The 144179-nt window shown below is 37.6% G+C and overlaps 1 protein-coding gene across 5 annotated transcripts; it reads left to right on the forward strand.

Moving 5' to 3' along the window:
• The first annotated feature begins 21570 nt into the window (after window positions 1–21570).
• LOC121641896 (protein unc-13 homolog C) lies at window positions 21571–116567 on the forward strand. 5 transcript variants are annotated; one of them, XM_041988263.1, is made up of 33 exons: window positions 21571–25684; window positions 33806–33828; window positions 34431–34477; window positions 35478–35556; window positions 37889–37894; window positions 38172–38243; window positions 42261–42480; window positions 43419–43646; window positions 48451–48592; window positions 50567–50736; window positions 53187–53302; window positions 53481–53644; window positions 58438–58594; window positions 58963–59031; window positions 71218–71307; window positions 72577–72705; window positions 77956–78089; window positions 79722–79807; window positions 93546–93672; window positions 96069–96165; window positions 97267–97410; window positions 97624–97701; window positions 99575–99652; window positions 100360–100386; window positions 103196–103284; window positions 103616–103753; window positions 104466–104589; window positions 104947–105009; window positions 107047–107127; window positions 109901–110048; window positions 112566–112658; window positions 113796–113955; window positions 114912–116567. In XM_041988263.1, exons 1-33 carry the CDS (start codon window positions 21571–21573, stop codon window positions 115195–115197), a joined length of 7779 nt encoding a protein of 2592 aa, XP_041844197.1. In that variant the 3' UTR covers window positions 115198–116567. The 5 variants fall into 5 exon arrangements, with proteins under 5 accessions (XP_041844197.1, XP_041844206.1, XP_041844223.1 ...); XM_041988272.1 differs by having other exon boundaries at window positions 104950–105009; XM_041988289.1 differs by lacking the exon at window positions 100360–100386.
• The last annotated feature ends 27612 nt before the right edge of the window (window positions 116568–144179 follow it).

Below are 144179 nucleotides of genomic sequence, written 5' to 3' on the forward strand. Positions count from 1 at the left end.
AATAAAATAAATAAATAACAGTTTGTTCTAAGGAAAAGACAAACTGCTTCTCTCAAGTTGATTCAAAATCTAACTGCTCAGCTCGTCACCTCCTAGATGATAGATGGTTTTCCAGATAATGAATACAAACTATATAATAAAGACATTTAATACTGAATACCATGGATATATAGACATATACACGTAGATGCCTCATCGATTGCCTTAGCCTACTTTTTTTTTTTTTTTTTTTTGTATATTTTGCACTGGTTGTTATTCATTGAAAACTAATAAATAATTTAAAAAAAAATGCTGTTAGATTATGTCTGAAGTGGGACAAAAGTCTCCCACATGATAAAATATTAGCCTAGGACAGGAAGTGCCTGAAATAAAAAAAACAACTGAATTTTAATAAATATAACAATGGACTACAACTGTGACTGGGTGCAGCTATCTTTAAATCTGGAATCTCTGGGTCTTCTGAAACTTATGAGTTCGCTGCTCAGAAGAACAAGATCACGTTGTTATTTCTGGTAAAAATTCTGAGGACAATTGGAATGCACCATTATGCTGAATACAGCTGACTGGCTAAAACGTTGGGGATTAGCCATCTTTAGCTCTTCCCTTGCTCGGGCACTGAACTTATCCAAGCTTCTCTTAGCCCTGTGAGTCATCAGGTTTCCTCCAATCACACATACTCTGCGTCCCGGTGTCCTGATCTGACTCCATCTTGTGCTCTCTCTTAATATATACACTACAGTTCAAAAGTTTGGGGTCACTTTGCCATGGGATTCAATAGGGAAGTGACCCCAAACTTTTGAACGGTAGTGTATGTGTGAGTGTGTGAGTAAAGAATGTCTGTACATGTGTTAGTCTGTGCAGGCTACCCTGTTTTCTTTCAGATTATCTCAGCTTTTATAAAGACAAAACAAATGTGTATATATAAATATTAAGGACCACAGTGGGCAAGGCCCACCCATTCACAAGTCATGCCCTCCCGTTCAGCCTCTTCATTTTAACTTCTATACTTTTCACTATAATTTTCATTCATAATTATTTAACATTTATTTTTATAGACAAAATTATCAAAAGAAGAATCAGTTCTCATACGGGCTTTTTTGCATTGAGAAAACTTATCTCTCGAAATATTTGCAAATTGTGTGTGTTTGTTTATTTAATCTATGAGTGTGTGTAATCACCAAATCCCATGACAACTTAAAGAACATAATGCCCTCTTTAAGTTATTGCAATATTTGGCACAAAGTCATTTACTAGCTCTAATGAAGTAGTAGCAGACTGATACCTTTGAAGAATGGACATATAAAAGCGATCCAATGATAACGTGAAGAAAGGAGCATGTGTCAGGTGTCAAACAGCAAGAATCAACCTCTTCCAGCAGTTTGGATGATTCCAGCAATGTGACGAAACCTAGCGAGATAGCAACAGGTGCATGTATCCAGTCCTTTCCTCTTCTTCTGGAGCATCATCTGCAGCTGGATTAAACTCAGTCTGACTCATTCTTACCAAATGTAGAAAGTCACAGTTATGTTTAATATGTCCAGCTTTTATCTGCTGCAGATGTTTCCTGATGTTTTACAGTGTTGAAGTTGCACAAATGAAACTGGATCAGTTGGTTGATCTCTAGTTGTTTTACCTCTAAACTAAAACTAACTAACTAAAACTGACTTATGTAAACTTGTTCAAGTTAGTTGTCTTCTTCTGAATGTTCCACTATGGTTCCTCTTTGGCTGGGATGTGGAACTTCGCTGAGTGGCTGGAGCATGATGGAAACATCTGCGTTGTTCTGAGTGTTCATGGTTTTTTGTGTAAAATTTGATCCACAGATCCGAATGCATCTCACATGATGTTCCTGTTTAGGTTTTTTGTTTAACTGATCCCCTAACACTCTGTCATTAAATTCTAAAGTCTGATTATTGATTGAAATTATTAGACTGACTTCATTATTCATAAATCAAATGTTCTATTTCCTGTTAAATCGGCCCAGTTACATCTAATATCTGAGTTTAAGTGTCAGCAACTGTTTCTTTTATTTATTTATTTTTTGTATTCTATACCTAATCTGCTTCGACATGGGTCAAATATTGAATTACAAAACTGGAGTTTGTCCTCTTATAAAGTCAAAATTCATTTGATAAATGGGGCTCGTCCACAGCAATCAATTGCCCGTCCTGGTAGTCTGTCCTGGTGCCGGGACTGATGTTAAGCATACACTTATCAGTTACTATAGTTAACCCAAAAACAAATAAAGTATCCCAACAATACCTGTTATTTTTCCAGGTGCATTTTATGGGATGTTTTTTCACAAACTACCACATCATAAAAAAACAGGGTTCTCTTATAGATCACTGCATTTACCAAGTGTCTGATAGATGAACGGGAAGTTGAGCAAAGGTGAGATGGTACACATAAGAATTCATGTATAAATGCTTATTGGCTGCATATTCAACAAGTATAGGATTTTAAAGGAAATGGTAGGGATTATGTACAGATGAGAAAATTACTTTCCTTGACAAGATTATGACCATTTGTTGTGCTCTGATTACCATGTCTCCCACTGTGGTTCTGCCAGATATCCAGTCAAAATAATAAGGGCTGTTTACTGTTTTCAGAGGCTTCAAATGGAAACTGCCATCAGAATTATGATATTTCTTCATATTAATATTTTATTATTTCTTTATTATGCCATATTAATCTTTTTATGCTGGTATGACTTAGGATAGCTTATGAAATGAAGTGCTGTACAAAATAAGTTTTGTCTGGGAACTTTGCTGAGACTTTGCACCTGCAAGATAAGACTCTGTGTGAGAGGGAGGACTGTGTTAGAAGGCTCTGTGTGGAAGTGGACGGCTTATCTGTCTGAGTACATTTCCATTCCAGGCTCCAGCTCCTTGGTCATAACAGTTTGTTACACCCCCCCCCCCCACCCCCCCCCATCCCCTTACTCAGTTCATCAGAACCTCACCTCCTTGTCAGAAGCCAGTTGATGTTCTCACTTGTACAAGCTTCATATTCTGTTCAATAAAGCTTTGTGAGATTTCCACTTATCCAGACCCTTGATAATCTTTTTGCAACAAAATGTAGTTGCAGTCGACAGTTTGTAGACTCGCAGGTCTTTATCCATCTGTTTCTAAAATGCCTGGATGAGCCTTTAATGACTCATCATGCACTGTAAAATCTAACAAGTGTTGTGCAAGTTCATGGTTCTCATGAACTAGTTCAAAGTTCAGGTCATACATTTAACCCCTGAAGACTGTAGACACAGGCAGTGTGATTTAGGTGGTTTGGGGCTGTTGGCAGGGGGTCTTGCCCTTTCCTAATGGCTTTTTTTTTTTTTTTTTTTATGGCGAGGCAGATATCCTCTCAAACTGGACGGATGCTTCAACTCCTTTTAATTATAAGTCGATGAGGTTAAGATTATAACGTGCTCTTTTACAAAACTCTAATAGAAACGTTAGATTTTTAATGTTGGAATCTTCTGCAGACAGTATGTAATATCCCCGTAAGCAGGGCTGGACTGGTATACAAAGTCAAGCTGGAAGTCAAACACTCACGAAGGTCCCCCCAACTCACATATGGGCCAAGTAATCACAAGAGCTCATTATTCTAGACCAACATAAACTTGTATAAATAAATTACAAGTTATATGGGCTGAGGGTGCCTATCACTGTAATAACGTACAACAAAGTTTGATAAGTATAACAAAAAAAAAGTGCAGGTATTTTCACAAAACTTTGCTCCAGCTGGACTCTGACTCACTGTCAGAATCCTGCAACATGCTGGTGGTCTGTAGGAAAATTGCTTCATGTGTAATTAATAAATCAAAAAAATAAAATTGCAAATATGCATAATCGAAAATTGGAGAAGACTGACCCCATGTCAGAATTTTTCTGACTAAAACCATAGGCAGGATGATTGAATGTGCAGGCTGCACAGGCACACTGAGCTCTTGTGTTGCTGGAAATATGCAAATGCACAAAATGTTGTGCATAACTTATCATACAATATTCTACGAACAGGTAATGGGAATATGTTCAGTGTCCTACTTTCTACTTATCAATACTAGGAGGTGAACTGATAATAAGAGTATAAGATGATCTGAACACAAGAGTCAGTGGCCAGGTTTCATTCAAAGTGATCAGATTATGTAAAAAACAAAACAAAAACATACCTACACACTCTAAAACATGATATAAATGGAGAGTATATGTTCTCATTTATAACTTTTTAATTTAGTGAAGTTAGGATGTAGATATTAAAAACTGTTTTGGAACCAGAAGAGTCATGCAGACACCACGACAAAGCTCCACCACTGACCTAACATTGCCCTGATTTATATGGTCCCGACATGCAATTTTGATCAATTACGTTCTCTGAACAATTAAATGAGTGTTAAGAGCTTGTGGTTATTTCATGTATTTTTGTAAGATCAGGTTGAATGATTAGTATCTTTTAAATTCATGAAAGGTGTAGGAACTTACACCAAACACAAGCGACACTGATGAGACTGAAAAGGGTGGCAATGCATCTAAACCTGAACTTTATTCAGCAGCTTTTAACGATCTAAGTAGTGTCTGCATCATAACAACTCTTTGCTTTTCCTCTAAACTTATCCGTAAGGATGTTTCTTTAGTTTACTGGTGAGAACTCTAAAAGTGTGGATGTAAACAGTAAGTTCCCCAAAAATAATTAACGAAATCCAGTGATGTCACATGTACTCTATTGAGTGGTTTCCTGCATCCCATCAGAAGCAACAAGACAAACCTGAATCCAACATTACAAAGCACCAACTCCACAAGTGTGAGATTTAAACATCTCAACATGACCCTCATGAAACACCAATAAAGGTTGTGCAGATAATGGTTTTTGGAGTCAAACTATAACAACTCACCACTATTTCCATAAGCCTTTGTTACTGTAGAGTTCTAAAGTCAAGCATGACAGCATGCTGACGTGTCACTGGGCTGTATGCATGATTTTTTTATTTTTATTTTTTCTGCTGTTTACTAATTACAACAAATTGGGAAAAAAGATGGTGGGAGTCAACAGTATTTTAATAACAATTTAATAGAATTGTAGGAACATGTTCCTTAAATTTCATTAGATGTGAAAATTTTGCCAAATAAAAAAAATCCATCAAGGAAAATGGATGTAAAAAATATTCCACAACCAGTGAATGTATGTGTGTGTGTGTGTGTGTGTGTGTGTGTGTGTGTGTGTGTGTGTGTGTATGTGTGAGTTTGTTTTTATTCAGTGGACCCCAAACAACAATAATCATGTCTCTCTGGTTCACTAGTTGCTAATATGATGAAAATGTTAATCCAGTTCTATAGAGCTAAAGGCAGCATAAACTAATGCCAGCTGTGTGTAGACAGCTGTGTCATCTAAATATACAACTTTAATGTTCTCTCCCTCTTCTCAACATAAATGAAAAGATATTTTCCTCCAAGCTGATGGTCATGTGCTAGATTTAATGCTACATCAGCCCATGGCTATCTCTTTATGCTTCAATAGAAGGATTTTAACCACTAAAGGGCTACATAAAGTCCATCTGCCTTTCTCATTAGCGTTGACTTTCATGTGTTTCTCCCCCCGTTATGATGAGTCTTGCGTAGAGCATAGATTTTGGATTTTGCTGGGTAAAAACAAAAGCTTTAACTTTTGTGCTATAACCTATATATTTTCTGATTTATAGATAAATAATATTAAATTAATTAAAGAAAAATAGCATTTCATCCCTTTAGAAAGAAATTTAATACCCCTAATGTTGCAAATGACCAGCTTTCTTTTGAAAGAAACAATAAAACAGATAGTCTCAAACACAGTCTCAGATAAGATCCAACCAAGGGGAAAATGCTAGTAAGTGTAGTTTTGCATTGAAACAGAGGTCTATATCTAAAATGCATTGTCAGTGTTGATGCAGAGCATAAATGTTGGAAATGTTTATGCATTCATTACTAAACCATGTCAGTGTGGACTGTAGTCATAGGTAAACAAATAAAAAATGTGCAAAAATCACCAGCACAAATTGGATTAAACAGCATCAAAAATGCAGATCAGACCAGAACACAACACTCATACAAAAGTAGAGGCACTGACAATGATTTTATACTTTACATGTCAGTGTAGCTGAGGTAGACTACCTGTAGGGTAATGTAAATGTTACCTGTGTCATCAGTGTTGTTGTGGAAATTCCTCATAAAACCATCAGTGAGAAATAAATCCATAAAGCTCCGCTTGCCTTTTACGTCATTTATTATGCTGCAGGCAGGAAAACAGCCAGCAGCAGAGAGCAAGAGTTTGCAGAAGTTGTTTACAATTCGTTCTTCCTCCAAGAGTGTTTTCAGCCAATACCTGCTAGTACTGAGCATGTGGACAGTATGTGCATGATAACAGTTTGAAGTAGTCAAAACTAACTCTCACACGAATCTGACTGCAGCCTAAACTAACCTTCAACAATAGTGATGTTGGGAAAGACTTATCAAAGCATGTTATGTTACTGTTTGGAACATATGCATCTTACACTACTCTTAGATAAAGTTTAACCCTAACATTAATAAATCATTGCATTAATATGAATATAGATGTATATGAAAATGATCAGAATATAGATTTCCTTAGATTTTTGCAGAAATTGATAATATATAAAGTGCAATAATCACAATGGAACACACCTAGGAAGCTAGTTGGCCATTTAAAATGATGATGACAAAGTCGGAGCAGTAATAGAAAACATACACTCTTCATTTTCAGCCTGAACCTCGGAGCATTCCTCACTCTGAGGATCCCACATGTCTGCAAATGTGGAGAGGGAATGACAATTCTCTGACTTAGATAGTGTTTTGTTAACATATCCATCTAAACCTGAAATGTATTAACACACATCAAAGCTTCATTCATTTTTTTCCTGGAAAAACACTCGCTGTCATGTTTATTCATGATTCTGTCAACCGAACGATCAGGTTTTTTATCTCTTCCAAAGGCACAACTGAAAAAAAAATTAAATGGCAGGACAAACAATAAATAAGCACAAATGTGAATGTGCTTTAGTTCATTTTAATCTGTCTGCATTGAACTTTGATTCAGGTCTGACTAAACTTTACAGAGATGCAATCAATTATTAAGCCCTCCACTATCTACAATTTTCTGCACCATAATTACTATAACCATATAAAATTAACTGAATATTTGACTGATGAACCACAAAAACTTAAGAAATATTACACTAGTTGGAGGTCATTTCAAGGTTTGAGGTCTCCTGTACTGCACTTGGTTATGTATTTTAAGTTCGGTGGACTTCCTCTCATTTTTTAAGGTCAGATAAAGCAGGAAAAAAATAATTTGAGCAAATTAAAATGTCTCTTTGTAAGTGTTTATAGAAGTGTTTGAAGATTAATCGTGGGAAAAATCAGCATATTACCTGCTCTGAGTCTGCAAAACACCACCTATATTTGAAGCATGGAGAGATCAGACTGTCTATCTGTTCCAAACAGAGCACAGAAGGAGCAAACTGCTTAAAGGTGGGGGACATACAGGAGACATGATGGGAGAAGCTAACACAAGCTGTAAGGAAACAGCTCTTAGTTTGTGTAATTGCTAGCCCTAGTGAGGAGGCCACGCAGTCAATTGACCAAGCAAAGAAAAGCTAGCAGTTGGGCCAACCATGTGGTACTAGCAACTAGTTAGCTTCTGGCACTTAGAGATATGAATGTGATCAGATTAGCACATTTATAGATCCCCATCCTCCCCAAAAGCAACAACATGAATGGCAATAAAAGAAATCTTAAATCATAAAAGGGGCCTTTACAACCAAACTGAACTGCACCATTTCTGTTCCCCCTTCGGTTGTAAGTCCAAAGAATAATGCTACAATACAGTTAGGGTGGAGCTGTGGTCGTCACACAATACAGTCCATTGATTGAGGGACAGAAAATGTCCCTTCTCACAACAAAAGCAAGCCTGAGAGAAACATCATGGAGTTAAGTTGTTTGATTCTACTGTTCTCTGGATGTTGAAATAATATTAAGAAAAAGATGCCAGCAAACAACATTTGACTCTGGGGACATTCCTCGCTATCGTATCATTGATGATACTTATGTCACGTTCATTGTCACTGCATTAGTATGATATCACGCTGCACATTTGGGCTAAACCCTGCTTTTGTAGTGAGGGTCCAACTTGAGGTGGAGATGCTCGCCTGATCAGACCAAATCATTCCTATCCGTTCTGTACAAACATGAACCCTGCCACTCAGAGGAAACACTGCTTAAGATGAATTAGTAGGATTTTAACATGTGTCATGTTCCCTGGGCTGAAGCCTGGGTACGTGTGTGTGTAATCTGGTGCCTGGTCTGCAACCCTTCACCTGGCCCGCTGAACTTCTGAGGATTCCCTCCTTTACGGTAATGGATCACCTATGATTCCGCATTCCTTTTGGAGGGAGATCAACGTAGGGATCTCACTGGACAAAGATTCCACAGCACTTCCTCTTCCACAGCCAACCAGAGTCCAGGGTGGCCTTTAAAAGAGGGACAGCTCCAGGAATCAGGGCAGCTGTGTTCTTTTGGCCCACAGCTCACCAACTCTGGGATTTGCGATTGTAGTGGCTGGTCTGAGTACTGTTGGTGTTTTTTGTCAGAGCGTTAAGTTCCCTTAGTTAGTAGATACACGACTGTGTTTGTTGGATATTGAGATTCTGAGCTCTCCTTCCTTTTGTATGTTTTGGTTATTCCTTTTGTAAGCATAATTAAGCTAATCTTTATTTTATTAGAAGGATAATTATAAGCAGCTCTATTTTGTGTTAACGTTAATTGTAAGATTGATATTTTGGTTTGTGTAGTATTTGATTTGTATTGGATTTCTATAGTTTAGTATTGTAAATATATTAAGGATAAGATTAAGAGGATTTTTGTTATTGATAATTGTTTGGTTAATTTATTACCTCAAGTGAGGACACCTTGTGCTAATTGGATTTTCTTTCTTGAATTTGATTACCGTGGTTGTCCTGTAGTATTTTGAACCTGGTTGTTTTATTTATTTATTTATTATTATTATTAAATAACTGTAAATACTTTAAACTGATCCATTGTGTTTTTGTTACGGACCCCGAATACCCCTGGTTACAAAAGGGGTCGTAACAACATATAAAAAGAAAATAAAGTTTGCTTATGTCACAACGCTTACCTTTATGTCATAATAAACGTTTCAAACGTTGACTTCAAATGACTGAACTGGAACAAATTTTGACTCAAGACATGAGGATTAAGACTCAAAATGCATGCTCATTACAAACATTTGCCAAAACATTTGGGTGCACAGAGAGCTTACATAGTGTTCCCCATCTGATAATATCTCATTTTTTTATTTAGTCAGAGAAGAAAAAAAGCTAATCTGTTTATTTCTACACACTTTGTACTCCTTGTAAGATGTAATTTTGTAAGATATGGAGAAACATAGCGAAATAAAGAGGTGATTTGTTGAACAAGCTGGAGAAGGTGATGACAAGTAAGAGAAGAAAAAAGGGGGATGGAGATGAAGACACCCTCAAGAGATTTGGCTAGCTTTCACTTGACCGCTGGAGGCATAAACAGATCTCTCAGAGAGTGTAAGAGTGAAACACACAAGACATAAAGGGGGCAAATTGTGAAATGGACAATAGAAATTCAAGAATGTGTGTTGATCAGTATTAATTCTAAAAACAGCTGTATGATAAATGCATAAAGACACAACTTATTTGCTGATTCATTCTGCCTTAGATCACATTAGGTTTGAAGTCAACCATGTCAAATGCTAAAATAAATCAGCATTTGCTCTGCTATCTTTGTCTCAGCACAAGTGCGCTGCAGTAATTGGTGGGCATCATTTGGGTCAGATTGGCTCAGACAGCTGAGGCTCTGGGTTGCAGTTGCTGTCATCACCAGCAGAAGGCGAAGAGGACCCACACACAGCTTTGAGGGAATCTGCACCCCTCTCCCCTAACCAACACCCCTACCCGCACGCGCTTGCGCACACAGCCACTCATCTCCATACAGCCTTCCTGTCTCCCATGTGACGAGAGGAGGCAGGGAGGGAGGGGAATATGATTTCGCTTGAAGGCCAGACAATTAGTGACTGTTGGAGGAAGGCATGACACACATAACAGCTGAGAGGAGAGGAAGACTGACAGAGGAAGGCTGGCTCACAGAGGACAGCAGAGAGATGGGTTTTATTTGAATGCTTAATTACTACCAAGGCAGTTGTAGCTGGTGAAAGGATGGGATCTATCATGTGACACACTACCTGCTAGGTTTTTATTTCTCTATGTCCCTCTTCATTTGTTCCAGCCAAAGTGAAATTGAAGCCGCAATTAGCAAACTGTCATACAAAGACAAATTTAAGCAATTAGCTGCATTTGCATCGTCTCTGTCACGAGCTTTGGCGCGTGTTTGTATTAATTTACGCGGCAGTAAAATTCAGCCACGTGCGTTTCACGACACTGATGGCGTTTTAATTGAATAAAAATCTGCACTGTCTGCGAGCAGTGGTGAATGGCAATATTTTCATTCAGGGACACAATTAAATATATATCTGATGTTGTTTTTTTGCAACTGTTACGTGATGTAATGGGCCTCTGCAAAGACTGGAGATTTACTCAGATCATAAACGTGTGTGTCTTTGGTGCGCTCTGAGCTGAAATGTCCCCAAAGCCATGCGTCTGCGCACCAAAGCGGGAGCGCGACACACTTGCGCAGCTTTTGTGTGTATATATATATATATATATATATATATATATATATATAACGTGGATACATCTTAAGTATAAAAATACTTCTCAACGTAATTTCCACGTTTTAGTAACATGTTCTAACTTGAAGTTTTCCCTATTCAGCTGGAACATAAGTTTAAAGGTATTGCACGAGACCCGCGCTTTTTATTCAATCCAAAATTCCTATTCCCACAATTCTTTTGGCTTCCATGAGACTCAAAGGATCTCTAGTGAGTGTGAAATTGTCTGTGTGTATACTGTGCTTTTGTATATTTGTGTTTATGTGTGCTAAATTTGTTCATCCAGGCTCTGTGGGCGCACACACAGGCTAAACGAGAAAGACAGAGAGAGAGAGAGAGAGAGAGAGAGAGAGAGAGAGAGAGAGAGCGGAGAACCCAGTACATGGGAGGGACGGACCCTCTTCAGCCGAGTCTGGGCAGAGTAGCAGCGGCGCTCCACCACCCGCCTGTATCCCTTTTAAGACAAGACACCCCGTGCGGTGACACTGTCTAGGAGAAGGCGTGTCTGTGTGTGTGTGTGCGCGCGCGCGCGCGTGTGTGTGACAGAGAGAGAGAGAAAGAGAGAGAGAATTGTGAAGCCAATAAACCAAACAGCTTTTAGCTTTAAAAGGCAGCATCTGCGCTCTCCGTAACGCGAAACAGGGACGTACAGCAGAGGGCCGAGAGACGGAGGTTTACCATCGGTGTCATGGGGGAGAGGTGTGTGCCCGTTTTCTCTCGGAGGCAGGACTTTGGGATGTGATGTTTGACGGACACGGAGAGATGCTGTGAGCTCTGGTATTAGCAGCCAGCTGCGCACCCAGCCACACTCTCCCCTCCCTCCCCTCCCCAGAATCGCTACTCTCCTCGCAACCACCTTTCGCTGAAACCAGGGAATCGGCTCCACACGGCTGGCTTCGCTCACTACGGTTGGCATTCTGCACGGGGATTTGACACAACCAGGTATGTGCAGCGGCGCAACCTATTTGGGCGCTGCATGCGTGTTTGCACGATGTGGAGGTCTTGACTTTTCCGACTTCATTCTATCTCTTCTTGTTGCTTCCCTCCCCTCCCCCTGTGGCCCTGTCACTAGATTAATGAAACATTATTTGAAAATCATACAGATAGATGGCATCAGCTGTCGATGTAGAAAGGTGACGCGAGAACCATTCAAGATGTTAATTATATGTAAAGTAATTGATGTCAATTCCTATGTTCAGTTTGATTAAAAAAAGAACACTGTCGATTCTACAAATGTCCCTTTGCTCTTATTCTTACCTTTCCCCATTTTTGCTGTGCATAACGCACAACATGAACGCATGTGAGCAATGCTGTTGTTTCACACAGCAAATGCGATGTAACTAGACCTCGACATGACGAAGAAATGGTAACATTTTGATTTATGAAGGCAGACAATTTGTTCTGATGATGGCTGGTTTCCTACAGCTGCAGGAATATATCTTACTGTTGGGAAATAAACCACTTAAGCTTCGAAAAAGCAGAATGTAGCTGATGATGGGTGTGAGGGCAATATGATCTGAGGATGCACACACCCTCTCATGCTCAGCTCCCACTGGTGTGGACTACTTTGCTCCTCTCAGAGCAGCAAATGCATGCTTAAAAGCAATCATGCACGGAGACATACATTGCACGTGTGTTCATGCAGGATTGTGCACACAGAAACACATACATGCATATCCTCATGTGTACTAATCCACACTGTTGTAATCCATAATCATGGGCTCTGGAGACATGACGTAACACATGATCATGCCTCATCTATATGGATTCGTTTCTGAAGGTTTGCACAAAATATCTTTCAGTCTCACCCAGCAAGATAAGGGAATGAACAGCAGTCACAGCTTGTAGTAAAACTGCTGCCAGCACGATAATCTGAAATTGGCTTATAGTTGGTTTTTTCACCATCAGGTGTACTATTGTGACAGATAGGTCAGCATGCCTCCAACTAACACTCTTTTTTATTAGAAGCAAACCGAGATTGTACAGGCTGTGAGACATGGACTATAGATTGCCCAGCTAATCAGATGCATTAGGAGAAATGGGGGGTAATAGGTCCCTGGATAGTAATGCAGGGCATAAGGAAGCAGTGCCTCAAAGCATCAGGAGTGGGTGTGGTGGGGTGCTTCCCCTTTCTAAGTAGGTTTCTCCAGTCTGACTCACAAATGGGAGGGGCTGTATCGCAGGACCACAGGAATTCCCAGATTTTGTTCTGATAGTAGCTCCTCATCTTTGACCAAGCAGTGTGGTTAAGGAGTAGCCCAAGTTATTTTATAATACAATGATGAGGGACATGTCTACAACATCTTTTGGTGCAGCTAAAGGTTTACAGCTTGATGGATGGCACAAGAAGCTTATAATAGCAGAAAAACCAGAAAGAAACCAGAAAGACACATTTTTTTCCACATCATTCCTCAAACATGTTTAATGCTCAGTCCTATTTGTAGAAAGACATTAGATCATGTGTCACATGGCATGTAGGACACAAGAATAGCCATATAATGTATACTCCAGAATAGGCATATTTTTTATGGGCAGATGTGTGTGCATATGCAACACCACTGCAACCTGAGTAAAAAAAAAAAACAAACAAAAAAAAAACATTTGCATTGTCTACTTATATCTGCTGAGGTGCTTCAAAGTTACTTCTGTTTTACTGAATCAGTTTATACAACATACCAAACTATAACAAGGATGAACAATAACATACATTGTAATACATCTGATGGGTTTGTGATGATAGTTCTTTGTAAATTCATTTTACTTGTTCCTAGTTAATTGGAGTTTTCTAACATAGGCATATCTGCAGAATCTGTGGTCATATTGGTAAAACACACATAGCGAAATAGAGTGATATAGTGATTTGTCATCCTTTTCTTCTAATTCTTGCATCATTAGACTCTAATGGGACGATACAGGCAATACCCTGTGGGCATTAGCAAGTCATTTGTGCATCAACTCTAACTGTAGAAGAGGGTGAATGCTTCATTTGTCAATCCTTAACATGCAGATGCCAGGATGTTGGCTGTGTAAAGAGAAAGGCAGCTCTCTGAGCTGTGATCAACACTCATTAAACACTAGTACTTTATGAGTGTGATTTGTACAGAGTGTAGCCATAGAGCAACACATCTTAAAGAATCTTAGGGTTGTTCTAGTGTCTGCTACTGTAAACAGCATCGAATTCCAGATGCTATGATTGACTATCACTGTGGATAGCTCAGTTTAATACACTACACACAAATACATGAAGCTTTTCTTTTTTTGTGGACCATACTGTGATATACCAGATATGTAGATATTGCTAAACTATTTAACTTCAAGGAATTATATAAAAACATTGGAATTACTACTTCCGGTATTTGCAGTTACATACACTACTACAACTAATAATTATTATTATTATTATAATAACAATGAAAAACTGTTAACAGCATGATTCTGAGACTTTTTTAGACAATTCACTGTAAATAAATTCATAAACCCAGTTTCAGATTGACATTAAAAGTTAATATCTCCTAAGTTAGGCATGTCCCACCAAAATTAACATTTTTATTAGGGCTGTCAAAAATAACGCATTATATAACGGTGTAATAAGGGTATAATTACGGTAACTAATTTATGTAATTAATTGTGATAATATTTTTAATGCACTGCGTTTGTGCAGCAGTTGCTTCTTCCCTCTCCCGTCATGTTGTTTGTGAATCATGACGGCTGTCGGTGATCAGCTGATCGGCTTTTCTCTTTTGTTTCGGTTGTTCATCGTTGAGCTAAGAAAGAGAAAGGCACAAATTATATCTTTTTTTAGATCTAGATTTTATGAAATATTGAACTGATTATTACAACTAAAGTGATCAACTAATGTAAAAATGTGAAGAAACATTTGTAAAACAAACAGCCAATGATCTGTTTTATCAACAGGTGTTTACTTTGGGTGATGCTGCTGTAGGACTTTTATCACTGCTGCCCAAACATTTATGATAAAAGAAAAAATGTGTTTTTATCCAGATCATCAGTTTTATCAGAGTTTCTTCATCAGTGTTGGCTGTTTAACTTCAGTCCTCACATCTGGTGGTTCTATGACAGACATCACCATGGAGACGGAGGGTGAGATGATGATATATGAATTCTGAATTATGACCTTATGGTAGAGATGCTTTAGAACAATACATAGAAGTACATTATATGCTGCATTTACCAATCATTGGACATCTGATGTTACACCAAAGGAAGGTCAGTTAACCGTAAGCATGATTAGTTCATTTGAAAGCTGTGATTAATCTGATTAAAAATTTTAGTAACCTGACAGCCCTAATTTTTATAAAAATCTGTCCATCATTTTTTGAATGATCCTGTTATCAACCAGATAAAGAAAACAAACAAACCTTAAAGCCTCCTTTATGGTTTGTTTGTCTTTAAGTCAGTTATTTGCTAATTATGTAAATAAATAAATAAATAAAAAGAAACAAAATATAAACATATATAAAATGTTTTAAATTCAGCATTTGCACATAATTATGCCTGAAGAATAGAATTTGATCTGATTCTTTACATGTGCAGTGATTCCATAAATTATGAGTGTATTTTCTATGTTTGCTTTTTACTTTATGCTAACACTAGAAAACAGATGGTGGATCAGTTGTTGAAAGGTCTGAACTTTAGGGAATTTAGTTCAATTTCTCTTCAGGAATTGATACCTTTCATTTAACTTAATTTATTTTTTTTCCATCAGTAGGACTCTTCTACTAGGATGTTATGCTCTTGTAAAAGATGGAGCATGATGTTTAGCATAGCATTGGTGAAATATGTAAGACCTACCCTGCATATACCTTTCAATGGTGCATTTTCAGATGTGCAAGTTGCCAGTTTCATTGGCACTAATGTCCCAGATCATCTTTCCACACTGTCCAAGTCCTTTTTTAATAAGATTTGGTCCAGACAAGATTGTGGCACATCAGGAATAAATTCAAACATGGTTTCTTTGCCTGATAAAACCTTGTATTTGTGGATAGAATGATAAACTGTGTTCACAAAAGTGTTCCTAATCACATCACATTCTGGTAATCTGGATGGTATTAGTACTCTATCTATCTATCTATCTATCTATCTATCTATCTATCTATCTATCTATCTATCTATCTATCTATCTATCTATCTATCTATCTATCTATCTATCTATCTATCTATCTATCTATCCATCCATCCATCCATCCATCCATCATCCATCCATCCATCCATCCATCCATCCATCCATCCATCCACCCACTCATACATCTATATATATATATATCTATATATATATATAGATATATATATATATATATAATTTGGCTACTGTCATCGTAAACTCTGGTTCATATTTAACATTTTTTCTCATTTACAGTATTACAGTATGCCTTAAAAACTCTGGCACCTAAAGCGTTAAATCGCTGTGGAGTATTATTCTAACAATTCTAATTTAACAATGTATACATGAAATTTTTCTTACGATGCAGACATACCGGTCCCGGTACATGACTACTAATCAACAACATTGCAGCCATGTGTGCAAGCCCCTCCGTCATGAATGCCCACAATATACACATCAAATGAAAGCTCAGAGTCTCGTCTTTCCGATGATATAAACCATTTTGACACGCAAAAACCACAGCGCTAACACTAAAGCCTTTTTTACAGAAAAGCAGAAAGTTTAAATGTTGACATTCCTTACCTTTGAGGGCTCTCTATGTCAAACATCAATATTTCTCATCAAGATTGGTCTTATTCTGTCCGTACAGGTTAGGTGATAACAAAAAAAATATTTTTTTCTGTGTGTTCTAAAGTATATAACTTTTTATCAGTAATACTTACAGTGATTCTGATCACTGTGGGTGAAACTAGAGAGTGTTACCTTTACAAAGAGCCCAAGCCTGTACTTACAATCCAGAGGGTTCAATAACAGCAGTAATTCTAATTTGGAGAGGTCATATTACAGGCGTTTTTGCCAAAATGACCCCGCTTGATAAGGGGTTAACAATGTATACATGATTTTTTTTAGACTGCAGAACCCCTGCCCATCTTTATTTGAGAGAATCTGCCTCTTCAAAGTGCTATTTAATACAAAATAATGTTACTTTTCTGTTGCCAATTAACCCCATGAGTTCCACAATATTATTTCACCAGATCTTTTTATTATATTTTATGGTACCACATACTTATACATTCTTTTGTTTCTATTATCCCAACTTTTTTTTGGTGGGTTTCTGCCATCAAATTCAAGCTGGATTAGTAGAAATATATAGAAATACTAATATCTATATCTATATCTATATCTATATATATATATATATATATATATATATTATACATACATATAATAATTTGGCTCTTGAAAACTATGTGTCTGTCCTGCTCATAAAATTGAGTGAAAGAGTGCTCAGAAAATTCTTTCACTCTGCCTTGGGCCTGAAACTTAAAGCTATGCAAGGAATATTAAAAGCAAATTTTACATATGTAGCTACATATGTAAAATTATCTGTCTATACATGTTTAAAAACTAATAACAGTTTTATGTTTGCTTCTTCTTTGCTCAAGCTTTACTAAGTAGTTTTAGCCAAACCAAATACCAGATAACAGTTTTCATAAGATAAGACAATAAATAAATGCATTATAAAAACTTATTGAGTTTGAAAACGATAGATTTGAAATATAAAATGGCATTTTTTCAGAGCTCAGTTGAGCTGTTACCTTACTGGTACTTAAATTAAATCTATAACATTTAATCAATTAGAAAATTTAAACCAGTCCCATAAAGAACTCTTTTGTTTGTTCCTACTGTTCAAGCATCCTATTCAACTCACTGTCAACAGAATTGATTGATGCAGTCTAATAAATACATGTGTTTTCACCCGATGTGCTACATTTCAGCAGCATCATAGAAGTCACTCAACTCAGTACTTCAGTAAAAGTACACAGCTGGTCTAATTTTCACTAATGGCATGCTAACAAGCACAGAATAGGCAAGCCAAACAGGAAGTCAAACAGGGAAACACCACATAGAAGTTTTGAAATAAAAATACTTTGTGCAGAATCCTGATTGTGTAACACATCACTGAACAGAAATAACCAGTGGCATACCGCCAGAAATAAACAGGTCAAAGCATGTATGATTTCACAGATACTGTTTTTAGAAAACAATGACATTAAATAAGGATGGGGAGTTCAGGGAAAAGTTGTTGAGAGTGATTAGATACAGCAAATATAGATTTTGCTTAACATAACTGACAGTACTTATACAGTCAGACAGACATGACATCAAACTTCTTATTAGTTCTCGATGTGAAAAAAAAGCAATGTGAAGGATGGATCAAAAAATCACGATGCAGCTGGAATGCATTGCAGCCACATCTGGTGGAACCAAGAGTTCAGTCTTCTGGATGAAAGTCCAGCAATTGATTTATGCACCCACCAGGCTGCCTAAATGTGGACTGTATCATTATTATAATAAGGCCAGAATATTGTACCCGCTGTGTTGGTGAAGGACGGTCTATTAGCCATATGGGAGTCAAAACTGATGATGACAACATTTGAAGCAACTAGCTTGCAATAGAGCAGGGCTACTCAATTCGGTCCTACGAGGGCCACAATCCAGCAGGTTTTCCATTTGACTCAGGTGTGTTGGTGCAGGGATACATGGAAAACCTGCTGGATTGCGGCCCTCGTAGGACCGAATTGAGTAGCCCTGCAATAGAGTATATCTAAACTCTACATTAGCATGTTTTTGTAGCCCTGCCTGTGGTCAGTCTCCTCAGCATGGCATGCAGTAGCTGCATGTCTTTCGTCTCTGCAAAGGTACAACAAAAGTGCATCCAAAATTAGTTAAAATCCAGCAAAAATGTCAACACCAATTTTAGCACCTCATAATATTGAAAGAGACTGATGGTTTAATGTCAATTAGTTTTATTTAAAAATTTTCTCCCTTTAGTGAAACAATAACTAAATCATTATGATCTACCACATTCTTAAAGTTGGTGGCAGCAGCTAAGTCATCTCTTAACTGGAGGGTTGATGGTTTGAACCTTGCGTCATCCCATCATACTGCCATTGTGTCCTTGGGCAAAATATTTGACTGAACCACTGCAGCTACAATTGAACAGCAGAGAAAGTGCTTTCACTATTTTGTATTTTTTTTCTCAAGAAAAACACACAATACACCGGTGTTTCAGTGTAGTTCAAGCACAACATCAGATTATTTATCATTTCACTTTCAGACACTAGTTGAACATAGCAGTACTTGAAAATTTTGCAACATATATTGACACCTTCTGGCTACATGAACAAATGCTAGCAAGGCAGGATACATTCACTCCAAATTATGAAGTATTGAACAACATAATGTAGTTATAAGTGACTTCTCTTCATTCAGCAGTAACATAAAACTTTATGATCCCAATAAACTGTGCACATATTGCATGTGTCATACTGACCTAATAAACAACTGACAGCATTATTATTATTACCATTATTAGTAGTATGAGGATTGGTATGAGTATCAGTAGTATTATTACCTTTATTTAACTTTATTTGTTTAACCATTAATTCTCATTGAGATCAAAGATATCTTTTGCAAATGCACTCAGTTCAACACAGCAATACCAGCAGTTACATATTCCTCATACTGACATTTGACATAAGTACAAGAACTTTAAAGTGAACAAGTGGACAATTTAAACATACACATTATACTGCTATGGCTTCTTAAAAAAAAAAAAAAAGGTTTAATGGCATCCAAGTGGGAAATTAGCACCACCTGCCTCTAATACTCACATAAAAAGAGACAGATTTGTCCTTTTTAAGTTCTCTTTTAAATTTTTAAGAATTTTCAACATGTTGTCACAATATGATTAGCGTTGTGGTAACCAGGTTTTGCAAGTAGGCATGCAGTAAGCTTAATATACAGATAGACATTGACAAAGGAAGAAGTTAAGACAATCTCAAGGCATATCTAAACAGTATAGGCTGTGATTTATTTAAGTGGGCAGTTTTGGGTCATGACCCATCAAAAGGCTTCTGGCTTCAAGCTAGTTTGTGTGATATCTGAATCATCAACATCATCTTACTATATAATATCTTATGATCCACCCTCTATTCATCATGTCATTCCATCTCATATAATCACAGATTTTTTTTAAAGTTTTGATTTTATATTATTCTTGATTTCTTACTACCTACTCCTGTAAACTGAATGGGTGGGTGTGTCTTGACCTTTGACTGGTATTGTGTTAGCCAGTTTACATTTGGACAACAGCTTAAGTTAAAATATTTTAAACTCCTGTTAGTAAACTGTAGATTAGAATTAGACTGGTATCATCTCACAATATGTTTTAGTAATAGGCCTTGCTAAATAAATTTAACAACTCATCAGGACGCAGGATTAATTCCACCATACAGTGGTAAAAGAAAAATGTCCTGGCATCCAAAACTTAGGTTCTATTTGCTAATGCCTGGTCTTCCTGCTGAAGTCAGCAATAAAAGCTAACTGTGGCACTGTGCATCACAGCTCATTTGAAGTGAGCATGTCTCTGTGGTCATGAGACTATAGATCCATCAAGCTTTAAACCCCAGAACTAACGTAGAGCAGCTGTCAGATCCTGAGCACAAAAAATTACTCATTTGGCCAATTCCTCTCTAAAGAAAACACACACCTTTCAGAGCCACTACATGGAATCAAAGCTTAAACAAAGCATGCGTGATACAACAGTCTCTGGTTCCTTTTCCAGTAATGTAAGATTGTCATTTTGTCTTCTTTGCAACTATACAGTTAACTCAAGTACTGAACCATACTAATTAAACTAATTGGGGCATCAAGTGTTTAACAATATGAGTGATTGACTTCATCATTTTAATTAGGGGAGACATCTACACAGTTTAAGCCACATGTGTATATCGACAATAAAACATTTTCTCCTGTGTTTGAATTAGATTTAATTTTAAAAAAATCATGTGCTTAAAATGAAAAAGGAGTAAATTTTAGTCTTATCAAGATGAAATACCACCTTAAGCATTTTTAATCAAGCCAGATATTTCAATAACCTTAGTAGTCTTAAATTATGAACAGAGTTTAGTTAAAGGCTTTGTGTGTTCCTTACACACTCCAAGAAGAATATTGTAGCATTGAAGGAATTAAAATAATTGGCTTGCTTCTACTGTAAAAGCTGGATACATCAATGTCACTACTAGTTCAACTGACCCTGAATAAGACATGGACATATACTTGACTGTACACACTCATGTCTGTCGTGTCCTCCTTCCCTCTTGAAAAGCTAGCATGCAACTAACATGTTAACTGTGGAATCTTTTGTTGTATTTTAGGTAAAATACACTGTAAGACAAATACTGAAAAAACAACAATGAGATCATTTTGCATACAACTGCCCATGTTTCAATGTTAAAAAAAATGTTCTGCATGAATCTAGGAGACAAGTTAAATGAAAGAATTTTGATATTGTGTATGTTTAGGATTTAACTAATTGTTTAACTGATGTAAGTGGAATAATAATTTTGTATTTGTTTTAATTGCATGTAAAATGAGAATCTTTAGTCAAACTGCAAAACAAATATACTTTTTTGTTTGTTTTACAGAGAGATGTTCCTGTTCTGGAAGAAGGCCACTGAATTCAGAAGTTTCTGCAAGTCACTGCACAGACTTTGCTTTTAGTGATTGCGGGCTGAGCTCCTACTTTCAACCACAGGCTGATTGTGCTTGACTAGCCAACGCTGCATTCCCAGCCAACATCTTTCACTGGATTATATAACCAGTCCACCGGATTGCCATCCATGGTTTCTGCCCTAATCCAGACTGTATCATCCTATTTTGAAAAGATTTGCAAAGGAATGTTTACAAAGAAATTGGCAAACCCAATAAAGAAGAAAGAAAGAAGCGAAAATAAAGAGTCCAAATTGACCACTGATTTGCAAGCACACAATCTAACTCTCTCTACCACTCTGAAAACTACAGTTAAAAAGATTTCCAAATGCTCTTCGGCACGTAACATATCGCTTGAAGAAGACGACGGAAAGAACGACTGCTCATCTCTGTCACCCACATTCAGTTATCGTGTAGCTATAGCTAATGGACTCCCCAAAAACTCTCTTTTTTTGAATAATAATGAGAGTATCTTTCCTGAGGTTTTTTCAGTTGATAGCAGCAATTCTGACCTCTTGAGTGAGACAAAACCTGTCCGGAGACTGGATGAACATAAATCACACACTATGCCAGTAAGACGAAACAGGAAGAGCCTTATCAGTTTGGCTCCCTCTGATGGCAGTTCTGAGGGTGAACGAGTGGAACGCTCCAGTTTACACACACTTAGGCTGGGTGCTCTACGCAAGTTAAGAAAATGGAAGAAGAGCCAGGAATGTGTTTCTTCAGACTCTGAGGTGAGCAACTGGAGGAAAACCTTGGGCATCCGCAGCAAATCCTTAGATCGTGCTGGGCGGCAACAAAAAAGCTCAACTCTGGAGCCTGGCTCCTCATCAACAGGCTGCATCAGTCAGACGCAGGATGTTATGGAAATGATCTTTAAGGAGCTTCAGGGGATCAGCCAGATAGAGACAGAACTATCTGAGCTTCGTGGCCATGTAAACGCATTAAAGAGCTCCATTGATGAGATCTCCAGTAGTGTGGAAGTAGTTCAGAGTGAGATTGAACAACTTCGCTCAGGATTCGTCCAGTCTAGAAGGGAAACACGTGATATTCATGACTACATAAAGCAAATTAGCCACCAGGCCAATAATTCAACCTTGCGATTCCTAAATGTTCCCGAAGAAAGGTCAGAGAAAACAGAAAGTCTAATATATAAAATACTAAAAGAGAAAATGGGTTTCACCGATGCCCATAAGACAATTAAAATTGAGTTAGCTCATAGATTAGGGCAGCAAAGAGAATGTTCTAATGCAAAACCCCGCCCTATTATTGTCATTTTTGCAACACCCCAAGATAGGGATGTAGTCTTGAAAAAGTGTTACAAACTCAAAGGAACAGGCATTACCGTCTCTACCGATAGCTTACCTCATGATGGAAAAGAGAGAAAAGACAAAACAATGTCATCCTCACAAACATATGAAAGCATGGATATAAAGGTTTCAGGAAAGGATAAAGTAGTGGAAAGTGATGACTGGGACTCAATGGACAGTGATAAAGAACTGGAGGAATTAAGCAGAAATAAATATGCAATGGTCATTTCAAAGCCTGTTCACAAGACCAAATCAGACAAGAGGCGGTCCCATGACCATAACCGACCAGGAGATGAAGCAGGCTACTCAGGCACAGTTCACTATGCTGATGACTCTTACTATGACCCAGATAAGCATGCCAAGGCTTACTATTCTGATTTGACTCCCGGTTGGCTTTCTCAGAGTGACTATTCAACCCCAAAACTTAGCCGTTCTGAGTCTGACTGTTCAAAACTTTGTCAGTCATACTCAGAAGACTTCTCTGAGAGTCAGTACTTCACAAGGGCAAATGGCTGCTCCCTACTGTCCTCCTCTGATCAGGAACTGTGGCAGAGAAAACAAGAGGATATGGCCTCCTCTTGGTATGCTAGCCCCAGTCATCCTCTTAGCCATGATAATCAAACTTATGAACATAATGAAGTTGAGACAACAGAAACTATTGACAGTGGGGTTAGCAATGGACTTGTCTGTATGTCTGGGGATAGAAGCCATTACAGTGGCTCCCAGCTTTCTTTGCAAGGTGATCTATCACCATGGAAAGATTGGCATCACCTGGAGCAGGGTGCGGACTCTGGCTTGGAGGCCTCCATTGAGGTTAGCAGCCCGTTTGACCCATCAACCATCCCTGGTTTTCCAGAAAACATCACTAAATGTCAGGAAGTTGATTTGCAGTTTGAGGGTGATGAGGAATTCATGATGCTAGACAGAGAATCATCCTTACCACCTATAACCACCCACATTATTCCTCCAATAACAGAACGGGAATCTGTCAAGACCTCTGGCCGACAATCTAAAGAGAGAAGTAAAGTACTCACAAAAGACAGTATGAAGGTATCATCAAAAGATGCTTCTAAAGCTGCTGCTAAAGTGACACACAAACAAAGTATATTGACTCCTAAAGAAGAAACCACCAAAACAATGCCAAAGGAAAGTGCCAAGGTATCTGCTAAGGTTTCATCTAAAGTATTATCAGGTAAAGCACCCCCTAAAGAATCAGCTAAAGAGTTAACACAATCGGCCACTAAAGAAAGCTCTCAATCTATCCCCAAAGAAAGTCCAAAAATCACATCTAAAGAAACCTCAAAGCCAGTGGTTAAGGAAGTCTCTAAAGTAACATCAAAGCTAAGTTCTGCTGAGGCTGTCAAGGTCACTTCTAAAGCGACACCAAAAGACAGCCCTATAATGACTCCTAGAGAAAGTCCTAAAGAGTCACCTAAAGAGAGCCCTAAAATAACACCAATTGATACACCTGTCTTGACCCCTGACTCAACCCCTAAAGAGTCCCCTAAAGAGTCTCCTAAAGTTATTGCTAAGGAATCCCATCAAACTGCATCAAAAGAACCCTCACAAGTTGCATCAAAAGAAAGTGTAAAGGTTGCTGCTAAAGAAATTACCAAAGAAGCTTCAAAAATACCCCCAAAAGACACCCTAAAAGAGATACCTAAAGTAGCTTCTAATGAGATGGTAAAAGTACCCCCTAAAGAAGTTTCTAAGATTTCACCTAAAGAAGCTCCTAAGGTTGCTGCTAAGGAGAGTCTGAAGGTGATCCCCAAAGAGACTTCCCAAGTACCTCCAGCAGAAATCCCTACAGGAGCACCCAAAATGGCTTCAAAAGATGCTGCAAAAGAAACACCCAAAGCCCCAAAAGAAACCACCAAACCAGGTCCCAAAGGAAAATTCCCTGAACTTGATGTTAATCACAGCTTTCACCAGACCCAGACCAAGTCCTCAAGTATGTATCGCAGCCAGAGTGAGATTCGAACAGAGAAAGTTGAGGAAGTTCCCAAATCTTGGAGCAGTAGACTTAGCATTGATCTCAGTGAAAAGTCCTTTGGATTTGGCTTTGGATCTACACTTCAGAGAGCTAAGTCAGCTCTGGAGGTTGTCTGGAAGTCTGGTGCACAAGGTACTCCTGCTCCTCCAGAGGAAACAACCAACTCCTCTTCCTCATTTATGGGGCGTTTCCGCACCCTGTCCACTTCTACTGCAAATAATTCGAATACTACAGTAGATTCAGATGTTCACACAGAGCCAGTCCCCTATAAAGCAAAGGAAGATAAAACAGATGCAGAAGCAATAGAACAACCAGTGGACAGTGAGACCCACTATGTTGAAGTGATGGAGCAAGTACTTGCCAACCTGGAAAACAGGAATAACACAAATGAGACTGAGGAGACAACTGAGTCTGTGCAAGAGTGTGAGACTTCTCAGGACTATGATGTGTCTGATGATGTTGATGCATCTAAAGACAATGATGCCTCTCAGAATATTGAGTCCTCTCAAGACTTTGAAGCCCCAGATGACTATGAGGCAACGAAAGAAGCACACGTTTTGGAGTATGACTGCAGCTTGGATGAGCAGTATGATGAAGAGTACAGTGAGGATTATGAAGCCCAACTCACTGAGGACACTGCTGAATATGATGCAATGGTGGAGTATGTTGATGTAGAAGAACCAGAGACTGAAGACAATGATGTGACAGAAGAAATGGAGGAGGGTGATGAGGAGTTAGAAGAGGTAGAGGAGATAGCAGAAGAGGCTGCTGAGGTGTCTGAAAAACTGGAAGAACAGCAGGAGGATGAAAACTATAATGTTCCTGAGGAGAAGCCTGTGGAAGCACCACCTAAGAAACGTGTTCGACCCACATTCAAGGAAGCAGCACTGAGAGCCTACAGGAAACAGATGGCTGAACTGGAGCAGCAGATCCTAGCAGGGGGTATGAATTTTCCCTTTTTATTGTATCACACAATCTCATTTGAATTTCCTACAGTCCTACAAGGTTCTTCACTGGGAATGACATGTTAAAGAATGTATATATTAGAAAAAAACAACTACTGACATAAACAAAACATCTGGAACTTTATTAATTATGTATCCAATTTTGGCAGAGCATTAACTTATATTGTGAATACTTAACATGACTTCACAAAAAAGCTGCATTAATTTTCACATTTTGCCAGAAAAGAAACAAACAAAATGCAAACACTGATGTCAGGGAAAGAACGTCATATATTTACGGTGTCATGTATTACACTTGGTGGTGAGCTCTTCAGTGTTAGATAATGGAGTGTTCTTAAAAACAGCAACAAAACTGTCCTACCACAAAGAGAAAGAAGAAGAAACAAAGAGAAAAATGTTCAGTGTGACCAATTTTTTTGTCTGACAGGTCCCAGAACTGTCATTAATTAATGAAAAACTGAAGACCGCAGTTATTAGTGACACTTCTGGATTATTTTGCAGTAGACTATGTTTCTAGGGATAAGCCTGTCAAAAATTATTTTCTGGAGGTTTTTCAATTATCATCAAAAGGGAATAAACCTTAATAGTGTCAGTAGGGCTGCCCCCCAAGCTTTCCATCAGCTAGCTATTCTTAATGAATATATATATATACTACTGACAATACTGTGCACCTACAGTACTGCCTGTTTGTACTGCAGTGTTATGAGTTTATAGAATAGTGTAAAACAAATTTTTGCAAAACAAACAAACAACCAAAAAAAAGAAACAGTCTTCCACCTGGCAAGAAAAATATACAAGAGGGAATTTCCACTGTTACTTAAAACCAAAAGCTCTTGACCTACATATTTTGCTGCAACTGTGGTACTCACAGTGATGTAGTTTAGTTCAGGAAATGTAGGCTGCGAATCAACACTGGCTGTGTGAGAAATGCTTTTTCAGTTGACATTAAATCAATACAATTTTACACAAGATATGGGATTAGACAACATGGTTTGTCTCAATATAGATCTCACGTTGTGTTAAAATTATACTAAAAGGGCCTTGAGTTGCCCATTTCATCTTTTCTTGAATATAGCACAACTTTGTGGTTCCACCTCTCTCCCTGAGTTGGGGCGCAGCCAACCCCCTCCCCACAACTTACACCTGTAGCAGCAACACAGAGAAAGGCGGCAAATAGGGCCCTGTGATTTCAGCAAAGAGGAAAATGTGGACAGAATAGCTAAATTTTACTATAGAAATGTAATAATTAGTAAAGCATGGAATATCATGGAATTTGCCTTGGAATCTGCCTCTGGTTTTGGTGAAACTTACAAACAAGGAGGCGTGTTGTTTGAAAACAAGAGTACCTTTTAACAAACTCACTCCAAGTGTTTGAGCTGCAGCTGAAAATTTACATCTATGATTATACCCTCAAAAAAAAAAAAAAAAAAAAAAAAAGGTTACATAGTAAAACATAAAATTCAGGTGATGGAAAATGTGCAATTTGGGGAAAATAAACTGAATCCGGACAAAATGAATACTGATTTCACGGAGCCTTATGACATGTTGTTGAAGAGTTTCTAGTGCCCCTTTCCAGCAACTTCTAGGTGAGAGGCACTAGAAACTCTGGACAGGCCGCCCGTTCATCGCAAGGCCAACACAGAGAGATCAACCATTCACAATTACACTTACTCCTGAGAAGAATTCAGTGTGACTAATCAACCTAACATCCATGTCTTTGTCAGTGGGAGGAAGATGGAATACCTGGAGAGAACCCATGCATACATTGTTAGAGCATGCAGACTCCACACAGAAGGGCTCCTGAATCCTTCTTGCTGTGAGGCGACTGTGTTAACCACTACACCACTGTACTGAAAAAAAAAAAAAAAAAAAAAAATCAAGATGTATTTTGTGTATCGACATTTAGCCAGATATATTAAGATATAATTTGATCCATATCGCCGAGCCCTAATTTGTTGTCCACCATTGTCACAACTGGTAGTAACCATAGTTAAATAGTAATAGCAAGTCAAGGCATGTCACTTTATTTGTATAGCACATTTCATGTACAGGACAATTCGAAGTGCTTTACATAAAACAGAGGCATTACAGATATTTAGAAATAGTAAAAGGCATCAACACATAATCACAATAAAATAATAAATTACATTAAAATGATTAAAAGCAAGATAAGTAAAAAAAAAAAATTAACATGCAGATTTCATGCATAGGCGCACGAGAAAAGAAATGTTTTTAACCTGGATTTAAAAATGTCTACATTTGATGAAAGTTTAATCTCCACTGGCAGTTTGTTCCACTTGTTTGCAGCAAAACAGCTAAATGCTGCTTCTCCATGTTTAGTCTGGACTTTGGTCTGGACTAGTTGACCAGAGTCTTTGGATCTAAGAGCTCTGCTAGGTTTATATTCTCTGAACGTATCACAGATGTATTCTGGGCCCAAACCATTCTGGGATTTATAAACAATCAGAAGGGTTTTAAAATCTATTCTGTGACTGACTGGAAGCCAGTGTGAAGATTTCAGAACTGGTGTGATGTGTTCAGATCTCTTAGTCCTGGTTAAAACTCTAGCAGCAGCGTTTTGGATGAGCTGCAGATGTTTAGTGCTCTTTTTTGGAATTCCTGTTAAAAGTAGTGATGTAGCATGCGTTGATTCATCTCCTTTTGATTCCTACAAAAGGTTTACAAGCCACTTCATCTTGTAGTAAAGCCCTTGGCTTCATCTCCCTTTTCTATGGCTTGACAAAAATTTGAAAGTAACAGTTTTAGATTTTTACCCTTAAATGTTGCATTATTCTAAATTAAATAAAACTTTACACATTCTGTTCTGCATAGCTTGATATGTACACATCCAGCATAATTTTTTAGGGGTTATTTGCTTAATTTGTTTATTATTAATTTAGCATCTGATTAAAAAGGCATTTGCTACAAACTCCTCATTAAATTTATGCCTTCATCTCTTGTAGCTGATGTTTGCTCCTCATACATGTGGTCTGAAGTGTGCTGGTTGAATCATGTGGGAGCTGTGAAGGGAGTTTTAGCAATGCTGCCACTTCTGCTAGGCCTGTCTTCAACTGGCTACAGCAGTCTCTGTATTCAGATGCTAATTCACACTCCCAAGGGCACTCTGTAACCAGGTCAGCCTTGCTTGGAATATTTATAGAGGTCTGCTGCTAGTGAAGTTTGTTGTTTGCTTCTGGGGGAGCAGAGGAGGTAGACCCTCTTTATGCTTAGCGCATCATTTCTCAAAAAATTGTGGAAATGAAGAACGCATATATGGAAAATAATTTCTTAGGTGATTCCATCACCTAAGTGCTATTCAAAGCACTGATGCTTCAGGATGACGAGAGACACTGATAGGAACTCTTTCCCACACTTTACACATATTAGAGCTTCACAACTTTGTAGAGGTCTAATATTCAGATGGAACACTTACTGTTTTGGCGATCTGATGAATCATGGCCAGTAACATCATGCTTGGATGTTTCCTTCTGTTTTGCTTTTGTAAAATTAATAATTAACCTTGATAAAGGCATCTAAATATATAATTTAAACCTGCAAGTAAAAATTTAAACAAATTTAATTAATGAAAATTAACCTTCTGATATTAGAATGTCATTGCTGTACTACTGTAATTGTGTCTTCTTTAGGAGAGAGAAATAATGTAATCATGTGGTATAGTTTATTAGAGGGACAAGCACTAAACAAACTGGTTACATGGGCATTCAGGACATTCATTTCTCATGTCTCACTCTGAATTCTAATATTTTATTAAACCCCAGAGGCTGGAACCTTCACTTCAAATATTTTTTTTTTCTCTCATGTTTTATCTATTAAAAAATGTATGAGATTGATTAAAGTTTCAGCTTTACTTGGGTGCTAATTATATGAAATATGTTCATGTTACAGCCATCTGTTTTCTTACACGCCAACTTGGGTGTTTTTCTAAAACTGAAATAACAAGGCACGAGTTGTGTTAAGTTGCATAAATGTTATAATTACTAACAACAGCGAAATTAGAGATTCCAGTTAAGACTATTCTTCATTACATAACTGCACATTTACATAATGAACAAATTTAAGTAATAGATGAAAACTAGAGAAATCTGGAATTTTGTCACAACTGTCACCACATATTAAATATATGTTAAATTCAACATTCAATATTACCATCATTTCTACGGACTAGTTGAATAGGCTGGCTTGCTCTCTGTGTTGGTTACTGACTCAACTTGTATATTTCATTTGTTTGTGACCAGTAAGTGGTCTAAAACATGCTAACGTTAGCTTACTGAAACTGGGAGTTAACTCCTGCCAAGGAAGGGCATTAGACTTTAGGGCTGCTCCCAATCATTTATAGTTTGTTGTAGGTAGTACATTATTTTAGCTTCACCTGGTTTTTGTAAATTTGGTAGACTTCTGAGTTGTGCTGCTCTGTAAGAATAGTTTGAAGCTAAGTGAACTGTTGACAGCCATGGAAAAATAACCTGGTATAATGAGACAGGCTCATCTTTAGACTTTGCATCTAATTCTACATTCTGGAGTGATAAGTTTACCAGATAAGTAAGCAGTTAACATCAAGCTAACATCATGCTAACACATCTTTCCAAGACATACATTTTAGATTTGGAAACTCTTGCATGGGAAAAGTTTTCCATGGGCTCTTTTGACTCAAAATGGCCTACCTTTTCGTACGGGGTTTTTGATGGCTTGTATGACCACAGATCAGATATCAGATATTTATGAATTTAGGAGTCTGAAGATCTTGTTTTGTCACTTTGTTTTCAGTGTTACTTTTTTTTAAAGACATTTACAACTTTGTAATAATTTTAGAATAAATTAACTATTAATGTGTATTTAAAAACAAACAAACAAAAGAAAAAAAAAGAAAAAAAACTCTGCTTGTTGTTCACTTATATCATTAAAACACTCTGGCCATCCCAGTGAAAAATTCCTACAATTGCCACTGGAGCACAGCTATATCAAATTATATTAATGATGCTCAGTTCAGCTATATTACTGCAGCTATGGTCGTAAGCCAGCAGATTTAATACCTGTACCTGTTGAAACATTTATATTGAATTAAGCAGTTAAAAATGTAATTAGTAACACCTGCATTTTTTCCTAGTCCCACTCCTACATTGCAGCACTGGAAACAAGGCAAAGTTGTTTCTCTGCTGTGATTTTTGTAAAACATTATCACCGTACTGCAGGTAGGACTTTGCCAACTGGATTTTGAGCCATATCATAAAAGTTGAGCTTTTTGATAAGCTAGTCACTTATATTGTTTTGTTCTATTGTATATTTTTAGCAGGATTTTAAGCTAGTTCACAGAAGAGAATTAGCTTAAAATCCTAGAATAGTATAAAAGCTCGCTGTATTTTTATTAACATGTTAACTATGCATAATATTAATGCCACCCAACCATACCCATTTAAGATTGATACAAAAGTATAAAAGAGAAAAGTTGTTGAATAATACTGGGACTTAAACTTAGTTCCCTTTCTTGACATTTTGTGGTATAATCCACCTCCTGCCTTCTCATTACTTCTTTTAAACATGTAAATAGTAGTGCATTATTCATATGGCTGACAGTTTCATGACAAAGGAAATGGAAGCATGTCTCATTTTGCAAAGGAAAACATAGTCATGATATTTTAGTAATTTTGCAATTTTTTTTTTATGTATGAGAATTTCAAACAAAACTAAATATTTACTAGCTATGATTTTGATAGATATAGGCATATGTTGATTTTGTGAAACTGCGAAGTTTTGAACTGCGGACAAGAATAGCTATTTTACATTCTGATGTGAAACTGCATTAAGTATTTATGAAAGCAATTAGTCATCTCCACTCAGTTGTGACACTTAGTAAAAGAGTTTGTTTAAAGCCTTGACCCCATCTTCTTAGCTAGGACAAGCCAGTGACCCTTACTTCTCAGTTCTTGAACCTCAGCTGCACAGCAATCTTTGTGCAAGGTGTGTTAAACCTCAATGTGCACTGGTGCAGGCAAAAAACAAAAAAACAAACAAAAAAATAAATAAATAAAAAAAAAGCTTTAAAAATATAAACAGAATCCCCCAAAGCTCATCCTTTAGATACTGTTACTATAACATTAGTAGGCAATCCTTTCAATAGCGTTGTGATAAAATATTGATGATAGCACAGTGTATTGAGAAAATGGGTATGCATATATTACTTTAGTAATGTGTTTTCTTGTGTCAGATTTATCCAGCTGTTACTGCCACAAAACTGCTCATGGCTTTTGGGGTGTACCTTTTGAGAACACATCAAACAGCCACATACATTTGGGATTTGTTCATTCACATTTTTTTCCATCTAACCTTTGCTCGAGTACCTTGAGCTTCAAAGTAAGAAAAGAGCTTTTCAGAGATTGTCACAGTCCTTTTGTCTGGATATCCTGTGTTTTTCAGGAGCTGCATGGAAATACCCTCATGCCCTCGAGTTTTGACTGAGCTGGCCTGTGATTGTGGCACACTTTGTCACAGTGCTCAAAGCTAAAAGAATTTGTAAAAACATGAGCTTTTGGGAGTCACTTATCTCTTATATATTTATTTTTTTCCTGCTGGTATAGAGGATATCTCTTTTGTCATTGCATGTGTATATGTGTCGTGCTTCTGTGCAAATTTGGGCTTGAAGCTGTCCTCAAAAGAACACACATTTTTGCCCCCTGGGTTTGTTGGGGCATTTGTCAGTCTTGGTAGCATTATCAACCAGGTGCAAGCTCTTTCTGCTCTGGAGAGCCTTGATCTATGTTCTGTGTGTTTGCGTGTGTCGACACTGAAGCTGAAAGGATTTACTGCTACTGTTGCTACCTCGGCAGTGCTTAGCTTCACATACACACCCACACATATAGAGCTTTTCTACCAATCAATTACATTTTTGTTCCACAGATTTAAGGCACCTGTGAAATGAGGTTTATATCAGCAGCCTGTAGCCTATCTTTGTGGTCTGGCTTTATCTAGTGCTGCTGCAGACTTGCGGGTTGAGTAGATGGCTCTATCTTCAGCTGTGCTGAAAGTAGCTTAGTTAAATCGCTGTCCATGGTACCACAGTTTGGCTCTCTTTGAATGCAGTTTTGAAGCTTGAGTTCAGCTTTTGCTTTAAAGAACAATATATTGACACTTCTATACAGAAATTATTTCCAACTTTTTAATTTATTTGTACAGTCTAATTTTTAATAAGAATGTGCTCATTATTTTATTGTGGTATCAATACCTCTACTCACAATGAAATGACAAGCACTTGTGGTGAACACTACTAGCACTAAAATAAAAAAAAAATAAAAATCTGGACAAAGGCATTACCCAGTACCACACCTAGTATTATGCCATCGATCTATGTCCTGGTTCAAAATATATGTTATTTGAATAGTTATAAATAAATATTGTTAATTTAAAAAAAGGGTTCAATTTCAAATAACAGACCAAGCACAAGACAGACTATTAAAAGTGAAAGAGCTGTGATTGATGCTGCTGTATATGCACTAACTGCTTGTCAACAGAGACCAGTTTGGTGTGTCATTTTAATCGGAGCAGCAATTTGATCTTTCTGTTGTAGACAGCTGCCTTCTGATTGTAACACATTATATTGTGATTATGGTGCCATATATCACCCATGGATCAACGGCACAGTAATTACACCTCTACAGTCTTGGCCTCATGTTGTCATCTTGAAAATGGCAACATGATACCAAGTGCATATGCTTGCTTAATGTCCCATGTCTCCATAGTTGTCAGTGTAAGCTCCATTAATGTTATCAGTAAAAGGCATACAGTATGCCTTTTGAAATCTGTGCATATTTTCGAAAAAATTATTTTCTGTGCAAGGAATAATCTTGACCTTTCAACCTTTAGCCTAGAGCCCCTTGTTTTACAACTCTGACTATATAGTACTGCTCTGTTCAAAACCATTCTCCCTGAAGCGCATGTTGACTCTGTCTCCATTTCTGCATAAATTGTTTGGCAAAACAGAACTGTGTCATCAGGTGGTAAATGTAGATCAGTGTCCTAAGCATGTGTATTGTCTAATGAGCTAATCTCTCCTCTTCTTTACCCTTTTGTCATTTTCTCCTTTCAGACGCCAGTGCTTTGGAAACTCAGGTTTTAAGTCACTGTTTAAATTTAGTTGGACCCTTGGACACTTGTGATTTCCTTGCATGTGCATGAGTATTTTTGTGGTTTGTTGGGTTAAAACATTTGTGTCCTATCATACTGTAGTTGCTGATATCTGTAAGTGTGCTTGTGTGTTTGTTTTTTTGTGGATGAGTGAAATTAATATCTGTGGGGCTTAAAGAGAATGCAGCATGTGCCTTTGAGGCATTTTACTGTCACCTAGTGCTGGTAATCCCTTCCTTTTTTCTCTCTTAAAATGATGTGTTTCAAAATGGGCTTTTGGTCAGTAAGGAGGGAGTGTTACACAACAGGCAGATCTGGCCTGAAGCACCAAAAGCGACAAAACTCTCAGTCTTGAGCCCAGAAATTACACTGCTGTGGAATAATTTGGTATATTGCCTGTGGTGCTTCTCTCCCTCCTTCCTGTCCTCCTTCTCCTCAGCCACTTATCTCATCCTGAACTGACCTGTATTTTCCCCAGTAAAATTTCATAAAGTGTATTTTTTTTAAGATGCTGTTTGTTTTGTGTTTTTGTTAAGTGCTCTGTATTCTTATTCTTATTTTTTTTACTGTGTTTCTTTTCTTTGCAGCCTCGCAGTATTTTGGATCCCAAATTGCTGGGTTTGCAGTCTGGAGGGTGAGTGATTGATCACTTTATAACCTGATTGCATCACAATTAGCAAAATCGGAGCTCTGTGCTGTTTTTTATTATTTATTTTTTTCTTTTTTGTAAACTTATTCTGAGGCACATATTGCTGAAGTGTCATGGATGTGCTGTTTTTATAGCAGGGAGCCAAAATTTAGGTATAATGTTCCCTGTTGTGTGACATACCACAGAAAGAAGATTAATGTCCAAAATGGAATGCTTTCACAATGTTTTAGGAACTATAACTTTTGCTCTTTGGCTTTAAATATGCCCCAAACTTTTAAAATATTTTTATTAAGCCTATTTGTGAAGTCACAATGGGAGATACATCCAATCGACTGATTGTTGATGTGGTATAAAGCAGGTAATCATCATATTAAGTCACTATTTCCCCTCTACATGGCATAACTATACAGTCATCTGCAACATGTATGGTGTGTCAGTGCTGCAAAAGCCAGGGTTCTAGGATAAGACAGTGGTTGGTTCAGCTTCCCACATTTTATATCTGTAAGGTCAAAGCACTGATGTTGCTGAGAGGGCTGTCAGAAAAGCTTGAGGAGCTTTATCTGTGTGGAGGCATTGGGGGCTTCGCATCTTGTTGAGGTCATTAAAGAGGCTTTGAGTGACAGCTGAGGTGATGCCAGTGAAAGTAAAGTGGTAATCAGAGGGGAAGCTATACAAGGGAGTTAGAAAATGGAGATGCAGATGATAGGCAGCAGATCTGGAGCTGGACTGAGGAAAAAAAACGACCTTAAAGTGTTCATTTTTGAGGCTACAATGGACCCTCACTATTTACGTTCATTCTAGTGTACTGTAGGTGGTCTACGCCATGTGAAGGGAAGAGGAAGGGGGTAAGACAGCTTCAGAAGGAGGCATGATCCATGGTGTTTGCCAGCTGTGTAAATCAAAGCCCCCTTTCAACGTAGTAATGTCTCCCCCAGCATGGCATTATTATGATATTAATACACCTTAAATCTGTCTGCCTCTCTAGGGCTGGCAGTATACTTTATGGTATTGACAGCATGCCAGATTTACGCCGCAAGAGGACAGTGCCTCTTGTCCGAGACCTGGTGAGTCATCTGCCTCAACAAGGTTATGTGTGATTTATGTTGAATCTATCCCAGTGACCCAATGTTATACTATAGTAGTGGAATCCTACACTGTGTGAGTATGGACCCCCACTGAGCAAAATATTATCATTACTGGCAACTTGATAGAATGTTGTTTATTTTCCAGTAATGGAGTTTATTATCATAATATAATATGCCCAGTGCTGCAGTTATAACTTGCAACAATATGATTATTAAATGGTAATTAAAGTGGGATTTTTATGACACTTGCTGTGACAATTCTAAATATGTCAACAAAAATGCAGACAAGGTAGGCAAAATGTAATGCCATTAAATATTATGATAAAATTAAGTTTGTATGAAGTTGATTGGTGATAAGAGCCACCATTTAAAACTTTCTCTTTATTGCTGGGAACGTTAAATGTAACCTTGGCCATATAACTTTGCTGCTTGATTAATTGGTCCAGGAAGTGTATTTAAGACATTGCATCACAGTGATCTACCACCATTTGTTTTTATAGCAACATAATGTGCTATGAAATATCCCACAGAGAAGTCTGCTGCAGCGAGCTCCACTTTAGCACTGGGCCACATGGCTAGTCCTTCTGACAGACAACAGACTGTCCTGATGCCAGTAACATTCATATGTGCTGATACTGTAACTGTTTGTCCATTATGTCCTACACAGTATGTCTGTCTTGTGTATTGTTTTTCATCTTCATGTCTATCAACCAAAACAATGACGATATTAACCTTAACCTTAACTCTTTTAGATAAAATTACTTAAAAACAATGTGTTTGACAGTTTTTAGTCTATTTTGAATCTGATGACAATGCAGCTTGATGTCATACACGTGGATTCTGATGAATGTTTATATCACGGTGAACAACATGAGTTGATGCTGTATTTGTCCATATCTCCCATTAAATTAATAACCAACAATGTTTTGGTAAGTATGGGTTGTCGCTTTTTATTTTTAATTAATTTATTTTGGATTCTGCGTGTATATTTGCCATTCCTACATGGACCCATAAAAGCTATGGGTAATATTTTTCAGTGAGTTGTCAGATTTCAGCCTCGCCGATGCTTGCAGTTGTCTTCCTTTTTCTGTTGCTCGGCAGGTGTTGAAAAAAAAAATTGTATTTAACTTGAAATTTTGACAACTCAACCCAAAAATATATCTGAGAGACTTCATTGACTTCTGATTTAACTGTGTGAGGCTTTTAAATCATGTAAAAGTGACACTGAGCAAGCCTTTTACTTGGGGATGAAGTCAGTAGTCAGCAAACAAATTGGTTCCCTTTCATGCCTCTCCTTTGTCAATGTCCCCCATTTGCTGTGCGATTGCTTCAGGGCACCAGCAGCGTTTGATTGGTAAGGACAGCAGGGTTCCCCCGACTTTATGGCGGGAAGCAAAACTAAAAACAAACAACAACAACAAAAAAAAGTTGATCGATTCACAAAGCACTGATAGATAACCGCTAGACACAGGGTCTCACTCTACTGCCCGCAGCAACCTCAGCAGTGCTGGTGCATGTTAATAAACTTACATCAACACTCACAGTTCATGTAGAGGTCACGTTTTCTCCTACATTCTCCATGGCTTCCATGGATCTTTACCATAGCTGGGCTGTGTAGACAAGGGGGTCGTGGTAAAGACTGATCCAATATTGTCAGCTGTCCGTGTCTGCATTTCTCTGTTACGAACTTCCCTCAGTATGGGATATATCAATCTCTGCTCACTCAAACTTAGTGAATATCAGTATAAAACTAATTTACATACATGTGTGTTTCAGTGTGTGTCTGTTTCATGTTAATGTTTGTGAGAGTGCCTTGGCTGGGTGTGTACAGGTCTATATTTGAGTAAGTTGTTGACCATCAGATCTGTGTGTGTGTTTCAAGTGGGCTAGTGTGCGAGTCGGTGTTGTGCAGTTCAGCTGGCTTCACCCATTCATGAATGTGTGCGTCTTGTGTTTCTCTGCTTGTGTCAAACTATGTGCAGAGCAGACAGCAGAAAATACGATCAAAGCTTCATCCAACAGATAAATGAAAATAAATGCCAAGCATGACTGCAGTTCAGTTGCCGCCAGTGCATGAGTTGATAAAGAATCATGCAACAGCTGTATAATTTCTCTTGATGCATAAATGAATCTTTCTCAAGCTCTATGCCCCAACCAGCAGTCCTGCATGGCAGTTGAGACACCTTTTCGCTCAGTATGGACAATAAATTCAGTTCCTCTGCTGTTTGTACTTTCAAAATTTGCACTTCCTTGTTTGATTAATTTTTTCTTTATGTTTTAATTTCTCTTCATGAACACTTGGAAATTGCAGGCTTTGGTAAGCAAACATTTTTTGGTATATGACATATTTCTGTGTTTAATTCTGTAAATCTATGTGTTATTTAATTTTAAGGTTAAAAGTAAATACAGGTGACACACATATTTGTGCTTCTGTACATTTACCCAAATATTAACACTCAAAGCTGTTCAACCTTTCCGACATGTCTTAACCATGTCACTGTGTGTCCGTCTATTTAGATACTAAATAAACATGCTGGTAGATAATATAATGGTGTTTTTTTTTTACATTTTCCCTTTTCATCTTCTTTCTTCAGACACTCACTGCTCGAAAGGCAGGCATCTCGTTTGCTCTGGTGAGCCGTTCCACACTGAACAACGAGGAACTGGTAAGTACATGGAAATTATTTGTGTGGTTCCATTTTTATCTACTTATAGTGGGTTGAAACTGCGGCACACCCTCTGATGGTCCTATGATGGTCATCAGTCCTTCACAAGGCTTACCCAACGCTAAGTAACTCCAGCAACTGAGATAATATTCATTTGTTTGGTTTATGGGAGGAAGCCAAAGCACCTGAAGGCTTTGAAAAACATACAAATTCTACACTGTAATACTACAGAATATGTTTACAGTTTACTGAAATTTGGACTCTTGTCTGTATGTTTCAGGATTGTATTTTGGAAAGCCAGTATGTTGACAAACATTTATAGATGCACTGGGGTCTGCAATTACTGTTCCTGAGGTTTTGAAATCATGTTGCCAGGAATGCAGGCTTCCAAAATGAAAACTAGAGGGATTGCATTAGTTGTGTGTAGTAGTAGTTTGTCTTTAAATGTACACATGTCCCATCATCACCTGTCTGTCTTTCTTTTTGTCAAAGGTGATACTGCAGTTTATTAAGATAATTAAGATTATCTTCATGGACTTGGTAGCTTTTCTGTAAAATATTTGGTTTTAATTAAAAAATTAAGTGGTGGCCTGTTTGTTTTATTTCGACAGTGCTCTCATTAGTAATAGGAACTGTACATTTAGGTTGACTGAGCTATGGAAAAAGTACAGAATGCCTCAATCGATGATGTGAGACACTTTTGTGTTGACCTCCAAAGCTATCTTTGCATTAATTGATTGCAATTCTTGCCTCCCTGAGGGACGATGGCATAACAGGAGGCTAACAGCAGGAGAGGGATCAGTTCTCATCATAAAGAAGAAAGAAGCATACCATTTCATATCCGCTGATGTGCAACAAGCATCTGCCTAAGCCTAAGAGATTACTGGATTTAAATGTGCTCTTTCTGTATTGCACGCACATTTCATCTTTCCAAGAGACCATCAGAATGGCCTTCAATTTGTGTGCACTAATTTGTGCACATGTTCAAGTCACACACTTGACTTGTTCCTTGGTCCACATGGACAGTTGCATGTTTACACAGTTGCAGCTCATGTGTATGTGGTCTTGATTGCTTAGTAATTGTCATGGGTGTGATTAAAAGTTCTTTAGGAATGAACGGTAATGCCCTAGATGAGGGAGAAAATTTACAGTATATTATTTGATGTTTGAAGAAGCTGATTTTTGGACATCTTTATTGACTGTTCTTTAGTGCTAAGAACTCTATTTCTAATATGTATTTCTAATTTCTAATATTCTGGCATATAGCAAATATGGCAGAGTTTAATAATTGTTTGAGAGGAGCTGACATGAAAAAGCTGTAGATTGTGTGCTCTTAGAAAGTAGGACAAGCAGATGTCAGAGTTTTATCTGCAGCATTAAGTCCAGCACAGTGTTTCCCTGCGAGACTTGTGAGAACACTCCGTAAACAACCATATGCTGTCTAATTGTAGAGGAGCTAGAGAAAAAGAATGGTGATGGAAGGATGGAAATTAAGCGAGAATGAGAGAAGATCAGAGCAGAAAGTGATTTGTCATCAGGATCCCCCGGCCCTGGTTCTCAGGCAGCCATGTTGAACAATCTGCACTCCCTGGAGAAATATTTGAATCTATTTAGAGTGCTTTCTTCTTCTACTCTTTTTGTTTTGTCTCTGCATCGATGAATTTTCATTTTTTTTCTTTTTATTTTAAACATCTCTTTTATGAAGCGGTTTCCAGTTTGAAAGTAAATTCACATTTTTGTGATCACAGATGTGTAGACCAGTCTCTAAATGCTATTCTTTTGCTTGTCATGTTTCCCCCGTATCAGCTTTGTAGAGCAGAAAGGAACATTATGAGTGGGCTGGATAACTGCTTGTGTGTCCACTCAATGTTCTGAGCTCCACGTGATGTGAGCACCACTGCCTTTTCAACAGTGACTGGTCAATGTAAAGAGAGGCCATGTTTACCTGCAGAGACAAGGCATGGACTTTTACAAAGAAGGAAGAATGTTTCGATCTGACAGGAGTCTACAAGTATCTGGAAATAAGATGTGATGTGCCGCTTTAAGTCACTTCAGATATCATCAGGCATTGTGTTAACAACAAAATATACTACGTTGATTCTAAAATGCTTGTACGAGATACCCTCCCTCAAGTAATTTTGGATGGTTCTAAGAATTATTTTCAACAGAGACATATATTAGATTAAGTGGATTAAGTGTATGCTACTTCCAGCTGTCTAAATTGTGGGCCTTATGGCTTGAAATAAAAAACACACATACTCCTAGCTTAGTAAAATAATCTAAAACTAAAATAGTCCACGCCAGAGACAGAAGGCTGGAACTGGATGAGGAGGACAGCGCTGTCAATGAAGTGGTTGACAAGGACAATAGGTGGTGAAATTGGAATGGAGGAGTGATAGGAGGAGGAGGAGAGATTAGATTCTCCTCTGTCATGTTGCTCTCGGGCACAGGCTGCAGCTGCCAGTCAATTCTAGCAGTGTCTTGCAGAAAATCACCAGGGTTACCTCACAGTGTAACACATGAGGCTGACACATGCAGCACTCCTCTCACAGCGGCTGCAAAGTGAGGAGACAGAAAGAGGGAAAGGCATGGGAAAAAAAGGCCAGGACATATTGTGGTAATAAAAATAGTTAAAACCACTTGTGCAAGAATGAAATTCATTACTGCTTCAAAAATGTGGTTTTCTACTTACACAGAGAACCTCTTAGCAGCGGATTTCTTGGTAAAATAGAGGCTATAAAAATAGATATTTACCAGCTTAGTCAACTCACTGAGACAAGCTGAGAGCAAGAAGGCTCTGAGATTTCCCAAGCTCATAGAAAATTTGATTCATTCACCTCCTACAGGCTGTGTCAGTATTACACAGCTCAGTATTAAATTGGCGAGTAGCTGACTTCTGGGTGCGGCCGAGTCTAGTTTGTGTAGATTGCAGATAAATCTCTGACATCTGCTTCATCTCATCACCCTCAGATTAAAGTGAGATTCCCTCTGTCACCCTCTGTGTTTTATTGGCGTCTATTTGTTGTGTCAGCAAAATTTCAAAACAGCCTTATTGTCCTGTCATGTGTGCAAGTGTGCAAATATTGCCCCTGCAAATGTGTCACAAAAGGCAGTGCAGTTACCATTCAGGTGTTAATGCATGATGTCAACACACAGGGGGTTAACAAAGAGAAGGCTGGAAAGGAGGGTCAAGGATTGGTGCTCAGAAGTAGAGAACAAGTACTTTTTGAAGATTTATTTAACTGCCATACATTTCCCTCTCTTTCTGTGTCATTCTCTCTCAATCCAGATAATGCCCACTTTTAAAAAGCTTATTTACAGCCTCCATTGATTCTGCTTTCAAGAATTGGCTAGTCTTTGCCTGTATTTTAACCCTGGTGGATGGCAGTACTGCTGCAGTGAAGTATTCAGTTTGAAGAGGCTTCTTTTACACAGCAATCAGTCTAGACAGGCCTCCTGTAGACTTTATTATTTGGTTTAAGGAGCTTTAGTCCCTAAAACACTCAATGTAAAGAAAAGCCTGTGGACTGAAAAGGTGCTAATACCAACACTGACCTCTCTATTAATGATAATACCATCAGAAAGGATTCTGCACAAGTTATTTTTAAAAAAAAAGTAAACTGTTAGATCTCTTGCTTGAAGGAAAAAAACATGAAAACATAGAGATGAATAGCAGCTTTGGTTCGTTTGCAAGGTTAGTACAGAAGTGTGCTGACAGTGTCATCTTTCTCAGAATGCACCTTTTATTTGAAGTGAACTTACTGTGGCTGTATTTCTACCTAAGTACTAAAATTTCATTAAAATATTTTGTGATAGCTGCACTTTCTTACCTGGTTCAAAGATATCCCTCTTTCGCAGTTTAAAAAACAGTCTAGGTACAGTCTTGCTTTTATTAACTTCTAAATGTTTTATTGAATCTTACTTTTATCATATCATGGTATACCGGAGTTAAACAACATGTTCCAAGTCGCTTCACACCTCATTATATGTTTTTTTTTCCTCTTGTCTTCCTTTTAGAAACTCCATGTCTTCAAGAAGACTCTCCAGGCTTTGATCTACCCAATTTCATCCACAACACCCCATAATTTTGAGGTGTGGACAGCAACTGCTCCCACCTACTGCCATGAGTGCGAGGGTCTTCTGTGGGGTATTGCCCGTCAGGGTATGCGGTGCTCTGAGTGTGGCGTTAAATGCCACGAGAAGTGCCAGGACCTGCTCAATGCAGATTGTTTACAAAGTAAGAGAGCAAACGAATTTATACATTAACACACTGAAAGCCTCAGGCAAAGCATCCTTTTCTCACATCTAGTAACACTTTGATGTTAAGATAAACTCACAGGCACTCTCACAAACATGCGATTATGAGACAGCTTAGAACACGTCCTTACAAACATGTATACATTTGTGAGGGAGCTTTTAAACTACCTTGATATGAATGTTGCATATCTAAACAACTTATACATACTTTTGTAAAATTTATGTTAAAGCTAAAGAAAATATAGCTTCTTAAATAATAGTAGACAGTGTTAGTGTGGGTGTTTATCTGTAATATCTTTGATTTAATTATTGATTAATTTAATTTCTTCCCTACAGTTAATTAATTACCACCACTGTAAATGCTTTAAGCTTGTAGCTTGAAATTCTGCTTTGATGGCTGTGTAGTACATGTAATTTATACCCTATCACTCGTTGCTGTGGGTGGTTTTATGTTGCATTGTGAACCACTGGCATTTATTACAATGTCCAATCAGCTTTTTCAATCAGACAAACCCGCGTTATTACAGGGTAGACAAATAAGGACAATGTGATGTTTCAGAATCATCCTCCCAGCAATGCCCACATACTCTTAAGTGGATTAGCCACAGTCTGAAGTTATATTTATTTATAATATACATATTGCAGATATACATGATCTGATCGGATACTGAGAGGCAGTCAATACAAGCTCCTTTTTTCTTATCGTCTTGCATTCACATAAAACAATAGGAGCCTGTAGGCACACATTAGATTTGATGGTGGGAGCTGGGTGGGTGACACATTTTGTGCTCATCAGTAACACTTGAAATACAGTATTTTAGATTAAACAAGTTAAGTTAGAAAAGTTAAATGCAATACTTATAGAAACAATTAATGGATAATGGATTTGCAGCTTTCTAAATTCTTGGCCTTTTTTAGGGGCTGTGGAGAAAAGCTCCAAACATGGGGCAGAAGATAAGACCCAAACTATCATCATGGCAATGAAGGAACGCATGAAGATAAGGGAGAAGAACCGCCCTGAAGTGTTTGAGGTGATCCAGGAGATGTTCCACATTTCCAAAGAGGACTTTGCCACCCATCTGAAGACAGCCAAGCAGGCTGTGCTGGATGGGACCTCCAAGTGGTCTGCCAAGATCAGCATCACAGGTTATCCTGCTTTTTGATGATATCTGCATTATTCACACCACCCCTCTGAAACTTAAATTATGAATCATACCATAATGTTAACTGTTTTTGTGAGTTTTTATCTCTGGTGTGACATTATTGATCAGTTAATAGAATAGGCACCCTCTGATTTTACTGCATATGGATGCCTACCTGGTGAATATGAGCTTTAACTCTTTACTCCAAATCAAGAAAACTGCAAGTGGTGTTGGCAGATGACAAATACTGTTATGCTAATGAGCATTTACCTGTAATTAATCTAAGTCATCTTGGTCATTAACCTCTTAACACTAAACCACAAAGTACAATGCATATTTAATCAGAGACAGACAATAAGAGTGATTCTTTAGATCAGGACTAAAAATCGTCCTTTATCCACCTGATCCATCTATTTAGGCAGTTGCATGTTTTAGATAACTCTTTTCATTTTTACATGTGCTGTGGGTTTGGTGACTCCTGCAGCTAACAGATGTCTTTGTCTTTCATTTCCAGTTTACAAGCAGACTAATTGCTTATATAATAACTATAAGCAGAGAACCTTTTAAAATTTCTTTTTTATGTATTTATTCACTTTTTTGGGGCACTTTGAGTTCCTTGACTTAGATAACGATCAACATTATTTTGGTGTCCTGCATTGCCTCTTTTGTCTTTTTTTACCAGCTTTCTTAATGAGAGGGTAGCATACAAACACAGAATTTTGGTGCATTTCTACAAAGCTGCTTACATAACCGAATATGGTTACTGCTTTATTTTTCTTTGTTGCAACACAACCTTCTTTTGATATTCATATTTTCATAATTAGCAAATTTTAAAATGCACTAACATAAAAATCGCTATCATGTAATAAAAAGTATATGTATCTATGTATGTGTATATGTATCTTGAAATATACAGAATCACACAGTCTTGTGTACTTAATGTAATTTATGTGTAGAAATAAAGGAATGTAAGAGGGGGGAAGCATACAGCAGAGTATTGTGTGAATAGTAGTGAGAAATAGGAAAAGCAGTAGTACAAACATCAATAAGAAAAAGTAAAAGCCATGTGGAAAAAATAGGGACAAATGAAATCATATAGAAGCATTATTAAATTACATAATAATGGACTTACTGCCATGTATTGCTTTTTGCCCCGCAAATATTATTTTTGTAACTTCAGCTTTTATTCTTCATGAATTCATTTTTTGATTCCCATTTCTCAGCTATTTATAAATATATTCTTTTTGTGGTGCTATTGTCTCTTTATACTCATCTCTTGAAGCACTGCCTCCTCCTTGTTGAACACAGCCCTCCAGGACTCGTGCTGTGTGCTAGTAGACATGGGGCAGAATAAATTAGGGAGTAGCTACTATCACATAATTATTGATCTTATAGATTAGTTCGCCGGTGTCTCTGGTAAACAAGCTCCAGTAAGAAGGTCAAGAACTTCACCCAGGACTCCAATCCTTTTTTGCAGCATCAGTGCCAAGTCCAGCTTATTTATTGCCCACCTTGCATGTCTTTCAGTGTCCATACAAAATAGAGAAAAATAGAAAAAAAAAATGGTGAGTGAGGGAGGAGAGACTACTAGAGAAGGTGGGAAAATGACTGGAAAAGGGGAGAGAGAAAAAGATTGGGAGAAGAAAAAAAAAACAATAAAAGAGAAGAAGAAGTTTGACCCTGTTATAACTCTGCCAATTTCCCAGAGGCTTATTGACTGCCCTATTTTAGAATGTGGTTATTGACATGTTATTTCTTTATTTTATTATTCATTGAGTAAAAACAGTGGTGCACAGCAGCACTCTTAGACCGAGACTATGCTTTCTTTTTAGTCTCACTTTCAAGGTAGACCTCCCACTTCTTAAGCACTCTGTATGCAACCAAACTGATTTTGCTTGTGTGCTGTGACTGTTACCTGTTTAGTCTACCTGGGGTACACTAGTCAACCATAAAAACCTTTGGATTTGAAGCATGCAAGCAATGAATATATAAAAAAAATAAATAAACAAACAAAAAAAAAATAAATTATTGTACTTCAGGCTCTAAATTGAGGGACAAATTGGATATCTAGTGAAGTTTAACCCTACAATGCCCCCACTAGTAACCTGGATGTTCCTGTCTTAAATATTTAGAGCCACAGTTTCTAAGGACATGCACAGCCTATGCTCCAAACAGATAAAGAATGTCTTCTTTACTGAAATGGAACATTTCACTTTCTTATCTTAAATTATCCTTTTTTTTTAACACTTTTTAATACAGATATAAATGTTGGTATATTTTTGAATAGTTCAATCAGTTTGAGTCACTAAAGGATTTAGTGTAGTTTGAATTTTATAAACAGTCAAAACTAATTTGATCTCAGTTTACTTTGTTTAACACAAGGAAACCCACAATTTGCAACCATACTTAAAACTGTTGTAAAAACAGGCCTTAATAGTCAGCCTTAATAGTGTTGTGGCAAGGAAAAAAAAATCTACATAAAATTATGTTGGAGAAGGAGTTTTAAATGTCATTTTAGTAATCCAATAAGCCTTTTGTAGGAGGCATGCTAACACCTTAATACTAATGTCCCTGTCTTTGACCTCCCCATACACGTGGCATTTGATTTTTCAGTTATTTTGGAGCAAGCAGGCCATGGACCCCAAAACCTCTATATCCTGCCCACTAACTTGTCAGCATTGAGCTGAAAGATATATATGTACCCTGAATTATTTAGACTGCCACTTATGCATATTTAATGCAGCAGTGTCCTTTTTCCCTTTTATGGTGCTGTGAAATACTACTGTGTCTCCTTCCCTGCGCCCACCATCCTGAATCTTCGCTTTCTGTTTGGAGCTAAGTGCTAGCTCAGCATGGACACATTGTATCAGCGGGCATGCACACAGGGGGTAGTATCTACCTATAGCCAGGATTTAGGAGATGAATAATAGATACACTGAAGTTATACACAATTTTAAAAAGAGTGATTGATGGCTGCATTGCACTCTCAGCTTTTGCAAGCTAAGTGGACTGTGCCAGTACCTTTAAACTGCTCTTTTTCTTTAAGGTTCAACACAATCCGTTGGAAACTTCTCCTCAGTTCTTTCTTTGAATTATATTTTGATTTAAACAGACGTTTTGTTTTTTTTTTTGTTTTTTTTTTTGTTTATTTTATTTTGAACCGTTATCATGTAAAAATTCTGTTTGCTTAAATTTTTGTTTTATGATTGAAGCACCTGACAGTCCTACCAACTTCAGTTCAATATTATCATTTCTAGTGGCATAAAAGAAACAAGGTGAGCTTAGAAAATATATTTAATGTGAATTGCACACGTAAACACTGTAGTTTTTGTTATGATCTGCAGGTTTTATGTTCTTTTGCGGTCTCAGGTTGTAGTCTTCTGTTTAGTTCTGTCTTGTTTCTTCTTTTATTTTTTTCCCCCCTTATGTATTGTGTTTGCTTTAATTCCTTTTCCCTGCTTGAGGTCATTAATTGTTATAACTGTTTCTTGTTTTGTAATCAGTCCCTCTGTATATATTCTCCAGATTTTCCTTCATTCATTGCCAGTTCATTGTGTATGTTTGTTTTATTATTCCAGTTTTTATAGTTTGGTCTTTTGTTAGTTTAGTTGCCAGTGTTCCTGATTCTGCAGTGTTTTTTTGTTTTGTTTTTTTTATTTAAATGATCTTTAGTCATTCATCCATCTGTCTCTCTTTGAGTCGGTTTGGGTCCCTCCACCTCCTCTCCTGCTTCCACGTTCCTTGACAGTTTTTTGCAAATTATAAATGCAAAATATTTGCATGCATCCCATGTTAATTTCACTAATTACTTATGCTTGGCAAGAACTATTCAGGTTAATATTTATGAGGGCCATAGTGCACTTGGTAGTTGGGGCTAATGAGAATTTTCTGTTAGCAATCCAAATATTATATCTCCACATTTCCATCAAGAGCAGAGTCATTATTGTTTATAGGTTATGAAGGCAAGAATTATAGGTCAATAAACCTCACTCTGTGTCGTTTGTTCACTTTTTAATCCTTTATTTTTTTCATGTCTGGCATCATTTAATAAGAAAATTTCTCTCAGAAGACTTGTACAGACTCACAGATGATCTGCACGGTCTGATGTTGTGAAGAAGTTTTAAGTCTACTAAGACTGAAAATAAAGCAAGCACAAGATGTTGACATGGTTACCAAACACTGATTTATGTAGTTGCCCATATCAACAGACTAATGGAAGATAGCTGCAGATTCAAAGGTGAAAATTGAGGGTTAAAAATAGCTCATGAGCATGTGTAGTTGCTATAAATTCCATGTGTTTTTGAAGAGCAGAAACACGCTTGTCCAAGACTAAAAGAGCCATTCACATGATGAATAAAAAATAAAAACATGCAAGAGGCATGTTTGTGTAGGCAAGGAATCTGAGAATGAAGTCCACAACCAATTCAGTCATCACTGACATCTTCGTATGGAAGTTAAATCCCCTGGTAACAGTTTGGACAATGTTACCTTCCTTGACAGGAAATCACATATTAAAGTAATTCAGTTTATCTTTAATATACCTTATTTTTTATTTCCCCCATCATTTTAATTAACTGATGTGAAAATATTTATTTCTTACACATGTAAGTTTTGATACTCTGATGTAACATTTCCACTTCACTTTAAAATAATTTGCTCATAAAACTATTTAGGTCTACATCTGTAATGGCAGAAGAATTTTTAGCAGAAGTCACATTTTATGTTCACCCTGTATTGACCTGTTCAGATATGCAGCTTGCATTGCTTACACAACTTCTTCCTGTTCGCCACCTCTGTGTTGTGTTTAGTCATGAGTGCACAGGGTTTGCAGGCCAAGGATAAAACCGGCTCCAGCGACCCTTACGTCACAGTCCAGGTTGGCAAGACCAAACGTAGGACAAAGACCATCTTTGGCAACCTCAACCCTGTCTGGGAGGAGAAGTTCTACTTGTAAGTTCTCTGTAATTATTTTTCTGACCTTCTGATCTGTTTCAGAGAAATGCGAGTCATTAGTAAACGAGTGACTAAGCCTAACTTGATAGCTCAGCAGTGAACTGTTACAGGTCAACTACAATGCAGAGATTTTGGAAAAGTTGAAGCATTGCTCCATCATTATGATGTTTTGCTTTTCTAATTCTGTTTATTTTTTCTGTGCTCCACTGATCAAACTTGTGTTTAATGCAGGTTACTCTCTCCTAAGGATATGTCTTTAAACTCACCATTAAATTTCCTGGTCACCTCTCTGCCTCTCTTTCTATCTTTTGTTTCAATTCCTAATTATTTTCTACACAGCTACATTTAAAGCTATGCAGCCATTTGAATGGGTTGCTAGGTTATCCTGCTAATCTAAGATTGTAGGCAAGTTTCCAGGAGACTGCCTCGGGTATTTAATTGACTTTTATGTTTTACGTTTTTTTGTGTGGCTCTTTGAATCTCCTCGTAGGTTTGCTATGCTTACCTTAATAGATGATCTTGTTGAGAGGGAAGCAAGAACTGAAGCAAGACCCAGACTGAAAAGAAAGAGAGATTTTTTTTCTCAGGTGCTGCACAGCTTTGTCCAGACCTGGATAGAAAATGTAATAGTCCACAGTAGTTAGCAGTTATTCACCTGAAATACAACATAGATAATTTCCTACTCTCAGGCCAGTTCAATTGGTAAGATCAAATTCACAGTTTAATAATATAAAAAATATCATTTGATTCTGGCCTTAATCCACAAGGCATCAACAGTCTTCTCCATTCAATGTTTCTTATTTTACTTTTCTGTTTAACTGTAATCCTCAGTTTATTTTGTGCACTGGGGAGCCACTGTAAAGGATGGGGGAGGTTTAATCATGAGTTAAACCAAAGTGAGAGCAGCTAATGGCATTTTTCTTCTTTTTTGTATGTCATTTAGGTTAGTGGTGAGTTTCTCTGCATCTATCCTTTGTTGGTACTTATCTTTTAGCTTATTCATCTCATGAGAAAGTGAAAGTATTTTCTTAATTGTCATTATAGTATAATTCAGTGTGCATATGTGGTTCCGTCCCTTCTCAAAGTGCAGGTCTTTCAATTACTATGGTTACAGTTACCAGTAATATTTTATGCCACTGAGATTTTCCGAATGTTTCTGTGTGCAGACCAGGCTCCACACCTGCAAAGAGACTCCTGTGGTGGCTGTAATAAAACTCTTTCCCATTACTACAGGGATGTAGATTAATAGAGCGATACATTACTTTGTGCTTGGCAAAGAGTCCTGGGCTGGTGCAGCAGCAGTTAGTGCTTCCCCCTGAAAGAGATTAGTTAAAATAAATACCGCAGATACTGTTTCGCTGGCTGTCATACTCCAAGATGTCATTCGGACAAAATGTAATCTGTCGGTTTTAATTTTAGAGCCCAACAGTCCGACCCCATCAGAAGTGCTTAGGCCACCTTTGCTCTGCTTAGCCGTGTCATTACTGTGAAACATTATTCAGCTTCATGTAAGCAAGAAGGACTAGAGATGGATATTTTGCAGTAGTAGTTACTCATAAATTAAATGCTTTATGCGAATGCTACATTTTCATTGCTGTGAATCATTCATCTCTTTGTTGTAATTTTAGCATGGAATGGAAGAGAATAAAAATACTGAGATTGTGAATAGAGGCCGACAATTCTTATCTGAGACCGAGGTCTCCTCCACATTAATGCAAGGTCCTCATACAAACCCATGCACAGTCATCTGGATCTTGACAAGAATTGTTTTACATATGTTACTTAGAGAAAAGTCAGTCAGTATTTGCTTGTCTGATCTTGCGTTTAAGCTTTGGTTGTGAATCTGACCACTTTTCTGCTCTGCTGAATACCCCAACCTGATGAGCTGTCACTGAAAAAAACTGCTGCATTTGTAAGTGTTGATGTTGTTATGACCATTTTGAACCAGTGTAATCATCTTTCATCTCACAGTGAATGTCACAATGCAACTGACCGCATAAAGGTGCGTGTCTGGGATGAAGACGATGACATCAAGTCACGGGTAAAGCAACATTTCAAGCGGGAATCAGATGATTTCTTGGGCCAGACCATCATCGAAGTTCGCACTCTCAGTGGAGAGATGGATGTTTGGTACAATCTGGGTATGTTTTCCATTTTATTCTCACATTATATTCTCACATTATTCACGTCTGAACGCAAGTGTTGAATTTATTTTTAATATGTTACGTTTTTACAGTTCCTTGATATAGTTCAATATCATGCCTCATATTAAGTGTTGACACACATCCGCGTGCACACACACACACACACACACACAAAAAGAAACATGTATAGATACATGCTCCTGAGGAGTCCATAAAGTCAGTTGTGGGGTTCCCCAAGGATCAATTTTAGGCACAATACTTTTTAATTTGTGCATGTTGCCTCTGGGGATGTCTTCAGGAGACATGGCATTGATTTTCACAGCTATGCTGATGATACACAGCTTTACATCGCCGTGTCTCCTGATGACCTGGAGCCAGTTATAAACTGTATTTTAGATATAAAGTCATGGATGGCAGAGAACTTCTTACAGCTTAATCAGGACTAAACTGAAGTTTTAATTATTGGTCCTGAGGGAAAGAGAGAGATCATGTTTTTAAAAGAGATATTTTTTTAAAAAAAAGAGGCTTAAGACTTACCTTTATTAGCCTAGCTTTTAATTAAATTTCTATTTGATTTTAAGTTTTTTTTTTTATCATTTTATTTCACGTTATTTTATTCTCATTTTACTCAGCTGTATTACTTTTCATTCATTCATTCATTCATTCATTCATTCATTCATTCATTCATTCAGTCATTCATTCATTCATTCATTTATTTATTCATTCATTCATTCTTATTGTTTTTTTTAGGTTATTTAATCTTTGTTTTAACTCCAGTGTTTTCCTCATGGGGATCCACCACTCTGGTGGTTTTGCCTGCTCAGTCTGGGATTGTTGCCGTGGTGATCGCCCTTGTCTTGGTTACTAGGGCCCTGCACTGCAGCCTTATGGCTATAGTGTAGGCCCCGGTCTGCCCTGATCAGGGTGGTTGCCATGGTGGCGGCCTCTGTGGACATGGGTGGACTGGCTCCTGGTGTGGATGGATCCCCATGATATTTTTTCCTCACAGCAGTTTCACATCAGTGATAGGAAAATAAATTATAATTATAAAACATTAATAATTCATCACATTTTATGTGTGTTTGTGTGTGTTTATTTTCTTCTTTTATTTGTTTTGCATCTTATAAAAATACATTTTTAATTTAATTTAATTAATTTGCTCTATGTTAAAAAAGCCAGGAAAAATACCAAATGTGAGAACCTAAAACCACAGAAGGCAGTGATGTAAAATTGCAGAAACAATAATCTCATGATCAAAGGTTTGTATGTTCTTGTATTTTTGGATGCTGTACCAGTACCAAAAATAGAAAAATAAAAATTAAGCTTCCCAGCTAATAATTATCACAGTAATATGTTTGACAAAGTTTACACATGAATAGGCCTATTACATATGCCTGTTTTACTGTCCCTTATATACACTTTCTTACTCCTTTCTTATCATCTCTTGCATGTAGCAAGTGTTGTTTTCCACGGTTTCTGTTCTAATAGATAACTTGATAAACCATTAGGGTGAAGTCACAATGCTGCCTGAGGCTGAATTGCATCATAATGAGAGCTCCCACTTCTGTTCAACTATTATGACTGGCGGGTGTTGCCTTTGTTTGCCTCTTTAGCTAAAAGGAAGCAATTTGTGGTAGTAGTAACCTCTGCCCACTGTTGCTGTTCTATGCTTTTTTAAATTTCCACAATGAATGTTTAAACAGGCCATTGCTGGTGTGGGTGTCCGCCCCTCCAGCTGCTCTTCTCTCAAAGCCTCTTCAGATACTCTTCAGCTGAGGCTTTTGTATTTGTAGCACTGCACTCTATTGCTTTGTTAGGTTATTATTTTTCACTTTCCTGTCACTTGACCAGTTGACTGTTGAGTAATATTTCATTCATTTGACAAATAACAGATAAACTGAATGTGAAAGCATGGAGAAGGTTTATTACAAGTCTCCACAGTTCTGTCATAATTTCTGTGGCTCACAACGTTGTTTCTGTGAATTTCTTCATTTGAATATTGCTGTAAGCTATGCATCTTTAATTTCTCAGTGCTGTATATGTCTTATTTTTATGATGTCAAGAACATATTTCTACTGACTGCTAAACTTTCTTCTTCTTTTTTGTCTTCTTTTTTTGCGCAGTAAGGGTGACCTCTTATGTACCTGAGTTTTTACTGAACATTATAAAACTCAGAGAATTTCATCATTTTCCAGGACTTTTACTAGTTTAATTGTCCCTTGCCCACTACAGCTTGAAGTGCTGTGCAGAGAAGAAAGCAAATTTATAAACAATCTCAGAACCCAGTAGATTCACAGCATCATGAAGCACAAAGAAAACAGTGATTTTACTAGAGGCGTCACAATACAAATTGTAGTTTGTAAGAAATGTTGCTTGTAAGTTTACAATTTTTTCATATAATCTAATTTTATCCCAAGTGAATTTTTCCTCTTGGTTGTGTGTTACAGATAAAAGAACTGATAAGTCTGCTGTATCTGGTGCCATCAGACTGAAGATTAGCGTTGAGATGAAAGGGGAGGAGAATGTTGCTCCTCCTCATGGCCAGTACACCTGTTTACATGAGGTAACGAGCAGAATGTGATTCAGTATTGAACCAATTTTTTTTCCACTTCAATCCAGTCATTATCTTTGAGTAGCTAAGCATTATCTTTGCAGACAGCTACAGAGGCGATAAGGGTCATCTTCAGCAAGCCTATACCATCTCATAAAATTGTCTTCTTATCTTTTGTACTGCTCAACAGAACCTGTTCCACTACCTGACTGAGGTGAAGAGCAGCGGAGTGGTGAAGATCCCTAAGGTGAAAGGGGACGATGCATGGAAGGTCTACTTTGACGATGTGTCTCAGGAGATAGTGGATGAATTCGCCATGAGATACGGAGTGGAGTCCATCTATCAGGCTATGACGTTAGTACCACCCTGATCTATGGCCTTTTACCTCACCAATCTGTCATTGTCTCATTGGGCAGAGTGGAGGAGAGTAGGGAATGAGAGAAGGAGAGTAGAAGGAGAATAGGAGTTGTAAAGATGTCTCCTCAGCAGAATCAAAGCTTAGAAGGCGATTGAGTTCCTCCGTCTGATTGATTAGTTGTTGGTCTGCTGGAGAAAACTTAACCAGGCATGGTCACATTGATCACAGACACACATAAACAGCAGCTTGTTTTCCTCTTTGACCGTCTCTCTGATCCACTGTGACCCTGTCCATCTGTAAATGTCTATTTCTTTGTTACCCTCCACACACACACACACACACACACACACACACACACACACACACACACACACACACACACACACACACACACACACACGCACACACACACACACACACACACAGATATACACATCCATGCACACACACATTTGTAAAGTTTGAATCATTAAATATTGATCATAGTCATGCAATGCTGGTGAGCATTACAGTGTCCAAGTAATGGTTAACACTGCAGGAGTTGGCACCATGCATACCTTTATCTGTCTTGTGGTTCACCAATAACTGCTGCAGTTTCATTTTTGGGACTTGAATCATCCTGCAGATGCAATAGATTTTCCTCAGCCCAAAAAGATGCTGCCGTTATCATATCTTATGTTAGATGCTGAACAAACTGCCAACTGACAACAGCATTTACTAAATCTGACCGATGTTTAATAAGTTAGATTGTCTGTTGCCAGTGTTAGGCCAGAAATATACTTGTTTTTCAAACACACTTTCACATAGGAGAGTAGTTGTTATTTGAGGATTCCATCAGGGGAGACTCCAGAGAAGTCAGACTGGACAAAGCTACCAAATTTGCAGAATATAAACGATGGTTGGATGCAATGCTTAATTCAAAGCAAGAGTATTCTCAGTCTTAGTGTGGTTTAATGTTAGCACCTGTAGAGTGTTTCAACTCCACAGGCAAAAAATTAAATATCTGTACTCATCCCTCCCTCATAATTTCCTGCCAGTATGTACTTTTTTATTTTGTGGGATTTATTTAAAATAATTACAACAATGCTTTGACTACTACGGGTATGCATTATACAGGTTAAAAATTTAATTTAGCTAAAAAGCCTAAATAAAATTTGGCAACTTTTTCCATTAAAAATACAAATACAGGCGTTTCTGTAAAATATGAGACCGCTTTTCTTTGCACCTCTTAACTCTTGTTAACCATTTTTTGATTACTTTTGTTGCATTTCATGAATCCACTTAGTGATAATGTACTGAGTATCTTTGCTTTGTCATCATGAGCAAAGTCTGAGCTGTTGTTAGAAAACCTCACAACATCATCAGATTGCATCTTTTAAGTTCTCTGCCACCTGGAGAATGTGCTTGTTGGGCAGTCCCAGAAGCTGACTATGTAATTAGCTGCTGCCCAAGTAAATCAGACACTAATTACACACAGACTGTATTGTCAAGTTAAATAAAAGGCTCAACTCAAATTTGTCCTTTGTGCAGTCTAGTGATGAAACAAAACTGAAAAATATTTTTCTGAAATATTTATTGGCCTTTATATAATTTTCCTTAAAATTTGAAAAAAGTAACAATTTTGTAACAAAAAGAGATTAAAGAAGTTTTTTTTCAGTTCTTTTCAAGGCTCTTCCACTTTGCCTTGTTTCTGCATTTTATTATTTATTTATTTTTTCCATTAGACCCCAAGCATATTTGATTTCCCCCACAGCAGCTTATTTATCAACCTTCCTGCTTTCCCTGTAGGGCCATCATGTCATTGGCTTTCCAGTTAGCCCCACAAAGTTGCTTTTAACAGTTTCTAATTTATCAAGATCCCAAACATGTTGCATCAACAGTCACAAAGTGTCCACACAAGAAATAAGTGCAGTTATTACAACAATAGCTTAAATATAACATGAATATTATTGACATATTTGTTTTAGTGCTGCAAATTGTGTGGAGTTGCTGGATGTTGAGTTGTTGTTTCAGTATGGCAGTGTATTGCAATATGAGGGATCTGGAGGGTTATTAGAGTGCAGACAAGCGAAGCAGTAAGTGGCCGTATTACCAGCTTTATCAGCTGGAGTTAATGCTTTAGGCTTGAACCTTGTTTAAGCTTGGCATTTCTCATGTCAACACTGATTATGCTTCATCAGGAATTTATAAAAGGCCTTACCTTTCCACTTTTTTCATCATTGAACCTTGACTCCTCGTCACTCCTCACATGATGGCTGCATAAATCAAAGTAGCTGTGAGGACACACTTTCCCTTCTGTGCCCTCCACAACAATAGTCAACATAAGCTACCTCATGTTATCTGCATCTCACTCTATCATCATACCCCACCTCCTACCTCTGATTATCTATCCTCATTTCTCATTATCTTTTTTTCTCATTTCTCTCAGCTGTCTGAAGCTGTAATATGATATGGGAATACATGCATAGTACATCTCAGCCTCTGGTAAAAACCAGAGCAGGGCAACATTAGGTTACTCAGTTCCTTCTCTATTAAAAATTGGCTCAAGAGATCCAGCTCCAAAAGCATCATGGGAATTCAGCGGATGCCATCATCCCTCTCTTTGTATCACTCTCTTTGCTTGACCAACCCCAAGTGCTTCTGGGTAATTTGGAGGCTGAAAGCAGAGTAATTAAGTAGGCCTCCCAATGAGAACATATTTGTGTTTGTGTGAGTGTGGTTGTATGCGTGTTTATGCATGTCTACATGGGCTCCATTTAGGAGGGGGAGTAAATCTGAAATCATTATTCCACATAACTCTGTGGCTTTATGAAGCAATGACTCACTGAGCAAGATGTTCATTTCAAAATGTCTGTTTCCAAGCATAGTACCCACATTTTCAGGACCAATGATCAATGCAGCTCATCAAATATTTAAGAATATTTATGGAAAATGACACAGATTACATATTTATCAAATATGGCAGATTTTATGGAAATAAAATTCATGTTGCAAAACTATTAATTTCTATTTATGCAAATAAAAATATGGGTAAATATTTTGTTTTAATTTCTTTGTCTTTTGAAGATGCCTCTATTTAACATTTGATGTGTGACCAGAGTGTTAGGAAAACATTTTATTTTTTATTGTATTTTGTGGTTCATATGACTGCAGAGTGCATGGAAATCTGTTTTTTTCCACAGATAAGAGGAATGAGCAAATGTTACATTTATAGAGCTCAGCTTACAATTGCTGCCTTTGAGCTCTCAGGAAGCGCTATATGTCCAGATGTTCTGTTACCATCAGACATGCCAGAGGCTGATATTAAAAAAAAAGTCCAGGTGTATGCTGTTTTATTAAAAAATAAAGTAAACACACAATTTCTTAACAATGAATTTTACATACTGTATACTATGTGGAATGATGCAGTCATTTTTTGTGGTGTATGAATGAGAATTGAGAGAATGGCAGCCAGGCTTTATGCACACCCCACATAATCCAGAATTATTAGGTAGGAGACATTCCACATGACTTGTAAAGTGGTCGGATCAAGTGTTTAAAAAAAGCATCTGCTCTCCACTCATGCAGAGATCCCTGCTCAAACCAGGCCTTTCCGGCTTCAGGACTTAATCATTGCTGAACAGCACTGTTGCGTATGTGTGTTGAAAAAAGGAAAGCTCAAAGTAAAACCATAGCAAGGCAACTCACATGACAACAAGACAGTTTGATTGTTTTCTCATTCTTATCCAAGCCTCTTGAGTTCCAACTGATAAGAAGGTAAAGGTGATCCTAACACTTAAGGTATAATACTGAGATCTCTTCCCAGATAGTTGAACTGGCATTCACACCTTGACATGCCACCCGACAACTCACACGTCATCTCAAAGTGCTAATGAGCTAACGAGAGGTTTTAACACTTAAAACTCCCCCAACCATCAGTCAGAACTGAAGAAGCCTGTCGCCTGGGAAAAGCAAGTCCTGTTGCCTTTGTTAAGTGCTTTAGAGCCACCATGTCATGGAAGACTGACATCCTAAACAAGATTTATTCAAACAGAATTCTTCATCTTCAGCTGGGACAGCCTCCTGTTTCAATCCATCCTCTGGGAAGAGTCACTTTTAATTTTTGAGCACCATGTAGAGCTGAGATCTAGTTTTTGCAGAGCATATTTGTTTGAAATTAACCTTGGAGGTTGAACTAGCCTTTGCTATGCGGGCGTTTGTCTGTGTGGCATCCATCACAGAATGTAATAATTTTTGACAGTTCTCTGTAAACTTTCTTTCTCACCAAACAAAGGATCGCCTAATTTACTTCCACAATTTGTACGTCTATTACAAGGCAGCTTCATATCGTTAGTAGTTCTGGTTATACAGTTTTGATTTATAACATCTTTTGTCATGGTCATTATAGACACTTTTTCTTTTTTTCTTTTACTTTTTTTTTTGAATGGGTCAGTGGACTACTTTTGTCCTAGCCCTTCTAATAGAACTAATTGTCTGGAACATTAAAATAAAACCATTTTTAAGGAGCAGTCTGAAGGTGAAAATAATAAAGAAGTACACTTGTGATGTATTTAAAACAACTGCTCATAGCTGGTTAAAGCAGGGTGGGGGATATTTCTGAGCAGTATTTTAAATACTTTCAGCTTTGTGTATATAAAATCGTGACTTGAAGATTTTGTTTTAATTTTTAGGAGGTCATTCTTTAGCTGTTTCTCCTCAATTGCAAGAGTAACTTTTTTGTGTTTTTCTTCTCTTTCTTACTCGGTGAGCAGCCTTCTGTAGAGTGATAACTATTTGTTCTCCTCTGCAGGCATTTCTCTTGTCTGTCTGCCAAATACATGTGTCCTGGTGTGCCAGCAGTGATGAGCAACCTGCTTGCTAATATTAATGCCTACTTTGCCCACACGACTACCACCACCACAACCACGGCCTCTGCTTCTGACCGGTTTGCTGCCTCTAACTTTGGGGTAAGTGCATTTTTTATTATCTTGCTGTCTGACGAGAAGTTATTGAATATATGTTTATATGACATTGCTGACCACTATTTTGTAGATGCTTTTCAGTGTATTTTTCTGAAGGAAATTGTGTAGTTAAAATCTCAGAAATCTATCAGTGTTTTCCTTTAAACTTTTAATAAGCTAATGTTGAAAGACCTAAAATAATATATTTTTTGTCAGCAATCCAAGTTTTCGGTGCAGCAAAACAACAAAATTTTCTTCCAAGAAGTATAAATGAATCACCACTGGCAAAAAAAAGACACAGACCATGCAGTGCTATAAATTTTTGCCACAGTGCTTTGAGTATGAACTGAATTATTCATTTTCGATTCTAACAGAGGGAGAAATTTGTCAAATTGCTGGATCAGCTGCATAACTCATTGAGGATCGACCTATCTAAATATCGGGTAAGAAATCTTTACATGCGGTGTGAGCGTTTATACTGTATGTGTGCGCGAAGAGAAAAATAGGGAGAGGAATTCTATTTATATTTGTTAAATAAACCAATGTTTGTATTGAAATATCCATAGTTGAGGTTTAAATTGTGTATTTTCTTTTGCATTTGTTATTTACAGCCTTAAAATTAACTATCACCTTCATGAAGTTGTTTCCTGTTTTGCCATCTATTTCTCATGAGTGTCTCATTGACAGCTGATTAATTTGATTAAGGCCTTCGGGTAAAACTATCTCTGTTTATATCACACCGTCTGATCATATTTAGTGTAAAGCAGGGATACGACTGCATTTGTTGCATGTACCACCTACACTTCAAAGATTGTTTTTGATCGGACTCTCTTTTTTCTTGGGTAGACTTAAATCTACATATCTGAAAATTGACAGGATGCTCTAAATGCCAAGTATGGTGGTCTTTAACAAAATGTAGCATTAAGATTAGGGACAATAAATGTCATTGTAGTACATGTGCATTCTAATGATGATGTGTATGTGTTTATAATGACGATGATGTATAATAAAGGAAGTGAACAAAATAATATGGTAAAAATAAGAAAATTTGTATGGAATATGTATGTAATATAGAGATACACATTATGGTATATGGTAAATGATATATGTCTTGAACAGAAACAGACAAAAGTATATATATATATATATATATATATATATGCGGCTGGATATCTCAGTGAGTAAGTCCTCCGACTTTTACGTAGGGGACCCGGGTTCACATCCCGGCCGGGCAATTACCAACACCTAGGCAAGACCCTCTACACTACTGCCTACCTCATATGATGAGAGACAAGGGAACACGAGACATACCGGCTCAGACGTCGCCCGGTGCGTCAGGTGCTGGGGAACCAGAGCACCCTGGCGAGAAGTGGGCTACTGGAACAAGACGGAAATGGACGAGAGGCGAGAACAAGGCTCTGTTGGAATGTTACTACTCCAGTAACCCTAGTCAGAGGGGTTACATGTAGAAATATGGAATCTTCGAAACCCACAATCAACACCTGAGAGGAGGTTGGAGGCTAAAATCAAGGCAGCTTGGAGAGAAGTGAGCCAACTATCAGAGCTCCAGAAAGGTGCAGGTCCAGGTACCCAGGAGGTACAGCCAGATGCCCATACCTGAAGCACTAGAAACTGCCAAACAATGACTCCAAGCCTTGGCCACCCGCCTAAAGAGGTACACGAGAGAAATTGAAGCAAGGCGAATAAACCGGCTGTTCTCAACTCAACCAGCTCTCAAGTGTACTCTCAGTGGCTGGGTAAAAACAACATGGCAGACCCCCCAAAGCAGAGACTGAACAATACTGGAAAAGCATATGGGAGGAGGCATTGCACAACAGCGGTGCACAGTGGCTGATGGATCTAAGAGCTGACCACAGCAACCTCCCTGAACAAGAACCAGTAACCATCACAGTGGCAGACATCCAACAAAGAGTCTCAGGTATGAAAAACTGGACAGCACCAGGGCCTGACATGGTTCACACCTACTGGCTGAAGAAGCTAACTGTACTCCATGAACGCCTGGCAGCACAAATGACCCAGCTGCTAAAGGATGGGGCCCACCCTGAATGGCTAACTGAAGGCTGGACAATCCTGATCCAGAAGGATCCATCCAACAGGATCCAGAACAGTTCCATCCAACTATCGGCCAGTAACCTGTCTCCCCACCACATGGAAGCTCATATCAGGCATCATAGCAGCTAAGATAAGTGGACACATGGATCAATATATGAGCACAGCACAGAAGGGCATTGGTAAAAATACCAGAGGAGCAAAACACCAGCTGCTGGTAGATAGAACAGTCGCTCGGGACTGCAGAACCAGGAATGCCAATCTGTGCAGTGCCTGGATTGATTACAAGGCATATGACTCAATGCCACACACATGGATCATGGAATGCTTGGAGATGTATAACATCAACAGGACTCTAAGAGCCTTCATTGCAAATTCAATGCAGCAGTGGAAGACCACCCTTCAGGCCAACTGCAAGCCAATTGCACAAGTGTCCATCAAATGTGGCATATACCAAGGAGATGCCCTGTCTCCTGTGCTGTTCTGCATAGGTCTGAACCCCCTCAGCCAAATAATCACCAAGACTGGCTATGGATACCGACTCAGGAATGGGTCCACCATCAGTCACCTCCTCTACATGGGTGACATCAAGCTGTACGCCAAGAGCGAGCGAGACATTGACTCACTGATCCACACAACCAGGATCTACAGCAATGACATCGGAATGTCATTCGGACTTGAGAAGTGTGGGCGGATGGTGACAAAGAGAGGGAAGGTAGTTCATACAGAAGGGGTCTCACTCCCAGACAGCAGAATAACAGACATTGAGGACAGCTACAAGTACCTTGGAATCCCACAAGCAAATGGCAACCTCGAACAGGCCACAAGAAAAGCAGCCACAGCCAAATACCTCCAACAAGTAAGGCAAGTCCTAAGGAGTCAGCTCAATGGCAAGAACACGGTCCGGGCAATTAACAGCTATGCCCTGCTGGTCATCAGATACCCTGCGGGAGTACAAGGAGCATCATAACCAAGTGGCTGGTATAGTGTACAGGAACATCTGTGTGGAGTACAGACTGGAAGCCCTGAGGTCAAGGTGGGAAACACCTCTGAAGGTGGTAGAGAATAACCAAGCTAAGATCCTGCAGGACTCCCAGATCCAGACCGACAAAATAGTAACTGCAAAACAGACAGATATTGTGGTGATGGACAAACAGCAGTGGAAAGCCATTGTGGTTGACATCGCAATACCAAGCGATTGCAACATCAGGCAAAAGGAACATGAGAAACTGGAAAAATACCAAGGCCTGAAAGAAGAACTTGAGAAGGCCTGGAAAGTGAAGGCAACAGTGGTGCCCCTGGCCATCGGAGCACTTGGGGCAGTAACCCCAAACTGGAAGAGTGGCTACAGCAGATCCCAGGACAAACCTCAGACATCTCGGTCCAGAAGAGTGCAGTCCTAGGAACAGCCAGATACTGAGCAGAACCCTCAAGCTCCCAGGCCTCTGGTAGAGGACCCAAGCTTGGATGGATGAGACCACCCACGGAGGGCAACGGGATAATTTATATATATATATATAAGCTAATACTTGGTTTATAATTACATAAGCGAGTCAAGTTCTTCTGGTTCTTCTGCATTAGATTTACAGCCATTCTTTATATTTTGTCAGTTCAGCTGCAGTATAATCATTAACAGCTAATTATTTAAGCATACACACTGCTGGAGCAGTAAACAATGAGATGGTGTATACCCTGGAGTAAAAGAGCAACATCTGAACAACACGGTCCTGCTGTACTGAAGCAATATTTCCAGTAGGAATAGCCAGGAGCTGCTTACTGGTTATCAAGGTCAAGATTATTTATTAGAACATCATACTATATGGCTGTGTACTGTGTGTTTAGAGCTACCTGAAGAAGTTAGTCCCGTGCAATAGCAGTCTTAGTTAATATTAACGGCTTTTATTGATTCTGTGGTCCAGTGCCAGAGTTATTGACCCAGATCTATGATATAATTATTTGAGACTGTAGTGGTGTGTAGTTGTGTTGAATTGGTTTGTAATTTCATGAAATGTGCCTCCAGTATTTTGTCCACTCTTACTTTTACACTGATGTGGGGAGCTACCTTACTTCATAAGAAAAAGAACAGCAAAATGTCATCGCTTAGCGGGGTTGCTCACACTTGTTGGTCTTACTTCCTGTAGCATGATACTGGTTCATTTGTCCTGGTTATTTGTTCAGTGATTGCTGAGTGATGAGCCTCAGGCAGCTACTCTGTGAGCTTAATTGCAGTGCTTTTTGCAGAGTTTTCTAGTTGACTTGTCACAGCATTACCCTGGAAGGTGTTCAATGTAAGCTGCTGTCACCTTTCTATAGTATTATGATACATTGCCTGGCTAGTTGGTGTGTCTCTGCAACCCTACCATGACACATGGTCTTTGTTGTCATGTTTGTCTCATTGACAGATGCAATGCACATACTGAGGTTAATTATGTCAGTGACATAATTAGGTATGAAAAGAGCATCCTGGAAAGGCTCAGTCAGTATTGTATAGTTGTGAAATTCAGGCACTCAGATAGCAACACTATCAAATGGCACTATTATGATGTGGAAATGCTTGGGCTTAGAAAAAAACTCTGCATAAGAACACAGGTTCTCATACCCTGATCCAAACCAAAGCTTAACTTTCTTCTCGAAATCACTGATGATGGATCCTTCAAGCAGCAGGACTATCTGGCTTGTTGACGCCACACAATTTAAAGGTCAATGGAAAAGGATAAGTGCACATGGCATTGATACCTTACACATTAGGTACCATTAATTCTGTAATAAACACCGTTATAAAGGTTTTGGAGCAACATATGTTAGCACAGTCTTTCTCAGTGGCAGTCTATATTTCAGCAAATTAATGCCCAAACATATTTTTTATGTATTACAACAATATTCCTTTCCTTTTAATAGTCTGAATGCTAAAAAAGGCTGTTGAAAAGAAATTACAGAAGAGCCAACAAACTGCTGAAATTATGGCTGAAGTTTAATTTTAATTTAAATTTTTAAATAAAATTAAAAAAACAAAACTATATCAAAACTATTGCTATTACTGCTTTAGCTTTCTTCAGAGAAGAAATGATTTTATACGTTCCCGTTGCAACTTTTTAAAATGTCTTGGTGCTGCTAAGCTTAAATTAAGCAAAGGTTTTATAGCAAATAAACTATTAAATTCATTTGTACATTTGATATTCTGTTAACCTCAATCTTTAATTAAATGTAGGGCTTAGATTATTTGCAAACCATTTTATTTCTAAATAAAATTAGCACAGTAGACCATGTTTTTTGGTTAGTAGGGTTGTACATTAAAAACTTATAATTTTTTTAAAATTTATGACATGTTTCTGCTTTATATTTGTTTTAACAATTGCTAAAAGATATTTAAATGTATAAATTGTTACTATAGTTAAACTGAAAAATATGAGAAGGGGCTATGAGGGTAGATTTCAAATCTTCACGATGTGAATACTCAAGAAATTAAAAAAAAAAAAATGAAGAAACCTCTAGACATCTGGAAGCACTTAAGTTGCTGCCATATTCTACTCAGCAAAATTAAAATCGTGACATATAGCACATAGTCTTCAATCCCAGGATAGCTAATCCTGTTAAACACCATGCATTCACCCACACAGTGGCACACCCACTTGCCTGACCCCGCAGCATACTCACATACTGGCATACAGATACATGATGCAAAGCTTTAGCTTTTTTTTCTCCAACCCTCTGATGCTCACAAACCCTTTTTTCCAAACTTTGCAGACATTCACACTGCAGTTCACACACTGATGCACAACTGAGCACACGCATCTCCACACTTTTTTCCCTGTTGACAGCATGACACAGTGAACTGAAGCTGAAAGATGACCCACTCACCTTTAACGCAACACAGAAGTAACATGTTGCTGAGTAGGTGATTGCTTTTGTTCCTCTGTTCTCTACCCACAGCTCTCTGTGTGAAGCCACAAGTGATTACAGAGACACATTAGAAGCAGCAGATACAACTGTGGCCCTACTAATGGATAAAAGAGAGGAAAACAAGTAGCTATACAGAATGATTGATAGACAAATAAAAAAGAGACATAGTGAAGTTGCATATAGTGAGGGAGTAATAAGGAGGATTTGGGAAAAGACGTGGATGCAACAAGCAAAGAGAGGGAGTTCCCAAAAGGATTTTGACAAAGAAAAAGAGTTAGCAAGAGATGAATTTGGAAAGAGTGAAAGGGGGAAGCAGATGAAGAATAAAAGGTATTGGGTGGGTGATATATAAAGAGAAGGGGTTAAGTGAAAAAGAGATGGCCTTTTTCATCGTCAGATGGCCTGGCTGTCTACCTGTGACACATTCACCGAGAGAACTCACAGAATATCACATTGGCTTCACCTGCCAGCGCTGCCCTGCTGCTCTCTTGTCAAAGCTGCCACAGACCAATAGTCCACGCACACACATGCACATCCACACACAGTTCATACTCTCTCACTTCTGCAGCCATCCCACAGCGCCGACCTGCCACTATTTCACTGTAATAAGATTCAGATCTGGCTGCTCCGCCCGCTCACCGTATGGATTTCCCTATAATGACATTCTGAGGGAGATTGAGTTTGCTTTTGTAAAACGGAGGGCTTGAATCAGCAGAGAGGGAGCCTGAATGCAGCTGCCATTCCACATTTTGCTACATGTGCGTTTCTTCTCTTTCAACTTTACTCTTAACAGTGCTGATACACGGTGACACCTTGTAGAGCCAATCTGTCCCAGCTGGGATTTGCGAATTTCACTGGGTTGAACATAAAGTCTCAGTATTCAGAGCATGCTGCAAGGGATTTGGACTGTTGGCTTAGTTTGGGCAGTTTTATATTAAGTGATGTTAGTTCAGGAAGCGCCCCTGGGAGTTGTATGCTATTCTCTTCAAATGGAACTCAGTACTATTACAGTGGGCCATTTGAAAAACACTGACTTTAACTGGCCTGTTGCTTTTTGTGCTGGTTCCAGCTGCCTCAACAAGTGAAGAAGATGCAGAGAGAATAATTGCTATTTCATACTTTACCTGTAGCAGCATCTTGTCATATTTAGTGACACTGACCTGCTAACTGAGCTGGTAATATATCACATGAACAAAATTATACTTCTGGGATTATATAACAAGGTTGGAGGGAGGCACTAGCAAAATATAGTTACAAGTCTTCCCCCACAGCCTGCTGCAGAAGCATTTATCCAGCTTCTGTCATTGTCACATGGTAGACAAATATAATTTTACAGCTCTTGGAGGAAGAACAAGCTTTGAGAACAAAGCTCCATCTGCATAATCACAAGTATTTGGGATTATCTCTTTCTTTACAGAACAAAACTTGCACAATCCAGACTAGCCTTTGGAAATGAATGACAGACTGTAAAAATAAAAACTGTGGAAAAAAAGTGGTATCATGAAATCACAGAAAGGAGACTTTCAAAGACTTAAACAGTTATATTTTTATTATCACAATTACTGATGTGTATATTGTTTATTGTTTGCCAGAGCTCTCTGTTCATGCATGTTCAGTCACTCATGCAGAAGTGGGTCACAGTGATTCAAGCAAAGCAGTCCACGTGCCTCTTTTCCAGCTTCTACTGGGAATCCCTTAGCATTTTCAGACCAGATGAGATAAACTCACACAAGTGTGTTTTGGTTTTACTTTAGGGTCTCTTATCAGTCAGACATGCTAAAGTACAGCTGCACTAAAAGATGTAGTACATGTTTGGTATGAAATCAATTACAGTTAATTTTTTTTCATATTATAAGATTCTTCTGTAGTTACCAAACAAAGTATATATCTGTATCTAAAATTTACTGCATTCACTATATCTGTACCTTAAAACAACAGAAATACACACAGATACATGAGGCATGATGCAGTGTGACCAGTGCAATATTCTTGCTGCATTTTGTGGTTCAGTGGCTGTTATTTTTCCACACGATTACTTACGCTCGCTCCACTTGTTACCTGCTGCTTGACCTGTCTCTTTTTTAGCCATCGTACAGCCTCTAAAATTCGCACAGATAAAAAAAACTGTTAAAAAACCCTCCACACTTGTTACTGTTACTCATAATGCATAATCTTTAAAAAAAAATGAATGTTCTTATACTGTTACTATGAAGCAGTACAGTGAATTGTATACAAACATTGGACTTTCAATTTTAAGAGTTTTGATGATGTAAGTGGTTTGCTCACACTTCTTTAATGCCTTGACCTTTTTCATTGTGATAAGCTCTCTGTACTTTAGAGCTTAGCACTCAGGATAGGTGCTGACCCAACATAATATTCAGTGTAGGACCACAACAAAGACAAAGACCTTAAAGCTCATCAGCATCACTCACTCTTCATCTCATCTCATAATAGACTTTCTGCCAACTTTCAGAAGCAGTGCTGATGTTGTTTCTACGTTGGGCTCAGAGATGGATGCCTTACTCTCATAGTTTGCTTGTGGGCAATAAATCCATTTTTTTTCATCCTTCTCTTTTTCTGCTGATACAGACTGAGTTGCCATTTCTAACTCTGTTTTCAGGCGTGAAACAAAGTTCTTTCCACCAGTATTACTGCTTCTAGAAAGACCTAACAATGAGAATGTTTGTGTAGAGTGAGTGCATCAGTGCCAACACCAATTAATCAGCAATTTTTAAGATAGGCATCAGATGAATCATCATTATAAGCCTGCCAGCAACAGAACCAGAGTAAATTACAATTAACAGCTCTTGCTAACACTTTGCTAGTTCACCCCAAGACAACTTTTTCCAAATAAGCTATTTCAGAAGTTTGCCTTCTAACTGCTTTGCATGCTACATGCTGGTTTTACGGTGAAACAGTGATTACAGATGGTCCATTGCTTTACTCAGATGTAATCAATAAACAATGCATCTTTTAAACACATGTCATGTAGAACTAAAATAGGATTTCAGATGGATTTTCAGGTGTTTACAGCAGCCAAAGTAATTGTCAGTAATGTCTTTATTTGTTTCAGCCACAATAATTAGCTAGATTAGTTTTTGATGTTCAGGAATTTAATAGAGGAGTTGATGCACTTAAAATGCTAAACAGTGAAGTATTTTTATTTCAACCGTTGGGAATATAAATGTCATAGTGTGCTGTTATTTCATTTCTAAATAAAGCCATGAGTCAGACCTTTTTTATCACTGGAAAGCAGAGGCCATTGTAAAAACTGCACATTTTTGAGTGCAGTTCCAGCTCTTTCTAAGGTAATTTTCTTCTCTTAGATAAATGTTAATGCTACTGTTAATACCACTTCTGGAAATGCAAGAAAACACTGATTAGTTTGAAATTACTGCAGGATTGCAGGAGTCTTATTTTTTCACTTCAGGTTGCTGTGTGAAATTTTATTTTAGCTGCAGTTTGTTCAGTAGAATAAAGAAGGCATGTTTCATTTCCATTTTTATGCTGACAAGGCTGTAATTTAGTGCTTAGGGTCTACGCCTGACTACCCTTAGTTTTTATTTGAACCCAGCAGTTCCGTATTTTTCTTTAAAGCATGTCCTAATTGCTAATAAAATAAAACTCATGATGTTTTTACATGGAAAGTCAAAGCTTCTGAATTTTCCATCTATCACCACTTCTCAGGGCTTTCATTTTGAGTCAGTATCTCAACACAAATAGGCCACTCAGAAATGATCATTGTCTTTTTATGCCTTAAAACTATGTTTTCTTTTTTTTAATTAAGTTTTGTCTTTCAAAGCAAGACTTGTGACTTCTGTGCTCAGTTATAAACATGTTTTCTGTATGGAGGCATCTTGTCAGTTCAATATGCATCAAATTCTGTCTGCTGCAGCACATTCGTGTTCATCACATCTTAAAACTATGTTTCATAGTTGTTTTGCAGTGTTAACGCAATGTAAGAGGTATATATATGTTTTCATGCAAATAGAACCAATTTTTCCAACATTTTTAAACTCCTGCTTGCACTTTTTTTTCCTGCAAACTGGCAACCATCATATTATAAATCTTAGATTTGTCTTATATGATCAAATTCTCTAGACAGCACTCCCCAGCTGGGGTGTTCACATTTAGAAACAGAAGGTTATTCACAGCAAGAAATGACCAGAAGTATCTATCTGTTGCATCTACAGAGCCTCAGATACATGAAGTTACTCGCACAAGTAACTTATGGTTTGTATTGACCAACCGCTCACACACTTTACCCATTTAGTACAAATAGAAGCCCTTAGCAACTTAGCCTCAAGTATCAAATATTTAAGCTAGGGGTGGGACTTAAGCGCATTATTTCCAATTAATTACAGAAAAACTAACATGTAAAACAAATTAATGCATTTAATTACAGTTTATGTTCCAAACAACGCAGAATATTTGTCAGTGCACAATTTTTTCTGGGACACCGATTATAATTATGCACATGGCAGAGCTCGACTAAGACAATGTTGCCAGCTTAGTACTTTGGCACTAGTTTTAAGACACCTCCATCTACTTTATTAAAATAAAGCAACTAGCAACAAATCTAGTGACTTTTTCTGGTGATTTAGAGACTTTTGGAGACTTCTGTGAAAGCACGTATAGTTTACTCCTGAGCAGAAGGCTCCTCCATCATCTAAGAGCCTTGGTCTTCACACAGCAGCAGCTCCCAGCTGCAGTCAGAACTCCATTACACTGTTTCACCCTGGATAGCTTTAAACTTTCTATATTTTACAGTATATGTTACAACTATTATTGTTTGTTTGGTAATTACTATGCTTCTGTGATTAAAGACATTCAATTTTAAATCAAGACCTTTGCTATTTATGCCAAGCATGCAATATGGAAATGCTGGAAAAGGACATTAAATGTGCTTTACACTCTGCTTGCAGAGCCCCCTGAATCTGTTCTTGTTAAATGAATTCAAGGAAATTATAAATGACTTGGAGGCAGGCACAGCTGGTCGAAGATGCTGTGATCGACTATTATTGTCTATGTTTTGACTTGCTATGGCTGTGAGGATAAATTATTCTATTTATATTATACCTCTTTTGTTTTCAGTGTACGGTATTCCAATGTTTCTTTCACTAATACTTAACGACATGTACATGTTAATACTTTTGTGTATATTTACATTGTGTGTGTACTGTTGTGTAACAATCATGAATGCTTCTCATCTTGACCCTGACTCCCTTTACTTGTAAAAGACATTATAAATATCAAAAGTAATATTCTAGATAAATACACATTGTATTTAAATAACTAATCTTTAATTTAGCTCTGATTAATTAAACTGCTTAATTGCATATGAACAGTTGTGATTTTAATTGATACTCATACAGCATCACTCAAGGTTGTTGTGTAGCTATTGTACAGAATACACATTTCAGAGGAACTAATACTTTTACTTGTATGATGGCTACATTCACAGGAGGGTATTATAAGAGAAATATCACTGTCAGCAGCAAGAGTAAAAGAGTTGTGATTGATGTCACGTCTGGGCTTTGTGACAGTAGGGATGGCAGCAATAGAGTAGGTGTGCAACAATATTCTTTTCTTTTCTTACTATTGTAAAAAAAAAAAAGAAAAGAAATTGTCTGTAGGTGACTGGATGAGAGATGATGCTCAAGCTCCTAACATTGTATTTAAAATTTTTAACTAAATGCAATCCCTCAACTAGAAACAAATGATGAAACACTTGAACAATGGAGTAGTTTGTACAAAAAGCAATGATGCAAACAGCCATTTATCCAGAGCAAAAGAAAAAAAAAAAACAACAAGCTCCTATTGATTTTCTTTTTTCCTTTTCGCAGCAGCCAAATATAGTACATTTACTTATAGAGGATGTGTGTCAAGCTTGTTGCCTAGAGGCTGTTTATTCACTTTCACCTCTAAGCTTGACTTTTCCTATTAATCATGGACATAAAAGAAATAAAGTGTAATCTCTCAGAAGACTGCTGACTGTCTGGGAGAGATTAACAGTCAATTAACACTGTTTCCCGACAGTACGTTTTTAGAGCAGTTTCCAGTTTTTGTTCCTTTTAAACCTCATTGTCTGTTTATGACATCCTGCTTCATCTTATATTTTTTATTATTCCAGTAAAACGCTGCTCGCGTTCTAAAGATGTCAGATGAGTTTTGCTTCAGCTGATCGGTGTTGATCTCAGATCTCGCTTGTGCTTGTGTTGTCAAGCCTGCAGGCAGCTGTTAAGATTTGGCTCGTTTTCACCCGATGGGTATTAATTGACAGGATTGAGGAGGGATAGAAAACAAGCAAAATTTTATTAGAGCTGCAGGAGAGTAGGAGAAGTAGGATAATGTATGGATCTACGATGCTTTTCCTCAGAGCTGTCAGAGCTTTATATGCTCCCCGTCACGGTGCTCTGCACTGGCTGATGACTTCATGGCCCTGAAATAGGTGTTTTCATGAGAGGAGACCTCCCTTTCCCACTAAACGATTAGACAGACCGTCATTTCAATTTTGATTGCTGTGCATTGCTCAGAAATCAATTTTCATGTTGTGGCCTAAGCAATGTGATGTGGTAGGTTGAGTTGTATATCGTTTCCATCAAAAATCAAAAAGATCCTCTCCTTATGTTGTTTTTGTCTCTCTTTTTTTATTCCAGGATAATTTCCCTGCAGGAAACCCAGAGCGTCTCCATGATCTAAAGTCCACTGTTGATCTGCTGACTAGCATCACCTTCTTCAGGATGAAGGTATTGTGTTAGAGCACTGGTTAGATTGGCAGTTATCTGTATGAAAGGTGAACGGGCAGCATTGAACACCATTTAAGACAATTTTGAGGGAACATGATTGAAGTTTATGTGTTGGAGCGTATACATCTGAGTCTTTGTTCATTGACTCACATGCCTGCACCATCAGGTCATTGTCATTAAATCTCCCTACATTCAATTAAAAACATAAACCCACATTGATTTAAGGCACATTTAACTTGGGTGAAATCAGTTCAGTCTCATAAATCCTGACACCCTGTCCCTTGCAACACTGCTGACCATTCAAACTAATTTATTGTTATGTAATTTCATGCACCCAGCAACTAATGTGGTGCTGCTGTCTTTGTGTGATGTCTTGACCTGCATTCTACAATAAGCCTTTTATGTTAAAAAACACTTCCATTACTGCCTTGTTTCCTCTCCCTCCCTCGCTCCCTCAGCATGTACAGTACACAGACTTGTTTCCGGCTCTAAGGAAAGCTCGGTTTCTTCCCGTTCTATTTGGTGGGTGTGCACACTGGAGCACTGAGGCATAGCTAAGATGGCAGCTGTGAGCAAAGGAATGAAAACTGTCACATTGGGTCACCAAAGCTTTCACTCTGTGCCATACCCATGCTTAGTCCTACTGCGTATACATTATGCACCACATCTTACACATACTGAAGCTTCAGTGTTACTATATGATAACCTACACATCCACCTAAATGCCAGTTTGGCTGCATTTCAATGACGATATGTATAATGCATGTAAGAGGGTTGTCAAGGAAGTTATTATAAATGTTTTAAACATGAAATATGACATTGTCACACAACCACTGGTGGATTTTGCATAAATTTGAATACTGTCAAGATGCTTCAGCTCATCTTACAGACTTGTGGAAGGCTGAAACTCTCTTTCAGATATTAAAAATTGTGACAAAGTGACATACCAAGTGATATAGTCCTTCAGTTTTTTCCATTCCTCATTCTGATGCTATAAGTTTTTTTAAGTCTGTATTTGCTTTTTTCTCCTTAATGACTTGGTTTTATAGTTGAGCACCCTTCTACTTTATTAACTGTGTTTGAATGGTATTTTTTGCTAGTGGACAACAGTTAATGGGAGGTAATGTCACACAAAGTCAATGGAGAGTGATTTTCCCTCCTTTGTAGGTGGGACTTGTTTACACTCTCATACTGTGTGGATGATTTTTATGATCTGACACCTAAAACATACTGAGTGGATTTTAACTTTCTGCATTTGTCTTTGTGTAGGTACAAGAGCTCCAAAGTCCACCGCGAGCCAGTATGGTAGTGAAGGATTGTGTCAAGGCGTGTCTAGACTCTACATACAAGTACATTTTTGACAACTGTCATGAACTGTACAACCAGCTTCTTGACCAGGTAATGCATTTTGTCATCTGTTACCACTTGTCAGCACATGATATTCAGGTCCCTACTTACAACAAAATCTTGACAATAACAAATTCACATTGATGTACAATGTAAACAACAGCCAAAATCTTAGAATAGATGCATTTCTCTGCAGTTGTGGTGATGCACACTAAACTAAACACTTAATTCTAACTCATTCAGGTTTAACTGCATGTACATTTAAATACTTACATAAACTTCCAAACAGTCACAATTTACCTAAAATACAGGTTTAGTAAAGCGAGTTAATGCACTGTAGTTGTGTGTGTGTTCATTTAGGTGTAAAATATGAAGATGGGGGGTTTCAGTCTGTTTAATCAAATTCAAGTCCTGCTGTGCCAGGCATCTGCAGACTTGTGTAATCATGGAATTGCAGTATGCAGTGTTCTGACCTGGTGTTTATGATGCATCTTAATGTAGTTATTGTTATTTGGAAAACCTATAATGACTTAAACAATGTGCATTTTTGCACCCTACAGAACGATGCATAAAATTAAGAAAATCCATAGAAAGAGTCATTTTAAAACGCTTGTGCTCACTGTAATGTTATTTCTCTGCCTTCTGTTCAAGCATTCTTGTTCTCATCATTTTATCATTGTATGGTTTATATTGGTTTCAGAGGTGTAATTCAAATAACTGCTGGCTTATGTACACAAAGAAAAACATCTCCATTCCCAAAACAAACTAAATTATACAGATAGCAGGATAGTATAAGTTTTTTTTTTTAAATCATAATATTATACATAATAATCAAACTTTAACATCTGGATTCGAAGATGCCACCAATCTACAGCTTACAGAAATGTAAAAAAAAAAACTCAAAAATCAGTGTAAATTATTCTTCCAGCATGGCTAAAAAATCAATAGTCTATATATCACAACTGGCATTTACCAGACAATAAAATGTGTCCAGTGTCCATATTGCAATCTTTGCATGAAAGACTTAAGCCTTGTAAGGAGAATCCATAGCAAATATGAATGCAGCCAAGGGTCAGGCAGTGCTTTTCTCATGCAAATCATTAGTAGCTTTCAGACTTTTCTCAGATAACAAATGCACACATAGATATGCATTAGCACAACAACATTTCCGTGTGAATGAACTATTGTCCTTTTAAAAAGTATTAAGAAACACTGCCATCTCATGCAAGGCTTCAGTATTAAACATATTGCAGTAAACATTTAAGATGTTTAGCTTCATCAAAAAGTTTTGTCAAAACACCAAGTTTTTTTGTGTGCTAGTTCTTTGACCTGCATAAAAAATCAATAGGCAGTTCCTCCTGATTATTTTAGTTTACTTCCCAAGGAGAATGGTCTCTACACTGAAAGAGATAATGTCTTCTCAGGTCGTAATAGGGTGCAATCTTCTCAAAACTTGAATAATAAGCTTCCTTTGTTTAAAAAGCCCGAGGGTTTGTAAGCAATCAGAAAACCTTGAAGACAGACATTTGCACTAATTGCCTCCTCATCCAGCATTTTCACAGAAAACAGGCTCTCCATCAGTGTTTTCTGTATGGATAAGGAAAAAAAATATAGGCTCCACCCAAAAGTAAACCTCACTGTGACTATAAATTATTACGTTCTCATTCACTAAGTAGCCTTTGGCACAGCAGAGAGAGCACATCTCAGACCTCAATTCTCCAGTCACTAACTGTGACTGAGTGTGGTGACACAAGAGCTGACAGAGTGGCCAGGCAAGCAGTGAAATATCCCAGCCACAATGAAGCATCCTGCATAACAGAACAACAAGCCCAACAACCCTGGGTTTAAAATGATGGAGGGAGGAGGGACAAGGGGATCTAGCTTAACTGTTTCTTAAATCCTGTCAGTGAAGAAAGGACTTTGACTAGCAAAATAAAGACACATGGAAAGACAGCAAAATATAAAAAAAAACAGAATATGAGAAGTCTAAACAACCTTAATTTCAATCCACATTTAAGCCAGAAGGTTACTGGGAAAGCATCTTATGGACAAACAAAATCATCAAAAAAGTTTTGGTTTAAAAGAAAATGATTCTCTTTTAAGACAACTTCTAAAAACGCTATAATATGAACCTTATTCCATCTGAAAAATATGTCAACTTGCCATTATTTGATTTACAACACTATATGATGATTAAAAGGAAAATGTCAACACTATCCATGCACTTAATGTTAAGAGAAAGTGGGTCAGCAGTATGACAAAAAGCGAGCCATTGAGTATTTAATGTGATGAAGCCAAAAGCCAAAAAAAGGACTGAAACCTGTGTGAAGATCAGACTAGTTTGGGGGCATATCTTTGTTGAAGGGATAACAAGGCATTCTAACGGGTTCACAACTCTACTATATACAGTGATCCCTCGTTAATCGTGGGAGTTGCGTTCTAAAAATAACCCGCAATAGGCGAAGTAGTCAGCTTTCTTTTTTATAATTATTATAGATGTTTTAGGGCTGTAAAACCCCTCACTACACACTTTATACACTTTTATCAGACAGGCATTAACATTTTCACACTTTTCTCTCTTGTTTGAACACCCTTAAAGTTCAAACCTTCCTAGAAAAATAATTTCATTCATGTAAATTTGACAAGCTGAATGCATTCTGTACTGTACAGGAGACACGCCACAGAGGAGATTGATTGACAATGGGTCCACAGCCAATCAGGACGCAGAACACAATGCGCTGTAAAAAAAATCTGTGAAACGGCGAGGCCGCGAAAGGTGAACCGCATTATAGCGAGGGACCACTGTACACACATCCAGCGTACAGTCACTGTTACTTAAAATGCATTGCAGCAGCCTCAGTTCTACCTTCAGCTCGCAGCTCATTCTCATGGGAATTTGATTATATTTTCTGAGAGCATCCTTCAATCAAAGATTCTGTAATTTGTGTCATATTTTGAGAATTGATGTGGAGCCCATTGTGTGCTAATGCTGATTCCTGCCGCGCAGGGACTGAACCTGCTAAACCATAACCATAAACCACAAGCTATCCTCTTGAGGTGGAGTAATATGCTGCTATGAATATTTCTGCTGGTGCCTCCAACACTCCATGCACCCAAAGCAGTGAAACTTAGCTGAACTCTGATTATTGTCACATTCCCGTCCTACTACAACTGTGAGTGAAACCCATGGGTGTGTTGACTGTGCAAAGACAGCAGGCTACTCAATCACCTTTGACAATGTATGTGTTTCTACTTGAAGTGAATACAGATGAGAAAAAAGACTGTATGCTATATTTTAGTTGGATGCAGATCGTAGTTTAATTTAGAAGGTATGACACAACCTTCTGTGTCCTTCACATATGGATGTTATTATGCATATATATACACACACACATGCAGAGACAAGCTTTGCATAGTTGACTTACCTCCTGCAGAGACATTTATTTTATTATTCATGTCTCCAGTGTAACAGAAATGCACCTTCCAGAATGTAATGGCAAAAGGTTTCACCCTCCTGATGGTCCAAGCCTCTTATGCCACAGTGCACTGTTGCCTTTGAAGTAAGAATTATTATCATAGTTTCACAAACTATGAGTTGAATGCTAGAACGGATCACAGGCCTGTTCAAATATCTTTGATGAAAATGTTTCATTGGTAGTCACTTTATTTGTTACTGTTTTCAGTTTAGTTTGAAATTCTGTAAATCAAACAGTAAATGTCTGTCTTTATGTAAAACACAGTGACCTCCTTAGTTTCACCCCTCTGCCTTTCTTGCAGAACTTACCGCACAGAACACAGATTTTGTTTTTGAGAGGGATTGTGAAACAGTTTTCAATGTCTTCCCAGAAAAGATACATAATCAGAATGGCTTTGATGTCTCATTATATATGATTTATGTGATGGAACCATGTAAAAAATGTATATCTCTTGTGTTTGTAAACAGGATGATCGACAACCTTTGCCAAATTAGAAAAGCACAGTCAGCGGAACACACAGCAGCATAATGTGTCCTCTATCTCCATATACTGTATTTAAAGCAGGACTATAGACATTCCAGACACTTGCTTATTGTAGGAGTTGCTTTTAGTCTGAAGATTGCATTGAGAATAAATGGTCTCATTTCATCAGCTCTACAACATGTCTCCTATTTGCTGCGCCAAAGTCAATATGCTAAGGTCAGTTAAATAATTTTACTTAAATTATTCAGAAGATTATCTTTACAGAATTTTCTTTCCATAAGAAAAGATTTTGCACCATGGATTGAATTTGTCATTGTCAGTGTGTGAGTGTCTTGCTCTGAGTGTGAGCTGTGTTTTGTTGTGTACCCTGATCATAGCAGACTGGACGACTGGAAAGGCGTACTTGCTAGGTGGAGAGCAGTGCGGCTGCACTCAGTGTGGGGTGAACAGATGGCAGAGTCAGTGAGAGGTTTTGGATTCAACACCTTTCACTTGGGCATTGAGACATAGATTAACACAACAGACTCCAACGGGCACGCATGTTTACAAATGCACATATCAGTGGAGATGCTTTTGAAATGAATAAAAACGCTATAAACCTTATGATCTCAGAGCTGCTTTATCTGACTGCAGACTATTTCACTGATGGCAAGTGTACTATTATGCTTTGAGTTGATTGCACTTTAGTGATTTTCTAATTCAGCCAAACAAAGTCTGCTGTGATAATAAGAAGTTCATCTGATGATGTGAATTTTCCCATCACAGCATTAGTGCCTATTATTTGTGCTTCATAGACCGTATTTTGTTGCATTACAGTGGCACAAAGTGAAACGAGTTGGTGACCTAGCTGAGGACTTCATGGGGTGCAACTTGCTATTCATCGTCTAATAGCTTTAATCATAATATTTAAAACTAAGTGCTTATGTTTTTTTTTTTGTTGTTTTGTTTTAAACACAAGACACTGCACATCCTTGGCACTAAAACCTTTAGTAGTCCTCATTAATCACCAATAAATCAGCAGAACACTAAAACACTGAGGCTCATTTTAGTAAGATGAAAATCTGGATTACACCTTGCTTCTTGGTCAGAGGAGCAGCAGACTTGACCACCAGCAGTGATAAATGATAAATGCTCAGTCATCATCACAGAATATTTTCAATATCATTGACATCACGCTGGACGCTGCCATAAATCTAACTTCCTATGCCTCAGCTCTTATTCTGTCCAATTTAAGCACTTTAAGTATTTCAGGCGCAAGCATATTTTTGCCTTTTTCCATTTTCAAATAGTCATGTATCCTGCTTCCGTCTTAACCTTTCTATATGAATTTCCTTCTCTACAGAGCCGGAAGCAGGAGCTTCCCAGAGAGGAGCAGGGTCCATCCATAAAGAACCTGGACTTCTGGCCAAAACTCATCACCCTCATGGTATCTGTAATCGATGAAGACCGCACGGCCTACACCCCAGTCATTAACCAGTATGTGCTTCTTCATTTAACTATGATTGTTTGTTTTCTTTTTTAGTTTTTTTTAAAAAGTGTTTTTACCATGAAATCTAATCAATACATGTTTGAAAATGATTAAAAAAGAGGGGTGCACGAACTGCTGTGAAAATGCATATACACACACACACACACACATATATATATATATATATATATATGGTTATAGTCTGAAGATTGCAGTAAGTAGTCAAACAATTCAGCTGTATTTATGGCCAAGAAACATAGTCTCTTAATTATTTAACAGATAAGACATTTGTTTATAGAATATTGGAAGACTTGTGGTGGAGTCTTCTGGCAGGAAAAAAAAACTTTCTAATGATTAGTATAATAAAATAAACACATTTTATGACCTGAAAGAAAATGGTGTTGTTGCTTGCCTGGAAAGAAATAAGATAAAGTATGTTCTCTTTCTGTCTGCCTCATACATACCCCCTCTCTGCTTTTATTTTTTCTTCTTTTTCTTCTTGCTGATTTATGATTCTTATTAAGACTCTGTTTATGCCCTGAGCTTTTTCTCCTAAACTAATGATAGATTTACAATATTCCTGCCTAACGGCTCCACCTCCCCTTGGTCAAGCTTCAGAGTGACAGCAAGTCTGATGGTTTTTCTCGATAAACCCATGAGTGAACTTGTTGCCTTTAAATAGGGTGAAGAAAAGAAAGAGGAAGCCAGAGGGTTAGAGCTGTCAATCTATAGCCCTCTGCTGAGAATATTTACGTGGGAATCAAGCCTTAGGAACTTAGGAGCCAGTAAACTGATGTACAAAATTGATTTTATGATTGGGAAAATAAAACTGGATGCTGTAGTTGTTTTTAAAAGTTCAAAGCTTGAAAATCATTTGAGATTGTTTCTGGAAATACTGTGTTTGGAGATAACACTTATTTCCCCAATCTGTAAATCATCCACTGCTATACACATTGGCTGTTGATTTATATTCACTTTAATCATCAAGGGTTTCAGTGTCTGCCTCAGCTACATTACACCAAGAAATATCTAAAGTGGGGTAAAGATTCTAAAAATGATAAAGATAAATTTTTTCTGCTATTCTGTTTTCACTTCATGCCACAAATCATACATACACCGGGCATCACATTGCTGTTGGGGTGTCTCTAGCTGATGATAACTGTTTAAATTTGTCACACATATATGTGTGTGTGTGTGTATTTCTTGATACAGGACAATCCAAAGCAAAGTAAAACATTTACAGATGAATAAACCTTGTCATCTATAAATGTCCTCCCATCTCAGAAACACATAATTAAACCACTTACGTCTTACATTCAGATTTTGACTGAAAATCTTTAGGCATTCAAAACAGCAGATTACCTGCCAAATAGGTTGCCACCCTCCATGCTTCCCCTTAGCTTAGTCATTTCCTCTTACACATTTCTCATCTTCAACCATGCATCCCAATTCCAATTCAATTCAAGTAGATCTGGGAATGACTGGAGGATTGATTATGTAATACACCAACCAATATATCCTCTTCCACATCTGTTAAGCCATTTTCTAGAGATTCGGTCTGGCTGAACCATCAGGCCATCCACTGGAGCATGTCATTATACGGAAATGAGTCTGATTGGAATCCATTTCGATCCCACCAGGTTTCCACAGGAGCTGAGTGTGGGCAAGATCAGCGCTGAGATCATGTGGAACCTCTTTGCCCAGGATATGAAGTATGCAATGGAAGGTGAGTAAGAGCACCGATCACACAATTATCACTTTCAAAAGAGTATATGTGTGTAAGTGATGGAGAAAGAAAAAGATAAATGACCTAAACTGGTGAAGTGTTTGGTTAATAATATTAGGTATGGCTTACCTGATAAATGGCTAGCTGTACTTTGTTGCTCTATTTTGTCTTCTCTTAAACTTCACAGCCACAAGTTGGAAGTGTTACTGTGTTACACTGTTGAATGTGTGTGTGTTGTTTTATTGGCCGGTCCTATACTGTTGGTTCTTGGCTGTCTTTTTCTGTAGCCAGCTCTGCTGCCAGTTTAAATTACTCTTTCTTTCCTTTACCCTATCGATCCCTTTAGAGAAAAAGAAACTTCTTTTAATCAAGAAAAATGGATGATGAAAGGCACTGTCAAAAACAGATGAGATTCTCACCTTTATTTTCTTTCTTTTTATTTTGAAGTCTGGAGCTCTCGCAAGCACTTTAAATAAAAAGTTGTCTCTATGGTGGGCTGGCTGGGAGTTGTGCTCTGGGGTCTCGGCTAGGTCTCGCGAGTCCTGAGGGTCCCTTGGTCTGCCTTTGATCTTTGCAGGGACCTGGTCACATTTCCACGATCACAGATCACTTTTCATGCCTTTTTTCTCTTTTTTTTTTTTTTTTTTGGAAAAACATTCACTAAAAGAAAAACACAGGATTTTGGTGGCCACTAAAAAAAATTATTCTGACCTCACAAAAAGTGTTTTTGGCCAGATCGATCTATCTATCTATCTATCTATCTATCTATCTATCTATCTATCTATCTATCTATCTATCTATCTATCTATCTATCTGTCTGTCTGTCTGTCTGTCTGTCTGTCTGTCTGTCTGTCTGTCTGTCTGTCTGTCTGTCTGTCTGTCTATCTATCTAGCGAAGAAACACTAAATATAGAAATGGGAATAGTAATGCAGTTCTGTCCATGAAAGCAGTGCTTTTTGTTGCAGTAATCAGGATTATCAGTCAGGTTCTCTTATCAGAACAAAGTACTGTAGCATGTATGGCTGTTGATGTTGGTAGCTTCTGGAACAAACTGCAGGGTATAAGGTGTGGAGGAGTTAATGGAACTGGGGTTGTGAATAATTGTTAAAAGTGCTTTCAAGTAAATGTGTTTATTTGTTTGCAGTTAAGGACTCAGCAGGGTGTCACCTTGGGTTGTGAGTTTTTCACAGATGTCTTTAGAGGCAACATTTCTCTGTTGGAGCCTTGTTTGACAGAAAATCGTGTTCTTTGACAAAAACATACAGCAAATGCACTCAGTTCATCTCTTCATAGCATTCCAGTTGTTATTTTTCTCCAAGGTGGAGAAGATTACCATTTTAACACCTGACAGAATACCATATTATGATTTGCACCTCATATGAGGAGGCTCCGCTGTGGCACCACTTTGCTGTTTATGTTGATGCTGTAGCTTTTTTGTGCTTTCACACAGACAGTAAAGGCTGCTACAGTTAGTGGCATCTATCTTTCCGGCAGTCGGTCCCACTGAACATAATATTTGTGGGATTCTTTTTTTTTTTTTTTTGGACAACTATTCACTTGGACTAAAAGAAAAACAGAGGATTTTGGTGGCCACTAATCAAATTTATTCTGACCTCACAAAAAGGGTTTTTGGCCAGAATGCAAGAATAAAATGTCTGATTTGGTTGAAGCATGAAGCAATAATGATCAAACACTGTAATTCATTCATACATTCATACATAAACCCATTTAAAAGACGTCCTTTTATTATACTATATATTGTAACCTGTTGAAACTATTGATTTTTTCTTTTTTTTCTTTTGTTTTTTTGTTTGTTTTTCCACTAATGAACCATTATGGCACAATGTTGCCTACAGGCAACGAGTCCCATAAAACTTAACAAAAATGTCTATTGTCAATTTTAAGACATAAAAACATTCCAGACATGTTTTTGTTTTTCCTAATTACATCATAACACATTTAAAATAATTCACTTGATTTTTTTAACAGAATAGAGAAATAAAATAAAATAAATTTGGATTAAATTATTATTATTTCTATTCACAGTTATATCTCAGTTCAGTGGCTGTAAAAATGGTTGTGTTTTGGAACATATGTAACTAACAGACATATGCACACAGTACAAAGCTGTTGCTAAGCAGCACACTTTTACAGTACAGTATGATATCTGTTCACATCACTTATCCTTGCATTAATAGGATAACACAAACATTCAAGTAAATCTGTAATGAAAAAGGACACAAAGCAGTTGTGGCCGTGTGTTTTTATGTGTGCACATCAGAGTGAGGGCAGCTGGGCATGTGACCACCTAGGGTGCTCCTGACTGCTGTCACAGCAGGTTTAAGTAGTGTGTGTGTCTGTGTATTTGTGTATGCATGCATATGTGCGAATTGCCTAAGGGTGTCCGTGTTAGAAAAAGAGATAAGAATCATGGATGCACTCAGTCACATATACCCTCACTCTCACTCCTTGAACCTGAATACTTTTCTCCTGCTTTTCCTGCTCCTGCCTCCCCTTGTCAGTACATCTGAACACACCCACAACAACACATGCCAGGAGAAAGACATGACTGTCATTCCCCAAAGGAGCATTTCATGTGAAATATTGCTCTTTTTTTGTTGGTTTTATTGCCTGCTGGTCTTCTGGGTTTGGCTTGTTTCGGAAGGCTTTTGCTTGTTTATTTGACACCTTGTAGACCACATCAGCATGTGGCGAATGTGTCGTGAATGCCACTGTAAATTGTGTAATACATTTCACTTTGCAGATTTTGAAAAGGTCCATGTTTTACTTTACATCTGTCTGAACTATACATGATTCAAGGATAGTATTTTTGTTGAATAACGTGGAAATGCACCTTCATTAAATGCTTGGATGTGAACATTATGAAAAATGTTATGCATTGCTGCTCTATAAAGCTTTACTAATTCATGAAATCACCCTTGTTCATAGCAGCATAAGCATCATAATGTGCATTGATGTTGGTTTCAGCTGATTGCAGACACCCCAACTATTGTAACCAGGTGGCAAAGTTGCTACATCTGCCAAATGGACAAGCTGGAGGCAGGAGTCTGACAGCAGGTTCACCTCCACCTGCATCTCTTTGATCAGCCACTGCAGTACAACAGTAGTAGAATTCCCACATGGTTGATGGGTTGATAAAGATGGGGGTTGCAATGTTTGGAAAGAATGAGATGCTCCACAGAAAACTGTGGAGAAACTCCTATTTTCTATGAATTTGTATTATTGACCTCTTCCACTGCTGTTCCCCCGGTGTAGCGGTGTATTTTATATTTGTCAGCAGCAACACCTATTGTTTAAAAGAAGACTGCAGTGAACTGAAGCATGCCTAAAGCATCAAGAAGAAAAGGTTATGTCACTTTGTTGATGTCACAGTTTGCAGAAGCAATAATACAGAGATATGCATGTGCATGTGTCTTAATGAGTTCTCTTAAAGAAACAACCATAATTTCCAATAATGTGTGGTTACAGAAGAGACATTAAGTGCTAATATGTAAATTAAAGCAGCAAAACACAGCAGAGTTAATTACTCTATTAACGGTTGACTGCTTTCTACAGAGATCCATCACAAATAATCATTCAGCTGCACATTAGTGGCTAGAAAATTGTAACAGAACACCAACACTTCATTTGACCCAACTGTTCTTTAAAGAATGGTGAGAAACTTTGCTGAGTCACATTTGATCAAATGTTATATATAGATTATGTAAGAGTACTCTTACATAAGAGCAGTTAAATTTACGTAAATTTTATATGTTCCACTTTTGAAGTTTTAACTATCATAATATGTGTGATAAAACTATGAAGAGGCTCCAAAAAAATGCAAAAACTCATTATATAGTATTTGTGCTACATAAATGCTGCACATACAAACACATGCACTGGCTTTTGTCGTGTATGCACTACATGTCGTGATAAGGGAGCAAAGAATATACTGCGCCAGTTTAGGTTGCCGCTTGTCTTTCTCATTCAGACAAATGGAAGTAACTCAGTGTGACCTGTTTACATAAGAGGGCACATAAAACTGGCAGCACGGCTGACAGAGACACCCTGGAGGAGGCGGGCCAGAATGTCCTGCTTTGTTGGTCTGTGTTCCTCTGTGATTGTGCGTGCAGGCATGTTTTTCCGCATATTTGTCCTATTGTTAAGTTGTACCGGTCAGTATGAAGGAATGAATGAGACTATAAGAGGCGTGTGTGTATGTGTGTGTGTGTGCGTATTAGAGTGTGCGCACAAGCTTGCACATTACTTAATGAAGTCTTTGATGCATCCTCTGCTTCCTGCTCCGAGGCTCTTAGTACCAGTGCTGGTGCAGAAATGAATGCAGCTAATTTTAGTATCTCTGTTAGAATATCTGAATGTGTTAGAGCGGGAAAGCATGAGTGAGAGAGGTAGGAGGGAAACAAAAAGAGAGAGGATGAAATAAGGGGCAGTAAAAACATAGGGAAGATTTAAGAATGGCTGCAGCTGAGTTCACTCCCCCTCACTGATTCACCCATACCTACACAGTAAATTCTCTAGAATGTATTGTGTCATTTGCAATGCACCTTTTCAGAATCTTCATCAATCATCATCATAGTTTCTGTTTCACCTATTGATTCCTCAGAAATATATTTCAAGTCTTCACATTTGTGGTTTAGCTTAAATTAACATCAGCCATCAGTTGAAGGAGCCAGCTTACTAAATCTCAGCAGAAGACAAACAAAAGGTATGACTAGCTGATAAAATGAGAGATCTCCACTGAAATTTAGAAACAAAAGGGTGCCTCAACAGGAGGACAATTAGTTATGCTAGCATTTTATAGCACATGCTGTATATTCACTGGTGGTGGTCTCTGGAGCATGTCATTAAAGAACCGGTGCTGCAGCAGCCCATTAACTCATCTTCAGACTGTTAGAACAGCTTCACTCCATAGAATAGTTTGATTGAATTTCAATAATGTAACTCAGCAGTGGGAGATTTGTTTCCATAGAATGGAAGTGTTTACAGAGATGGGGTGTGGCCAGATGATTTGTATTGCCGTGTGATCTCTTTGTACCATAGCAAACCATCCTTCTATATTGATAGAGTTTATGAATCACTCAAGTCTTGCTGCAGGCAGTGAAGTTATTTCATACACAGAGATCTCATAAATGCTTTATAAACTTCCTCCAGTAAATGTTATACAGTCTGTCAGTCCTCTAAAAAAATAATAATGTTCTATAAGTCCTCTCTAAAGTAACTCCATGTTTGTTTTTTAGTGTATTTGTTTTAATAAATGGATTGAAGAGTCTTCACTGATCATAAATCACACAAGGTTCCTTTGCATTTTGCATCTGCAGACGTGGATTTTCAACATTAGTAAAGCACAGATTTGGTTTTGTCCCAGTTCATTATACTTCTCTTTGTGCATATCATCAGGAATTAGTGTATCTGAAGGCTGGCTCTTTAGCAGAGCTGTGTCAGTAGGACCCTGTGATACTGCTCTGGATGGCCCCTGTGACAGAACTGGGTCAGAAGCCAAGATGAATGAAGTATGTCAGCCTTGGCTGCCTTTCTGATCCTCTAGTTCTTTGTCTTTAGCACATCTGTCTAACCTTGCATTCCTATTAATGCATTCACGTATATGTAATTATACTGCATACAAAGGAAATTGTATATTTCTCATTTTACAGTGCATAAAATGACTAAACAATTCAAGAAGCTGAAAGAGAACTTTCAGTTAAAGGGTGCAAGCTAAAATTGAATACAAATGATCTTTGATTGATGACACTGTGTCACAGAAGCAACATCAACTTATCTGGGCTCAAAGGCATTAGGGGCCATCACACAGTAGAAGTACACACTGTGGTCAGACAGATTCAAAATATACTATATATATATATATATATATATATATATATATATATTTTTTTTTTTTTTTTTTTTTTTTTTGAGGGAGTGGATGCTGTGTGCTCTGGACTAAATCAAATGAAACCATCGTTGTTAGAAGCACTAAGTTCAAGAGCCTGACTTTATTAATTACTAAATTAATTTAAACTTCTGTTATAGCAGCATAAATAGAGAAAATTAAATTGATATTTTAGAGCAATGAGCCCTTCTTTCAAGACATCATCTTTTGCAGGAATTCCCATACATTCATCAACAAGTAATGCAAAAACACATCTTGTACACCTTAAAGATGCATGGCTGCAGAAGAAGACGTTACTGGTCTGTAGCTCTTATAAGGGTCAAGTGCCAGCTGTAGCATTTGGTTTATCATTTTTTTTGTGACTATAATGAATCTTATCTTATCTGCCTGAACCATCTTACCACTTGGTTTGGGTATGCAGTATCAAAAGTAAGTTGTAGTTATTCCAATACTGTTTTAAGTGTTAGCAGTTTAACTAGTGTTATATTTTAAATGTTATTTCAACCATTTGTTAAAAACACTGATTCTTATTATTATTGTTCCAAGAAAATAATAATAAAAAAAAAATTAAATGCATCCTTTGTAAGAATATTAACTGAAATGCTTCATCTTATGTTATCTTCAATATCAGAATCACCATTAAGGATTGTGAGAAAGAATGGAAATTTTACAAAGTGGTAAAGGTTTTCTTTTTTTTTTTTTTTTTTACCTCATGATCTGACTTTTCTGAATTCAAGTTGTGGGATGATAAAGCTGTGATGAACGAGCATGGCTCATCTTATTATCCACGGCATTTAAACAAATGAGGCAGAGTGAGTAACTGAGTCTCCTGTGAGTGTGTCTGTCCCTGTGGGGTCTGTCACACAAGATGACATCCCCACCAGAGACCTTGAGCCTACTCCTCCCTCAGGACTGCCCACAGAGTTTACCATCAGCAACACACAAAGGCGCTCACTAAATGAACAGATGTGCACACATAAGTGTATAATACACACACTGACATGCAAAACAGACAAGAGGCTTCCTCTTTGAACAGCATGATTGCATGACAGTATTTTCCTTCATACACAGTTTAGGTCATGAACTACTCTTAAACATTAATGGCATTGCTATATAGGGCTTGGATTAAGCTTTCAGCGATGCCTTGGAAATGTTTATTTTCTGGGGCAGAATGACAACATGTTTTCAGTAAATAAAGCAGTTACATAAATATGAACAGGCCACATTTTTACTCACTTTAATAGAGGGTAAAAGCTATATATCAAAGGTTTAAATGAATAAACCTATGTAGATTTTCAGTGGTGTAAATATATACTTTAACTTTCTAAGATTCCTTAACTTCATGTTTGGATCTGGATTGACTAAAGATATTTTTTTTAAAAAGTAGTCACTGAATTGATCTGTAAGCACAAACATAGAGAGTTGAAGGAGGTCAGTGTAAATCTGTTGTGTTGATTTATACAGATCAGGCCATTTATTCTTCACTGCAACTACAACAATTTCTGTGTCAAACACAATATTAACGTCGCATCAGACAATAATGAAAATACCTCACTAGGTGGAGATGTGAGAAATACTTTAATTGTTAATGAGCTGGCGACAACAGTACATATTTACATGTAAAAAAGATATCACATCATGGAAATGCAAAAAATAAGCATAAAGGAAAATTAGCAAAAGCCCAGATGTCTACTCTGAATGAGAATTTGGAAAGAGGACAATTGCAAACTTTGGTCGGGGAGTTCAGTGATGCAGAGAGAAATGTGATTTCACATGGAAGTATGTCAACTGCAAGCGTTCAGAGCATCTGTGATGGTTCCACGCCTGCAGTCGTATACCTGGAGAGCTTGATTTGATCACGTGGTTACTCTTTAAAAACCTGGTGAGGGTTTCATGTATCCCTTTATAAAACTAGTGCAGGCAGAGACATCAAGTCTCACCCATTATTCAGCTGGATTAAAGTGAAGACATTTTGCCATGCTGAGTGCATGATGTAGCTAATGATAAATAATAATGATAAATAAATACAGATTTAGCTAAAATTTACTTTGTTAAAATACCAAAAAAATATATATATATATTTTAAGTAAATATGCATTTCAAAGTCCATACCACATTCCATTAATTAATTTGCCTGCAAAACAGATGGTCTGTACACAAGAATTTTATTTTTGCTTCTTTTATTTCTAAAACTATAAAACACTTTTTCCCCTCATTTGCATGTACATACTGTACTTCATAATGTGTACAATAGTCATCATTCATAATGGGCACATAAATACAATACAAAGATATAACGCATATCTCAAGGTCAAAGGCGGTTCAGTCTTTTAAATGCTACAAGGATTACACACATTTAAACATGCACATGCATGGTACATTAAGTCCTCTCTTTTTCCTTCATTTTTTTTTTTTTTTTTCCAAATTGTGTCAGTTCATGTGACACAACCAGAAGGCCTCTGGAGGTAGGATTTGCATAAATCAACACAGCACACATAAATATGTGATTTACCCTCTAAAATGACAGATTGCCAGTTTAACAAAAATGTACACCTTGGCTTACAAAATAGTTACAGTCAAGGAGGTGAAATTAATCATTTAATCCTGAATTAATTTACATTTGTTGAGACCTTGATGTTATCTTAAAACATAAGAAAAGTCAGTCACCTCCAAAATTACTGGCAGGAATTCTGGACATAAAAAATTCAAAACCAATTTCAGCCTCATTGTGAAGTCAGGCAGCTTCTGTGTGTTTTATTGCAATGTTTTAAAAAAAATACTGCTCCCTGCGGTCTCATTTCCCTTAGATTCTCTCCTCTATTCAACAATCACATTCAGCTCAGTGAACAGAAAATCACATCTTTTTGCTTTCACTCAGAATGCGTAAAGAAGTGCACTTTATCTCTCTGCATTTCTGTTTTCCAGGGAAATTAAATCATTTTAGTGACTCCTAAACCTAAAAGCTCTGAAATATTAATATTAAAGCTTTCAAGAACTTTGTGTTCATTTAACCACATGAAGATAGTTTCGCCTTCATAACACATACCTTTACGGAGAAAACTGTTATCCTAAAGTAACTGGACGTGAGCATGAACACTTCCATTAGTAATTAATTACATTCATTAATTTGTTTAAAATGCATTTGTATTTAAAAGCTGTTGCATTACTGACTTTGAACCAAAACATTGCATCACTTCTCTTGTGTAGGGTGGTTTTGATGGATGTGACCCTGACCTTTTACTCCAGTGCCACCATCTGGCTGAAATTTCCACTTGCATGCAAGAAATATGAATTAGTATTTATGATTTCTAGAGTGCTCAGTGCATAAACATCTACGATCCAAAAGCAGAAAAACTGTCCAGTCCAGTTTTTGTTTCGTTAAAATAAAATATATATATATATATATATATATATATATATTTATATATATAAAAATAAACAGCAAAAGAAAAATAAGCATACTGCACGGAACAATTTTAGAGTATTAAGTGTGAATAGCAATTATCATAGTAAAGAAAAACAAACATTTAATACCTGTTTTCCAAATTTAGATTTGCATTCCTGTATGCGTGTCTCATTGACACTTGTAATATCTGCATTTTCAAAGAACTGACTGAACTGGAATGACCAAAATAGATAAATTAATAATTAAATAGCCACCTGCTGACCTCTACTTTTCTGTCTCTCATCTGACCTCCATCTGCTTCTTTTACTTGGGGACCGTAGGTGACTGCCATTGTGTGACAGTATGGGGCTGGTGCAGTCAGAGCTTAGTGCAGAAAGGTTGACAAAGTGTGATGACGTGTGTATGTGTGCCCACTCTTAACTCAGTTATTAAAGTGGCCCTGCTATAGTGGATCTCTTTGTGCACATATTACATATCATTTGCAGCAGAATAACTGCACGTCCTTTCCAGCGGAACAATCTGGACGGAGTATTTGTACTGTTTGAATTACCTGTCCTCTCTATGACACAGAGCAAGCAGATGAAACCAAAGGAGAACTTGGCAATTTCAGCCATCAAACCCACTTATAGGTTATGATGAAAGCGGGGACATTTGCTAGGTTGAGCTCTTAAGGAAAATAACAACACAGCATCTGAGATCATTGCAGCTTTTCAGACATACATTCTGCTGATCATTGCTCTAAATCGTCCTCTAGTGTAATTCCTGGGATATGTGATAAGATGTTCAAGTGTATGTGCAAGTTCAACACATTCTACCTTTGACAACACAAGTGGAGAGAATGAACTCAACAGGAATGCTACTGCACAATAAGCATTTGTTAATATCATGGAGTACTTAGAGAAGGTATTTCTGGGGCTATTTGTGCTGCATTTTTCAACACAGTCAGTGTTGGTGTTACTGTCATTTTTAAGCAAGATTGTGTTACTGCCACAGTAGTGGGTATGACACCATTTCACGCTTCATGCTTATTTCCCAAAAACAGGACATGCCTTTACATGTGTAAGACATTTTTCTAGAGACACCAAAACCATCAAACCCTTCAGTAAAATGTGTTAACATATAATGTCTGAGTTCTACACATAGTGCTTTAACAGCATTCACACATATAAAAGCTGTGTTATTTATGTGACGTTTTTTTGTGCAAAATTTTGTGCTGCGCCTTTGAAAGTACTATCAAACAGGTACATTGTTAATTGCACCTATGTAAATATTTTCCTCTGAGCTTAGAGCAGAGTGTAGGGTAGCAGGCATTGTGCTATTCATCAGAGTAAGCACCGAGGCTCTTATCAGGATTAAGGAACGACAGCCAGGGTGCAAGGCTATGGATTCAAATATGTCTTTGATGTTGTGTGGATGTGTACATCTTGTTTTTTGTGTTTCAGTATATCTGTGTGTATGTGCACAAATATGACACCTTTACTTCTGTTGTGCCAGTTAAAGAAATCTGCAGTAAAAAAAAAAAAAAAAAAAAAAAAATCTGTCATACTCATTGAAATTCCCCTCTGTCTAAACTTTGTTTAAACTTTGCACATTGTGTTCAGATGTTGACAAATTCCGTCTTTATTTGAGTCAATCACAGTTTACAACTGGAATTACAGTTCGCTTTAAAATATGTGTTTGACCATTTATAATTACATGTACCTTCCCATCTCCTTCATTTAATCTGTGCAAAATTATATAATGTCACAAAAAAAAAAAAATAAGAAAGAAAAAGAAACAAAAGAAACAAATGTCTGGATTTTTAAACTGCATGGCTAGTTTTATACTGAATGAAACATGGTCTACACACAAATCAGAAATAAAAGATTGTGCATAATGAGACTGTCACTAGGAGAACTTTACACAAAATAAAAACCACCAAAACACTCACATATGGAAGGGCAGCGTGAGACAGGGAGGTCTTGAGCTTCACCTCATGTAAGCACTAACTTCAGATTTAGAAGATTTGTTGTGCAACTTACTATAAAGGTATTAAATTGAAGGTATTATCGGTTTATCAGTGTCCATATATAGGTTGAGGGGAAGGTCTTCTCCTCCAGGAAGCTGCAGTCAGGCAAAAATCCTCCATTGTGTTGTTTGATAAACAAAAAGAAGTCAAAATCCGGTTGTTGTTTTTTTAAGATTGTAACTGGCTAAATTTAAGACCTGGTAAGGATCAGATTAGTTTAGTTATGCCCTGATGCTCTAGAAACAAAATATAATTTAGTATATAATTTAGTGCAGTTTCTAAAAGATTGTTTTATAATTTTGATTATTACTATAAACATTACCATTTAACAAAAATCACAGTGTCTACAATGTTCCAATTATACTTGTGATAATAAATCACAAGTATTTTCCACTGATTACTGACATACTAATCTTTGTACAATTCCAGAAAATTATATGATTGGTTTAATCCATGTTATCACACATCTCTAACTATGTTGCTGGAAAAGCAAATTAAATTCTTCCAACAGAATTCCTGCCATCATATTGAGTTTATAGATGTTTATTGTTTCTGACACATTGTTACTGTGTTACTTGGATCTTTAGTTCTGCTTGCATGCAGCTTGGATTTCCTCCTGCTCTCTCTCAAAGTTTTATAGAAAGCAGCAAAGACTGGAAACCCCATGCGCACCATTCTGTTCTAAAACATTCCATATTTTATTTCATCTGCTACCATTTTGTCGCAAAGCCTGCACTGATTATATGTCTCCGAGTGATCAGAATTTGGCAGCTGAATCTCTTTTCTGATTTCTTTTCATGCTGATTTATAGTGACATCTGCACCAAGTGGCCAGGGGTCGGATTTCTAAACCTAACCTCATGCCACTCTGCAATCCAACCTCTGCCACATAAGATTAGACTTCACTGAAATGACACTCCAACATAGCAGCCATTGATTGCGTAATTTGTGAACTGCATAATAGGCAGTGTGACTGTTTATGTTCATTGATTAATACAGTTAAAATACCAATATTAATTAAGAAGCAGCAGCCTGAGAAGATGGGCAGCTGCAGTCTTTATTGTCACACCCACAGGAATCTTACCAATCATTAGTTTTCTTCCCACTCAATGCAGATGTATTGTGCAAATCCTTATTGGGCTGCTTTTCATGGCTGCAGACCCTTGGAGCCTTTACTCCTCTCCTCTGTGAGAACCTGCTCTCTTTTGTATGCAATGCCAACTTGTTGAGTGGTCTTTGATCTATATCCTATCTTATCTGTGCTGCTATGATGGATTCCTGTGTTTGATTTTCATGATACAACAGTCTCCAAAGAACCTTTGTGTTGCAGTGGTATGATATTCTTTCTTATTTATTAGGTATTTTCCAGATTTCATTTTCACCCAAGTGCCATCGTTTAATCTTCAACCCAACAAAGTTTTCTTCCATGGTCCTTTATTTCTTTTCTCTGGTCTCCCACTCACAGTTTTTTCTTCTTTGGCTTTCTCTTTTTCTTTATTTGATGTCTTCTGTCCTCTCATGCACAGTCACTCTGCATCTCTTCTCCAGGGGAACCCTTAGAAATATTTATTGGCTCTGAAATGTCTGCAGCAAACTGGGCTTAATGACTCAGCAGACGTATCAGCTGACATGGAATTCTGATCCATTTTAGCTTTAGCTTGTTTGCAGTCATTAAAGGGCTTTCTTTCTTCAGTGAAAGATGGATGCATTCACTGGCTCAGTTTTATCTTTTTCCTTTTTTAACAGCTCAAGGCTGTGCACAATTGAGCCTGTTGTGAGCTGATGTCAGACTCAAACAACCACTGCTGCTTTGTGCTTTATTTTATTTTTGTTTGTTTACTTGTCATTTGTGTGCATTAGTCTCCGTTCTTGTTTTTGTGGCTCTATTAAAAGGCTGTAAAATGCCAAAAGAAAAGAACATGTAACATGTACACTGATCAGCCATAACATTAAAACCATTGATAAGTACAGAGGGGGACAATGCAATGCAAATGATCTTGCTACAATGCAACATCATCTGCCATTTAAACCTTTTTGCTGACCAGTCACCCCATCACCACATTTATGGTAACAGAACTCCCCTGCAATAGCGATATTCCCCAGCAGGACAATGGTAAGCTGTACGAAAACTGCTTATGAGTGGATCTGATGGCATCTGCAAGAAGCAAGTCAAATCCATAGAGATCCCACAGCAGAACCCGCAGAACTTAATGATCTACCAATAACCTTTAGGCATTCCAGTACGGCCTCAGATGGTCTCTGCTACAGGAGAACCTACTCTACATTAGGCTGGTGGTCAAAATGTTAAGGTTGCTTAGTGTTCATTACAACTTAGGTTTATTTGTGAAGCATTGTCACTTCTGTTAATATTTGCTTGCTAAAATGCGTGGCTCACATGTTGTAATCTGCATTACAGAGCACGACAAGCACCGCCTATGCAAAAGCACCGAATACATGAATCTTCACTTCAAAGTCAAATGGTTCCATAATGAGTACGTCCGTGACCTGCCGGCCTTCAAGGGTGTGCCTCCTGAATATTCTCTGTAAGTATCCTCTCATTTCCACACACATAGACAAGTAAGCATACACACACACACAATAAATGAATATATAGTGTGTATTTTATAAACAAACATATGCAGAGCTGATGTTACGGGAAACTGTTTGGAAAGAATGAGGAGGAAAAATTGGGCTTGTCTAGATACTCATTTGTTTTGTAGCTTCCTAAAAATGCTAAGTATGTTAAGTTTTGTACAAAACAGGGTCATTTAAGGTTATCTTTCAAAGATACTGAATTCTAAGTTATAATGTTAAGATACTGTTAAAACAGCTTTAATTGCATGGTCTTTATGCAACCTGACATTAGTGATAGTGTTATCGTTCATACTGTAATCAGTGTGCATTTGCAGGAAAACTCTATCACCTTTAATTTAATCTTATGAAATGGTAATTGGATATACATTAGAGTGAAAATGACTTTGGCAGTATTAAAACTAGAAAACACTGGAAGTGAATCTAACACATGCCAGAACAAGAACAGAATACAATAGCTAGCAAGTCATTTAAATTCTATATTTATTAAAAAAAAATACTACAAAGACAGCATATCACATGAAAAAAAAAAATCTTTTTTTGTTGATTGTATGTGCTACAATAATAATGCAAATTTATGGGGAAATGTTCACCTTTGTGTTACCTCAGTTTTTGTTTTAGAGAGCAGTTTCTCTCATTTCCAAATGTTTTTCTGCTTGTATTTAACACAAGGAATTAGGCTTTCAGGTATATATATATATATATATATATATATATATATATGTATATATATATACTGCAGATGTCTTTATCTATATAGATATAGATATAAATGTATGTAGATAAAACATGCTGTGGTATAATTTACAGCATGTGGTTTGAGATGGTCTTGTTGTCTTGTTTTGACAGAAACATATGTTGCTCCAAAACCCGTATATACAGTTCAGCATTAATGATGTCTTCACAGATGTGCAAGTTACCAAGGCCTCCAGCACAAATACATCACTGTACCAAGATGTCAGTGCTGGCTTTTAAATTAGGCTCTGACAACAAACTAAAAATACCCCCCGCCCTCCACCCCGCCCACCCCTCCCTCATTTTCTTGTTCTTTTTTTTAACCCACTATTTGATTCTCCACTTACTTCAGTATTGACAGATGTGCCCGTGAAGTGAATTCCACTGTACAGTTGTCTGTTTCAAATGCTGTGCAGGCTGAGGTTCCCAAATGATTATGCCCATTTTAATGCTGTTTACTCTACCTGTAAAAAGTTTACTTTTATGTAATGTAACGTAATAATGTAATATTAGATTTAATGGGAAAATGTGTCCAAACTTTTGACTGGTACTGTATATTCTGTACAGTATATAAAATTTTATAAACTAAACAGGACACTTATCAAAGCTTAAAAAAGTGACTAAAAATGTTTATGTCTGTATTTAGCTGTTTTAAGAGCTTCTAAAATCCATTTCCAACCATACCAGTTTATCTATGTGAAGAAATATTAATGTAATGTTTAACAATGTGAAAGTTATGATCAGTTCTGCACTTAGACTGAATCTATAAAACTGTCATGTCTGTATAATCTGTGCTGGCACTTCATTTCATTTCATAATTGTTTTGGAGGAGACACCTTTAAAGTGTGTTTTCCACTGTGCATAATCACAGGCAGTTGTGACATAAACACGTGTAGTGCAAGAGGGGAACACGGTGCCCTCTCTCATTCAGCCAGTCTATCAGACTAATGACTCACCCTCCCCATCTCCAACGCTGTCACTCAAACACCATCTCAGGCAGGATTGATTCTTCCAAAGGCAAAACCTACACATCATACAAGCACATGCACGCTCACACTTGCAGTCTTTCTCTTGTGTCTACTTCCCTGTCTTCCCTTTTTTTTTTTCTCACCACACCCACCTTATTTATTGCCTTTTCCTCGCGTGGCAGATGCCCTCAGCCAGAGTACAGAGTAGTATTGAGGGGACATCCAATGCTCTGAAGACAAAGTCAGGCACTACATTAAGCAAGGAAATGGCAAAGTGAAAGACAGAGCAGCATTATTATTCCACCAACAAATGTACTTCTGTACCCGCCTCATCTATCCCAGTCTCTTCTGTCCTCTGCTGTCCTCTGTCTGAGCCTCCCTGTCTAATCTGTCCACAAACCAAACCTTGATATCAGTGCCTGCATGCACTGTAGCCCTGATCAAAACCACTCTCAAATCTACTTAGTTTTGAGAATAATCTAATGAGTTTCAATTTATATCCCCATAGTTTTTAAATAAAAAGCTTTAACCTTTAAATTGTGCATGCGGTGAACTTATACTGATCTCATGCTGCAGACAAATGGTAAGAGCATTTAACTATAATTTGACCGGCAATGATAGAATTTAGTTTTTTTTTTTCCCAGGTGGTTTGAGCCATTTGTCATTCAGTGGCTTGATGAGAATGAGGATGTTGCCATGGATTTCCTCAATGGAGCACTTGAAAGGGACAAGAAAGATGGAGTGAGTATAGCATTAAATCATTTCTTGAGACTTAACTTTTATATTTATCCAGAAAGCCATTTAAGACTGCTTTCTTATTCATAAGGACAGTCTGCTAAGACTACTCTTATATCTAGAAGAGGATACAGGAAGATGAAGGAAATTCAACAATCAAAACCATGTGTTCCCTTGACACATGACCAGACAGGAATATAAATAAAAATTCTGTTAACAATGGACCTTTTTTTGGGGGTGGGGGGGTAATATCCGAAAACATGGATAGAAAGAGTTGAAAAACCGCATAAATACACTTTTACATATTTGTATATCTAATTTCAAGGATATGTGTTTTCTATCTCATGCATTTAATCATACACAGATGCTATTTTTAACTGCTTCTGTTTTATGTTAGCTTTTGTCCTTGCTAAAGATAAAATAAGCCAATGTATGAAGCTTTCATCATATGTACCCTCTGTGGTGTTTTAAGAAAAACTAAATACTCTGCAGAGGGACAAGCACAAATGGCACTAAGTAAGACAGTTTCCACGGTGTTTGAAAACAGCTTGGATGCTCAGTAGCTTGGATGATCAGTAGAATGCAGATTTTGCTGAGAATGCCCATACAAACCTCTAGCTTAATGAAAGTGCAGTGCTGTAAATCACTCCGATTCTCACTAAAATGTGGAACACTGACCATGTGGTTTGTGCATTTCAGTTTTGCTTGCAGTGAAACAAAACTTTACTGACTTTCTGCTCAGCAACAGTATTCAAACTTGAAGAGTTGGCACTTAGCCAAGCTACTAATGTAATGTTTGCTCAGTATTTTTTTTTTTTACTCTTTCCCTCATTGCTACTGCTCTCTGGAAATAATTTCAATAATACCTAAAATGTATTTTGAAAATCCCTTACCAATGTGAACAGATTTAGAAATTCATATATGTTCAACAGATAACTTCAGACTCATGCTGAGTTGTGTGTTTACCTCTGTGGTTTTGATGATGCACATAAACCTGCTACAGGATGCACAGCTTTGTTATCAGGGGCTTACAATTATGGCAAAGATTTTACATCAAGTTGCACTCCTAATTCTTTCTGCCTAAACTCATGTCCCCCTCTCTTTCAGTTCCAGCAAACCTCGGAGCACGCCCTCTTTTCATGTTCAGTGGTGGATGTGTTCACTCAACTAAACCAGAGTTTTGAGATTATCAAGAAGCTTGAATGCCCAAACCCACAGGCTCTGGCTCACTTTATGTGCCGCTTTGCGAAGGTCAGACTCTTTAGAATTGGCTCACAGTGAACCCTAAATACTCCAGATACAAGTAATAACTCAGATTTAAAGAGTTTACCATTGATTTAAACTGACTGGTATATTTGCTCTGTTCAATGTGATCTTGTGACTGTTCTACAGAAATATTCAATAACAGAAGAGCAAACAAACTAATTATAAAAGAAATTAAATACTCTCTTTCATTTCACACAGACTATCAACAAGGTTCTTCTGCAATATGCTGCAATCATTTCCAAGGACTTTCCACTGTATTTGAATAAGGAGAATGTGGTAAGTGCCCTGTCAAAGTCTACAAAGGTGAATAGCAAAGGTTACATTTTCCCCTCTTTTCCTTCTTTTTAATTTTGTGTGAGTGCCAATGTAAATAATGTAAAATAAAGCAGCAGTTGGCATGGAGACAGTGAATGAGCATGAAAGAAATGCTATGAATATCTGTTCTACGCAGAGTCTGGACCTGTCTTATGTAACAGTGCCCTTAACAGTGTCTCTAATAATGGAGATGGAGTCATTTATCTCACTGTCCACAGTTGATGGGGACAAGTCATTGGTATTTTCTCTGTCTATTGTTTAATGTGATGGATGACTAAACACAGAGCTTAGTGAGTGGCCTAATTAGCCACACTGGTTTTTGAAGCTGAAATGTTGGAGCAGAAGGGGCAGATGTTTCTTTATAGCATTGACAGGCTCATTACAAATGTTTCAGAGAAACATAACATGTCCTTCCCTTGACAGGACAAAAAAGACAAGTGAAAAAAAATTATACAGAGGAAAAACCATATCAAATTAGCCCTACTATCATTTCACATTTATTATTTTTATATTTTGTGTGATGGAGTAACTAGTTGACTCCACAGACTCATGGTTTACTGGCTTACTGCTTCAAAGGTCAGCGCTTCAATCCCCAGAAGCAGAAAGCTGCCACTGCTGGAGTCTTTAATAAAACCCTTTAAGCCTGCATTAAAACCAATTTCCCTTTTGTCTTTGAGCTTGGGCATATTCTCAGGACCATTAAAGAAAATACATTGCTCCTCTGGACAAAAGTCTACTCTTTCAGCTGTTCAACTATTTTCTTTCTTGGAGACTTGATGCTTTTCTGTTCTGAAAATCATTTATTTCACCATTTGTTCTCGTTTTGGGCTTTTTGTTTTTCCAAAAGCTGTAAAAATAGACTCAAAAGAAGCTACAGACATCCAGCTTCCTCTCATACCACTTTAATTATAGTTGAATGACTGTAGAACTTTTTGCCCAGTGATGCAATAAAAAAAATTATTTTCTATGCATGAGAAAATGTATAGATAAATATATTCTCCATTTATATTCAATCAACAACAAAAGGCCTGGGAAAGGTCGCTGTGAACCCAGTGCATGAGCCAGTGGATCAAACCCTTTACTTAATGTAATTTAACATCCTTCAGTCAAGTTATATGTAGCAATGGGAATTGCCAAGTATTATTCAAACTTGGAATATCTAATCACTACTGAACAAATATTCTTGTGAATGTAAGTGTGAGAAATACATAATGTGCTGCTGCAGATTTCTGCAGGCTGTTTTAGAGTTTGAAAGACACCAATCATCCCTCTCCTGTGGGGCGCAGGATTATAATTTTAACTCAATCCATCAACACTGTTACAATTGAGATATGTTGTATCCTCATCTGTTGTTCTTTAAGCAGATAACATACATAATCTGAAAAGTGTGTAGAATAATTCTCCATTAAAAAAACAATAAAAAAAAAAAAACTGTGATAAATGTCTTCATCTATAAAACGTGTGGAGCTTAAAATCGATAACGTCTGACACATTCAGTGCAGACATTTCTCTCCTCGTGTTATGTATTGCTTTTCCATGCTGACAGTTGTGCAGAGACTTTGTCTCTTGGTATAGATGGTGTGTCAGGGAATCAAAACTGATTGTTCTCACAGTTCTTACCCTTGTGATTTTTTTTTTTTTTTTTTTTTTTTGTGTGTGTAAAGCGTTTTTAATGACAAGGCTATTTAAAAGCTTATGTAACAATACAGGGGCAAAAGCTGTAAAGCAGGAGATTATATGTAATCAAATATTGGAAATAGTTCAAACATATTGAACTATACACATGTGCTATACCAAGCAATACATGCATATTCATACTCCTGCTCTTTTGCAGCCCTGCATCATTCTAAACAACATCCAGCAGCTTCGTGTCCAACTGGAGAAGATGTTTGAGTCAATGGGCGGCAAACAGGTCTGTGCACACACAAATGCTTGTTTACAATGTCTGAATTATATTTTAAGATAATACACTTTTAATTTAGCCAAGATTTTTAACCAGATCTAATAAGATACATATTAATTAATTTTATAACAAATAACTGCACCCACCTTTCACTGAAAAGTCAATTCTGCAGATCTTCAGAGCAACATTCCTACAACTTATTGGATATGACAGTGTAGCAGAGGTGATGCTGGTTAATTTGTAAACTTAAACTCTCCCCTCTGAGGTCAGCACTCTGCAGAGATGAATGTTGTCATAACTGAGCAAATGATCTTATTTAGATGACATTTATTTGAAGTGAAAGTGAATTGACCCAACATTGATGCCATCAGTTCTACACTTAGCCAACTATTCTGATATGCAGCTGAGTCTTCTGATAACTGCCTCTTTGCAACCCCCTTCCTCCCGTACCAACATGTGTTGACTGATTATCTTTGTTTGTAAAAGCTGGGTAAAATCCTAAAATGTTGTGTTGCATTTGAAATCGGTGTGATTTGTTTTCCCTGTCAACCTGTTAGTCTGTCAGTCTAACTTGAGATTCCACCCCCAAATCTTCCTATAACTTACATGCATGTTTCTCTGTAATTTCTAACGCCTGTCTTGTCTTGCGTTTTGTCTCCTGTCGTTGTGTTCTCTCTTACCCCCCCATTTCCTTTTTGTGCTCTCTCTGTCTTCAGGAAGAGGGGGTTGTGTCCTTCTGTAAGGTGTGTGCAATAGGACTCGTCAACACCCCTTCTTACCATTTACTGAATGATAAAACTAAGCACGCCCCCCACCTCCCCTCATGCTTCTCTGCTTCTCACACACCCCCACCCCTTCCAGCAGCATGTGCCATAGAGCATACGGAATCTGAATTACCCATCACCCCTCTGGACAAGCTGCTCAGCTCACCGTCCACTGAGCTCTGGGGATACTGGTTCAAATCATTGGATCTTTTGTTTGTTTTTGTTTTTCTTTACTTAATTCTTTTTTTTCTTTCTGCCACCTTTTTATCCATGGATAATTTAGAAGTGTGATATTCATTTTAGGTTGTTGTTCCTCCTTTTAGCCCAGTGCAAAGAAGAGCCAGAGACTCACCAAGTTGCTGGCTGCGGTTTCAAACCTCTCTCTTCATTTCCCCAACCTCCAGGCACAAACGCTTCAGACAGGATTTTTCAGACCGTGTTTAATGAGCTTCTCAAACACTTACAAATCTCTCCAGCTGAGCTCTCAGCTGAAGTGATGCCGTCGCCTGTTTCCAGATCCAAACCGCGATCATTCGTAGATCATTCTCTGTAGCATAATGCAATAGTCTTTACTTTCCCTTCTAAATATAATATTTTTCACTTCACTTTTTATTAACAATCAGGTATCTCTCAATGTTTTCTTGTTAAGGATGCTTATAAAGTGTTTGCCAGATGGACGTTTCCTGTTTGTTTTCTCCCTGCACATTAGACCATTCATTACAGAATTGTTTCCTATCAGTAATCAACTCCCAGACAGCCAATGTAATTACCAAGAGCTGTTATCATTGGGCTACCAATAACAGAGATTAACAGTAATCTCATACAGTGCCCATGTATGGACTCATCATGGACTGATCTCCCTAGATCTGAATCAAGACTTTATTTTGGATGTGACTCTGTTTGCTAATATGCTTCACTCACTTTGAAGAAGGCTGTTTATTAAACATTTCCTTATTTGGCACTATAAGTCATTTTGGACCAACTGTGCAGTGGAATAACAGCCTGCCAGTGAGTAGATATTGCATTGTTGAAACAGGCAAAGTGAAGCAAAGCTGGGCTGCAGCTGATAGGCTGTCAGCCAGGGGAGAGTTTGTACACTCTGGAGGGCTCCGGATGCCAGTCAGTGTTGAGTGAAACCAGCTACCACGGAAGAGCCAGGTGCTCCACGAATTCCAAACATGATGTTTTTTTTTTTCTTTTTTTTTTTTATAAAGTGTAATTTACAAAGGAGAAATTATCTTCAAGTTAGCCTCAACATCAGCATCAGAAAATAAGTAAGAATATGCATAAAAATCATCACTTAATGTTGCATTATCTGTCATTTCCATGGAAATTCACAACATTACTTTTAATTTAACATTAAACAAAGACGTCTTATGTTAAGTTGCATAATTCACAGTAATTATCTTTAAGGGAAGACATTTATATTTAGAGTTTCAGGCATAAACTTTACTGCTGTACCAGCACTCAGAAGTCGGTCTAATTTTCTCTTTTCAGAGGGTTTCAAGTGATTTGGTTTATCTAACAGTGGAGTGACTTTTCTTTGCAGGTGTTTTTGTAAAGAGAAAAAAAAAGAGAATCTCAATTTCTGCAACTGCCAAACAGAAGATTAGAACCCAGTCTTAAACCTTACCCAGACCAGAGGAGAATGATAAAAGACCAGGGATTACCATTTCTGTTTTTTTTTCACTTGAAAAGATTTAATCTTCCTCTCAGTTGGTAAAATAACAGCTCAAACCTCTAATGGACAGTTTTCTGTTTGACATAAAAGTCTTACATTTTGCGATCACTTCCAATGAGGTGACAGAAAAAGGACATTGCGCTTGTGAACACACAGAGGTGTAAATCAGTCATGTTCACGGTCAGTTTGAGACATCTGTGCAGAATAACAATGTCTATAAAAAGTGAGGTTTACACATCCGCTTCCCAGCTGAGCCATCCACCATTAGAGTGTGTGAGATGAACGGCTTCATGGCAGAGCTTATGAGGCCTAATGTGGTGATCTGTCATGCATGCAGTGCAGTGCAGTGTCTCACCTCACAAAGCCATCTCAGCACACATATATGCAGTTACCAAAATGGGTGCATTTACATGCAGCACAGACCAAATATCTACTGCCATTCCATGCATTTTCACAGAGTATGTTCAAAATGCTTAAAGAACACAAACATAAAAATTCCTGCACATCCATCATGTGCACATGCTTAAATATAGCTCTTCAAAGACCCAAGACATGTCATGCATGGTTATATGACTTTTGTGAATACATTTTATAAATGTTGTCATAAAGTTTTGTACTGAAGATCTTCTGTGAGGTTTAGTGTAATTTCTCAATAGCTAATGATTAGTTTTGATCTACGTACTAGTATAACCTTAATGAAGGTTGAACTGGTAAAAAAATTTAATTGCAAAACACTTTTTTTATAACTGTACTTGCAGGGTTTTGGGTGTGCATTTTAGTAAGCTTTATTTCCTGAGGTATGGCTGACTGTCAGCATCATCTCTCTACTGTAACTTGGGTAATAGTGCATAAAAATGTCACCACGTCTTTTGACTCAGCAAGCAGTCATCATTGCAGTGCTCCGAGGTGAGCAGTCCATTGGTATTCAGAACGTTGTTCAGCACAGGTGGCAGGTAGAATGAGTGGGAGACCACTGGCAAGTTACCTCTCCTTTGTGGCTGCTGCCACCCTCCAGCACCCCCCACTATAGTTGAGAAATGCAAGTGAGGGTTTGTGTATGTGCAAAGATGTTGTACAGTAACTGTCTGTCTTCCTCTGCCCTGACAGCTGGATGCAGAGGCCAGTGATCTGCTAAAGGAGCTGCAGAATAAACTCAACACAGTACTGGATGAATTGAGTGGAGTGTTTGGCTCCAGGTGAGTGTTGTGTCTCCAACTGTGCATGCCTGTAATAAATTGTGTCTGGTTCTGTCAAGGAAATTATACCACAGGGCTGGTTATTTTAAAACAGATATGTACTCAGATTTAATTGGCTCTTGCTGTGCGTCAAGCATAGTGAGCAGACCAAGTTGCCAAACATTTTAGCCTGAACAGACTGACACACATGCTCTAAAGTTTTAATGATATAATATGAACAGCCAAAGTGAGGTAGCATTTACTGTACTCGATGTGGCTAACTTTGACTGCTGCAGCTTAAAATACAAAAACAAAACAAAACAAACAAAAAAATGTTTCTGTCATCACTCAGTTTCAAACCTGTGATCGAAGACTGTGTGAAGCAAATGAACCAAGAGCTGGTTCAAATGAAAGGTTCAGCCAAAGGGAGCAATGCCGCCATGGATGCAGAAACTGTCCTCCGGCCTCTGATGGATCTTCTTGATAAAAAGTAAGTATCTGATGAATGTAAGGTAGTGACTGCCACTGTCTTCTGCAAATCAATATAAGAAAATATCAGAGTATAGAACTGAACATGAATGAAATGAATAAATGTGTAGATCACAGTGAATGCAGGGTAATGGTGGAAAACAGCTTTCACATCCAAATATTACTAAATTAAAAAGAAACCAGAGGTTCCTGTTCCATGGTGATCATTCATTAATCCTGTTCCACTCCTAATTGCTACATTGACACTTTTATTTCAGTGTCACTAATTTGAGGCACTTCAAATGTAAAAGTATTAAAGTCAGTACCAAGGAAAGAAGGCGCATTTCTAGTGAATGTTTATTCATTTAACTTTATTTGCTTGTGTGGTTTTCTTGAGCGGCATTCTTGAAAGAAGTGATATGCTCCAGTTAAGCTCTGAAAATCATTCTCAACCATTTGTCAAGGCAACATTGAGGCCAATGGGGTATTACAGGGAATCCTCTTAATGATATGGAAATACCAAATCCTTCCTCCTGTCTCTGCAACCCTGCTCGCACAATGGGACAAGATTAAAGCATAAAGCAACTGCATTTATTCTGAGTCACAGGTGTTATTTTTCATTTTATTGAGCATAATTTAAAAAGACGTCATCACTTGAAGCCTTTAGCCATGTTATCTCAGTCTGAGACATGTGTTGCATGTATTGACCCGAGTTATAACTCTCTCTGCTTCAGTTTGATGTTATTCGCCAAGATTTGTGAGAAGACAGTCCTGAAACGAGTCCTCAAAGAGCTGTGGAAAATTGTTCTGAACACCATTGAGAGAACAATTGTTCTGCCACCGCTAAGTGACCAGAGTGTGAGTTATCCACATTTCCCTTTTCTAGTTCTCTTCTCATTTTACTGCCACCTCTTTCCACTGATCTCTCTCTCTCTCTCTCTTTCTCATCCTATTCAGCCCTCTTCTCCATCTTAACAAACACATTACTGTAAAGGAAATAAAAAAAGGTGCCATCTTTAGAGATAGGCTTACATTCATCACATTTACTCTGGTTTACTAGCAGGTTTTAAGGGACCAAGGATTATTTTATTAGATTACAGAGAATATATCAAATATATACGTTGTTTTTTTTGCTGATTAGTTTGTATGTGATGGAGTGTCAATGGCTGTTTTTCTTGTTTTTTTTTCCTAATGGAAACATCTTCATTTGTTCAGCAGCAGGGAGCTCAGATGATCTTCAGTGCTGCCAAGGACTTGGGACAGCTTTCCAAACTGAAGGTAATCTGGTAATTCTCAAACAGAGTTTACATATTTCACCACTTAATTTAATAATGTATGATTCTAAAGGAAACTCATTTTAAAGCTCGGGTCGTAGATTGGTTGTTTCCATTTATTCACAGATCATGTAATTGTGCTGAACATTGATCCACATGGATTAAGTTTTACATCATATCATCAGTATCAGAGACATTGTCACTATCAGTGATAAAGGCTTCGATAAAAATGATTTAACTGATAAAATATCGCAAAATGACAATAGAGACACCATTATTTTATTTGTGAACATTTTAAAAAACGAAAAAGTCACTAAAACAACACTCCAATCTAATTCAACATGATCAGTTCCATTACTGAACTTACTATCACTTTATGGCTTGAAACCAGTGCAGTGGTTTGTATATTAGTCCCACAATAAATTGCTTCAGGTGTCCCAAATTTTGTTGGGAACAGAGCTGCTCTCCATCCATTAGTTCACTATCGTGACTAAAAGTAGCATAATGAGAACTTTGAAAAAAGAAAATAAATATTGTTTATCACATAAGATAAGGCAGGCTTTGGTATAGTCGCGCGCAGGTCATTGAAACATAGCTAGCCAGCGTTTAACTGCTGATGAGTCTGGAGAAGTTTAATCCTCTGAGCTTTGTATAGTGAAGCACTGGAATGGAACATTTGTTACGCTCTGGTTTCACTAACAGCTATGGTACCTCAGAGAGATGTTTTAGCTCTGAGTCATGTAGAGGGTGCAAATGTACTATGTGGCTTGTATACATACATATGGGTGTGCTTTGTCTCTTTTTGTGTGTGGCTCTGTCAGATGTCTTCCTCCCAAAGCAATATAGAACATTTCCATTCTATTGTTATTCATGGTTATGACTGACAATCCTCAGCTCATCCAATTTTCTCACATATTGTAATCCAGTTTGTGTACATTTACTATGTGTGAAATAATTTTTATTATTTGCTTTGTTACTCTATGATCATCGTTAAAAATGTTTAATTATTATTTTATTTAATATGATCATTTCTTATGTGTTTTCTTCTGTTTTATTGATGTGTTTACATAATCTAACATATTAAACAAATACCGTCACCTTTGACCCACCTACTGGTAAACATTCACTGGATAAACAGAAAAGCTTCTTCAGTAAAACATAGTTTTAATTTCTATGTCCACATTAATGATCCTGGTCTTGGACTTGCATTAAGGTCGTCCTCATATGTGTGTTCCGACTTTCTCAACAGGTTTGGTAGGAAGATAAATATCTTTCAAAGGCATACACAATCGTGGATTTCTGAGTAGCAATGTGAATGTTTAAGGCATACGGATTCTGCATGAGTCAGAATGGAAAACCTATTCAAAAAGGGCCATCAACACTATTCCAAACCTTAGCACAGATGTTGATTTGAAATATTTTCCTTCTCTGTAACTCTCTGAAAAGTATTTGGTTAACACACCTTTGGTAAAAATCTATATCCTGATCTCTTTATGAATTTTTCACCACATATTTTAGATTTCCATTTCTCAGTGTTTCACACCAAACATGCATTTTTGACCTGTGGTTATATTGATTGAATCCTACCATCCAAAGCCAAACTCAAGCAAACATTTACAGACTGGTCGGAAACATGAAACTCTGAAGGTTAGGAGCTGTTGCAGCAATGCTTGCTACATAAAACATTCATTGTGTTTTGGCTTTACAGAGGTAAGGAAAGCATCTGGGAAATAAGGCAGTGCCAGAATTTATTTACTGCAATCAATTCACAAATCAGGAAAGCTCCAATTAGAATTGACAAAACATTATTCATTATTTAAATAGATTTTCACTGTCCTGATGTGTGACAGTGAGGCTGAAGTTTGTCTCAGGGGATTAAGTCTCACCTCTTAATTCTGTTTTCTACACAGTAAACGGTTTATATCACGTGGACCAGGGGTCACTCAGAGTCATTTCCATCCTAAAATTGGCCATATCAGAATGTGAAATGTGAAACCTTTTTGCCCGTTGCAGTAATTTATGCTCTATGATATTCTTCCAGGAGCATGTCATTCGAGAAGAAGCTAGGAGTCTGACACCACGCCAGTGCGCCGCCATGGACCTTGTGCTTCCCACTATCAAGGTAAATTTTCTGTTGATTTTACTGCTGTCCGTATAGAATATCTAAACTTGATCTTAAGAAAGCAGAGCAAGTGTACAAAGCAGAGCAAAGATATACATACTGCATGGCCTAATGAGCAGATTGCAAGTCAGATTTACTCTTTGTGTGGAGCATTGAATTCTTTACAATTCTACATCCATATGAGGGAAGTACCCAAAACCCATTTCCTATTAGAAAAAGGTAACAGTAGTATTAAATTCTTCGGTGTTACACTTACTGGATATACAAACCTTTGAAGACAGATTCTCAGCTCTGCAGAGGTACAAGCAGAGATATGGAGAGGTGCTGCTGGTGAAAGGCCGCGAGGGCTGAGAAAACTAATTGATTTTACTGTCACCATGGAAACTACCTGCAGGTTTTGATCAATCACATTCATGGGCTCCTTTAATCAGTATTTAAATGAGAACAGTAACTTAAAACAGTTAAATTAAGGAGAATCGGCCATTAAATGAAGAAATGCTGTCCAGAAGGTTACAGTACCCACATTATGTCATATTGTGTTATCCATAAATGCAGCATTTTTGTTTAAGTCAAACTAAATATGTTGTTAATATTAAGTACTACAAACAGTAGTAGTATAACCCCACAGTAGCAAAGAAATATGCATATACATATACACAGAAAAGCACCACAGAAAAAAAAAATCTACTATTTTTACTTTGGAATCAAAACTCGATTTTAGTCACGCATATTAAGATCAAACCACTGAAAGTATTTCATCCAGGCTGAACTTTGAACCCAAGCAAAATGATGGCTAGGATAATGAGTAAATGCACTGACTTATGAAGGAGTCCATATGTGGTGGAGCGGTCCATTTAACAGATTCCCAGTAATGCTTCATTCATCCCTTCCTTTGAATAAGGCTGTTCCAGATTTGTCACCTATTTTAGCTGTGATGTATAAAATGACACTGTATGTGCATCTGTTATTTCAACACAGATGCCCTTATCATCATCATCTATTTTAGTATTGTGGTATCTGCAGTTGTTCATTCAGTGCGTATTTAACACACTGAATGAGCAAGTGAGAGGAGTTTACATGGTTCACCTCAAAATAAAAGGCCATTAGGAACAAAGACGGGATTGAAAGATATACCATATGAATGGATATTAGACAATAGGAATTTAGTAAAGGGTAAGATTATTGAAGAGAAAGACATGTCAGAGACGGGATTGTTTAGCTAAGGATTTTGCCAGAAGCAGGGTGATATTTTAAGCATGTGAGTTGACTTGTCTGTTTTTGCCAGAGGGAGTGCCGCTTTTCTCTGACCTAACCATTACAATGTTAAGAGATTCCAATATGAGGCAACACTTACCTTGAAAGTGCACGTTCTTGTATTAGTCACCAATGGTGTGATGGAACATGTGTAACTATACACACACACACACACACACACACACACACACACACACACATATATATATATATATATATATATATACACACACACACACACACACATATATATATATCTATATATATATATATAGATATATATAGATATATAATACATGGATTGTATTAAAAAATGTCTTGATGTTGATCTGGATTCAGGACAACAAAAACGTGACTTTAAGTTGGGGCATGCCCCATACATCTTCTACAGTGTCCATGCAAATCCCTCCAGAACCTTTTGTGTAATCCTACTAATAAACAAATAATCCATAAATACCATATAACCTACTTGGGAGAAATAAAAAAGAAATGTAAGTAAATAAATCAGTAAATAAGAAAAAATCTGACATTAAAACTACTCCAATTTGGAGATGGATATAAAAATTACAGCTGCAAGATTATCTATACTGTGCTTGGTCTGTTTGTTACAGACAGCAGACAGCATAGATAGGTGTTTAGGAAATTAATTTTTTGTTTGCTGAAGGCTATTTTGTTACACATGTTCCATTTGTGTATATGATTTTTTTTCCTTCCTCCACCCGGCTCATCCCAGACAAAATAAAATCCATTAAGGACATGTAGGTCATATTTTATGACTTATGACTCATAGATCAAGCAGAAAACAGTGCAGCTCACTGTGTTGAGTCAATGCCAAGTACCTGGCACCAGTCAAAAAATATTCGCAAACACCTTCTCTTGTAGGGTGTCTGATATAGTCCTGCTCAGATGCCACCTGCCACCTTCCACCTGCATGGACCATAGCTGGCTGCTGTATTTTCTTGTCCATCGTTGGTAAAAAATATGAGTGATTATTGTGTCCCTTCTTTTTTAACCTGGATCACGACGACTGTCCCTCTATGAACACTGAAAAATGCATTTTTTTTCCCTTTAATGATCATGTACTTTATAACTTTAATTGTACCACAGTTCATAACATCAAGGACAGAAAGACTTCTGAAATGTGTCTCCAAGTTCTTACATTCATGATGCCTTCTTTTCAACACTTAATAAATTCTGTCCACCTCCCACATGTAAGAGTGGTGACAGCGCTTAAAAAGAAGGCAAACCTTGTCTGTCCTCGGCTATCAGGCTTATCAGCACAGATACACATTAACCATTCAGGCAGAATGCTTAGCTTCAAATGCCTGGTAATTATCTACTGAAATAGCTATTACTGCTGTCTCTTGCCAGGTCTTCTGCTTTTACAAACACATACTGCCATACTGTCCTAGAATTCTAGGTTATTTATCAGCCATCTGTAACCTGAACTTGCAGGAGTTATTTGAACGTCTCAAGGTTTCTAATATAACAAGCTGGTCTCTTCCTCTTTTTCTTGCAGCAATACTTCCATGCTGGAGGAAACGGGCTGAAGAAAACCTTCCTCGAAAAGAGCCCTGATATGAAGTCGCTTAAATATGCTCTCAGCCTTTACACTCAACCTACAGATGCCTTGATTAAGAAATATATATGCACCCAAACCTCTCAAGGTAAGGACTTAGCCAGATAAATAGGGAGAAAGTGGAGCTACTTTGGTCTTCAAACACAAACATACTTTTGGTTAAGAATAGCTTAATGTGTTTCCAATGACTAATTCCAAACTCAAAGAAAGCTTCTCTAAATGTGAAACATTTTCTCTCTTTCTTTTCATTTGAGGTTATTCGTTCAGGTTGGTTGAAAATAATGTTAATCCAGTCATTTTTGTGGATATTTTCATGCATTAACCCCCCCTCACTGTTCAAGTCAATTAGTTTCTTTCACAGTGAATGAATAAATAAAAACAAACACATAAACAAAGTTATCTGTGACGTCTTCACCCATATGCTTGAGGGCTTGATTGCTCTCATGCGATTTTCCCTCTCTCTCTCATTAGAAACAAACACAAAAAGACGCTGTCATGATAAATGTGTAAATGTAAATCTAAAAAATTTCCCTGTGTACCTCTGCTCGCTTTTTATCCTCCGTCATCACTGACCCACTTTCATGCCTTGTTTTCTCATTCTTCTGTCTATGGAGCTGTTTTTTCCCCCATCTTTCCGTAACAAGGCAGAAATACCCTCAGGTATCTGAAGAGACCCGAGAGGGATTCAGCCCAGCGGGGCGTTGAAGCTCCAAGCTCCATACTGCATCAGTGTGCTCAGCCTTGCAGAACTCTGCAGAGGCAGGCAGCAGGGTAGCAGAAAGGCTGTAGGAGAAAGCTCTTCAGCCAGCAGACTAACCAGCCATGCTGCGCTCACTGACTGGCAGATGGGCATATACGTACAGCATCTCACTGTGTGCTATTTTCAGATTGTTCTGTGTTTCTCCTGCTCTTCCTATTTCGGATTTTGTCATCCCATTCCACCCCCGTCCCTAATTTCACACCATGTTGTCACTCTGGTCTAATGTGATGTCTAAAAGTGGACGTAGGTGCTTGATGAGCTTTAGGTCAGTAAACATTGTCAAGATGTGCTGATGGCTGATGCAGCTCAGTACACCCTAATTCATTAATTATAGACCCTTGTGCTCTGGCAGCGACATATTTAGACTGGACATTGTCTCGGTTTAATCCTACCAAGTGTGCCCTCAGAAGCATATATGTGTTCCTCTGTTTGTTGAGGTTGAATAGTGGCCTTATGCTTCAGTGGAAATGCATATAATCCTTTATTCAGTAATTTAACATGAATATTCTGCTGCTTCTTGATAATAAAGTAATCTTCTGTTTATAAGTGGCTTAGTGCAAACTACAGATAGCATGTTGTTTGACAGTGGGAGGAAAAACGATTGAAAACAGGTCAAGAACAGGTAATGCCAACAGCTTGTTTTTTTTGTTTGTTTTTTCCTCTTTTTTTCACTTTTTTCACTTAGTCACGTGACTCAGCTCACAGCAACCTGTGTTGTGTCTATCTTGGCTGTCCTTTCTCTTCGATGCACTATTTATCTCATTCCAACTCTGCTCCTCCATGCCTTTCAAGTTGCCAGTTATGCTGTGTACACTCTGAACATCTGTTTATGTATTTATGTATCTGAGAGCCATCAGAAAACATAGAGAATCTATTAACCCGTGCCATTATATCAGCTGATAGCTGAGGCAAACATGCTCTGTAAATTTCCCATAAGTGCAGACAGAAACACTGTGTGGCTGCACCCACACAGTGTTTCTGTCCTCACCCAGCCTCCCAGGGCATCATTACAATAAATCTTGAGGCTTGTTTCTTCATTACCAGTTATAAAGGCACTACATGTCTGGCAGACATTGATTTGCTATCGGATCAGCGAATCCCTTCATCAACCACACAGGCTTTTGCCTTCCACTATGCTGAACATCTGTTTGTCGTGGAATGGGTGAAACATGAGACAGCTAAAATGGGCAGGACTCCCTGCGTCAGGCAAAGTGAGACACATGGTCAGCAATCCTTTTCAGTTGCTTGTCCTCTCATGATTAACTGTAATGACACTGTAACTGTGCTAGGTGCTGCCTAAAAGGGTATTCTCTCCTTAATGCTCGTATTTTCATTCAGCTTCTGCTGATAAATTATTTTCAACTTCACCTGAGTCGCCTGTGCAGAGTCAAATCCACTGATTTTAATTTTGTTTGATGAAATCATCATGTAGAACACTTATTTAGCGAATTATTTTGCACCATGTGCCTCCTCCATGGCCTTCAAACCAGACAGATTATGTCTTGTATCTTTTTTCTATTGAAATTCCAGGAAAACCTGACTGAGTTTACTACGCTGCTCCATGGGCGTGAAATCAAGTCTACCCCCCTACTGTTCTTTTTAGATTTAGTCTTTTGCTTTGACACACAGAGATGTTTATACACAGCTTTCTGGATGTATTTCTAGCACCTCATGTACTAGAAAAAGCTACTCCTACAGTTTTGGAATTGTTTCCTTGAGTTATTTTCTTTTTTTTTGTTTATTCTCTGTGTTCTGTCCTTGGCTTCTTCTCTGCCTCTCCCCTTGTTTTTGATATTCATTATGCCTCTTTCCAATTCTCCTATTGCTGTTTTGGTGTGTGTCCAGGTCAGTCAGCCAGTGGATCAGTGGGAGAGGTGTCAATGCAAGTGAATCTCATCTCTCACCCTGGCACAGGAGAGCACAAAGTCAGCGTGAAGGGTGAGCTTCTTTCCTATAATCAAGCCTGCATTTATTCCTTTATGTTCAAATTTGTTCTCACCTGCTCAGGGACATGATCTGATTTGTGGTAATTAAATTGTTTGGTCATCAATCAGCAACTTTATATATTCTTTCTTCAGACAGATAATAATAATAATAATAATAATAATAATAATAATAATAATAATAATAATAATAATAATAATAAAGGAAAGAAATGTAAAAGAAAAAGTCCCTTTTTTAAGAATTAACTTTTCTTCTGATGCCATCTGTTGATTTATATATGATGCCATAAAATCAGATACCAAGGTATCAATGTGCGCTATAGGGCAAAAAAAAGGGTAAATAAAGGTAACTCAGCTTATTCAGCAAAACCATCTGCATTCCCATCACCGTCAGCAGTACTCTCTGCGAAGTACTAATTAGCAAATGTTTGAACCAACGCACTAAACCAAGATGAAAAGGCTACACATTTAACCTGTTTAAAGTTGGCAAGATGCGTTAGCATTTAGCTCACACACCACCATGCCTTAGACTTGCTGGATCTTCATTAACTGTAGTGAGTATGAGCTAAAAATTATTCACCAAATATTTTGAAAACGAATTACTGTATTTAATCTGATTATAGCTTTTCTGTGCTCAATGTTTACTATATAGAAAATTGTCATTTTTTTTTTAATCTTATATAACATTGCCTCAACTTCTGATTTACAGTCACATATTCAACTCACGCCCACACAGTAGCTTCAATCATATCTTTTACGCCTCCCCCCAGGCAGCACCGTATGCATTACAGCTGACAAACAGCTATAATCAGTGACCGCACTAGCAAGACAATGTGACTGGCAATTAGGTTACTATGGCAATCATTTCTAGATCTTTTCTACCAAATGAAAATTTACTATTACTATTAGGACTGTAGAATTACAGGATGAGAAGCTGCAGTTTGGCTTTGTTCTTTATATATCCTAGTATTGGAAATTCAGATTTATGGTTGTACATTATATCTTGTCTTTTTATTGATGGTGTAATCCCATGTAGTCAACTATCAATAAATTACCAGGATAAAATTTTCCTTTACTAATGTCTGTCTACACTGTACAGAACAACATAATCAGGGATATCTTTATTTCCCAGTGGTCGGCGTGAATAACCTCATCTGGCAGACCAACGCCATGTTCCGACCATTTGTTGAAGTGAATGCCATTGGGCCACACTTGGCTGACAAGAAGCGCAAATTCAGCACCAAGACCAAGAATAACAATTGGTCACCAAAGTACAATGAAACATTCCAGTAGTAAGTATACTCTGTCCTTCTGGTTAGTTTAAGGGGTGGGGAGAAGAGAGGCCACAGAATTATTAGCAGTATCTTATCTGCGTTCATGTAAGCAAAACAAAAACTGCCTTCAATCCAGAATACGGTATGCTGTCTGCAGTCTGCAGAAGTCTGAGCCGATATATTCCCCTTTCAAGCACCTGTTAATGCTTTACTGAGAGGATCTGTCCGCCTCCTCTAAGCTTTAAGAAAATGCTAATTTATTAGAAGCATTTAATGTTTTTTGCTCTGAAGTTGTAGAAGTAAATGAAGTGACTGCTTTGGCAATCTAATCCCCTCCTCAACACCGAGCCAAGCCACCTCAGCCATCCACAGAGCAAGAAAAACAGCACCAGTGAGTGCAAGCACAGTGCTGCCTGCATGTATACTCGCCCTTGACATTGTAATTTTAATTTCTAGACCTTGTTAAGTTCCTGGGGATAATTAAAAAAAATTTATAAAAAAAATTCCTGGCTAACAATAATAGCTCATTTGAAAGGAGACACTGATTTCATCAGCGAAACATGACTGAATTGTCTCATCATAGTCAGGCATACAGTGAGGAGGCTTTTCACCAGGGAAATGTCATCATATCAGACTCATTTACTGGCAGGTTATATTCTGCTGCAAAGAAAGCCAAATGTCTGGGTCCACAAAGCAAGTGGTGTGCTTTCATATACAAATCTTCAGAGTCTTTGAGATTTTTATTTAGTTTTTTACAACAAAAATGTGCCTCAAAGTCAAAGCGATTTGCAGTTGACTTGACAGCATCTGTGCTGTTGTTAGTGTGTTAACCCTGCAGTGAACCTTCTACCTCTTAATACCCATGCTGGTATTTGTGTGAGCTTATTAATAATTCATTTCTAGCTCTGCATTATGTAAACATGTTTGAACTCTCTGAGTTTTACCTCTCTGATTTCTTTGTGGCATTTTCCCAGCGTTCTGAGTAACGAACACGGTCCAGAGGCCTACGAACTGCACGTCTCTGTAAAGGACTACTGCTTTGCCCGTGAGGATCGCATCATCGGCATGACAGTCATCCAGCTCAGAGAGCTGGCGGACAAGGGCAGCTGCTCGGCCTGCTACCCGCTGGCGAAGAGCATCGCCATGGACGAAACAGGCCTCACCATCATGAGGATACTCTCTCAAAGGACCCACGATGAGGTGGCCAAAGAGTTTGTGCGTCTGAAGACAGACACGCGCTCAGCGGAGGAAGTATCATAATGTGGAGCAAAAATGCAGTATTTAAAGTTGTGTTGTCTTCAGTGAGAGATAGAAAGGAAAAGATGGAGGAAAAGAGCGTGCAGTAGCAACAGTATGTTGTTTTGGGATAGACGCTGGAAACAGCATCAGAATGAGAATGTCCAAAGAGAAGCGAAGGAGGCCCAAATGCTGCAAGGCAGCAAGAGTGAGAGAGTTGTGTTTGTTTGTTTTTGTGCATGTGTGTAAAACATCTGTTGGAATGTTCATTTTAAAACTACAGTATGTACAAGTGTTTACTTACCGTATGCTTACTATTAAGTATTATATTCTAAGAGTTATGTTAATGAGACATGATACCTTTTGTACAACATTTAGTCTTTTTGAACAGAGATTTGTTCCAATAAAGTGCCAAACCAGTGGAAAAAAAAAACAAAATCAACGTATATGAATTATGGTGAAGTTAGTATGTTTGAAATTTGCTCGATTATTTTGTCTGGTGTAAGTCATTTTCTGACAGTGTGGCGTTTTGATTGTCGCAAAGTTGTTCATTTTGCACCCTTGTTTTTTGGCTTCACGTTCTTCCACACTGCACTGTTGTGCATGTCCTCTTCTCGGTCATGTCTCTCCCATGATTCCACAGTGACCACAGAGCAGGGTCCTGTCCCCTTGCCTTCAAACTGTTTGTATTTTAAGTCAACCTGAAAATAGACCATGTTTTTTTAAATGGCGATGACTGCTATGTAAACCTTCATAGGTGTTTGTAATTTTATAACCATGACAACAATGACGACAGCCTCCAGTGCTAACAGTCTAAGCAGAAAGGATGGAAATGTTTACGTTCTCTTCGGCTTTTTGTTGTTTCCTTTTGGCTTTCAGCTTCCAGCCTTTCTGAACGACCACTGTGAACATGAGCTTTGGAAAACAAGCTTACATGACATTGCAGACAGTTTGATATTATTGTTTCATATTTTTCCGATAACTTTGTTCCTGATAAACTGCCAAAGTTATATAAAATATTTGTACAAAAGCAATCCATTACATGTATGAAGAAATATATGTACATGTGATCTATTACTTTTTCAATGCTTAATATTCGATTGTTGATAGGGTGGTACTAAGATTTTATTTTTTTTATTTCCTGTGAAGCTGTTATCAATATAAAAGTTGCACATGTTACTTTACACATTAGTTATATCAGCTTCTGTCATCAGATTTATTTTTCTTCATAAAGAAAGAGTCTAACATTTGGTAAATATGCAACATTCCTATGTATTGCACTGATGGCGAATTGTATGTCATGTAAATATATTTAGTGAGATATTGTAAAAAAGTCTACTTTTCTTCTATGTGCATAAAGTATGTGCAAAATGTGATAAAAAAAAAAAAACATTCGGGTTCTTTTGAGAAATTTTCAAGTAAGCCTCCATTGATCACTTAGGGATTTATAACATTAATGCTGTTTTTTTTTTTTTTTTTTTAAATTACAAAGTAAGAAAGCTTCAAGTTCATTAAAATGAGCTAAAGACTAAGTTGTAAGTCAGACCTGTGGTGGTTACAACCAGCACAAGCATCAGGAGAGTGATACAACTGATGAGTTTCAGTTGAGCGCAGCACTTAAATCATTTTGCAGATTCAAATACTTTTTATCTATGGTTATGGTTCTTTCACTGCACACTCAGTTTTACAGCAATCAAAGAGAGGTAAATTTGCATTGTCTAAAGAATGGGTTAATATTTAAAAAAAATAAAAATACATTTTTAAAAAAGGGCAATATTAATGTCATACTTTAGCTGGGAAATTTGGATATTCTTCTTTAAAAACAATGTTATAAAGCCAAGATTTATTTTTTTTTTTACAGAAACATCAGTTGGCATTGCATTCTGTCTGTGAATATGTTAAGGGCAAGTATTATTTTCAATTTTATAGGCTTCTATAATCCATTTAGTTCTAAATTAAATTTGGAGTTACTTGACTTTTTACTGAGAATCACCATATTTTCATAAGCATCTGAACTTTGTCATGAATCAGACCTAATCACTAAAGAATCTTCATGTTCCATACTGCTGACAGTTGCTGTGAGCTGTACTGTGATGAGGTTGGCCTGAGCTTACTGAGTGAATCCATTCGTTATCTTCACATTTTGAAACATTCAATGATTAATGAATAACATTTCATACATTCCAATTTTTTTCTTTCCTCCAGCAATGTGGTATTTATCTTTTTCTTTTTTCTTTCAACCAACCTACTATTTACTTACAGGGACCCTATAAGGTGCGGCACAGTTTAAGGCTCTTATAAAGACTCTTATATGTACAAGGGGTTAATAGCTATTTTATGTAAGCACCTGCACACATGTATCAAAACAGAGCTGCCAACATACCTCCCAGCTTCAGGTACCAGTGAGGGAAGCACCACTCTCAAGGTGGGCTACTAATTCTTGCACAAAAATAAGTGGTTCACCACACACTGTCCACGTTGAAAGATACCTAAAAAAAAATAAAAATAATAATAATAATAATTTAATGTTTTTGCTTGTTCTTGCAGGTTTAAGTTCATGTTAAATCTCCACATCTAAGGGTGTAAAAAAATATAGGAACATAGCATTTTGCAAATGGTGCAATACTGAGTGAAACATTACAATGCCTTCAGAAGCAATTACCCATGTTTCACTAACATGGAAAACATTCCCTTTTTCTTTCTTTCTTTTTTTTTTTTATTATTTTTTGCCAGACAGGCTTAAATTGTCACCATGATGGGCATATGTCCATGTATATGTAACAGAAGTCTAAATGAAGTTCTGAAACTTTGTGGAAGGTAAGTTGTTGTGGGAAAACCACAGTGTAACCATGAGTAAGGCTGAAAGAAGCTTCTCAGGGAAACTTTTGCTGGTGAAGTACAGAAAGTCTGCAAAAAGAAATGAAATTGTGTTTGTCTATGGATTTTAATGTCATTGAATTTTCTCAACTACTTGTGTGAAACTGGGATGTACTGAAGTTGTGAATAATTGTGGTGCAGATGTGCCTTGCAGATCATCCCGCCTGCAGTGACCATCCAATCAAAAAGGAGAGGAAATCCAATGCCAAAGAACGGTTTTCTTGAGGCAATTGCTTTTTCAAGAACACAGAGCCCAGCTGCAGACATAAAAGAGGTCATTTTGCTAGCTGTCTTTACTTTGTTGTTCAGGCATCTGAACACACAACAGCATGGCAGTGTAACAGAAAAACTATTTTACTTTGATGCAGACACCTTGGACTTTACTGCAGACATTCACAGCTATGGTTCCCAGTTTGAGAAATTATGGAATGTCCCTGTCATCTATAATTGACAAAGAAAGTATAGTGAATAATAATACTTGGTCTTTGGGTGAAAGACACAGCTGCTTGTTACAAACCTTGAACAATTTCCTCCCTACCAGCTGGACTGAATTCTGCAAGTGGAGTCTGTGCAATTAGAAATCTGACATCATCTTTTGAGAAGATCTTTTGAGAAAACTGAAAACGCCTCCACATCCGCCTGTATAAGTCCCTCACAAAAGACTGTAATCCTTGCTACAAAGCTTGAAGGCTTTATTTCTTTTTTCTTCATTTTTCATTTTTGTAATTCATGGTGCATGAGATGAGTGTTTTCGGGTCAGTTATGCTCTACTTACTGTCAGCATTTACACATCAGCACCAAGAAATGTCAGCAGAATAACATCACAATGATTTTGATACGAACCATCTGTTGCTATTTGACAGGAAATAGTCAAAGAAACCAATTTTTCATTCATAACTCATGTTTTGTTTTGTTTTTACTGTTACTAAAACCAAAAAGGTAGTAATTTATTATTTTTTCTCAAAGAGAAAAAAGAAAAAAATACCAACAACAACAACAAAAACTGGGCATTAAAATGCCATGCACCTTTCCCTGCTCCGAAGTCCATGAGATGCATCTGCTCACCTGGAACCAGTTGGGAGAAGTCAGATGAAGTAAGCCCATGTGTTACTGCCCTTACGTTCTGAGGAAGAAGGTAAACTGTTCAAATTTATTGTCAAAAATAGGTCACAGGTCATTATCCATGCAGAAGAACATGAATCAATTCCACTAAATGAGCATGCCTCCAAAGTTCGTTCAACTAAATGGCTTCAAGATGGCTGACAGAGAAAGTAATACCAACATAGAACAAAATCTGGTAAGCTATTTATATATTTTTATACAAGTTTAGAAGTTTGTTTAAGTCATACTCTGATCCTCTTTAAATGCCTGTTTTAGGAACCCAGACAAATTGCATTTTCATCTTGTATTGTCGAACCCAGATCAGTGTACCACCCTGATTGGTTGCCAGTCTGGAGGACGTGTTGCAGATCAGTCAGGTTACTTGGTTCATTTTTAACACCACAAAACTGCTCTTGGCACACATCTGAATGTTTTCTATTTTTATGTTTATTAGTGTTTGATTCAAATAAACTGTCCACCTTTCATAGAGATAAGTTAACAGTTGAACGTTAGCTGATCTAATTTGTTCAACTTTATTTGTAGAACGTCTTTGTTTGAGGTCACGTGTTGCCTCTCATAATCAAAACTACTGCTATTATCATCTATGGTAACCACACTGTCATTTTGATATCTTAGGCACCAGCTATTTATGTCATAGAATCCATTCATCAATATTCTAGTAATGTGGGATAAATCTGTAGTTTTTCAATAACAGGAATGCAGTGGAAAGTAACTTTACTGTTAAGATCTCATCCAGTTAAAAGTTTAGTATTCACCCAGTGGATTTAATGGGAAAGTGTGTTTGAACTTTTGACTGGTTGTGTACAGAGTGAGAAAATGTGGAGCTGTTCCTGGTGTGTAGCACTATCACTGGGGTGGTATCCTCAAAGGTACGGATGTTGTACCCTGAACAGGGCACCTCATAAAAACCAGACAATCCCTAGAGGTACAGTGCTGCTCTTTATAAGACACAAAGTGCACTGCTGAAGGTACAACAGCAGAATTCCTCTGTTTCATCTGAAAGTATAAATAAATCTATTTTCCTTAGACATTTGTTTTGGATGTCAGTGTTTTTTTCTTCACACAATCTGAGAAAGAAAAACATATAAAAGGAAAAAAAACATACAGTGAAGAGCTAAATCCATTGGGGGTAGGAAAACACTGTCATGCTTAATTTTGTCCTCCCAGAAGACAGGGGGAAAAAGAGGAAAACACTAACCTGACTCATCCTCCAGTAGAGCTGCCAAGATGCAAAATTACATTGACTTACACAACCTTGACCTCTCATTTGCATGCTGTCAACTCCTCCAGGAATTTTTTGATTGTCATTTGCAGCCTGCTGCAAAGGACAGACTGATGGCGATGAACTGTGATCTTTGAGGATGAGTCGGTTGATATAATTTATGGTAAGATGACAACTTTGTTGTTGGATTAAATCAACAATAACAAGACCTTATTGAATTCACAGGAGCAACTAATTGAGCACATGACAGCAGAATAAAACAGGACTGAAACTCAACAAGAGGAGGATGCATTATCCAGAAGTTATGGGCCACAGAAACATGTCCATCTGTGTGATAATGTAATGCAGCCAGCTGTTATGTATGAATAACAGCCTGACAGCCATGGAGCCTCCAACCTGGACTTGTCTGTGTCCTTCAAAGCAGAGGGCTGTTTATTCGTCAGGGTAAGATTGATGGAGCTCTCCTTGGGGGAAAGATTACTCTCTAGCAGCATGGATTTTGTTTCAAACCAGGTAGGAGATCCAACTGGTTGGTCTTTAAACTTCTGGACTCACTGTATGCTGATAAGGTTGATATAAGTTATAATCAAAGCAACTTAATATGAAATTTTATTGTAATAAAAGTAATGATACAATAACCTTGGCTCACATATAAATAGTATAAAATGAATGTGAGTGGATTACAATAAAGCATATTGCAATAACTATTAATGCTGTTCAATCATTTTAATAAAAAATTAAATGAGAAACATTATTACAGCATAAAGTCAGTCGCAATTAAATGGAAATATAAAAGCAAATGTGTTGGGAAACTCATTAAAATATTTATCAGCCTGGTTTGCATGAATGCTAACTCATTTGAATATTTTACCACTCAGGGCATGCATATTTGAATTTCTTTATTAATTAATTAATTTTTTTTTTGGTTACCATGTTGCAAAAAGCTCCAGGCCAAGAAACAATTAACTGTACTTTCCCATTAGCTCCTGGACCCATGCAGAGGAATCTGTGACAATTACGCATCTGTGGGGAAATTAAAAAAGTGCTTCACTTTTACGCCTATCATGTTTGATAGAATTGTCAGGGTTAAAATAAGTGAGAATATGCCTGATGTGGGTTTGTGAGGACATGTACAAGATCTGTAGATGTAATATTCAGAGCAGTGAATAGCATAATTAATTTAACTTTGGCTTCTTTGTACAATATGGTAAAAGTCAAAATGTCTCCTGTAAAAATATTGTTGAAAATCATATAAAATTTAACATGTAGCATATTCATTTAAGGATTATAATTCTGCATGCCAACTGTACTCTTTTTATATACTGCTCTTCCTGTTGCCATGGTGACATATAATTACAGGAACCAATTATCTGTCTCTTATCTGAGCTGACTGAATATGAAGGTTTTCTGAGTTTTGTTGTTGTTGTTTTCCAGCGCAAGGATTCACACACTATCACTGCAGATGTGCTAAATTAACTTTACATTAGGAGTTATCTGTTACTGCCCACCATTCAAATAGTCTATAATATATATTATTTACTGTGAGACAGTTAATTTGTATTCAATTTAACTTTAACAGACTCTGCAGTATGAAGCACTCAATCAATGTCAATAAATAACAGTACCGATCAGAAAAATCAGACATCCGTTTCTATGACATTTTACATGAATACTGTTTGCTTCTGCATGGTGTCCTGTGAAAACAGAAGCTTAGGAGAGAACGCCCACTCTTCTCTGATTGGTTACTCCACAGACACTGCCCACCATTTGTAATTGGCCCTGAGACATGTATATTTTTAATAAAAAAATATAAATATATAACAATAAAGAATAACAAAAGAAGAGAAATATTTTAATTGGCTGCACTTGTAATATATATACTGCAAAATCAGAATGAGCAATCAGCATTTTGGAAGGACCGCACTTTAAAATACCAGTAAATATGCCCCCAAACCTTTTTGTTTTATTGTTGGGCTAAATACAGCAGTGCATCACAACAAACTGATGCAGAACAGGATGTAATTTAAAATCTGTTTATGAGTTTCAGCTTATTGGGTCTTTAAAACAAACAAACAAGCTTAAACAGTTGAAAAAACCCTTTTGGATCATTTAAGCCCTTTACAATTTATGCCTAGTTAGGTTTAATATGAACATATATATGCTATGATGGAATAGTTGTGTCATTAAAAGATTTAAACAAACAAATGTGCTACCCTCTGACTTACTAACTTGAGCTATAGCTGTGGATCTTTTAGTTTTTTTGAAAGATTATGCCAGGTAGCCACATTTGTCACGTGTTCATCAAACTTTTAATGCTTTCTCACGTCAGATAAAACAATTTTCCAGATATTGAAATCAGCCTTACTTAGCTAAGTACTTTTGGTTTCTAACTAGCCTGTAGCAACATAGTCACTGTAGATGAACCTGCATCTATTCACTTTCTCTGTAATTTTCAGAGACACGTGATACTTACTGAGTGTAAATCTGTGCCCCTTTAGGATTTTTTTTTATTTAATTCTGATTTGAACTCCCTTTTAGATTACTGAGCAGTGCTTTAGAAATATCATGTTTGTTTGGACAAGGCAGTGCCGTCATCTTCTGTTCACTGATTAAGCTTTCTATGTCATTTTGGTTTGAATTTTTATGAGGGATGAACAGTTAAATACTGTAAATACTCCAAAATGAAGATAAAATCAATTAAGTGAGTTGACAGCTGAACATTTTATTGGGGAAGCAAGGGGAGAGGCTACAGAATTGTTAAGTTGCCTTTTCTCTTTTTTTGTTCTCTATGTTGTAAATTTTGGTGATAATGTTTAATTAATCTCCTTTTTTTATAATTTCAGCTCTTTGATCATGTTAGGTTGCACATTCATGCCAAGAATCCACATCCACAGAGGTAATATGAAAAGTAGTTCAGGAATTACATACACTGCCAAAAGTTTATAGTCTTTTATTCTGGGCACAAGTAAGTGTGCCCAAAGTTTTGAGTTGTATTATATGAATAAAAAAGTAATGTATGATTCGATATCTGTCAATAAGGGTGAAATAGTGCTTGAAATCATGTGAGGTGTCTCAGTAAGCGATGTCAGCAAGGCAGGCCACAAAAAATATATATAAATAAATAAAAAAGTAAAAAATCCAAGGACTCTGGAGCTACCTCTCATAAAGGGCATATTTTAATTCAAGTGTTATGAATCAAGCTGCTGCCACTCAGGTGGATTAAATGGAGAGTACAGAATGAGCAAATGATTTCACACACAGCCGTCCTCTTTCAATTAAGTTATCAAGGAGGCCAAGCACCATTAAAGTGTAATGGCACTGCAACACTCAAAGGAAATGCAGGTTTTGTAAACTTTAAAAGTTTGGCTGAATAAGTAAAATGTTCAATACAAATGTTTTTACCTGGAGAGGCTGATGCAGATTAATTACAAAAGTTAAGTTTCCAGGTCCTGAAACCTGGTTGGTTGGTTGGTTGGATGGATGGATGGTTGGTTGGTTGGATGGATGGATGGATGGATGGATGGATGGATGGATGGATGGATTTTTTCAACTTGGGTCCAGTCCCACACTGTCTAGTATTAGTGTGATAAGTAGTCCAGGTCTCAGTCCTGCTTTGTGTCTCCATGGCTTTCCCCTCTCCTCTTCATCACTAGTATCTGTGCCTCTCCTCTACTCCTTTCACTGCTTTAATAAATCATCAAGAGCACATATCTGGAGAGGTTGTGTGAGTGTGTGTGTGTGTGTGTGTGTGTGTGTGTGTGTGTGTGTGTGTGTGTGTGTGTGTGTTCATGCGCACTACATAACATATGCTGTAAAAAAAAAAAATTTAAATAAATAAATAAAAAATTGGTGACCTGGATAAACTTGTGTGCTGTGTGCTCCTGAACTATATACATTATGTACTTAAATATGTACTTTGTGTGTCCTATGGGTGTATAGGTTCTGCCCTTTCTTTCTAACCGATCTGAATGTAATTACAGTGCTGCGTGTCTCAGAGGACAAAAGGCTCCAGATACTTCTTCCCCCATTACTGCCATTGACAAGAGGAAAAACAGACTCACGGCTACAATAGTAGTGCAAAGAAATGGCCCCAGTACTTGAACACTAACTAACATGCCACCACAGTGGCAGAAATTGAGATCTTAAGTCATTATCCACCGCGAGGGATTGCTGCTGTGACTTCTTTAAGACCATGCAGGACAATAGCTCTGTCGATTGGACCCTGATGGATGGGAAGTTGAAGTGAACCATGACACTGAGCAACCAACCGTTAGCGTACAGTTGGCTCAGACCAAACTGTAATTGCTTCTGCTTGCTGACAGTTTTATAGGAAACACACATGATGGGAAGGGAAGTGGAAATATAATTTATTTTCTTCTACAACAGTCATCAGGGTGCTGTTTTCAGTTGACTGCACGCAAATTCATTTTGCTGTTTTTGATTAAAAGGAGATGCTTGAATGTAAAATCTAGCCACCAGATCATTCAGTGCTGAGTAAATCACTCTAATATGACAGATCATTATATTCTCAAAGCTGGAGCTATGCCCTGTCTCTATTAAGAGCTTTCAGAAATTCCAAGGCCATTGAAAAAAGCTCAGTGTGAGCCCTGGATTGTCAAGATCTATTTCCCACTGTTCACATGTTTGTAACTGAACTGCAAGAGCCTTGCGTCATTTATATGGCATTGTTAAATACTTTGCATCAGTTATTTAAAAGTTTAATAACTTAACTGATTGTTTTTGTCTCCTTTTGTCTTTAGGTAGTCCGTCTTTGACAAATCATCATATGGATATATGTTTCTGCTTCTGCCTGCACTGGCCCTCTGAAACAACAAAACACAGCAGAGGCATTATTTGTATTCCTGGCTCGTAAATCACCAACATTATTTCAAAGAGAGGACAAAGGACAAGGCTTGCACAGCAAGCATTTATCCCACTCATGTTTATCTCGAGGGATTCTACAGAAAGACTCAGAAAAGCCAGTACAACATTGAAGTTTTTTTCATACTCCTGCAGATGGAGAATGCAGAATTCAATTAAAACTCAGAAAGAAAAAAACGTTCCCATTTTATGCCAAGGTGCCTGCCCACATAACTGTATATAATGTAAAATGAACTCTAGCAATAACACTGTTGAGGCTCAAGTCTTTAACTGTGAAGTATACCCCCCACCTTTCCTCTTACTGTGGACAATAATCTATTGTGTAACACTGCTTTGAGAAGGCAAGAGCTCAATGTGCTGCAGGTATTAGCTCTAAAAGGAGGAGGAATTGAGGGAAGAGAGTCCTCCAGCGAGGCCATCTGTTCATGTGTAATTACAGCACTGGGCCTCAGTTGGATCGCTCTGCTCAGTCTGAGAGCAGGGCCCTCTGACCAACCTATAGCCAGGCTGAGAGGTAAATGAGCATCCTGCATAGCAGCTTATGGTTTTTAGTCAGGAGTGAGCTGTTGAATACCTTTTGAGTCAGCTTTATTTTTGCTCAAGTCCGTGCATTATAATTTATTACAAGCAATAGTCTTTACAGGCTTATTTATGGGCAATGTTTCTTGGCAGTTAAATGGTATTCAAATTATTTACAGTTGTCTCGACCCACTACTTTGCCCATGACCTGTATAATGTCAGCTAAAATTTTGTGTAGCATGACAGTTGTCCAACATGTTAAATTAATATGACAAGTGGCTTGTACTATATGCGTGTGGTGCCTCACAAATCCACCAGTCATGACATAGCTTCATAAAGTGAAGCATAATCTTATATGCAGGCACTCAGCTGCAGAATTTGCACAGTGACAGTTTTCCTATTAATCATAATCACTATAAGCGCCACCCTTCACACTTAGCACACACACACAGCGTTTGCTAGTAGCTCATTTGCCATTGTGTCACATGGTGTGATATGTGTGTATGCATATTTGTGTGCAGGGTTAAGTGTATATTCGTGTTTGCATGCGTGTATCTGAGTGTGTATTTGGGTAAATGGGGTTGTGCAGCATGGCATTTGGGATTCAGGCAATCTCTCAGACTTGCAAATATCAGCAGTGACAGTTTAAGAATTTAAGACAAACAACTTCCTTGTGGCTACAACTCCCAATCTGACCATCAATAACAGGAAGGGATGGACTTCCCACTTGGAAGGCACGTCTGCCCCTGTTTCTGTCCAGACTGCAGAGGATTGAGGAAAGCCCCATGGCAGATGGTCAGAGAGAGGGGTTTTATCATATTGCACAAACTGCTTAAGTATCTGTGCTTATCTAAATGGAGATGTGGCATTAGTGCATCCCATGACATTCATTATACTCTGCAACTTGTATTCCCACCCATTATAGTTAGAATAAAAAAAAAACTAACAATGTGATACGATGCTAAGTGGATTTATAGTAGAGTATTTTCCGGTACTAATTTTATACTACTACTACTAATTTCACAACTAGTGGTCCCATAACCGAATATTGTAAATTAATTTTTCACTGACATTCATTTCCAAGGGATGTGAATGTTAGCAACTGTCATTACAAAGGTCAATTTTAATTGATTGAGGAACTGTTTTGCATATGCAAAAAAAAAAAAAAAAAAAAAATCCTGTTAAGATTGTGACATTCCCATGAACCACAGTTGTGCTGAGTAGTTAGGAAAGGCTGGCAGATGTTTCAGTGCTGATGATATAATTAACATCTTGGCTGGTAAAGTGAATTTGTTAATATTGCATCGCAAAAATGTTGCTGACTAGCATTCACCTCAAAGCTTATTCATACATTTTATTTATTTAACAGGGACAGCACATAGTAAGAAACAAAGATAAAAATCTGTGTAAATGTGCCAGGGTTAGCCAAAAGGCCAATTTTCAATCGTAGTTCCTGATCTCACCTAGCACAGAAATGTTAGCTGAGCTAGGTTTATTTTTTTACTGTGTTGTCATACTGTTCGTTACTGTAAAAAAAAAAATAAAAAATGATAGTAAATTAGTACCTGCTCTACTGTAGGTTCACTTTGGTTCTTTGGCTATTTTAACCATGAGCTTATCTTTCAATAAGAGTTCTTATTTAATTCAAGTACCCATGATTATGTAAAGGTGAAAACGACAAAGTCCTTAACTGTGTGAGTCAACCATTTTGTTTGCACACTGAGTGTTTCCTAGTCAGTTAGCTTCATTATTTGGGGGGAGAGTTGCCTCACAACTCACTGACTTACAATATCTTACAATTACAACCTGGTGGCTTTGAAAAACTTGATGATTTGTGGTACAGTGAAGTTCAAGCTTAAAAGGCTGTCTGGATCATTAATCTCTATAAGGAGAGGAAATTGCAGTGGTACACAGGCTGTGTTTAGGAAGCACCACTACTCAGATGATCCATTGCCACCAGCAGTCTAGCCCTCTACACACTCATCTTTGTTTCCTCATCCGACAAGATCCCACAGGCCTTAGAACTCTGAAAGCTGTGATAAAGTGATAAAAAGTCACTTCCTGGCCTACTAACCAGCTGGATGGCAGCATAGATAATGACTGCTATGATCACAAGGTTTTAATGTGTATCTAATGACATATATTTACAAGGTATTGTGTGGAAAATCTTCATGAAGTGTCCTTTCTCTTGGTATTTGTAAATGGCCTAAATAAAGTAAAGAAGAGCAAACATTCAGAACTTTATGGTGTCAGGAAAATCTTCCCCACAAGTCTGCATAAGCCAAATGTGAGCTGCCAATAGTAAGTTCACATGGACATATTAGTTATTTCAACCAATTAAATGTCACTGTAAGAGGACATAAAATATGTTTTCCAAATTGTTATTGTAAAACTGGTTTAAAAGAAAAATGTCAAATACACATGGCCTGTTAAACAACACAGGACATGCTAGCTAAGTTTAACTGGCATGATGAGACCGGCAGGAAGGGAAGAAAAGAAAAACTTCAACTTTTTTTCTTATTGTTTGGTTGGTGCACACTGAATAAAGCTTTTTAAAATATAACACTCTGTATCAGCATCTAATTTTTAAATTTATTTTTATTATTTTTTTTTTACAAACTGACCCTTCAAAGGATCCTTAAAAAATAGAAAAATAGTAATGTTACTATTTAAATACATTAAAGATTGTAAAAGCAAAAAGATCAAAACATGCTTAAAACCAAGCTAAATCTTTTAACACAGAGTGGCAGCAAACACGATTTGTATAATTTCCTGTTTACTGACATACATACTGAATGTTTAAGATCTTTTTCCCTACAGATTAAATGCAGTTACAATACTAACATGTTACTATGGAACCAATATGATAAATCATTCTTATAATTTCTTTAATTGTGAGTTCAAATAGATAATACGGAACACTGTGATCAGTCACATTTATAGGTGAAATGAGATTTACATGAAACATTTTCAGCATTTTAATGTTTCACATAAAATGTTATAAATATGGAGCCAGTCTGTGCTGCTAATGAGAAGCTTCACATTGGAAGCATCAGTGCAGAGCACTGTAAGATAAAGTATCAGAAGCATAAAACAGTGATGCAGTACCTTTTGTGAATGAAATATAAAGCTAATAAGGTGAGGTTCAACATTTTAATAATCTTTTGTCTTCATGCAAATCCCACTAAAATGTCATCAAAATGTGAAACTACAAATTCACATATTTAAATAGTCTGCAAATATAAAATGAACTTTGAACGAGTTTAAACTGTCCTCACACACCCATTTAAATTTTTTTATTCTTTTTTGTTGCATTTTCAATTGCAAAAATTCCCACTGAGGAGTTTGGGTTACATCACAGCTCTGGTTATGAGTCGCAGTCACCAAATAGCTCTGGGCTCTGCACAGACATTGGCCAGATAGAGATTCATTGCCTTTAAAGACAGAGGGAATTTGTAAGATTCCTTTATCAAAACACTAGGAATACCTTTGGCAATCCCCCTGCCCAATAACAGGTTGCACTCCCAATAAAAACATACATGGCAAAGAAAATTATCTTACATGACAGGGCCTAGGGGACAAAGGAGGAGAGTCAATCTTATATTGATTTCCCTTACTACCCAGAGGCTCTGAAAACACTTTTGGTAGCACTTCAGACAGGTGGGGAAGAAAAGAGACCCACATTCTGTGGACTGGTTAATCACAGCTGAAAGGGCCCAGCTCAACCTGAGATCAGAAAATATAAATAAAAGAAAGTGAAACTATTTGTTCAATGTAGAATTGTTGGCTTTGTTCCATGGCATCCTTCTAGATACCACTTTAGAATAAATTTTTGATCCAGAACCTTATAGTTGATTTATGACATTTTTGTTTCTAACTACAACATCATTATATCACACCCCCGGTTTAATAGACAACAGTCTATAATGTTTGCTTTGATATTTGAGAATTGTAGAGCAGCTGCATAGAAGTGGCTCCAAATGCTTTGAGGAACTGGATCCACAATGCAGCAGTTAAAAACTCATCTGTCCACAGTGTCTCCATATGGCTGAATGTGGAGGGGTGGAGCCCCTCTAATAACCTTTATGGTGCTGGTTGGAGCCCAGGGAACTGACTGCATAATCATCTCAGCTGAGGTAGAGTGCTGAAATCATAAATCACCTGAACACACTCGGGTTGAGCTGGTGTCCTGATGGCCTTGTGGTACAAGTCATCTGTTTGGCTGGGGGTGTCTCAGAGCTTCTGTAGATTGTCCTATATTGTCTATGCTGAAAAAAAAATCAGTTTAAGACACATAGATGTTGTGTAGTTAAAGAAATTAACCACAAATTAATGTAATTTTGAAAAGTCTAAAAGTTTCACTTGTATCCCAGACAGATCAGTGAGAAAATGGTTTCGATCCAGAAACTTAGCTGGTCTAAAAACTATCATCAGTTCTCCTTTTCATTAAGTATGACTGCAACCAAAATTGCATTTGAAAATGATAAGCTCTGCACCACCATAGCTGGAAGTTATTTAACCCCATACAAAAAAATAAATAAATAAACCTCTCATTCCCAGCGAAGGTAAAATTGAGCAATCTCATTGCTTCTATCCCAAATGAAAAAGACATTTTCAAAATGGTCTTGTATTTCTGTCACTAAATGACCTTGATTTAAATCAGACTAGACTGAAAACCACTAAATCAACTCTTGTTTCTGATAGAAATCCAAAAAGAAGTTAGAATCGCAGCTCAGTCATTATCCAAGATTCATATCTTGCTACTGCTTTTTGACACATTAAAGCAGGGGTATCCTACTATTTGTAACCTTAAATGTCTATCTTTTATAAAAAAAAAAAAAAAGAACACACTGATGGTAAAATCCTGAATAACAGGATGTTTTTTAGTGCATCAGAACAAAAGCAAATGTCCACATCCTTTTGATTATAATAATGAAAAAACATACCACACACCACAGCTTATTGGTCTGTCAAATAAAATACCTGGAGATGATGGATCCTTTCATTTTTTTACTAACCATCTTTATATACACACCTTCTAGGAACAGCCAGGTTAGATAATGTCTAATCAATCACAAACTAGCACACCTTTTTGTTATTCATAAGTGAAAACAAACATTTGACAGTAAAACAAAGTTACCAGCTTGAAGCCAAGCCAGAAAAAACATTTAAAACCTGAACTCTAGAAATTCTAGTTAACACATAAGGAAGCCAGAAGGTTGGTCGATGCATTCATTACTTTGCCCTCAGCCCTTGGCTTGCGCTTGAACTAGCGCTTGCTAGTATTAAACATGTTCTTGAGATGCACAATACTACCGGTACTATAAAGGTATCACATTATATTTCTGGTTAAAAAAGAGCTATTCCGAATTCTTATTAGCACTCATACTTTCATAAAAACTGGATTTTATTCTGATACATATCTCCTGATATGATGGGTAGGATTTGTATGTCTACAGTACTGGCTCCACTCTATGTTGCCATGGTGCAGCAATGTGTTTGTCACAAAGTTTCTCCTTTTTCTGTAACAAACCACTTCAGAAGTGCTGTTTATCCTTTTAAAACTTTTTTCTTACGTAACTGAGAAGAACCCACATACACAATGTGCCATGCATCTCACCCAGACACACCATCTCGTACAAACTCAAAAAGCAACTGGTTAACAATGTGCTATCTAACATTATATTGCGTCCATTCCTTAGCTATAAAAACAATTTCTTTAGTGTCAAGCAATTTTATTAACTAATGAAGTGTTGCACAAATATTAGACATTGTCAACTGGTAAAATAATTAATTTGCGTGGTACTTGCAAAAAAGATATTCACCTTGTTAACATTAACTTCAACATAAAAAATAAAATTGACAATGACTGACAATTTTTTTAATTAAAATTACATGTCTAATATGTTGCATGCATTAATTTAGTCCTGAATTAAACGTCATACAGTTGTTGCATGTTGTAGTTTTTTCCAACTCTAGCACACCTGACTCAGATTAATTGACCAGCTTGTTAAGTTCTTTGCAGGTCTGCTAATAGGCCATTAATTTGAGTCAGGTGTGTTAAAGTAAGGAAACAGGCAATGCAGTGGTCCCTGAGGACCAGGATTGAGAAACACTGATTTAAGGTGAGTTTCTGTCATGTGCTCCCTTGCTTGATGATGTTGGCGGGCTCGTCGTTGATCTAGCCAGATTGCAGTCACATGGTTCACATAGCATCAAACACCACAAAAAGCTCTGCTAGATTAGTCAGCAACACAATAGATATATTAACTCATAATGTGTGTTGATCAATATAAATACTATATATACTTCTCTTACATGTGCAGCAGTTTTCTTATTGTGAGAAATGCTGGATAAAGTTTTCTTTTTACACTATACATCCATCCCAATTTTGTAAAGCCTTTAATGATCAATTTTCCCGGTGTCGGGTTGATGATCTGCATTTTTCACCTGCAGATGAAGCTGTCCTCAGTTTTCTTTCTTCATACCTTAGTCTCCCAAGTTAGTTAAACAAACTTGGAGGAAATAGATTTGCTTGTAGATGTGATATAGATTCAAACTGTCCCTGTTTAATCCCTGATATTAATGTTCTGTAATAATTATTTAATCATGTTATGATTAAGTGATTATTTATTATCATGTAAACTGTTTTATATCCATTTCACCAAATGTCTAGGCTGACAAATCTTCTGAAATATTAATCTCAATTAACATTTTTCTGTTAAAGATGCACCACAGAACTTTTGCTGATTATCTCAGTGACGCTCCCCTTACTGACGGCGAATTCAGCATCCATTTTGGAACCCACCTGTTCTGTGAGCTCTCTGCTGCCAGTGAGAGACGGTCTTGTCTTGATTCTCGTATTCCTTTCTGTCTTTTCTCTCACAGCACATAGTTACCTCTTTAAAACAGAAAAGCAGAAAATATTTTATGCAAAATTATCTTCTTAATTTAGATTGAAAATTAAGTCAACAAAAAATGAAGCTCACAATTACTGTTCAGATTAATCAGTATTGAAATATACAATATAGTTGTCATTAAAAATCCAATAAGCACTTTCAGTTTGGTTTCAATGTTACACACTGGTGTAAGTTCAGTATTTATGGCTGATCATGCTGCTATGTTGATTTGCTTGGGTTTTGTTATCTGTAATGCTGGAAAAAAAAGCATCTTCTGACAGTGATTTTGAAAGTCTCTTTTGAGTTCCTTAAACCTCATTAGGCAGGGTCTACTTCTGCACCCTGACAATAAGTAATGCACTTTTATGTAAATATATCACTCTCCCCTCTGAGTTTGTATTATAATAGCATTGGGAACCAGATTAGATACTCACACTATATCATCAGATCCCTCTTAGGGTCTATTTTCACAGCAGCACTGCTCATCTCTTACATCAAAACAGAAAAGCACACTTTACTTACTAATCATGTCTCCTCTTACCTCTGATGACTGATGTAATGGCACTCATGGGTTGCAAAGTACATCTCCACAGATGAGCCCCATGTGTGAATGATATGGTTTTAATAATAGGGCACTTTAAACACTGCAGTTCTTAGAACACATTTTACAGACATGTGGCCATAAAAACACATCATGGGCATCTACTGTAAATACACCCAGCAATACATGTCATGCATAAATCTTTTATATCTTAGAACATTTTTTTTATTGTTTAATCTTTGGATCACTGCTGGCTCAACGCAGTTTGATTATATACAAAAGGCAATATGAATTTTGCTGTGAAATTATTCTTTCTACTGAATCTTAAGGACCCAGCTTTCAAACAGACACTTTACAAACTGGTTCACCACAAGTCCCATGTGTAGCGTTAAGCGTCATTAAACATTAAAGATGTTTAATAAAATTATTAATTTTAATAATTTCTTGGAATTATTTATTAATTTCCTCGTAGGGCACCACCACACAGGTAGGTTTATTCTAATCTAATGGCTGTGTGGACACCATTAGAGAACTAAATTAATTAATTTAATAAATTAATTAAGTCAAGCTAGTCAAATCAGTCAGTTATCAATCAATCAGTCTCAGGACGCTACTAACGTGAATTCTTACGTCGAAGGGACCCATAGCATGGTTCAAAGGAGAAGTTCACAATAACCAGACCAGTTTAGGATAAATATGAAATATTTATTACTAAACTAATCATGCATAAATGAAAAGGAAATATTTACAAAGGACTTTGCATGGGAAAATGAATCAAACATTGTAAAATGCAGAATATGGAGTTCAAACCAAAATCTTATTTCAATGTGTCAGAACGAATGAAATGTATGCAAGAAATGAACAAAAGTTAATTAACCTGCGGTGTTAATTAAACTAAGGTTCAGGACTGAAAAAGATCTCTAAATCCTAAAAGGAAAAAGGGAAAACTGAATCTCATCTGTGTAAACTGGAAGTTTAACTAAGATGTAGAACTACTAGGTCACTGTCAGACAACCAACCATTCTGGGAGCAGATAAGCAGAGAATTGATCCGAGCAGGACTCGTCCGGTTTTGTTTGGATCGAGCCGACTTACGACCGTTGTGGTGACTCTGATGGCAAGTGAGGAAGTTGGCGCAGGTGGTTTGGATCCCGAGCGACTTCCAGAAGGCCAGAAGATGTGTCACGTGGTGGTCCAAAGGTTTGGATCAGGCAGCTCTGCGAGGCGGACTCTCCCGCGGCTCGGCTGGTGGTATCGATGATGGACAGTGAATGACTTGCGGTGATATGGCAAAGATGAAAAGGTCCAGCTTTAGGTCAGTCCAAAAAAAGAAACTGTAGGATCTATTTAGGATCTATATTAAAAGTCCAAAAGATCAAAACATAGCTAAAGAAAAGCGAAGTATTAGCTGGAAAAAGGAATGAACTACGGAGTCCAAAAAAAGGAACCAAATGTGCATCTTAAATGCAGGCACTAACTTAGAATCGGGTGATGTGCTTCACATCACTACAAACTTAATTCTCTGGCAGCATCTCTCTCTCTTGCGTCTAACTCTGAAAAAGAGCCATGTCTAAAGAGGATGGGTTGAAGAGAACTTGAAGTCCACTTAAGGAAGAGAGCCACGGAGGAAGAGCAGAACTGACTAAACTCTTTGTTCTGAGTTCCAAAAGTGTTGGTTTTGGAGACCCACCCCATGGAGGAATGTGTGACCATTATCTTGACCAATAACAGTCTTGTGGGCTGGTTTTGGGTCAGATAGCAGATACAGAGGGGCTTGCCTGATCATTTTGTAAAGAGTTATCAAATTAAACATTTTGTGAATATATCTACAGTATATATCCAAGTTATTAAAGCCTTAAATGAGACATCATTAAAATCCAGTGAATCATCGAAAAGACAATACAATAGTAAAAAGGTTATATCTCACACAAACACAGTAATAACGTTTCAGGTCACCAATTAATCAAGCTTGTTGATCAAACCTTGTACAAAATGATAATGATTATATGCATGCGCATGGTGTCAAGATAAAACACACATATATATATGTATCTATTTAAATGAACATTTTAGACTAGTAAAAGTATGATATTTTACTCTTCACACAGTCTTGTCTTCTCTTGTGCTGGGACACAGAGAAACATTAAGACACTTTATTACCCTCTGGAATGTTAAGATAAATGTTTTTTGGTGTGTCCAGGTGTTCTGTTTCCAGTTAAGACTGCCTGAAAAAGGGGGTTTTTCTTTATCAGTTGAAGCAAAACACAAGTTTAGGAAAGAGACAGTTTCAAAGTGGACATTGGGATGAAGAGTTGCATCTGGGATCCTTTGGTTGTTAACTAAAAAGCAAATTTATGTTGCAGAAGATTAAAGTTCAGAAATTTCCCAGGTCTCGTAAATAACTTGATGAAGTCCTCCCCAGTCCATCTTGGGGAGAGTCGACCTTTGTTTACCTGTGGAGCTGGAAACCAAGTCATAAATTTGAGTCAGACCCCCACTTTGGGAGTGAAACTGTTAGTCTGTAAAGGGGAGAAAATCTTCCAAGATGTTTAATTCAGTCACAATTAAACAAAAGTTCCAATCTTTATTTTGAAAACGCTGGAATCTGCTACACATGTCATGGAGGGTAAAAAATATTTGGTAAAAAACAAGCAACAGTTTTGCAATTGATGAGATTTATTAGACACTGTACTGGCCATTTAAGAGCATACTTAATATCACCTGTCCTGTAGGCTTCATCTCACGAAAAAGCAGCCAGTTAGTAAGTGAAAATGAACAAACCAAAACACAGCAGTTGAGACTTAACCAGAAAAAGGAGAACAGGAGCTGGTATTTGTAAATTATGACTTGGCAAAATAAAAGTTCAACAATTAAACAATTTTCATCTTTAACGTGTTGGCTCACTGAATTAGATACTCCCTCTTATGGGTGTAGAGCAGTGGTTTTTCAATCTTTTTTGGAGCCGGTCTTTTTTATATCACTCTCCCCTCTGAGTTTTTATTATAATAGCATTGGGAACCAGATTAGATACTCACACTACATATATCATCAGATCCCTCCTAGGATCTATTTTCACAGAAGCACTGGTCATCTCTTACATCAAAACAGAAATGCACACTTTACTTACTAATCATGTCTTTAGGGTGTATGACCCTAAAGTTATTCTAATTCACAGAACATGATGTGACATCACACCACACAATGTTTACAGAAGTAAATATGGATGTTACACATGTCAACATATGTATTCATTTTTTAGTTTTTTTGCAATCAAAGCAAATAAAATTATTAGATAATATTGTTTTTTTTTTCATGGTTTACATTTGATCTGACCTTGTGCCAACTCCTCTGGTGCAGACTGTGACATTTGTCCCACTTTAGTGACATAAAAATGCAATGAAATGTAACAAGATCATTCAGACTTAAGGTAACTGAAAAAACAACATATATGGAACAGATTTAGCACAACTGAAATTGGACTGAGAATTTGCCTACAGTGTAACTGTATCTTAAATGTCTTCCCTGAACATCAGGGGCCATATTCCTAAAGATTCTTAGTGCACAGAGTTGCTCCTAGTGGCCAAATTGTAAGAAAATTCTGAGAATTGTGAAGTTTTCTTAGAATTTCCCCTAAAAGTGAAGAGTAGATCTTAGTAAAGATTACAGCTATTCCTAAAGAATCCTACCTCTTAAGAGAGCTCCTAAGGTGAGATCTGTTACGAGCAGGGAAGAGGGCTTTTAAGCGGCCTAGGAGTTCCCTAAGCAGAGGACAGAATGGCGGATGGAAGAGGCAGAAGAGATATTCTCCAGACACTGGATGAAACGCTACAGATTGGATTGTGCAGGAATCATGTTTGTGGTTGATCTCATTAGAGATGCACTTACTTCTCCAACCCAAAGCCACAATGCAATACCACCTGAAATGAAAGTCATCACAACAAAACACAACAGGGAAAATGCAACAAAGCAGCAGTGATGACTTGGGTCTGTCACAACCCTCCATCAGCAGTGTCATCAACCAAACACTGACAGCATTGTCACAATCTCATATTGGGTCATAATTTGTTTAATTTCCACTGGATGCCTGCACTTCACAAGCTCACAAAACAGCTGGAGCTTCTGTGATGGCTTTAAGATGATCTTTATTTGGCAACAAGGCTTAGGCTGAAGTAACGTGTCTGAGGGACTTTAGGCATTTCTGGTTGAAATGGTACTTTACAGTATTGAGTTGGAGACCAGCTTCCTTGAGAGCAGCAAGCAATGCCTGCAGGTTGTTGTTATGTTCTTGCTGGTCACCGCCATAAACTATCATGTCATCCAGATAGTTCTGGACCCCCTTGAGGTCTTTCAACACCATGGACATGAGCTTGGAGAATACACTCAGAGTTGAACACAGCCCATAAGGAACTCTGCAGAACCTGAACATTCCTTAATGTGTTATGAATGACGTTATCTCACAGCTTTCATCCATCAGTAATGCCTGATGATAAAGATGATAAAGTCAAGACTATCCATTATCATCACCTTATTTGGCTCCTCACTTTCTTATGTTTTCTGAGTGTAACCACAATGGGTGATTCCCACAGAGATGCATTAATTCTCTATCACATCCATTTCCAGCAGCCTCTCAATTTCAGCAGAAACAGTGTGCCTGACAGACTGTGAGCCTTCGTTACTATTCTTGAACAGGTTGAAGACCCTCTCTGACTTTTAATTTGTGAATATAACCTTTTGCAAGACACAGTTTCTTCCCAGTCACTGATCCAACTTTGATCTCTGCTACAGAAGCTGCAAGTGAGGTAATTGCAGGTGAGGAGGCTGCATCTGGAAGCACAGCATTATGTTCAATAGAGAGTCTCAGTGCTCTGAACAAGTCCAATCCCAGCAGAGCTGTGCCTGTTTTCACGACATATAATATAGCTGGTACTGTAGAATTTGCATGCTGATAGGCAGTCTAGCACTGGGAATTTGGATTTACGGTATGTCACTAACCTTGTAAATGGCTCAGCCAGTGTCACATCTCTGAAATGTTCTCTGTGGAGGTGCTCAGGAACAATAGACAAAGCAGAGCCTGTATCCACTACTAGTTCAATAAGGCAGGAGGTTGACTTTGCTTTTATGATCATTCCTCAGGTAATCTTGTGATCTTACTATCCATCTTGTAACATCAGTATTGTGTTCATTTCAAGAACAACCACTTCTCCACTTTGACTGTGGACTTGGGCATCGACTTGCATACATGGGTCCTGTTTTGTTGCAGTTTCGGCAGGTTACTTTGCATGTTGAACAGTCTTGAGAATCTGCAAGGTGAGCTGATGAGCCACATCTAAAACAACATCGGTCCAGTTTTGATGCTGCAGTAGCCTTGGCAGGATTATTATTCCAGGTTTTGCGTTTTGAATGGCCATTTTGGTTTCGCTTAAGGGCCTGTACAGGAGCTGGGGGCTGCATTGTAAGAGTCTGCAGGTGCCCAATTGCCACTTCCACCTGACATACCATTTTAACCACCATGTCCAGCATTAGATTTCCCTCTGTTTGCACCAACGTATTCTTGGACAGCTAGCATGCTCAATGATTGGTCATGTATGTATCTCATCCTCATTTCCAGCAACTCATGTTACTGCCAATTCATGCAGCACGCCCACTTACTCAGCAAAAGTCTTGTGGTCTTTGTAGTGTTTTCCTACACTCTATAACAAAGTTTATTGCTGGCTTGACGTGTGCATGAAATGCAGTTACTGTTGACTCATGTACCTCCATCCTGAAGTGTATAAAATGTACTTTGCCCTTCGGTGCCCAGGCAGTGTAGGAGCAGTACACGGTTCTGCTTGTCGGGCAAGTCGTCCTCCCTCTGCAAGGATAGCAAGCAGGTAGTTGGCATGTTGAACAGAGTCATAGGTTATTCTGTGGATGGTAGGAACAATGCAGGAAGAGGCACTGCACTCGCCATCCTAGTCGCTAATTTGTTGTGGGCTCGTGCAGTTAGTAGAAAGTGAGCAGCACTCAGCAATGAATGAAGAGACCAGACTCTAGCATGAACTTCACCATTTTCTTTTCTCTTCTTCTCACACAGCACGGCAACAACAGTCAACAGCGCCGCCTAGCATTGTGGAGTAGAAACTGGATACACAACAAATAGGTAACTATTCAGACTGTACATGGAGGGCAGTGCTACAACATCCATCAAGAGGTTTTAAAGAATTGCTGTCATATCCTCTTCCTGTTCATCTTCACTGTCAATGGTATCTTGGGTGTCTATAAAAAAATAAAACAAAACAACTGCTGGATGATGTCATAAAATTAAAAACCCATTTTTCTGTTCTGCTCAAACCATTCACTTCAGTCCACTCTTCCTCACTTGCTGTCATTGCTGTCTATGTCACTGTCCTCAGTGTCAGACAGGATTTCCTTAACATGCCGATCCCGCTCTGTTTTCCCATAGAACATCTAGTATCTATTCTGCTGTCAAAATTAGTTAAAAAAGTATAATTCAACAGGAATAATGAACATATTATTTAATTTAAAGACAGTTTTGTGCACAAATATGTAAAATAATAAATGATTACCAGTTACACTGTTAAAATAAATACTTTTTAAAATAACAAGTAATCTAACTAATTACTTTTTCTATCATTATGATGCCGCTACTGACGATGAAACATCAGTGACATCATGTTACTATTGTAAGATGAGATAAATTTTTGTTTTGAGTGAACATAAGTTTCATATTTGTTCTGACTATATTCTGCTACTGCTACAGTGGAGAGGTCGAGTGATATTGTTAAAAATGGAGAATACACTCAGTGTTTGAGTAGGAGAGTTACCATTTTATGTTGTGACTGGGTGCAAGCATAAGAATGAAACAACATCATATGTTTGAGTGAGGTGTCCCCAAATTATTTTTATGACCCAAATTCAGTTATTAATTAACACTGAATATTGTGTTACACTATAATGTATGGACTCAATATTAGGTCATAAAGATTTTGCAGTTGTAAATGAATGTTTGCAAATAATTTTTTGTGTTTCGAAATCAAGCCTGTCACCCTGTAAAAACAATCTGCCTGAAAAATTCCACTATGAATTATGTCCATATCTTTGGACTTATATCTGACTGGATGGTGACAAATCAAACTATCCAATCAGAGAGCAGACAGCTTCCCGACCTCCTGCACCGCTGCTGACTCTTAAAGGAGAGTAGAGTTTCAACATGGACAAAGGTGCAAGTACATCTGTTAGCTAACCCGGAATCCAAGCACCGTTGAAATAGTTACTATGGTGCATGGAGGCCAGCTGGAGGAGAGCGGCAGGGTGGAGGAGAAAGTGGTGGTTTCCAGAGAGAAGACAGCACCTGCTGCTGGAGTCTGGGACTGAATAATATCGGTTAGAATGCGATGTCTGTCACTAATATGCAATCTTTGCATTTATGTTGTGTTGTTTGAGTTTCCCGGTCAGAGTTAAAAAAAAAAAGAACAGCACCTCCTCTCCAAAGCAGCAGAGTGGATGCAGAACACAAGTTCTGAGCAACATGTCTCCTGTGTGTGCTCTTTAATTTACTATGTAAGGTTCACTCCATATGTGTAAGGAATGTCTACATTGGCAAAGATGTCGGGTCCTGTTGTCTGATAATGTTACATACGTAATCACATTCATTTTGTCAGAAATCGTCGCACCCAGTGTCATTTAATAAACCACTCTGGTTGCGTCAACATCTATCTTTAAAACTGATCAACTTTGGTGCTGAAGAATGGGAAGCTGTCTGTTCTCTGATTGGATAGTTTGATTTGTCACCATCCAATCAGACAGAAGTGCAAAGATATGGACACAATTTGCAACCCCAACTTCAGAACCTCGCATGCAGTTTTTTGCATCTGTGAACAAGGTTTTCACTAAAGAACTTTTTTTTTTCCACAAATTCAAATCTTTTTTACAACCATGCAAATCCTTTTCTGCACATTTGCAAACTTGAATTTTTCAGACAGATTGCTTTTACAGGGTGACAAGCTTGATTTACAGATGCAAACTGAAATTATGTGCAAATGTATTAAATTTAAACCTGCAAAATCTTTGACTTAATATTGAGCCCATAATAATTCTGCACAGTGATGATGTATTCATATTGTAAGGCAGACACTTTGGCAGTAACTAAGTCTGGCTCTCCTCTATTCCCCACATGAGCGTTATATGTTAGCAAGGTCTCCTCACTGAAGTTGAGCCGTCTTTAGTTGGATGTTGAACGGTACCCACAGCTTACTGAATGGATAGGCTAGCTTGCTGTTCTGTGCAGAGCCAGAGACCAAAACCCAACACAACAGCAATCACAGATGTTTATGTAGGTGGCTGTATGTTCTGTACTTACCATCATGTCAGAGGTCCAAGGACAACAATATGACTGGGGGCTTAGGGGAAAAACAACCACAAGGCCTAACTGATGATGATAACTGATGAAGAGTAAAACATTGTGGCAGACTTGGAAAAGTGTGCTCTGTTGAACACACTCACACACAGCCACACACAAACAACCAGGAGAAGCATACAACAACAGTGAGTCCAGAGATAACAGAGGAAGAGCTTTAATATGGAATCACAGACATCACTTTTCCCTCTGAGATAAAATAATTAATAAACTAATGTGTGCACAAAATTTCCTCCGGGATTAATAAAGTATTCTGATTCTGATGTATCATTGCCTAGATGGAATTGGCTGCACTCTGTCACACCTTTCTCAGCTGCCCCCTGGTTTGCTGCTCTCCAGACCAATCCCTGCTGCTAAAGCCTGGTACACACATGAAAATTATCGGGCTCTTGTAAAATTTTCCTATACAATTATCATTTGGTCTGAAGTGTGTATACGAGCGGATTTGTCCTGATAATCGGCTCCAAAACGGGTCATGGCCAACAATCGGAAATATTAAACATGTTCAATATTTACAACCAAATATCTTTGTGTGTAAGGAAAGCCGACGACTCATGACTATGCGGATTGTGACATGGCACGGAGTGTGGCCAATCAGAGAGCGAGCTGGCTGGGGAACAAGGACGGATATAAAGTCCGTGTTCGAGCTGTCTGCAGTCTGTTATTTTTTTCAGTTCTGGCTTTTTCTGTTAACAATAGTCCCAAGACTACCATCATTCCCTCGTCTTGTTTATCCTCTGCCACATATGACTGCCAAACTGTAATTCCATGATAGGAACTTAGATGACTAATTTTACTGCCACCATAAAATTTGGTTCATATTCAACATTTTTTTCTCACTTAGAGTTTTCCTTAAAAATTTAAAAACTCTAGGTTAAAGGGGTAATCTACCAGACATTTGTATTAATTGTGGTGGATCGTTTCAAGGTGTGTTGTTATGTTGTATTCTTTCATTAAAGCCTCGCTCCAACCAGAAGACACACAACTTTGACCTTTACATCCGCAAACATTATCTCTTTTTTCAAAGCCCACTTTTTATTTAGCCATTTTTTGAGGAGAGAGGTTGTTCACAAAGGTGTCAGCTGCTGCTGGCCCGCTGTCAAGAGGTTGTTGACAGCGGGCCAGCAGCAGGGCGGGCCTTGAGTTTGACACATGTGCTCTATTGTCTATCAAGGAGATGGTGACATTAGCGTCTCCTTGCTAATAGGTTCATGGCTATCTTTTCTAACCCGGTTGAATACACAATAACTACTATTTGCAGATTATTTGATACAGTAACAAATTGGTTACAGTAACAAAATTCAAAAGAAGATAACTTATTAGTTATTTTGTTTTCAGTCATATTGATGACAAATCAGCCCCTAGCATCTGATGAGGATCATCAAAGGGACACCTTTCAGTAATGTCACACACCTGCAGTTATTTTCCTATCATCCTCAGACTGACAAGCATTGACGTGACAAAAACAAACCAACAAATTAACAAACGAAAAGAAAAACCTAATGAAAAAAAGACCATTCAGTTCAGTTCCAATCAGAGGTCTGACAGAATTCTTCACATTTGGTATTCCACAAAAGAAAAAGAACCACAGGGGAGCTTCATTGTAATAATTGTTAAAAAAAAATATTGCTTAAATTGTCTAGGTTAAGAATTGGAGTTAGTTCCGAACCCTAATGCTCTGCCTCAGATTGCCCAATTTAACCCCTAACAACCGCAGCTGCTTTATGAAGATGTTGATAGTGGTGATGTTGATGTATATGTGAAATGTGTTATATGCCTTAGACTTGCATGTAAAAATAATCACAATGTGCCAATAATCGGATCTATTTTGGTAATTGGATTGGATCAAATCTTGAAAATTGGTTGTTCAAAAGGGAAAGAAGGACTTGGAAAGTACTTACCACACGTCCAGTCAGTCCCTCATTCTGACAGAATGCCAAAGGTTGGTCTGGCTCGTCAACATGGGGCTGAGGTGCATAATTTACATGTCACAGAGAGGCATTGAGCCATTTTTTCATTTAATTGCTTCCAAAATATCCACAATGTAGTTTTTAATGTAATCCGGATTTGGTAATCTTGAAAACCGTGATTCTGGATCAGGGTGATCCAATCCAATGCTACTTTGAACAACCGGGACAAAAGCAACATGGATTATATGATCCTTCATCATGAAATATGGGACTCCCAAATCCGGATAGCTTTTATCCAGATGAAATCTTTTGAACAACTGGCCTAATAAGTTAAAACTACAACCTGTCCCATTTAAAAGAAACAACAGCTGTACAGGACGCCTGAAATCATTCATTGTCAAGAACAGTGCTGGGATCTGATTTTCTCATGTTCTTTATTGTACTGTTGAAAGTGTAGCAAAATTTCAAAGTAGACCTAGACAAATAATAGTTAACTTAATAGCTGTTGAGTTAAATTATTATGAATATCTAATATATCTAATCACATTTTCCTAAATGGTGGCGTGTTGGTGATAACTGGACAAGTTTAACACTATTTGTTTCCTTCTTCTAAGGCAGTG

The sequence above is a fragment of the Melanotaenia boesemani genome, chromosome 1, assembly GCF_017639745.1.
Source record: "Melanotaenia boesemani isolate fMelBoe1 chromosome 1, fMelBoe1.pri, whole genome shotgun sequence".
Taxonomy (NCBI): domain Eukaryota; kingdom Metazoa; phylum Chordata; class Actinopteri; order Atheriniformes; family Melanotaeniidae; genus Melanotaenia; species Melanotaenia boesemani.

Excerpts from the sequence above, each read along its gene's own strand:
- LOC121641896 (XM_041988263.1), top strand. The coding sequence starts at position 21,571 with ATGGTTTCTGCCCTAATCCAGACTGTATCATCCTATTTTGAAAAGATT. Across the intron at positions 33,829-34,430 it reads CCAGTGCTTTGGAAACTCAG|CCTCGCAGTATTTTGGATCC; the intron begins GTTTTAAGTCAC and ends TTTTCTTTGCAG. Across the intron at positions 100,387-103,195 it reads GGGTTGTGTCCTTCTGTAAG|CTGGATGCAGAGGCCAGTGA; the intron begins GTGTGTGCAATA and ends CTGCCCTGACAG.